This window comes from Erythrolamprus reginae, chromosome 7 (genome assembly GCF_031021105.1).
Source record: "Erythrolamprus reginae isolate rEryReg1 chromosome 7, rEryReg1.hap1, whole genome shotgun sequence".
Lineage (NCBI taxonomy): Eukaryota > Metazoa > Chordata > Lepidosauria > Squamata > Dipsadidae > Erythrolamprus > Erythrolamprus reginae.
Genome location: NC_091956.1, coordinates 8,196,878 through 8,341,056, shown reverse-complemented (window position 1 = coordinate 8,341,056; position 144,179 = coordinate 8,196,878). Strand labels below are relative to the sequence as shown.

Sequence of the window (144,179 nt, the reverse complement as noted above, 5' to 3'; positions counted from 1 at the left end):
TGTAACTATTCAGGGGTTAAGTCCAATCTTCACTAACCTATCTATCATCTCTTTATGAGTAACAGTATCAAAGGCTTTGCTGAAGTCCAAATAGGCAATATCCACGGCACCACCTTCATCGAACACCTTTGTGGCATAGTCAAGGAAATCAATGAGATTAGTCTGACATGATTTGCCTTCAGTAACACCATGCTGGTTTGGGTCCAATAAGTTATTGGGTTTTAGGTGCTGATTTATCCTCTTTTTGGGTGGGATCTCCATCACCAGTGATGTCAAGCTGGCCACATGCACCTTGGCCTCATCCACCCCAGCCTCCCGAGGTCAAACGCAACCCTGATGCAGCCCTCAATGAAATTGAGTTTGAAAGCCCTGATATAGGGTTTCCTGCTTGTATCTTGTTGTGGTTAGCTCTGGCCCTGCTCCTGCCCCAAGGACTGTGGATGTGGGGGAGACATCCACATGCTGCAGGCCTGTTTCGCCCTCGGTGGAATCTGCTGATGAAGGCTCTTCTGACCAAGAAGACATGAGTGACAGGGAGGAGGAGAGTGGGGCAGACAGCTCAGAAGGAGATCAATTCTCTAGCTCCTCCTTGGATTCAGAACAAGAGTTAATGATACAGCCACACATGTGGAGAGCGATGCATAGGCAGCAACAACTGAGAGATTATTATAAAAGAAAATGAGGCCACTTGTGGTTGGGTGGGACTGTGCTCATTAGTGAGGCTGCTATAAATAGCAGCCTGTGGGTTTGGCCATTGTGGAGGATTATCTGATCGTTGTGTTTCCTGACTGCTTTACTGACTGACCTTTTGTGTGCTGATTTTTCCCTGCGTTGAAACTAAACCAGAGCCAAGTGTGTTTCACTTTGTGAAAGAAGAAGGACTGTGAATTACCTCACAGCTGCAAGCTAAGTATCACAGGACTGATAAGGGACTTGTACAAATTACCAGTTTGTTTGGAGATGAGTGCTCTTTGCTATACCAAAAGAGGGCTTAGTTTAAGTGAATTTTCATTATAAAGAACATTGTTTTGAATTTTCAAACGTGTGTGTGTCTGAAATTTGTACCTGTGCATTTTTGGGAGGATTCTACCAGAGAGCCCGACAGAACAAATCTGGGGGGAGAGCGTAGGACTAGAAGACCTCCAAGGTCCCTTCCAGCTCAGTTATCCGGTGACACCCCACCCATGTTTACCCTGAGCTCCGTTTTTCAATCCGCCACACAAAAGCCGGGGATTTCCCTTCATTAACATCGCCAGCCAGGGGTGATTAAAGCGAATGGTTAACCGAGAGGTTAACTTTGCGGTGACAGGAAGCCGTAATTAGAACGAACTGACTTCGATATACATTTCAGTTTCGGAAGAATGGGATGTGACAGATAGCCAATAAGAGAAGACAGACAATAAGAGATGATGGGTGCCGTGCCCAGATCAATTAATAAGCCCTCGCGGAGTCTTTTGCCACCTTTGGGAGCGTAGACGTCTGTCTAATGAAAAATCGATACTTCCTGTAATTCTGAATTGCGCTCCATCTTTTGACCTGGCAATTGCTTTCTGCCCCCTGCACTGCCCCTAATGCTGTAGGTTTCCTTGCTTTTTTTTCTTCATCCCTCCTCCCCTCTGCGAGGAAGGACACAGTTCACTTCCAAAGAGTAGTCCTTCACAAAGCAAACAGTAAAAATCTGCCAACGGTTTGCGGCAATTTATCCCACCACGAAATGGGAATGAAATCCTTGAGCGGGAATGAAATCCTGTTGAATTGAGGGAAGTCCTCACCACCACACTTCCTAGAAGGATGAAATATTTTGAAAGATATTTTGAAAGGCAGAATATTATATCGTATCGTATCATATCATATATATTACGTTACATTAAATTATATTATTATATTTACTATTATGTTATATTTATATTATATTATATTTACTATTATGTTATATTTATATTATATTATATTTACTATTATGTTATATTTATATTATATTATATTTACTATTACGTTATATATACTATATTTTATATACTACCATCTGACTGGAGTGATGCAGGATTCCTGCTTGGGCCAGGGGGTTGGACTAAATGACCTGCAAGATCCCTTTCAACTGTAATAAATAAGTAAATACTGTATATTATATTAATATAATATAGTAGAGTAGAGTAGAGTATTGTATTGTATTGTATTATCATATATTATGTTATGTTATGTTGTTATGTTATGTTATGTTATTATATCATACCATACCATATTATACCATATTATACCATATTATATTATATTATATTATATTATATTATATTATATTATATTATGTTGTGTTGTGTTGTGTTGTGTTGTGTTGTGTTGTGTTGTGTTGTGCTGTGCTATGCTATGCTATGCTATGCTTTATGTTACGTTATGTTACGTTACATTACATTACATTATATTATATTAAATATACTACCATCTGACTGGGGTGGTAAATAGAACAGGACAGAAAAGAGAAAACAGGATAGGATAGGATAGGATAGGATACGACAGGACAGGACAGGGCAGGATAGGATAGGATAGGATTTTATTGGCCAAGTGTGATTGGACACACAAGGATTTTTTCTTGGTGCATATGTTCTCAGTATGCATAAAAGAAAAGATAAATTCATCAAGAATCATAAGGTACAACACTTAATGATAGTCCAGGTTCAAATAAGCAATCCAATTATATTAGGAACCAGTCAATATAAATTGTAAGGCTACAAGCAACAGAGTTACAGACTACAGTCATACAGTCATTTATGGAAGGAGATGGGTGATCGGAACGATGAGAAGTTTAATAGTAGTGCAGACTTAGTAAATAGTTCGAGAGTATTGAGGGAAGTATTTATTTAGCAGAGTTGATGGCGTTCGGGGGGAAAACTTTTCTTGTGTCTAGTTGTTACGGTGTGCAGTGCTCTGAACTCTTTTAGTTCAGAGTTCAAAGTGGACAGAGAGTACAGAGTGGGCTGAGCCACTCCCAGCCTTCCTCTTAAATTTCAATTTCGATTCTCTGCGCAGACTCAGAAGTGTTTAAGCTCCTATTGGCTGACTTAGTTGCTAGGCCTATTCATTGGCTCACCTTGTTACCATTGGCTCTCCCATTTCATAATATCTTAGCAATCTAGCTGTTCATGCCATTGATTTAGCAGTTAGCTTTCTCTCCTTCACTCAAAAAAATAAAAAATAAAATACAAAATCTCCTCTTTCAGCTCCAGCGCCTCTCTTGCCTGAGGCAGCCTGGGACCACAAAGCCTCCTTTCCCTTGCCTGAGGCTTCTTTCTATTGGTCTCCGTTGCCACCACAGTTTCTTTAGTGCCACCTGTTAAACGGAAGCACCAGGGAGAGAACGTGACCTTGGAGACTTACAATAGCTGGCAATAAATATGGATGTCCTTTGGGGACCAGAAAGCCATCCTGTTTTGCGGGAGGGATTCCTTTGTTTTGACAGGATCCTAAAGCAGAATTCAAATGCCGGAAAGTAGGGGCAATGATTTGAAAGGCAAAATGAACAGAAGTGTTATTCTAAAACAACACAACACAAGAGCACGCAACAGTTTCAAACTTAATATTAACCGCTCCAAAACTTGACTGTAAAAAACATGACTTCAGCAACCGAGTTGTCAAAGCTTGGAACTCATTACCGGACTCAGTAGTGTCAACCCCTAACCCCCAACATTTCTCCCTTAGACTATCCACAATTGACCTCTCCGGGTTCCTTAGAGGTCAGTAAGGGGCATGCATAAATGCACCAGTGTGCCTTCGGTCCCCTGTCCAATTGTCTCTCCTTATCTCATTTATCTTTTCTTCCTTTCAAATATGTTCACCTATACTTTTATATCTTTTCTTCTATTCTTTTCTTTACTTATATTATTACATGTGTATTATGTATTGGACTAAATAAATAAATAAATAAATAAATAAATAAATAAATAAATAAATAAATAAATAAATAAATAAATAAATAAATAAATAAATAAATAAATAAATAAATAAATAAATAAATAAATAAATAAATAAATAAATAAATAAATAAATAAATAAATAAATAAATAAATGGGTGGAGGGATGGAGGGATGAATAAATAAATACATACATACATAAATGAATACATAAATAAATAAAATAAAAGAGAAGCGGAAAGTATATTGGGAGGAGGTAGAGGAGGAGGAGGAAGAAGAAGATGAGGAGGGGGAGGAGGAGAGGAAGAGGAGGAGGAAGAAGAGCAGGAGGAGGAGGAAAGGGAGGAGGAGGAGAAGAGGAAGAGGAGGAAGAAGAAGAAGAAGAAGAAGAAGAAGAAGAAGAAGAAGAAGAAGAAAAATGAGGAAAGGGAAAAGAATGGGGAAGAAAAGGAGGAGGAAGTGTAGGAGGAGGAGGAGGAGGAGAAAAGGAAGGAGGAGGAGGTGGAAAGAGAGGAGGAGGAGGAAAAGGAGGAGGAAGGGGAAGAAGATGAGGAGGAGGAGGAGGAGAAAAGGGAGGAGGAGGAGGAGGAAGAAGAAGAAGAAGAGGAAGAAGAATTTCCTATAGCCTTCACCTGCACCAGTGTTGTGTTATACAAACCTTTAGCCATTTATTCCACCAACTCGAGCAGATTGTTTATCCAATTTTTTTTCTTACTTCCACTTATTCATCCTTCCCTTTAAAAAAAAACAATTGACAAACTTAGAAGACAGGACATAGAATAACAGGGACTTTGAAAGTTCTTCTAGACCAAAAGACCAAAAGTTACCCCATCCTGACCAACCAAAGCTGCTTTTATTCCCCTTGAGGGACAATCTTTTATTCCCCTTTAGGGACAGTCTACGGAAAGGGGCGGCATACAAATCTAATAAATAAAATAAATAAATAAATAAATCCACAAGGCAGGAAAGAAGAGAAGCCCAAAAAATTCAAAATGGCCGCTTGCGACTGAGGTCGCCATCTTGAATTTTTGACGCCCTTTCCTCAGGCCCTTTGTCCTGCTGTCCTGCAGCCTTCTTTTGCTTCTGCGTAATAGGCACAGATATGCGCAAAGCCTAACTGCTTCATTAAAGAGCCATAAATATAAATTCAACAGCTGTTCTCCCTTATATTCAAAGCACAAAAAGTAAAAATAGTCGATATAAATTTCACCTGCGCAGGCTGTATAAGCCAATGGAGCCGCATATTTTATGAGCGCCCTGAACTGCCTGAGCTCAACACCAAGTGACGCAAATGATCAAGCATTACTTTATAAGGGGGAGAAAGACTGGCACAAAATCATCTCCTTCGTCCGCATTATCATCTTTTTTTTTTTAATCTGCACAGCTGGGGGAGGGGTGATTAATGCAGGTAACCAAAAAAAATTTTTAAAAAATTATTATTATTATTATTATTATTATTATTATTATTACTATTATTATTACACAAACTATTTCAACTCCTACCCTCAAAACGTCGCTACAGAGCACTGCACACCAAGACAACTAGACACAAGAACAGTTTTTTTCCGAACGCCATCACTCTGCTAAACAAATAATTCCCTCAACACTGTCAGACTTTCTACTAAATCTGCACCTCTATTCTACTAGTTTTTCTCACCATTCCTATCACCCATTTCCTCCCATGTTGGCTGTATGACTGTAACTTGTTGCTTATATCCTAAGATTTTTATTAATATTGCTTCTCCATTGCTTATTTGACCCCTATGACAATCATTAAGTGTTGTACCACATGATTCTTCACAAATGTATATTTTATTTTATGTACGCTGAGAGCATATGCACCAAGACAAATTCCTTGTGTGTCCAATCACACTTGGCCAATAAAATTCTATTCTATTCTATTCTATTCTATTATTGTTGTTGTTGTTGTTGTTATTATATTACTATTATTATTATTATTAAAAATAAACTTTATTTATAATACACAAAACATAAACAACAAAACACAAAAGACACTTTAAAAAAAAGTTGGACAATTTGCGTCAAAGTCATATAATTGGCTTTCATGACCAAGGCAGGACTAAAACTCACCGTCTCCTGATGATTGGCCCAAAGTCATCCAATTGGCTTTCATGCCTAAGGCGGGACTAGAACTCACCGTCTCCTGGGGATTGGCCCAAAGTCATCCAATTGGCTTTCATGCCTTCCAGCATATCAACCTCATGCATCACTCTACTCCAGTGTTTCCCAACCTTGGCAACTTGAAGATATTTGGACTTCAACTCCCAGAATTCCCCAGCCAGTGAATTGGAATTGAAGTCCAAATATCTTCAAGTTGCCAAGGTTGGGAAACACTGCTCTACTCCAATTCTACTCCACACCAATTGATTAGTCCCTTTGGTTTGAATTGTTTAATTCAGGATTGGTGGCCCCACTTTTGCCATTAACTGCATAGAGAACTTTGAGTAAGATATTTTAATGAAAAGAAGGACCAGGGGAGACACGATAGCAATGTTCCAATATCTCAGGGGCTGCCACAAAGGAGAGGGAGTCAAGCTATTCTCCAAAGCACGACAAGGCAAGACAAAAAATAATGGGTGGAAACTATTCAAGGAGAGAAGCAACTTAGGAGTAAGGAAAATTTCTTGACAGTGAGAATAATTAACCAGTGGAACAACTTGCCTCCAGAAGTTGTAAATGTTTCAACACTGAAAGTTTTTAAGAAGATGTTAGATAACTATTTGTCTGCAGGGTTTCCTGCCTAAGCAGGGGGTTGGACTAGAAGACCTCCAAGGTCCCTTCCAACTCTCTGTTCTGTTCTGCTCTGTTCTATTCCATTCCATATTTATAGTATTCCATTCCATTCCACATTTTCTTTATCCTATCCTGAGCTAGCATGATTGGCTCAGGGATTCTGGGAGTTGAAGTCCACATGTCATAGAAGAGCCAACTTTGCCTATCCCTATCCTATCCTATGCAATTGAATTTCCCGCGCCGCTCCTATAGGTCAGAGTGGGACCGAAGCATTTGGACTAGTTGGAGCGGACGCTAAGCTTTGCCGTGAAACCGGTCTCAGTGCTGTCCAAGCTGTGGAAGTGACAGGACGTCAGCTATTGTAAACTTCTGCGTGCCGATCGTGTCACGAAAAAAATGGAATGCAAATTTCAAGTGAACTTATGCAACGTATAGAAATTGAACCTGATTATTTGGACAACGTCATCACTGGTGATGAAACCTGGGTTTTTGAATATGACCCAGAAACAAAACGCCCAAGCTCTGAGTGGCACACCGACCAGTCCCCCAAGCCCAAAAAGGCAAGAATGAGTAATTCAAAAGTGAAAACAATGCTCATTGTCTTTTTCGACAGTAAAGGAGTGGTCCATAAGGAGTTCGTTCCTCAAGGACAGACAGTTAACGCTGCCTACTACGTGGATGTGCTGGAAAGACTCCGAAAAAGGGTCATCAGGACGAGAAAAGACATCTCTGCTACCTGGCAACTCCCTCACAAAAATGCGCCTTGCCACAACGCGCTACGAGTCCGTGAGTTCCTGGCCAAACACCAGGTGCCAACGCTGCCTCACCCCGCCCCCCCATAGGCCTGATATCCATCCATCTATCCACCCTGCCTTTAAGCCACCATGGTCACATGACCGTCAAGCCACTCCCACCTGGTCACACGGCTGGCAAGCCACACCCACAAAATAAACCACACCCACAGTGTGGTAGTAAAAAAAATTGCAGCCCTTCACTGGTCTACATACACCTATTAGGTTTGCACTTGTGTGCTTGTGGTTCGCTTTTGCCAGCAGAGACGATGACAGTTGGTGGCGGCGGGTGGGGGAGTTGGGGGGGGTGACTAAAGAGAAAGATGTCCATCATTCCTTTTGAACTCATCTTGCATTCATCCAGCTGCATATAAATTTCCTGCAAACTCATCAGGCACTGTGTGGCCTCCACTGACTGATACTGCCTCATCATACTTAATCTAGGGTGAAATTTCCTCGTCTGAGCTAAATTACTTGCAGCCATCAAGGGAAGCGATATTTATTTTTCGCGGGGCTAATGACCTGTCCCCGAGACCCACCTACTGATGGTTATTTACTAGGCCCCAGATGCTTGAACTCAAAATGAGTGTTAATGTCACCGAGGGCCATCCCTCATCCTGCCCTCTGATTGAAACGGAGGCTTCCTGTTGACATTGAATCAGTGACTTTTAAGACCATTAGCTGCTGAGAGGGATAAACCTCTCGTCCCCCAGCGCTTAGCCTGACAGCTGATTAGCAACAAATTATAAGCAGAGAGAAAGAAAGCCTCCATTGAAGTTTGGGGTGCGGGAAGAAGGGCAGAATTTATTATATTTTTTATTTATTTATTTATTTTAAAAAAATCTCCATATGTTTGGATCTTCTTAGCAACAAAGAACTAGTAGCGTATGTCAGCGGTAGTGGGAGAACTCACTTCACAGAGGTCGGAAGTGGGGCAAATGTAATAATTTGCTGGCACAAGAAAAGACGAATAATTAATAGTTATTATTGTAGAATTGAGAAATGGATTTCATTGGTATAATATCGGAATGGAATGGAATAGAATAGAACAGTTGGAAGGGGCCTGTGAATAGGATAGGATGGAATAGAACGGAACGGAACGGAACAGAACAGATGGAAATGGGAATACAGGGTGTGTTCCAAAATTAATGCAATTATTTTTTTAAAAAGTAATTTATTGAACAGATTTCCACAAACACTTAAAATTCTTCAAAGTACTGTCCTTGGGCCTCTATACTTTTTTTCCAGAGACTCTGCCATGACCGGTACGCGCCCTGGAAGACATCTTCGGGGACCTCTCGCAAGGTCTTCGTCATGGCTGACTGGATCTTTTCTATGGACGAAAAACGGGTTCCTTTCAGGGCTGCCTTAAACCGAGGGAACAAAAAGAAGTCTGCTGGCGCCCGGCTCCTCCTCCCCTTCTCAGCAGATGACAGCTGGGCAGTGGCTTTCGCGGTGTTCGGCATGAACGCCGAACTAAATCACGAATTTTTAAAAAAATTCGTTTCGGGTCCGGCATGCTGAATAATACTAAATGTATTGTCATTGTCAAAACAACGAATTGTCATTGGCAACGAAAGTCGTGTGACCCCCAGAGACCAGTCCCACCATACATAAAATCAGAATAGGTAAATTTAAAAATACAATAAAAAATACAATAAAAAGTAGAATAAAATGTCCCACCCACTACAAATTCCCCACCCTGAACCACTCAACCATCTACATGACAAACCGAGTAATATTGCCCAACAGTTCACTGATGGTGACCCTTTAGTTCGTTGTTAAGTGCGAGTATAGCTCTGGGATAAAAACTATTCAGGAAACGTGTGGTCCCAGTTCTAGTTGTTCTGTATCTTCTGCCAGAAGGCAACATTTCATAAAGATTGTAAGCAGGATGAGAAGAGTCTTTGAGAATGGTGTGCACCTTCCTAGAACAGCGAGATGTGAAGATGTCATCCAGGGTGGGTAGCTGGAGCCCAAGGATGTTCTGGGCAGTTTTAGTAATTCTCTGTAGAGCTTTTTTGTTTGCTACAGAGCTGCTCCCATACCAAGCTAGAATGCCGTATGTCAAGACACTCTCAATGGTGCTGCGATAGTAGGACAACAGTAGATGCTGAGATAAATTTATCTTCCTGAGCATTCTCAGGAAGTACAGCCTCTTTTGTGCTTTCTTCACAAGCATATTAACATTCATAGTCCATGAGAGGTCCTCTGAGATATACCGAACCCGAATTGTGCAGGTTCGGTTCGCCCAAAACTAGTAAGTAGAAGTTAGACAAGCCACTATCAACGGTCAGTGAAAATACATGTTTAACATCAGATCAATATTAAACCTGTTGGCTCTATAGCTGGCTGGCGAATTCTGGGGGCTGAAGTCCACAAGTTGCCAAGTTTGAAGACCTCTGCTCTATAGATTAGCTTGACAACAACAAAACCAAGAATTTGTAACCTACAAAAATAGGAAAAGATGCTTACAATTGCTATTGCAACTCTGCGTGATTCAACAGCATAATGAAATTGCAGAGAACGTCGCTTGCTGAAGTACATGCAAATAATTTTGTTTTTATAACCAATTTCAGACAGATAAATACCAGCCTCCCTTCCAATTTCCCCCCTATTAAACCGAAGTGTCAGAGAGATTTACAATCCTCTCAACTTCTCTTTTCATAGGAACATTCATTTACATAAACAGATAATCCAAGATAAAATTTTCCATTAGACAAAGGTGAAATGGATCAATTTCCCCTGCCAAGACAAATCTTAAATCTTGAACGGATAGGGTCATTATTACACACCAGCCCCATTTCAGAAATAATGTGGGTTCTAAAAAAAATAATAATAATCTGATCACAGCCATTTCCAGCTTTCCAATTATCTTTAAGGAAAGCTTATTCTGTGGACAATAAAGCACATTATGGCACAATATGATACAGTCCATAAAGATCACGACGTTTTATGAAAGGTTAAAAAGGAAAGCTCAGCACATCTTGGAAATTTCACCATCCACAAAGTCTTTGGTGTCTTGACCAAGAGAGCTTGTGGACAGCATAAATATCGTGAAACGGAAAATGTGACATTTGTTTCTGAGTTGAAACACACAGGTGATATAAACACATGTTTGCAAATGTGATATAAACACATGTTTGCAAATAAGGCCACACTTGGAATACTGCATCCAGTTTTGGTCACAATGTAAAAAGGATATTGAGACTCTAGAAACATAGAAACATAGAAACATAGAAACATAGAAACATAGAAACATAGAAACATAGAAACATAGAAACATAGAAACATAGAAACATAGAAACATAGAAACATAGAAACATAGAAGACTGACAGCAGAAAAAGACCTCATGGTCCATCTAGTCTGCTCTTATACTATTTTCTGTATTTTATCTTAGGATGGATAAATGTTTATCCCAGGCATGTTTTAATTCAGTTACTGTGGATTTATCAACCACGTCTGCTGGAAGTTTGTTCCAAGGATCCACTACTCTTTCAGTAAAATAATATTTTCTCATGTTGCTTCTGATCTTTCCCCCAACTAACTTCAGATTGTGTCCCCTTGTTCTTGTGTTCACTTTCCTATTAAAAACACTTCCCTCCTGGACCTTATTGAACCCTTTAACATATTTAAATGTTTCGATCGTGTCCCCCCTTTTCCTTCTGTCCTCCAGACTATACAGATTGAGTTCATTAAGTCTTTCCTGATACGTTTTATGCTTAAGACCTTCCACCATTCTTGTAGCACATCTTTGGACCCGTTCAATTTTGTCAATATCTTTTTGTAGGTGAAGTCTCCAGAATTTGAACACAGTATTCCAAATGTGGTCTCACCAGCACTCTATATAGCGGGATCATAATCTCCCTCTTCCTGCTTGTTATACCTCTAGCTATGCAGCCAAGCATCCTACTTGCTTTCCCTACTGCCTGACTGCATTGTTCACCCATTTTGTGACTGTCAGAAATCACTACCCCTAAATCCTTCTCTTCTGAAGTTTTTGCTAACACAGAACTGCCAATACAATACTCAGATTGAGGATTCCTTTTCCCCAAGTGCTTTATTTCACATTTGGAAACATTAAACTGCAGTTTCCGTTGCTTTGACCATTTATCTAGTAACGCTAAATCATTTACCATATTACAGACGCCTCCAGGAATATCAACCCTATTGCACACTTTAGAGTCATCGGCAAATAGGCAAACCTTCCCTACCGAACTTTTTTTCGTCATGTGGCCAGTGTGGATTTTCCCAGCAAAGTGGGATAAAAGTCACAAACATACATACATACTGTTGTGGTTGGCTCTAGCCCAGCTCCTGCCCCAAGGAAGGTGGAGGTGGATGCAGGGGAAACTTCAACATGTCATAGGCCTGTTTTATTGCCGACAGAGTCAGGTAGTTCAGTTTCCTCGGACGAAGAAGAAGGTGAGAGTGACTTAGAAGAGGGGGGCTTGGCACACAGCCCAGGAAGTGAATCTCCATTATCTTCGGTCGATTCGGATGCAGAAGTTTTGGACCCATGCAGGTGCAGACTTATGCGTAGAAGAGAACAATTGAGGAAATATTACAGGAGATAAGAGAGGCCACCTGTGTTTGGGTGGGGCTCCAGTAATTAGTGCTGCTGATATAAATAGCAGCGTGTTGGTTTGGCCATTATGGAAGAATATCTGATCGTTGTACTTCAGGACTGCCTTGCTGTCTCGGGACTTTGTTTGTTGATTTTTCATGACTTTGTAACCAAAGCCGAGCAAAGTGTGTGTGTGTTTCACTTCGTGGAAGAAGGAGGTCTGTGACGTTTCTTCACAGCTGCAAGCTAAGTAATTAAGGACTGATTAAGGCACTTGTACAGACTACCAGGTTGTTTTGGGAAGAGTGCTCTTTGCAATACAAAAAGAGTGCTTAGTTTATTTTGACTTTTGTGATAAAGAACATTGTTTTGAATTTTCAAACGTGTGTGTGTCTGAAATTTGTACCCTTGAATTTTTGGGGAGGCTCCTACCAGAGAGCCCGACAGAACAGAGCAGAAACCAAATCTTGTGCGTAAATGCGCCTGTACCCATCGGGGGCAGGCCGAGATGAGAGCGCATCTCAATTGCCATCACTGGAACCCCGATCCCAGCCGTACGGGCTGCAACCCATTACTGCCTCCAAGGTCGCCTTCAGCTCTGCTGTTGTATAATTCTGAAAAACAGACTGTCAACGTCCCCAATTAACATCCGAGAAATGAATCAGAGTCCAAAACTTTGGCCTTCTTCCAAGTTCCAATTTATTAACAGAACCTTGTGGGAACTGTGCTACGACTACAGTCCTGACTACGAACTGTAGTCAAACTGATTGTTGTGGTTAGCTCTGGCCCTGCTCCTGCCCCAAGGACTGTGGATGTGGGGGAGACATCCACATGCTGCAGGCCTGTTTTGCCCCCGGTGGAATCTGCTGATGAAGGCTCCTCTGACCAAGAAGACATGAGTGACAGGGAGGAGGAGAGTGTGGCAGACAGCTCAGAAGGAGATCAATTATCTAGCTCTTCCTTGGATTCGGAACAAGAGTTAATGATACAGCCACGCATGCAGAGAGCGATGCATAGGCAGCAACAACTGAGAGATTATTATCAAAGAAAATGAGGCCACCTGTGTTTGGGTGGGGCTGTGGTCATTAATAAGGCTGTTATAAAGAGCAGCCTGTGGGTTTGGCCATTGTGGAGGATTATCTGATCGTTGTGTTTCGTGCCTGCCTTGCTGACTTCGACCTTTGTGTGCTGATTTTCCCCCGCTTTGAAACTAAACCAGAGCAAGGTGTGTTTCACTTTGTGAAAGAAGAAGGACTGTGAATTGCCTCACAGCTGCAAGCTAAGTATCACAGAACTGATAAGGGACTTGTACAAATTACCAGTTTGTTTGGAGACGGGTGCTCTTTGCTATCCCAAAAGAGGGCTTGGTTTAAGTGAATTTTCATTATAAAGAACATTGTTTTGAATTTTCAAATGTGTGTGTTTCTGAAATTTGGGAGGATTCTACCAGAGAGCCCAACAGAACACTGATACTAACTTTTCCTACAGTTCTCCACTCAGGTTATGGTCCATCCCTTGTCCCCACTCCCACAAGTTCGGTACGTGGACCACTCCCGTTCTTTCAACCTCCGCGACCCGCCCCTGTATTTCCGGCTGGTGCTGAACAAAAGATGACCTTGAATCTTTGGAAGGAATTTGTGGCGGCTAGTATTTTCCCCTCTCATACAGCCACCTCTTTCCCAATTCTCACAGTATTTATTTATTTATTTTATTTATTTATTTATTAGATTTGCATGCCGCCACTCTCCGAAGACTCGGGGCGGCTAACAACAATATAAAAAGACAATGTAAACAAATCTAATATTAAAAACAATCTTAAAAAACCCCAATTTAAGAGACCAATCATAGAAACAAGCATACCGTGTATAAATTCTATAAGCCTAGGGGGAAGAGAAATTTCAATTCCCCCATGCCTGACGACAGAGGTGGGTTTTAAGGAGCTTGCGAAAGGCAAGGAGGGTGTGGGCAACTCTGATATCTGGGGGGAGCTGGTTCCAGAGGGTCGGGGCCACCACAGAGAAGGCTCTTCTCTTGGGTTCAGCCAAACGACATTGCTTAGTCGACGGGACCCAGAGAAGGCCAACTCTGTGGGACCTAACCGGCCGCTGGGATTCGTGCGGCAGGAGGCGGTCTCGTAGATATTCTAGTCCGGTGCCATGAAGGGCTTTTTAGGTCATAACCAACACTTTGAATTGTGACCGGAAACTGATTGGCAACCAATGCAGACTGCGGAGTGTTGGTGCAACATGGGCATATTCGGGAAAGCCCATGATTGCTCTCGCAGCTGCATTCTGCATGATCTGAAGTTTCCAAACACTCTTCATTTTTCGGCTGTGGCGAGGGGGGCGTTTGCCCAGGTTCGCCTGGTGCACCAGTTGCGGCCCTATTTGGACAGGGAGTCATTGCTCACAGTCACTCATGCCCTCATCACCTCAAGGTTCGACTACTGCAACGCTCTCTACATGGGGCTACCTCTGAAAAGTGTTCGGAAACTTCAGATCATGCAGAACGCGGCCACAAGAGCTATCGTGGGCCTTCCTAGATTCGCCCACGTCTCTGCATCACTCCGTGGCTTGCGTTGGCTGCATTGACCTTTAAAGCCCTACATAGCATTGGACCAGAATACCTCCGGAACCACCTGCTACCACACAAATCCCAGCAACGGATAAGGTCCCACAGAGTTGGCCTTCTCCGGGTCCCGTCGACTAAACAATGTCGTTTGTCGGGCCCCAGGGGAAGAGCCTTCTCTGTGGCGCCCCCGGCCCTCTGGAATCAACTCCCTCCGGAGATTAGAACTATCCCCACCCTCCTTGTCTTTTGTAAATTACTCAAGACCCATCTATACTGCCAGGCATGGGGGAGTTGAGACACCTTTCCCCCAGGCTTTTTATATTTATGTTTGGATATGTATGTGTTGTTTGCTTTTTAAATATGATAGGGTTTTATATGCTTCTTTTTAATATTAGATTTGTTTTCACTAGAATATTGTTTTTATTGTTGTTGTGAGTCGCCCCAAGTCTTCGGAGAGGGGTGGCATACAAATCTAATAAATTGAATTGAATTGAATTCAAAGGTATCCCCATGTAGAGAGCATTACAGTATATTATATTAATTATACGCTAGACTATAATTTGTCTCAAGTATATAAATTAGTAGTACATGCTTTTTTCCATTAACAAAATAATTTCACATAGACTTCAATGATTTATCATGCAGGATATATTGCCCACTCACCCCCCAATTGTAAACTCCAGATTTTATTTATTACAGACTTCAAAATATTTAAGAAAGTAAAAATAATAAACAAATTAACATTATTAAAGCAACTGTAAAGCAAAACTAAACTCCTTATACCTTTATCTTAATGCATATTTTATTGTTGTATATAATTGTAAAATATTATGTTACTGGAAGAGTAGTAGATCCTTGGAACAAACTTCCAGCAGACGTGGTTGGTAAATCCACAGTAACTGAATTTAAACATGCCTGGGATAAACATAGATCCATCCTAAGATAAAATACAGAAAATAGTATAAGAGCAGACTAGATGGATCATGAGGTCTTTTTCTGCCGTCAGTCTTCTATGTTTCTATGTTTCTATATATTGAAATATATTAGATATGTATTGAATTATATATACACACACACACACACACACACACACACATATACACACACACACACACATACACACACACACACACACACACAAGCTACTTAAAACCCACCTCTGCCATCAGGCATGGGGGAATTGAGATTCTCTTTCCCCCTAGGCCTTTACAATTTTATGCATGGTATATCTGTATGTATGTTTGGTTTTTATATTAATGGGTTTTTAATCGTTTTTAGTATTGGATTATTATTGTACACTGTCTTATTATTGCTGTTAGCCGCCCCGAGTCTCTGGAGAGGGGCAGCATACAAATCCAATAAATAAATAAATAAACAAGCAAGCAAGCAGGCAGGCAGGCAGGCAGGCAGGCAGGCAGGCAGGCAGGCAAGCAAGCAAGCAAGCAAGCAAATAAATAAATAAATAAATATCCCTAGTACACAGCTGGAAGGGATCTGATCTGATAGCACCTCTGCTACGTTTCTGCCTTACAAGGCAGAGTCCACAGGATCAAATCCCAGTAAGGAAGGGTGTGGCTAGCTGATGAGGCCAGAACAAGGCCGAAATGGGACCATCCTAGTCTCCCTTAATTTTAAAATTCCAGCTAAAAAAAACATTTGACATATATAATATTATATATATATATATATATATATATATATATATATATATATATATATATATATATATTTCATATTTACAGCAACACGAAGCTTAAAACTTAAAGACAGGCTAGTAAATGTTGCTTTTTCATAGTCCAAAGCTTAAATGGTGGGTTTTTGCCTTTTGTTTCAATCGGAGTAGCCCGGAATAGAACAGTAAGGGGCTACCAAGCCCATAAACCCATTCCACCATAGCTAACCCATCTGGAGGGCATCTGGTTGAAGGAGGCTGATGAATGCTACCCCGAGCTAGGAAAACGGTGCCCGGAATAATTGACCGGGTTTTCTTTTTCCATTCCCCTCCTTCTCCGGTCTCTCAAAAGAACGGCTTCGTTATGACTCAGACACACAAATTCAGACACGAGACACAATTACGACTTTTGGGAATGTCGGCTTCGCAGCAAAGGTAGCCCGCTGAGCTAGGGCAGCAAAGCGACTCCTCCCCGGCCACGTTAAGCACGAGCCCCCTGGCCAGGGGACCCGGCAGTTTTTAATTTCTGCCCGTTGAAATGTATTTATTGTTTGATGGCCTGCTGGATGGTGAGGCCGCGGGGTTGTCAATCACAGTTGTGCCAGATTTTCCAAACACACCCCATCCCAGGTGGAGCCTGTGATAAACAGCCTGGCATCACTTCACATGGAATGACCGATGAAGAATAATATATTTTTAATGGGCAGAATGTTTAATAAACATCTATCCTCCTGTTACTCTAACGTACCCTCTCTTTTTTAAATTAAAAAAAAGAAGGAAAGAGAAGGGAGACGGGGATTGCCTTGAGCCATGTAGCTACCCAGCTGAGGGTTTTACGACACAATTTCCTCTCCATCATTAGAGGTTTATAACTGTCATTCCAGCTGCTCTTGTTGTAAGAGAGTAGCTCTACTTTTTTTTTTTTTTTTAAACACACAGCACGATATGGAAATAAAAAATTGGATTAGTTGCACACGGGGCTTGCCAACCCTAGAGGCTGCAGTACGCTTGGGCATTCTGCCGCACGAATCCCAGCGACCAGTTAGGTCCCACAGAGTTGGCCTTCTCCGGGTCCCGTCGACTAAGCAATGTCGTTTGGCAGGATCCAGGAAAAGAGCCTTCTCTGTGGCGGCCCCGACCCTCTGGAACCAACTCCCCCCAGATATCAGAGTTGCCCCCACCCTCCTTGCCTTTCGCAAGCTCCTTAAAACCCACCTCTGTCGTCAGGCATGGGGGAATTGAATTATTTTCCCTTCCCCCTAGGCTTATAGAATTTATACATGGTATGCTTGTTTGTATGATTGGTCTCTTAAATTGGGGGGGGGGTTATTTTTTAATATTTAGATTATTTTTTAATATTAGATTTTTTTAATATTTAGATTATTTTTTAATATTAGATTTGTTACATTGTTTTCTTATTGTTGTTAGCCGCCCTGAGTCTTCGGAGAGGGGTGGCATACAAATCTAATAAATAAAATAAATAATATAAATAAATGTGTAGAGGGCCTATTTCACATCTCTGCGTTTAAGAAGAGTTCACGTCAAAGAGTTTAAGAAGAGTTCACGTCAAAGCATCGATTTGCAGAGAGCGTTGAGAACTAACCCAACGGGTGTGAAAATGGTCTGTATTTGTCAGAAAAAGCAGCCAACCATGTATTTGAGATCCACGATCCCTCCAACAGGCATCAGATAGAAATAATCATTTGCTTCCGTTACCTTGCAAGTCTTCAGAGAGGGGCGGCATACAAATCTAATAAATTGAATTGAAATTGAATTGGTATATTATAGACTGATGTGATGATGTTAGTGTGTGCTTTCCATATTCCTAAAGACAAGTTCTGAAGCAATTCTCAAAGGTTGCATGAGGAACCGCCTCCTGCCGCACGAATCCCAGCGACCGGTTAGGTCCCACAGAGTCGGCCTTCTTCGGGTCCCGTCAACTAAACAATGTCGTCTGGTGGGACCCAGGGGAAGAGCCTTCTCTGTGGGGGCCCCGACCCTCTGGAACCAGCTCCCCCGTGAGATTAGGATTGCCCCCACCCTCCTTGCCTTTCGTAAACTCCTTAAGACCCACCTCTGCCGTCAGGCATGGGGGAACTAAAACACCTCCCCCTTGCCCATGTTGTGTTGGTGATTGATTGACTGTGTGCCTGTTTTTTATATATATTGGGATTGTTTTAGGAAATTACTAATTTTAAATTGTAATTAGATTGGTGGGCATTGGATTTTTATTATGTACTGTTTTTTATTATTGTTGTGAGCCGCCCCGAGTTTGCGGAGAGGGGCGGCATATAAATCCAATAAATCTAATCTAATCTAATCTAATATCTCAGATGCTGTCTGAGGGAGGGAGAGAGGGAGGGAGAGAAGGAGGGAGGGAGGGAAGGAAGGAAGGAAAAGAGATTGGCGGGAGCTATATGCTGACTATGTAAACTGCTTAGAGATGGCTAAGCAGCATATAAGTCTAAATTCTGTTGCTATTAATGATTAATTACTCTGATATAATTACGGTGTTAGGCAAATTAAGGAAGGAAGAAGGTAGGGAGGAGGGCGAGAGGGAGGGAGGGAAGGAAGGAAGGAAGGAAAAGAGATTGGCAGGAGCAATATGCTGACTATGTAAGCTGCTTAGAGATGGCTAAGTGGCATATAAGTCTACGGAGAGGGGCGACATACAAATCTAATAAATAAATAAGTCTGATTAATTACTCTGATATAATTACGGTGTTAGGCAAATTAAGGAAGGAAGGAAGGAGGGAGGAAAGGAAGGAAGGAGGGAAGGAAGGAAGGAAGGAGGAAGGGAAGGAAGGAAGGAAGGAAATTTCGGTTAACTTTGCTGACACTATTCTTTACAGACTAGGATGTACAGAATAACAGAGCCGGAAGGGACCTTGGAGGTCTTCTAGCCCACCCACCCACTCACCCTGCTCCAACAGGAGAACCTATATTATCTTGAACAAATGTCCATCCAATCTCTTCTTAAAAACCTCTAGTGTTGTAGCCCCCAAAACTTCTGGAGGCAAACTGTTCCACTGGTTAACTGTTCTCACTGTCAGGAAATTAGCCTTAATTCTAGGTGGGATCTGTCCTTGATTAATTTCCATCCATTGCTTCTCACCCTGCCTTCAGGTGCTTTGGAGAACAGATTAAACGCCTCTTCCTTGTGGCAGCCCATCAAATCTTGGAAGACTGCTATTTCTGCTCTAAACCTTGTCCTACAAACTAACATTCTATTTTTGCATCCTATCAAGTGGGTGGAATGTGTAGCATGCTGACATATTCCTGATGCTTGAAAGCAAAAAAAAATCAGTTATTCTATAGCACTTTTTCTAATTATGACACCTGAGTTGAAAACTTAAATCTGCTATCTGAATAGAGAGGAGAGAAGATATACTGATTATGTCTTAATAATAATTTAAGATACAAACACAAACAATATTCCTTCTTCCTATTTTTCCCCACAAAAAACAACCCTGTGAGGTGGATTGGGCTGAGAGATAAGGACTGGCCCAAATTCACAAAGTTGGCTTTCATGCCTCAGGCAGGACTAGAACCATGGGGGGCTACTAACTGAAATGCTAAATTGCACTCACCGCCACGGCCCATATTTATTTATTTATTTATTTGTTTGTTTGTTTGTTTGTTTATTTGTTTATTTGTTTATTTGTTTATTTGTTTATTTATTTATATTTATTATTATTCATTCATTCATTCATTCATTCATTTATTTATTTATTTATTAAATTTGTATGCCGCCCCTCTCCACAGACTCAGGGCGGCTCACAACAATAAGAAACAATGTATCACAACTCTAATATTAAAAATCTCTAAAAAAACCCTTATTTAAAAAGCAAGACATATGCACAAATATACCATGTATAAATTATATAGGCAAGGGGGAGATCTCTCAGTTCCCCCATGCCTGACGGCAGAGGTGGGTTTTTAGAAGTTTACGAAAGGCAAGGAGGATGGGGGCAATCCTAATCTCTGGGGGGAGCTGGTTCCAGAGAGTCGGGGCTGCCACAGAGAAGGCTCTTCCCCTGGGTCCTGCCAGAGGACATTGTTTAGTTGACGGGACCCAGAGAAGGCCAACTGTTGGCGTGATCAGTGCAATTTTGCTTTTGCACCTGTGGAAGTAGCAAAACCACGTATGGAGCCGCAGGTGCGCCCGTGTTTCAGCATGCGCGGAAGCAAAAAAAAACCTCATAGAAACATAGAAACATAGAAGTCTGACGGCAGAAAAAGACCTCATGGTCCATCTAGTCTGCCCTTATACTATTTTCTGTATTTTATCTTAGGATGGATATATGTTTATCCCAAGCATCTTTAAATTCAGTTACTGTGGATTTATCTACCATGTCTGCTGGTAGTTTGTTCCAAGGATCTACAACTCTTTCAGTAAAACGTCCAAAGATATTTCACCAGAAGAGCCCTTCACTCCTCCACTCGAAACAGAAGACCCTACGAAAATAGACTATCTATCCTGCGTCTTGAAAGCTTAGAACTGCAGCGCCTAAAACACGATTTAAGTATCGCCCACAAGATCATATGCTGCAATGTCCTTCCGGTCAACGACTACTTCAGCTTCAACTGCAACAACACAAGAGCACACAACAGATTCAAACTTAATATTAACCGCTCCAAACTTGACTGTAAAAAATATGACTTTAACAATCGAGTTGTCGAAGCGTGGAACTCATTACCGGACTCAATAGTGTCAACTCCCAACCCCCAACACTTCTCCCTTAGACTCTCCACGATTGACCTCTCCAGGTTCCTAAGAGGCCAGTAAGGGGCGTATATAAGTGCACTGATGTGCCTATCGTCCCCTGTCCAATTGTCTTTCCTTAACTCATATATCATATATATTCTCTCCTTATCTATCTATCTATCTATCTATCTATCTATCTATCTATCTATCTATCTATCTATCTATCTATCTATTATATATATATATCATATATATTCTCTCCTTATCTCTTATATCATATATATTCTCTCCCTCTCATCTACTTCTCTTCTTTTTTACTTTCTATCGTTATATATATTACTTAATGCCTATTCTCTTCCATATGTATTGTATATTGGACAAAGAATAAATAAAAAATAAAAAATATTTTCTCATGTTGCTTTTGATCTTTCCCCCAACTAACTTCAGATTGTGTCCCCTTCTTCTTGTGTTCACTTTCCTATTAAAAACACTTCCCTCCTGAACCTTATTTAACCCTTTAACATATTTAAATGTTTTGATCATGTCCCCCCTTTTCCTTCTGTCCTCCAGACTATACAGATGGAGTTCATGAAGTCTTTCCTGATACGTTTTATGCTTAAGACCTTCCATCATTCTTGTAGCCCATCTTTGGACCCATTCAATTTTGTCAATATCTTTTTGTAGGTGAGGTCTCGCCGAGCTTTCGGCACCCGATGAAAAAAAAGGGTCTGCCATCACTGCTCTACCTGATTCGGTTGTCTCAGCTACAATTTTTTCCCAGTTTCAGATTCTGCTGTCAGAATCACCAGCTTCAGCTTGGCGCTTTGCCAGCATTCTGTCGTCCATGGGGAAGGGAGGGGGGAACACATGGGCAATTTGCTGTTTACTTTCACAACGGGAAAATTAGGAGAGAGAAATTGACAGTAGAGGAAGCAACAGAGCAGCTGGGAATCCCAGTTCATACTGGGCCCACCACCTTCAAGGCCGCTTGCCTCGGAGTGTGGAATTTCCTCAGCCCCAACACTTCAGAGTTTCTCATAACATCACGGCAGTGCTGGATTGGCTATGCTCGGACAGACCATGGGAGGAGGGTTAGGAGAAACCAGGGGTTTTCAAAGGCTTGTATGGGCACATGGGAATTTTGGATCCCGCTTGACTTTAGCGCAATCAGCATCTCTTAGTAAAAGTGCCTTTTCATGTCAAATGGAGTTGAGAGTTTTACTCCCCTATGGGATCTGACTGGGGCAGGTCTGACACCTGCATTGTCATTTAATGACTTCTGGTTAGTCAACCTTACACAGGGAGGGAGGGAGGGAAGGAAGGAAGGAAGGAAGGAAAGAAAGAATACAAGAAAGGGAAACAAGGGAAAGGAGAGGGAGGAAGGAGGGAAGGAAGGAATATGAGAAAGGGAAAGAAGAGGGAGGGAGGAAGGAATACGAGAAAGGGAAAAAGAAGGGGAGAGAAGGAGGGAGGGAGAGAGGAAGGAAGGAATATGAGAAAGGGAAACAAGGGAAAGAAGAGGGAGGGAGAGAGGGAGGGAGGGAGGAAGGAATACGAGAAAGGGAAAAAGAAGGGGAGAGAAGAGGGAGGGAAGGAAGGAAGGAATACGAGAAAGGGAAAAAGAAGGGGAGAGAAGGAGGGAGGGAGAGAGGAAGGAAGGAATATGAGAAAGGGAAAGAAGGGAAAGAAGAGGGAGGGAGGAAGGAAGGAATACAAGAAAGGGAAAAAGAAGGGGAGAGAAGGAGGGAGGGAGAGAGGAAGGAAGGAATATGAGAAAGGGAAATGGGAAAGAAGAGGGAGGGAGGGAGGAAGGAAGGAGGGAGGGAAGGAAGGAAGAGGAGAAAGAGAAAGGGAAAAAAGAGAGAGGGAGGGAAGGAAGGAATAGGAGAAATGGGAGGAAGAGAAAGAAGAGGGAGAGAGGGAGGAAAAGTATAGGATAGGAAAGGAAAGGATAGGATAGCAAAGGAAGGGAAGGGAAAGGAAAGGAACATGCAGAATGAATGTGTGGGGTAACTCTAGAAACATTTCTAGATCCTCCTCAAAACACTGTTGTAGAATTGGGGAAGTGAATCTTTGGTGAGACAGAAGTTACCAGTGGACGTAATTTTAAAGCCACAAATGTTGCCTTCACCCAAAGGCTGTAGAATCCAAAATATGATTAGCAAGGCTTCTTATCAAAACAGAACAGGGTGGAAGACACTTTGCATTGGGGCGTTGGGAAACAACAGGGATGGAGTGACATCTGGTGGAAGTTGAAAAGGTAGGATTTTCCCGGCCACTTGACCCATAGGACTTTAAGAATCACATAAGGTCAGTTTTGAATACTAAACTCGGGTCTCAGTCGTCAATTCAAGGTACCTCTACCTAAGAACGTCTCTACTTACAAACTTTTCTAGATAAGAACCGGGTGTTCAATATTTTTTTGCCTCTTCTCAAGAATTATTTTCCACTTAAGAACCCGAGCCTCCGAAACTGTAGGGGCCTCTCTGTGGAGCCTCTCTAGGAATCTCCTGGGAGGGAACAGGGCTGGAAAAGGTGGGGAGAAGCCTCCGTGTGATTTCCCCAATCGCACGCGTTATTTGCTTTTACATTGATTCCTATGGGAAAAATTGCTTCTTCTTACAAATTTTTCTACTTAAGAACCTGGTCACGGAACGAATTAAGTTTGTAAGTAGAGGTACCACTATACTTGAATAAAGGCCAGAAAAGGAGGGGAAGAGCCTCTGTTGGGACTCTCTAGGAATCTCCTGAGAGGAAACTGGGCCGGAAAAGGTGGGGAGAAGCCTCCATGGGGCCTCTCTAGATTCACTCAGATCAAGAGTCAGCAACCTGTGGCTCTGGAGCCACATGTGGCTCTTATACCCCTCTGCTGCGGCTCCCTGTTGCCAGTCAGCTCCACAATTGATAGGGCTTCCGGTAGGGACAGGTAGAGGAAAAAGGATGTCACACTAGGAAGAGACTCTATGGTTGGGGGGAAGTGGATTTCCAGTTGGTAAAGAAAAAAGGACTTCCCACTAGAAGGAAACTCTATGATAGGGGAAGTGGACTTCCTGTTGGCAAAGGAAAAAGGATGCCACACTAGAAAGTGACTCTATGACGGACTTCCAGTTGGCTCAGGGGGCTTCTGATTAGGACCTCTGTGGCTCTTTGAGTGTTTAACGTTGCTGACCCCTTAGACTTGCGTATATACCGCTCCATACAGCCCTCAATGAGCAGTTTATAGAGTCAGTGTATTTTCCTCAACAATCTGGGTCCTCAGTTTACTGACCTCAGAAAGATGGACGGCTGAGTCAACCTTGAGCCAGTCAGGATCGAACTCATGGCTGTAGGCAGAGTTAGCCTGCAAGGCTGCCTTCTAATCACTGCGCCACCACAGCTTTTAATGGTATCAGCAAGCAAGGCACAATAGATTGCTAGAAATACCCGAAACCTCCCTTTATGAGGCTGGAAACGAAAGAACAGTGGTATAAAATGATACTCCATGTCAGAATACAAAATTGGGTGGGTTACTCGGCACAGCTGCCGGCATAATTTCATTGCCACTTCTAATACCACAACATCTGGCCCTTGGCAGCTGGATTTCCATCTTTTTAGTTCATAATCCACATTTCTCCCCTGGAGGATAGGGAGAAATTTTCAAAGTTTTGCATGGCCTCCAATGAAAAAATGACATATTTGCTAATCTGCAGAAATGGTGCAGTGCCTCAGAGAAATCAGGTTAACCGTTTGGGATTAAATGAGGAACATAGCAGTTATTTGTACTGATGAGACTGTTCTGCACAGCCAGAAAAATACAAGTTTGCAGACAGGATCGCTACTCCATTAGTAACTGATACTCCACAATCAGGTTTCAAGGACAAGTCATTATATTTCTTTTTTTCTTTTTAAAATTTTTGTTTTATGTTTTTACAACAAACATTACATCATTCAATGTGTCAGCTGGGTACAAAATTTTGTCAATTGTTACAGTTACCACCATTTTACGCATACAAATATTATTATTATTATTATTATTATTATTATTATTATTATTATTATTATATGTCAGTACAACACAGCAAACGAGATCACTATGCTGGATTTCGTATTTCATCACCAGTCGGGCGCTTCCCAAGCACCTAGGACTGCGTGATGTAGCGGCGAATTATGTTTGCCGATCCCAGTAAAGTGGCCTTTTGCGATTGACAGATGGAGATTTTGTCAATTCTGATGGTTTTCAAATGTCCGCTGAGATCCTTTGGCACTGCGCCCAGCGTGCCAAATACCACTGAGACCACTTTCACTGGCTTATGCCAGAGTCGTTGCAGCTCGATTTTTAGATCTTCGTATTTCACTAATTTCTCCAGCTGCTTCTCCTCAATTCTGCTGTCCCCTGGGATTGCGATGTCGATGATTCATACTTTCTTTTTCTCCACGATCACAATGTCTGGTGTGTTATGCTTCAGAATTCGGTCAGTCTGAAGTTGGAAGTCCCACAGTAGTAGTAGTAGTAGTTATTATTATTATTATTATTATTATTATTATTTACAGAACATGTACAGAACTCTACTTTTACATTTCAATTTAAATTATCTTTTTATCAAAACATTTTCCTTCTTGCATTGTTTAATTTCATATCTGTTTTTATCTGTATTCATTTTCTATCCAATGATAAATACACTCCCATATATGATAATACTCCAATTCTATCCCCAAGATCTACTTTTGCAACCCTTTTATAAGCAAAGTAGTGACTTATGACCAGGCAGCGGTACCCAAAAAGGCTTCAAGAGTTGTTAACCTAATCCTACGTAACTACTGCTCTGGTAAGTTCACACTACTAACCAGAGCATACAAACCTTTCACCAGACCGATCCTTGAATATCTGTCTGGAACCAACACTGCATTTCGGACATAAACACTCTAAAATATGTCCAAAGATACTTTACTAGAAGAGCTCTCCACCCCTCTACTCACAACAGAATACCCTACACAACTAGACTTAAAATCCTAGGTTTAGAAAGCTTAGAACTACATCGCCTTAAAAATAACAAAGCATAGCCCATAAAATCATCTGCTACAATGCCCTTCCTGTCTACGACTACTCCACCTTCAACCACAACCACACACGAGCACACAACTGATACAAACTCAAAGTAAACCGCTCCAAACTCGACTGTAGGAAATACGACTTTAGTAACTGAGTAGTCTGCGGAGAGGGGCGGCATACAAATCTAAATAATAAATAAATGGAACTCACTACCAGACTCTGTAGTGTCATCTCCTAACCCCCAAAACTTGACCCTTAGACTATCCAGTGGACCTCTCCTGATTCCTAAGAGTTCAGTAAGGGGCGTGCATAAGTGCACCAGTGTGCCTTCCGTCCCGTCCTAATGTTTCTCTCTTACTATGAAGATTCATCACATATTTGTTAATTGTTTGTTTTTCATTGTTGTCTTTTTAATGATAATGATAATAATAATAATAATAATAATAATAATAATAATAATAATAATACTACTATTACTACTACTACTACTACTACTACTACTACTACTAATAATAATAATAATAATAATAATAATAGATTTGTATGCCACCCCTCTCGGGGCAGTTCACTGCAAGAATAAACAATGTAAACAAATCCAATAATTAAAACTACGGCTAAAAATGTGTGTTTTATCAATTAAAAAAATAAAATAAAATAAAAACCCAGTGACTGTCTGAATCCCATTCATTCCCAACACAGCAAAGGGTAAGCTATCCCAACTAGCTAGACTTCAGTTCCTCCAATTCTCTTAAATGACAATTTCAATTTTTTTTAAAAAATCGTTTAAAATCGATAAGCCATCCCCCCCCCCTCCATCCCCTCAGCCGCCCCCACCTCGCTCCACTCTGTTTATATGGTGTCCTTCGGCCACGCCCCCTGCACGTGCCCGTCGGGCGGGCAAAGGAGGAGGGGGAAGGGAAGGAGAGCGTTCCTATTGGTGCGCTGTCGGGCTTTTTTTCCCCCTCCTCCGCCGTGACGTCAACACCGCGCGACCGTCGCGAAGCCCCTGCGTCATCCGAGCGGGCCTAGGCGACCGGCGGCGTGAGGTAGCGACGCAATGGCGGCTTAGAGACGGAGGTGGCGGTTTTGTGGGCGAGGAGGAGGAGGAGGACGGAAGGGGAGCCTTTTTCGCCGCCAGGATGCTTGAAGGGCTGAGGCGGCTTCAGCTGCTCAGGTGGCGGCGGCGACGGCAGCAGCAGCGACCGGGGTGAGCGACGGCCGCTTGCGTTGTCGGGGTTCTCTCAGCCTGTTGGTGGGGCCTGAAGAGCCGGCGGAAGCCTCTGGCCTCGCTTTCTCCTTGCGCGGCTCATCCTGGCCTGGTTTGGCTTTGAGGCCCTTCCCAGAGGAGGAGGAGGGTGGTTGGAGAGCGGCAGTTGGAGGCATTTCATAAGCTAAAGTGCTCTGGGACTTCAGGCTACAGACAGGCAGACACCTGTCACACCACAGCCCAGGCTTAGCAGCTGTCAATAAGACAGAAGAAAAGAAAAGGCTGGATGGTGAAGGTGACAGAGAGAGAGAGAGAGAGAGAGAGAAATATAGAAGACTGAGGGCAGACAAAGACTTCCTGGTCCATCTAGTCTGCCCTTATCATTTCCTGTATTTTATCTTAGGATAGATCTATGTTTATCCCAGGCATGTTTAAATTCAGTTACCAACCATGTCTGCTGGAAGTTTGTTCCAAGCATCTATTACTCTTTCAGTCACATAATATTTTTTCAGGTTCCTTTTGATCTTTCCCCCAACTAACCTCAGATTGTGCCCCCTTGTTCTTGTGTTCACTTCCCTATTGAAAACACTTCCCTCCTGAACCTTATTTAACCCTTTAACATATTTAAATGTTTCGATCATGTCCCCCCCTTTTCCTTCTGTCCTCCAGACTATACAGATTGAGTTCATTGAGTACAGATTGAGAGAGGCAGAGATACAGATAGTCCTCGATTTGCGACCACAATGGATTTCACACACACACACACCCCAATTTCTGTGGTTAAGGGAAACAATTGTTAAGTAAATTTTGCCCTGTTTTAGGATCTTTCTTGCCACAGTTGTTAAGTGAATCACTGCAGTTGATAAGTGAGAGAAAATGTAAAGAATGGATGATTTATTCCTGTAAAGCAGTTTCACGATTATTTACTATTGTGCCCCCCCCCCCCGGAAGAAGTTAATATTTTGCCCCTCCCCCCCAATTCTCCACCATAGTCAGCATATTTTCGCTGAAAAAACCCAAGCGGCTTATCAGCGTGATTGGGGTATAATGTGTTGAAGTGATGCCTTAATTTATTTGGCTTCATGCTGTCCCTGCCAACATTTTTAGTCTCCCACCATAGTCACAGTAAAGCCAAGCGCTATATTCACTTCATCATATTTCCTCGTCTTAGCTTTCAGGATCTTTGTGTTTGTCTCATTATCTCTATCTCTTTCCTCCTTTCTTTTCATCCCTGTTAAATATTTTTCCAGCGTGTCTCTTAAGGGTTTGTTATATGCAGTTCATATCTCTTACTCTGTGCTATGTGCTATTGTTTGGTGCAAAAAACCCTTATTCCTCGCAGCAAAAAAAGCATGTTCCCGGAGTCACGCACCCCCTCCTGGCATCACTCCATGCCCCCCTAGGGGGGCCTGCCCCACTATTTGAGGAACACCGTTGTAAAGAGGAGAACATGAGTGCAGCCATCTTTTGTTATATAGCCAAAATAATATTTTATAATCCAGTGAACTTTGATACACTTATGTAACATTGCATATTTGTAGAAATGAATTCATACCTGTCGGCTAAAATGTATTTTGTACAAAACAAGATACAGATTGTGGGGAAAACAGGAAATTACGTTTAGGAGATTTCTGTTGTTTTATCAAAAAGTACATGGGAAATAATAAATTAAGGAAGCGAGTACCAACGTCAGGATGAGATGGGATTTTCCAGAGTGACAAAGAACATGTTTATTTTGTGATATAAAAACTGGATGTATGAATATGTAATCTTGCCTTCTTAGGTTTCTTCTTCTCCTTGAAGGCCCTTTGATCAAAGGTTAAATTATACGTCTGTTTCTGTTCTTTGGCTCCTGGGGAATTACTTCATGAATTTTTCTCACAATAAGTTAGTATACCAGTATAAGTTAGTATAAGTTATAAGTTAGCATAGCAACCCCCATTGGGTTTAACTAGTTAGTATAACTAGTTAACAAGTTAGTATAAGTTAGTAACCACAATCTGGCTTTCCCCCATTTGACTTTGCTTGTCAGAAGGTTGCAAAAGGAGATCACTGAACCTTGGGCACACAGCAATGGTCATAAATATGAGTTGTTGCCAAGCGTCTGAATTTTGATCTCATAATTCCTTGTGTGTCCAATCACACTTGGCCAATAAAATTCTGTTCTGTTCTATTCTAATCATGGGGATGTGCAAAGGTCATAACTGCGGTGGGGGAAGTCATACTTTTCAGTGCAGTGGCAGCTTTGAACAGTCACTAAACAAGTGGTTGTAAATTGAGGACTACCTCTAGAAGAGAAAGAACTGGAGGAGAGACCAAATACCAAGCACTGCAAATAGAGATAGGACAGTTGTAGCAAAAGCAAGCCAAGGTAATACTAATAGTGGCAGGTGCTTTGGGTGCAATCCCACAATACTTGGGGCATCCCTCGGTCACCGTGGCATTGACAAGTTCACCATTGATAAATTGCAAAAAGGTGGCTTTACTCAGAACAGCTTACATCCTGAGATGATAACTGTATCCCTGTCAAACATCTGTCTATCTCAAGTCTTTGGGAAGGACTCAATGGGCAGGCAAAAATGCCATACTTGGTCTGAACATCTGGTTGACTACAACAGACCAATAATAATGAAGGTTCAGCTGTGTGAAAATTTGTACCTGTCTCTCTCCCACTGTTTGAAGTTGCTTGGGAGGTATATACATTTAAATAATGATATTTAAATGTAAACCTTTGAAAAATGATGATTAAGTGTATACATTTAGATAATATATACATTTTAATAATTAAATGCATGTATTGCCCAGCTTCCCGATGACTCTGGAGAGGCAGCTGGGAGGTTTCACACAGGACTGTTAATTAAAAACATCGAAAAAGGTTTTTGGGTAATACAGAGAAAAGAGAAAATGAACACTTCTAAGTTAGTTATAATATAAACTATTTCATTCTATCTTATAATTCTTCAAATAGTCATTTATTCTTATATATTTAATTTCTCTTTATATATATATATATACATATACAAGTATATAACTTTTTAAAATACAAAGAAATTTAATTAACAAGTTTAATATTAAAAATACAGAATTAAATTCAACAAGAATGTAATTCACAAGTGTGGTACTTCTGCATAGATCTGGTAACAGTTAGAGGTTTTTATATTCTGTATTAGTTAGACTTCTACGATAAGCGGAGCAATGGCAGCTCCTTAAATGTTTAATGTTGTATGTCTTTGTCCTTTTTTGAAAATAATAAAAAATATTTTTTTAAAAAAAAAGGTTTTTGGGAAGGTTTTGGAAAATGAGCTAGCTAAGATCTTATGGGACTTTTAAGATCTAAACAGACAGACAACTGTTTGAAGTTGCTGACAAAATGTTTATAGATTATAAAACAACATAACAAGAAACATGAAGCAATAATTGTGGAGAAAACCAGGGAACTAGGGGGGGGGAGCAATTATTAGGGTTTATTGTTAATCAGATTTAGAAACTACCCATTTCTGTCTCTCCCTCTATATATGGGTAGTCCTCAACTTATGTCACAACCCCCAAATTTCTGTTGCTAAGCAACAGTTGTGAGTTTTGTCCCAACAGTTGTGAGTTTTGTCCCATTTTATGAACTTTCCATAGTGGTTACATGTGAATCATCGTAGTTATAAAGTTAGTAATAACAGTTGTTAAGTGAATCTGGCTTCCCTATTGACTTTGCTGGTCAGAAGGTTGCAAAAGGTGATGCCATGACCCCAGGACATTGCAACCATCACTAATACATGCCTGTTTCCAAGTGTCTGTCCTGTCATTTTTTCAGCACTGTTATAACTGAATGGCCACTAAATGGTTGATTGTAAGGCAAGGACTACCTGTATTGTATGCAGAGCACAACTTTTAAGACTCTTGTAATCAGTGTTCCCTCTAATTTTTTTTTGGGGGGGGGGCGGAAAAGTATAGTGTCTGAGCGGCAGTCCCTTCGGGACTGGGCGGCACAGAAATAATAAATAAATAAACAAACAAACAAATAACCCACCCTGTTTTGCCTCAGAGAATTTCAAAATAAAATACTGTACTGTGTGTCTATAACAGTGAGCTCATAATAGGGCAACTCTATCAATATCAAAATGCCACTTAAATAGTTGAGCTAGTTTCAAACTAGATTTTGATTTTCTTTCTCTCTTCCTTACTCCCATTCTTTTTCTTTCTCTTTTCCTTCCTCTCTTTTTTCTATCTGTTTCTCTCTCTTCCTCTCTTCCTCTCTCTCTCCTTCCCTCTCGGCTTCTGGGCAGGTTTGGAAAACTCTGAATTGATGATGATTTTTAAGTGAGCGATTGCTCACTGCTCAGCTTAGAGGGAACTATGCTTGTAATAACAGGGAGCAGTTTCTGGGAGGGCTGCCTTTGGGCCTGTTTCTCTAGTCGAAATATTGCTGACAAAGCTTTTTTTAAAGCGGAAAAGAATATTAAACAGGCCTGTCTTTATCAGCCCAGATACATCTTGCTCTACATTGTTATAATCATTAGTCTTAAAAGTGTCTGCTGTTGGTAATACTTTTTTGCTGCTGCTGTTGCATTTTCAGAATGGGAGTTTTGATTTTCCCATATAGAAAAATGCAAATTGTTTTGTGACAAGTGAATGAGGGGAAAGCTTGGATATTCCATATCTTCATGGCACCGGACCAGAATATCATCGGGACCGCCTCCTGCCGCACGAATCCCAGCGACCGGTTAGGTCCCACAGAGTCGGCCTTCTTCGGGTCCCGTCGACTAAACAATGTCGTCTGGCGGGACCCAGGGGAAGAGCCTTCTCTGTGGGGCCTCCGACCCTCTGGAACCAGCTCCCCCCTGAGATTAGGATTTCCCCCACCCTCCTTGCCTTTCGCAAACTCCTTAAAACCCACCTCTGTCGTCAGGCACGGGGGAACTAAAACATCTCCCCCTTGCCCATGTTGTTTTGCCGTTTGATTGATTGACTGTGTGCCTGTTTTTTATATATATTGGGATTGTTTTATGAATTTTTTAACTTAAAATTGTAATTAGATTGGTGGGCATTGGATTTGTTACTGTGTACTGTTTTTAGTATTGTTGTGAGCCGCCCCGAGTTTGCGGAGAGGGGTGGCATATAAATCCAATAAAATCTATATCTGTCCTATTTTAGACCTTAAACCTCTGAATATTTTATCTTCGTATTTTTCAGATAACTTATACTAGAAGTCAAAAGCCTTGTGTATTGCTACATGTTTACTCTTGCCTTGGTTGACGACTTGAAACACTCCTAAAATGCACCAGAAGCTCTTGAAGAGCTCTCACTACATTGAGCTGGGAAGTTATCAGTATTGGCCTGTTCTTGTTCCTCGAGGAATTCGTTTATACACCTATGAACAGATCCCTGTGTTCCTCAAGGATAATCCGTACATCACTGACGGCTACAGAGCGTACCTGCCTTCTAGGCTGTGTTTAAAAAGGTTTGGAGTTACTTGAAATGGTTCAAAGGGAAATTAATCAACTAGCCCGGATTGAAGCAGTGCCTATAAGAAACAATGAAACGTTTTTATTTTGAGGCTGCTTGGTTTACTTATATTTATAATCCTGCTTTCTGCAAATTATAACCAAAGCGACTAATGAAGCAAGGTGCATTGACTTAATTTAAATGTTATTTTCTCTGTGTGAAATACGACTTAATTCTGTCTTGCTGATTATCCTTTGAGCCACAAGTCTCCTTTTGTCAGTCCCTTTTTCTAGAATCTAAATAAGACAAACTCCACCCTGCAATTTCTCAGGTCCAGTATATCCATACAACAGCAGACGTAAATGGCTCTCGTAATAATCTACAAGCAGTGAGATTAAATTTGCCTGCGGTCCATTGTTTTAGGACAGGAATCCCTGATTAGATCTAGGCATTGCCCAAAGCAAAAAAAAGCAGAAAACAAAAGTTATGGATTGTCACGGCAACCATTTTCATGCACCTACGGCTGCAATATAAATATTGCAAATGAGAAAAATAAAAATCCCTGAATACAGAACAAATAACTCTTCGGTGAGCAATTTATTTCCATTTTTTATTCTTCCTGAGGAAAGGCAGAGAAATACAGTGATACCTCGTCTTACAAACCCCTCGTCATACAAACTTTTTGAGATACAAACCCGGCGTTTAAGATTTTTTGGCATCTTCTTCCAAACTATTTTCATTTTACAAACCCAAGCCACCGCCACTGGGATGCCCCGCCTCTGGACTTCTGTTGCCAGCAAAGCGCCCGTTTTTGCGCTGCTGGGATTCCCCTGAGGCTCCCCTACATGGGAAACACCATCTCTGGACTTCCGTGTTTTTGTGATGCTGCAGGGGAATCCCAATGGGCGCTTCGCTGGCAACAGAAGTCCAGAAGTGGAGTTTCGAGGACTTCTGTGTTTTTGCGATGCTGCAATTTCGCTGAGGCTCCCCTTGCTGGGAAACCCCACCTCCGGACTTCCGTTGCCAGCGAAGCACCCGTTTTTGCGCAGCATCACAAAAACACGGAAGTCCGGAAGTGGGGTTTCCCATGGAGGGGAGCCTCAGGGGAATCCCAGCAGCGCAAAAACGGGCGCTTCGGCTGGCAAAAGGGGCGAATTTTGGGCTTGCACGCATTAATCGCTTTTCCATTGATTCCTATGGGAAACATTGTTTCGTCTTACAAACTTTTCACCTTACAAACCTCGTCCCGGAACCAATTTAGTTCATAAGACGAGGTATCACTGTATATGCTAATAATGCTAATTCAGGTTAATAATGCCCCTTTCTTTGGCGACTTTAAGACTTGTGGACTTCAACTCCCAGAATTCGGGGAATTAAATTCCACAAGTCTTAAAGCCGCCAAGGGTGGAGACCCCTGGACTAAAGGACAGAATGCTGAGCAGATTGCATGGAAAAAATACACTGCTCGCTGAGTTGAATCACATTCTTATGCTGCTATCAGTCAACATTATTTAAAAGTAGTTAGACGTTGTTTTTATCTCTTTTCCTCCCTCAGTCTGTTTGTTTTGTCCAATGAGACAATCAATATCTGGAGTCATTTGCTGGGCTTCTTTCTCTTCTTCACTTTGGGCATATATGACATGACATCTGTGTTGCCTTCTGCGAAAGCTTCTAGAGAAGATTTTGTTATTTGTTCTATTTGTCTTTTTTGCTTTCAGGTGAGTTATTTTACATATGGCAGCCAAACTTTACAAGGTGTGGGTATCTCAGAAGGAGTGATATAGAATAAAGCTTGCATTTTCTTGCCTCGTTTATTTTAACCAAAACATGATAATTTACGGTCCTTTAATTGTAGATTGCATGGAACAATGTTATCATCTTATTCTGAAATCAAGGTAGCATCTCCAATTGATCTTCTCCCTTCCTTCCTAGTCTCAATGCATTTGTATTTCACTAGGAATTTTACTCGCTAGTAGAATTAGTACACCGTAATAGAATGTTAGTGGGTCGCGTAAATCCTATTTTGACTTGTTTTCAGTTTTTCTGCTCAGTCTATTAGTATTTTCCTATAGTTGTTGCTAATTATTGTTAGCCTTCCTCTAGGATCCCCTCATATTGGAAGGTAGTAGTGTAATAAATAAATGTTTCCATCTCTTTTCATATTGTAAGCAAATTGAGTAGAGTAAATCTGCTTTGCTCACTTTATACTTTTGAGAAGAAACTCACAAGTTTATTTATTTATTTGATTGGATTGGATTTATATACTGCCCCTCTCCGAGGATTTAGTTCGGCAATTCCTTAGACTGCTTCACGCTGAAATCTTAAAAAACCCAAATCAGTGGCATAAAATTAATGTGAATTTGTTTTAATGTTTTTGGTAGGTCTGTATGCTTTGCTCAGTAGGGTATCACCTCTTCTGTTGTCATCGTTCCGAAAAGACCAGTCGAAGATGGATGGCATTGGATTATGCAGGAATTTCGATCGGGATCCTAGGCTGTTATGTGTCAGGAGTTTTTTATGCATTTTACTGTAGTAATGTAAGTTGGGCACAATGCTAGTTGTTGTGCACCTTAAACTCTGCTGGGGTTGTTGTCTCCCAAATAATTAAGTACATCTGATTGTACATTAATTCAGAATTCCAATCTATTTATTTATTTACTTACTTACTTACTTACTTACTTACTTACTTACTTACTTACTTACTTACTTACTTACTTATTGGATTTGTATGCCGCCCCTCTCCGAAGACTCGGGGCGGCTAACAACACTAATAAAACAATGTACAATAATAATCCAATAAATTTCATTTCATTTTCATTTTATTGGATTTGTATGCCGCCCCTCTCCGTAGACTACTAAAAATGATTAAAAAACCCATTAATATAAAAAACCCATTAATATAAAAAACCCATTAATATAAAAAAACAAACATACATACAGACATACCACACATGAAATTGTAAAGGCTCCGGGGGAAAGAGCATCTCAATTCCCCCATGCCTGGCGGCAGAGGTGGGTTTTTAAAAAGCTTACGAAAGGCAAGGAGGGTGGGTGCAATTCTAATCTCTGGGGGGAGTTGGTTCCAGAGGGCCGGGGCCACCACAGAGAAGGCTCTTCCCCTGGGTCCCGCCAAGCGGCATTGTTTAGTTGACGGGACCCGGAGAAGACCCACTCTGTGGGACCTAACCGGTCGCTGGGATTCGTGCAGCAGAAGGCGGTCCCGGAGATCTGTAATATAATCTACTTAAAATAAATCTATTCAAAGTCCAATCTGCTATTCCATCTAAGCAGACTCGAATCCTGAATAAACCTTTATTATTTAATAAATAATAAAGTCAGTCTTTCTTAGCAGCAGAATGTGGAATGTGTACAGCTAGTGCAAATATTGAGAAAGCCACTTCAAGAAACACGGCAGTATCCCAAATGGGCTAACTCACTGTTGAATAATCAAAACTAGAATACAAAGTGTAACAAACTGCAACAAAGATGATAATTATTATTATTATTATTATTATTATTATTATTATTATTATTTATTAGATTTGTATGCCGCCCCTTTCCGTAGACTCGGGGCGGCTCAGAACAAAATAAAACAGTTCATAACGAATCTAATAATTTACAATTTAAAATATTTAAAAACCCCATTATTTAAGCAAACATACATACAAGCAGACCGTACATAAATTGAATTGAATAGGCCCGGGGGAGATGTCTCAGTTCCCCCGTGCCTGACGACAAAGGTGGGTTTTAAGGAGTTTACGAAAGGCAAGGAGGGTAGGGGCAATTCTAATCTCTGGGGGGAGCTGGTTCCAGAGAGTCGGGGCCGCCACAGAGAAGGCTCTTCCCCTGGGGCCCGCCAACCGACATTGCTTAGTTGACGGGACCCGGAGAAGGCCCACTCTGTGGGATTAGGGACTTGGAGGCTAAAATATATGAAGAACGGTTACAGGACCTGGACCTGGCTAGTCTAGGGAAGAGGAGGGCCAGGGGAGACATGATAGCAGTCTTCCAATATTTGAGGGGCTGCCACAGAGAGGAGGAGGTCAAGCTATTTTCCAAAGCACCTGAAGGCCAGACAAGGAATAATGGGTGGAAACTGTTCAAGGAGAGATTGAACCTAGAAATGAGAATTTTGGAACAGCCTGCCTTCCAAAGTGATGAGAAATTCACCACTAGAATCTTTCAAAAAGAGACTGCACTGCCATTTGTCAGAAATGGTGTAGTGTTTCCTGCTTGGGTGGGGGAGTTGGACTAGATCAGGGGTAGGGAACGTTGGCTCTTCTATGACTTGTGGACTTCAACTCCCAGAATTCTCTGAACTAGAATGATTGGCTCAGGAATCCTGGGAGTTGAAGTCCACAATTCTCTGAACTAGAATGATTGGCTCAACTCCCAGAATTCTCTGAACTAGAATGATTGGCTCAGGAATCCTGGGAGTTGAAGTCCACAAGTCATAGAAGAGCCAACGTTCCCTACCCCTGGACTAGATGAACTACAAGGTCTCTTCAAACTCTATTTTTCTGTTAGTATGTATGTATGTATGTATTTATTTATTTATTTATTTATTTATTTATTTATATATATGCCGCTCATTCCAAAGCTGACTCAGAGCGGCATATAAATAAAATCATACATACATACATACATACATACATACATACATACATACATACATACATTTTAACAGAAAAATAGAGTTTTTTCTGCATGTAAATAAAATAAAATAAATAAGTAAGTAAATATTAACAGAAAAATGTAATAAATAGGAACCACCTTCTGCCGCATGAATCCCAGCGACCGATTAGGTCCCAGAGTCGGCCTTCTCTGGATCCCATCGACAAAACAATGCTGTCTGGAGGGCCCCAGGGGAAGAGCCTTCTCTGTGGCGGCCCCGGCCCTCTGGAACCAACTCCCCCCCCCAGGAGATTAGATCTGCCCCCACCCTCCTTGCCTTTTGTAAGCTATTAAAGACCCACCTATGTTGTCAGGCATGGGGAAATTGAGATACCCCCGGGCTTATATTGTTTGTGTATGGTATGATTGTGTTACATGGTTTTTTAAATAGTGGGTTTTAGACTTCTTTTAATGTATTGGATTTGTTACATTGTTGTTATTGTTGTGAGCCGCCCGGAGTCTTCGGAGAGGGGCGGCATACAAATCTAATAAATTATTATTATTATTATTATTATTATTATTATTATTATTATTATTATTAAATACAATAATATTAAAATACAATCACAAATACATAATAAAATCAATAATAATAAATAATATATTTAAAAGAACCATACATACACAGCAGCCAGTCTAATTCCCGGCCTGCCGGAAAAGCCAGGTCTTAACGGCTTTCCAGAAGATCGGTAGGGAGTAGTTGATTCCATAGGGTCGGAGCCACCACAGAGAAGGCTCTTCCACGAGGTCCCGCCAACCCACATTGTTTGGTGAACGGGACCTGGAGAAGGCTGACTCTGTGGGCCTTTACTGGCCGCAATGAAGTATGAGGTCGGAGATGGTCCGGTAAATAGTCTGTCCCTGAGCCATTTAGGGCTTTAAAGGTGATAACCTTTTTATCAATATTTGGAAATTCAAATAGTACCATCCTGATTTATACAGTTGTTCCCCTTGTTTTAAGGAAAGCAGCTTAAATAGACATTCCAGCATTGGCTGGAATTGCCACGCGAGTACCCAGGTTTCTTCACATAAATCTCTCCTCCCTTCCTCCCATTCTAGTACTGGCGTCAAATATACTTGATCACGGTGCTTGCTATGATCCTAGCAGTATTCTTCGCTCAGATTCACCCCAGTTACCTCACTCAGCAATGGCATCGGCTGCGCTTGGCCATCTTCTGCTCCGTGTCAGGCTATGGAATTATTCCCACCGTCCACTGGATTTGGCTTAATGGAGGCATCACGACGTCTATTGTACAGGTAAATATAGAGCCGTTAACCTGCTCTGCTACATTCGCTCGGAAGATGGTTCTATGGCCCTTACGGAGGCCTGCTTCCCATTCTTATTGGTTGAGGGCAGTGTTTAACCCTTAGCCAGCCTTGGTTAATCTTGGAGACTACACAGCAGAGGGGTCAGACTCGATTTCAAAAAGGGGCAAGTCAGGGTTGTGTTTGACCCCCGGAGGGAGGGGGCAGCTCGACTCATGTCGTGGTGGCCAAGTGCTAAGGCAGGACTTCCCTCAAACCCTCCCTCTCACTTACTGACCCCTCACATCCTGGACACAAACTGTTTCAACTCCTACCCTCAAAACGTCGCTACAGAGCACTGCACACCAAGACAACTAGACACAAGAACAGTTTTTCCCCCCGAACGCCATCACTCTGCTAAACAAATAATTCCCTCAACACTGTCAGACTTTCTACTAAATCTGCACTTCTTTTCTACTACTGTAGTTTTTCTCATCATTCCTATCACCCATTTCCTCCCATGTCGACTGTATGACTGTAACTTGTTGCGTATATCCTAAGATTTTTATTAATATTGCTTCTTCATTGCTTATTTGACCCCTGTGACAATCATTAAGTGTTGTACCACATGATTCTTGACAAATGTATATTTTCTTTTATGTACGCTGAGAGCATATGCACCAAGACAAATTCCTTGTGTGTCCAATCACACTTGGCCAATAAAATTCTATTCTATTCTATTCTAACTTCCTTCCTTTTATTTAACCTTACCTCTTCTTTCTTCTTCCTTCCCCTCTTTCCTTATTTTTTCTTCCTTCCTCTCTTCCCATCTTTGTCCTTCTTCTTTCCCTTTCTCCTTTCCTGTCCCTTCTTCGATGTTCAAATGCAAAGGGGGAAACCTCTCCTTTTTTGTTTTGCTTTTAGTTCGTTTTGCTAGCCCTCTGCCAGTGAAAACGGAGCTTGGCCATGTGTGGTCCCACAAACTCTGTTTTTGCTTGTAGAGGCACCACAAGCTGCTCTTTCCGCAGAATATCTGGAGAACATGGGACTAGTCATTTAACAAAGTTGTGAGATAATACTATCTCACAGTGCAAAGCAATGGCTATTTCTTGAAAAATACCAAGGGCTTTTTTCCCCCTTTGCAATCCTTTATTTTGAATTAAATGCGTAACACGTGTGAATATGAACTGGGTAGGTTTCACAAGTTATCCAGCTTTTCTATAGTACAGTGTTCCCTCAATTTCCGCGGGTTCGAACTTCGCGGATAGCCTATACCACGGTTTTTAAAAAAATATTAATTAAAAAATACTTCACGGTTTTTTTCCTATACCACGGTTTTTTCCATCCGATGACGTCATACGTCATCACCAAACTAATAATTTTTGCAAATAAATAACAAAAAAAATAATTATTGTTAATAAATAATTATGTTTATAAATATCAGGATCACTATTCAATGGTGAGTACCAGTAATAATGGTGAGTAAATGGTTGCTAAGGGAACGGGAAATGGTAATTTAGGGTCTTAAAGTGTTAAGGGAAGGCTTGTGATACTGTCCATAGCCAAAAATGGTGTATTTGCTTCCGCATCTCTACTTCGCGGAAATTCGACTTTCGCAGGTGGTCTCGGAACGCATCCCCCGCGGAAATCGAGGGAACACTGTACTTGAAATCTGTTGAAAAGGATTGTTCCAGAGATCTGAAACTTGGATGCTTTCAGCGATTATGGTTAAATGTTTTATTTTCCTTTCTCAGGAATTCGCTCCCCGAGTGATTGTGATGTACTTAATAGCCGTCACAGCATTTCTCTTCTATATTTCTAAAGTCCCAGAAAGGTACTTTCCAGGTAAAGATATTCCTGATCGTTTGCTGGCTGGATCAAAGGTGCACACACTATAGTTTGGACTAGCGTTGTGATCTTGTTTTAGAGTGAACATTGGAGGAAATATAGAAAACTCTCCAGTCGGACACCTAAATTATTAAGTATTGTACTTAAGGCAGATGTTGTCTTTAAATCTGCATGATATGCATCTTAACACACTATGCATTTCTATAACTTGAAAAATAGTATCAACTTGTCGTGTGCTGTCATCAACCTTACTGCACACATTTTTTTAAAAAAAATAGCAATAGCACTTAGACTTTGTTCTGTCGGGCTCTCTGGTAGACTCCTCCCAAAAATTCACAGGTACAAATTTCAGACACACACACGTTTGAAAAGTCAAAACAATGTTCTTTATAATGAAAATTCACTTAACCTAAGCCCTCTTTTGGTATAGCAAAGAGCACTCGTCTCCAAACAAACTGGTAATTTGAACAAGTCCCTTATCAGTTCTGTGATACTTAGCTTGCAGCTGGGAGGCAATTCACAGTCCTTCTTTCACAAAGTGAAACACACTTTGCTCTGGTTTAGTTTAAAAGCGGGGGAAATCAGCACACAAAGGTCAAAGTCAGTAAAGCAGTCATGAAACACAACGATCAGATAATCCTCCACAATGGCCAAACCCACACGCTGCTATTTATAGCAGCCTCACTAATGACCACAGCCCCACGCAACCACAGGTGGCCTCAATTTCTTTGATAATAATCTCTCAGTTGTTGCTGCCTATGCATCGCTCTCCGCATGCATGGCTGTATCATTAACTCTTGTTCTGAATCCAAGGAGGAGCTAGATAATTGATCTCCTTCTGAGCTGCCTGCCCCACTCTCCTCCTCCCTGTCACTCATGTCTTCGTGGTCAGAGGAGCCTTCATCATCAGATTCCACCGAGGGCGAAACAGGCCTGCAGCATGTGGATGTGATCCCCACATCCACAGTCCTTGGGGCAGGAGCTAGGCCAGAGCTAACCACAACAGACTTATATACCATTTCACAATGCTTTACAGCCCTCGCTAAGCAGTTTACAGAGTCAGCGTATTGACCCCTACAATCTGGGTCCTCGTTTTTACCCTCCTCAGAAGGATGGAAGGCTGAGTCAACCTTGAGCCTGGTGAGAATTGAACTGCTAAACTACAGGCAGCTGGCAAGCAGCAGAAGTAATCTGCAATTTATTTATTTATTTATTTTTTGATTTGATTTGATTTGATTTGATTTGTATGCCGCCCCTCTCTGTAGACTCGGGGCGGCTAACAACAATAATAAAACAGTATATGACAAATCTAATAATTAAAATAATTAAAAATCCCTTATTAAAAACCAAACATACCCACAAACATAACATGCATCATTTGTATAGGCCTAGGGGGAGAGGAATATCTCAATTCCCCCATGCCTGACGACAGAGGTGGGTTTTAAGGAGCTTACAAAAGGCGAGGAGGGTGGGGGCAATTCTGATCTCTGGGGGGAGCTGGTTCCAGAGGGTCGGGGCCGCCACAGAGGAGGCTCTTCCCCTGGGTCCCGCCAAATGACATTGTTTTGTCGACGGGACCCAGAGAAGGCCAGCTCTGTGGGACCTAACTGGTCGCTGGGATTCGTGCGGCAGAAGGCGGTCCCAGAGATATTCAATACTGCATTCTAACCACTGTGCTACTACAACTCTGCCTCAACATCAAATTGACAGTTAATAGTAGCCAGCCAGCCATAACCTGAAAGCTCAAGAATGGTCCTTTCCTGACCCAAAAAATGCCTTATTCTCTCATTTTCTGGGCTGAAAAGATCCTTCGTTTCCAGATCAGCCAGAGGAAAAAATATATATTTGAATGGCTGTCTCCTGCACTCGTTTTCATGTTCCTTTACTCCTTCGTGATTAAATTTGTTTTCTCTTCTTTCACAGGACAGCTAAACTACCTCGGCTCCAGTCACCAACTTTGGCACATTCTTGCTGTGGTGATGTTATATTGGTGGCACCAATCAACCATGTACATCATGCAGTACAGACACAGCAAGCCTTGCCTGGATTAGAGTAATGCACCCAAGTGCGCCAAGGTAAGGAGCTCTCGGTATAGGACAGGGGTAGGCAAAGTTGGGTCTCCTATGACATCTGGACTTCAACTCCCAGGATTCCTGAGCTGGCATGGTTGGCTCAGGAATTCTGGGAGTTGAAGTCCACAAGTCATAGAACAGCCAACTTTGCCTACCCCTGGTGTTGTGGTTAGCTCTGGCCCAGCTCCTGCCCCAAGGAATGTGGAGGTAGATGTGGGGGAAACATCCACATGCCACAGGCCTGTTTTGCTCCCGATAGAATCTGCCGACAAAGTCTCCTCTGACCAAGGAAGCATGAGTGACAGGGAAGAGGGGAGTTTGGCAGACAGCCCAGGAGAAGATCAATCATCCTTATCATCCCTGGATTCTGAACAAGAACTTATGACAGATCCACGCATGTGTAGAGTGATGCATAGGAGAGAACAACTGAAGGATTATTACAGGAGATAAGTGAGGCCACCTGTGGTTGGGTGGGGCTGCTGTAATTAGTGCTACAGATAAAAAGAGCAGCGTGCTGAGTTAGCCTCGTGGAAGTTTATCTGATTCATAGTTTCGTCAAGATCGTGGTTTGCTGTTTCCCTGTTCAAGTCTCTGTGTGGAATTTCTGGACTTTTGGAATTTGGACTCAATTTCCCAGTTACTGGGTGAGAAATTGGATTGCATTTAACCTGTGCCTTGTGTGTACCAGAAAATCCCTTTGACATTTAAAAAGGGAGTTTTTTCTGCTTTTCTGTTGATAAAGACTTTTGGTTTTCCTTCTATGGTGTGGTGTGTGTCTGTTTGGGACTAATTACCTTGTAATTACGGGCGGTTGGGACACGCCGGCAGAACACCCTGGTATAGGAGAACTGAAGATCTTCTAGCCCAGTGATGGTGAACCTTTTCGGCCCCAAATCGGAATGATCGTGCATGTGCACAAAACCCAAAATATCAGCTGGCCAGTGCACACTTGCCTGTTTTTGGGTTGTTTTCCAGTGCTCTGATTCTCGCGAATGGGAATAATTACACATACATGTCAAGTGATATACAAACATCCAATAACATAACTTCAAACATGACTTATCTTTGAGTCCTTCCTTTCCCCAGATACCACAAACCAATTTCCTTGAATAATTTCCTTTGAGCAAATGTTTCTCACACCTAATTTCTCTGAAGCCTCCTGCCTTATCACAACCAATCTCCTATTTACCGTGGTCAAAGTCTTTTATCACAGTCTCATCCTGTTTTGCTTCAGGCAATGTAAATTTCCCCCTTTGATCGTATAACGTCCTGTTTGGAGTGATGTATACTTGTTTATCAGTGAGATGTTTATTGGTCAGTGTCTTCCTGTTGCAAATTTCACCAGAAATACAGACTAAGCAAGTTAATTCCGTCCTATCCTGGCTGTAATGGAACCAGGGTAAGCAGAGCATTTTATGCTAGAGGTCCAGATATATATAATATGATATAATCCTATTCTAACATGCATGCTACACTGGAACAGTGTGTCACCTCTGGCACGCATGCCATGGGTTCGCCATCACAGTTCAGAGCCTGTTCTAGGACAGGGAATCTCACCACAGCAGCCACAGAGAAGGCCCTTCCCCTTGAGGAAAGCAATGCTTTTCAGCCATCTTTTTTTATTTCTGTGAACCCGGAGATGGCAACCTCCCCCTGCTAGGAAAGTTCTCTTAGCAAAAGCATCTTGCTAGGTTCTGCTTGCAATAATTTAAAAATGAGTTTTGTGTCATTTTCTTCCAGAACGTCAATCCTTGTCCCGAAGTTTGGACATTGAATGCCTGCATGTCGTGCCGATTTCAGGAGCCACCGCCAGAGTTCTCGTTGAATCCTCTTTCTTTTAGGAATATTATGTTAATAAGGCACTCCTGACACCATCGATCTCCATCAGCCGAGTAACTATTTGTCCACTTTAAGGAGGTGGAAAGAACTGCAGAAGACTCGGTTGCATATAAACGACTTTTCTTTGAACTACTGACATATATATAAATTATTTGGATGTGGGGACTGCTTATGCGATCCGCAAGAAACGTTCTCCGAAACGCATGCACGTGACATCCTTGTGACATTTGCATGCCGGGACCTGACTTGAAAATCCATGTTAACTGTACCTTTTTAATGTGCACTGTGTTGTGGCGCTGACGTTTCATTTGAGAAAAAAAAATTCAAATATAATACATTTTTTTAAAATTGGGAGTTCCTTTTCCTTCCAGTAAAAGAGTCTCCATAGTTCATTGCAGGGTAAATTTTATCTTCAAACCCAAGAGTTGGACCCCTCAGCCATCGTTTTCTGAGCTTGGGAGCTTGTAATCGATGGGGTAAACACGTAACAAGGGTCAAAAGATTTTAGACTCGGCTAAAAAATTGCTGCAAGTAACGCTCGCCATAAACGTGACCTGCTTGCTACTACTTAGATAAAGTGGAATTCTTCTGAGCCATTTCTCAGGATAGTACCTGCTTAATGCCAAACACAAAGTGCTTGTGCCTTGATAACCACTTCCTGCTGCCCTGGAGATTTTGAAGAAAGAGGTAAATTAAGCCAATGCAGGAAAAAATATCTGACTAGCAGTATAGCCATCTCGGGTTTTGAGATTCCAGCATCCATGTCTTCACAACCTCGTGCCAAAAAGGAATTTGCAGAGAAGAATGAAAGGAGGTAAGGGGCAGTTTCCAATACTGGTATAGAATTGGGGAGGGAGGGAAAAATAATGTGCAACAAAATAAGCTAAAAATCTGTTTTAAAAAACCCTGGAGAACTATAGTACTAGTACTGTATAAGACATTTTGAGGGTGATTAAGAGGTGATTCACACAGTGCAGAAATGGCTTCGTGACCAGAACAAGGAGTGGTACCGACAGGGCATACACGCCCTTGTGTCTCGCTGGAGGAAGGCCATAGAACAGGATGGAGTTTAGGTGGAAAAATAGGGAGAGTAGAAGAAACACCATTCTTTCTTGTGTGCAAGTTTCATTGTGTTCAATAAATAATTGTTGAAGAAAAAAAATGTGGTGCATTACTTTCTGGGCGGCCCCTGTAACATACATGACTTACAGACGCCATTTCGAAACACTGGTGCAGCTACGCTATCTGTCTGAAGAAACACAAAATTTATACATGCACTCCTGACAATTCAAATAATGCAGTGTTTTTCAACCAATGTGCCGTGGCACACTAGTGTGCCGCGAGACATGGTCAGGTGTGCCGTGAAGCTCAGAGAGAAAGAAAGCAAGAGAGAGAGAGAAAGAAAGAAAGAGAGAAAGAAAGAAAGAGAGAGAAAGAGCGAGAGAAAGAGAGAGAAAGAAAGAGAGAAAGAAAGAGAGAGAGAAAAAACAAGAGAAAGAAAGAGAGAGACCAAGAGAGAGAAAGAAAGCAAGAGAGAGAGAGAAAGAGGGAGGGAAGGAGAGAGAGAGAAAGACATAGAGGGAGGTAGGGAGGGAGAGAGAAAGAGCATAAAAGAGAGGAAGGAAGAGAAAGAAAGAGGGATGGAGAGAGAGAAAGAAAGAGGAAGGAAGGGAGAAAGAAATAGAGTGAAGGGGAGGAAGAGAGAGAGAATTTTTTGTCCAAACTTTTTTTAGCGCCCCCCCCCCCCCTCCGCCAACTCAATGTGCCCCAGGGTTTCGTAAATGTAAAAAATGTGCCGCGGCTCAAAAAAGGTTGAAAATCACTGAAATAATGTACCGGTATATCTAAAGTTTAGCATTTTGTACCATTACTGTAGGCGATACAGTGCATTACTTTCTGGGCGACCCTCATATATAAGAACAATTAGCAGGCTTTTGAGAATTCAGCTAATAGCTCATTGTTGAGTTTTCCGTGATTAAAAATCAAATTGTCCCACTGTGGGGTGTGGGCCTGTTGGGAACCACTGATCTAAAACGATGAGTGCCCTGGTTGTTATGAAATTTTTTTTAAAAAAAAACGGACAGACTACAAAGCATAAACTGTTTAATAAGTTTAATAAGCTACAGCTTTGTTTCAGATTTATTCCTCTGGCCTGGGACAACCGTTACAGAGAAATCTGGAGGAACCTTTCACTGTACATTCAGAGTTAACTACAAAAGGCTTTTGTCGTTGCATCGCTGCTTCGTCACCTGAGATTTTTAACTGCCTACGAAAGTCATTGAAATTGTTTGCACTCAAGTATAAAGGCAATTTTATGAGGCTGCGCTGTACGTGTTGTGTAAATAGTACTTCAATAAATGGTTTGCCAAAACGTATGATTCGGTGTGTTGCATGTAAAAAATAATTGGGTAAGGAGGTTGAAAAATCCATCATAAGAAAAGGCAGGGCTGTAAACCTGGGATCTCCTACTATTACTCTGCATGCTCAAAAGCACATTAAAGAAAATCTTAAATACAGTGGTACCTCTACTTAAGAACTTAATTCGTTCCGTGACCAGGTTCTTAAGTAGAAAGGTTTGTAAGAAGCAATTTTTCCCATAGGAATCATTGTAAAAGCCGTTGAATGAACTCACTATGTGTTTGATGGATATGTACAAAATGGCAATTTCTACATTCTTCAAGAGCTCAAAAGGGGCAGGATGAGTTATGACTCCTGATCTTTTTAAATTTGCCCAGCTGGGATTTAAAAACACATTGCAGGTATCTGGTTGTTTGGGTTTTGGGTTTTTTTTCCCCCCACAATGTATGAAAAAGAAACACTCTTTTCAAATAAACTAGATAACTTTGAAATTTCGCTCGGGTGTTATTAACACATCTCAGTCAACATACTTCCTTTGCAAATGGTACAATAAGACTTTTATTATAACAGCTGGCATTGGATGGAACAAGATTTAAGTTCAAGGAGATGTAAATGAGATCTTACACACTGGAAAAGTCTTCCTAACAGTACTGGAATGGCACGTTGTACTCGTAACACCCCAGCCCCGTTGCAAATTCACACAGTGGTTGGTGTTACAGAAACATGATAGCTGATTAACAACTGGACGTTGTTTTATGTACATCATTTTTGCACAAAAAGGTCTGTATTAGTGGTTACCCATACACATACATGCACACATATCGCACGCGACGCTTAGAAATTTCAAGTCTAATTAAAAAAAATATTAAAATGGAAGTGTAGTTTTGGAAAAGTGCACTTGAACGCTGTTTGCCAGCAATTAGAATGTAATATTGTTTTATTCTTAAGTGATGTTCTTCTCCCAGAAACTAATCTAGGCAACCGTTTACGATATTCTCTTCCAAGCGCTCTAGAAAAATAATCAGACAGACAATGTTTTTTGCATTTTCTTGTTAACTCTTTTAGCAGCTTTTGGCTCCATTTCGCTGCTTTCCCCCCAATGCCGTGAAAATGATTGTGACTGCAATGCTATATCATTTAAACCACAGACTCCCAAGAGACTACAGGACGTGTGCGCGTGTATGCTTTATATACATCTCTCTATAAAAATACACTATCATATAATAAAAAAATATTCCGATAAACTCTAATTGCTATTCTCACAGTAGTAGCTATCTCCTTTTATTCTCACAGTAGGTTTTATTCTTTATTTTTCCTTATCATTAGGAGAAAACGGAGGACTTTTGGGCAGCCCTGTCACAAGGGTGTTTTGCTACTGAATTTCACTGCTGCAGGGGATAATGTCTGGGTAGAACACACCAGGGAAGTCGCCCCGAATCGATACTTCAATCTACAAGATTTGTGGCGAGAGATTCGATCTCAATTGCAAAGCTGGAAAGTTGTATCTTTTGAACACATTCAGGTAACAAATGCAGTCCATGTGGGGGCATAGTGATATTTCCCCCTGAAGCACCGTGATTTCTATCTTCGACCTCACAGATAGAAATTGTATTTTCAAATTAAATATAAACTGTACCGTATTTTTACCAGCCGAAAGCTTACATAGGCCCCAAGATGAAGTACGCAACTGATTAATAAAAGGAAAGCTCAGATTTCCCTATACAGTGATACCTTGTCTTACAAACTTAATTGGTTCCGGGATGAGGTTCTTAAGGTGAAAAGTTTGTAAGACGAAACAATGTTTCCCATTGGAATCAATGGAAAAGCGATTAATGCGTGCAAGCCCAAAATTCACCCCTTTTGCCAGCCAAAGCACCTGTTTTTGCACTGCTGGGATTCCCCTGAGGCTCCCCTCCAAGGATAACCCCACCTCCAAACTCCTGTGTTTTTGTGATGCTGCAGGGGAATCCCGGCAGCGCAAAAATGGGTGCTTCGCTGGCAACGGAAGTCTAGAGGTGGGGTTTCCCAGTGAAGGGCGCATCAGTGAAATCGCAGCATTGCAAAAACACTGAAGTCCTCGAAACCCCACCTCCGACCTCTGTGTTTTTGCGATGCTGCAATTTCACTGAGGCTCCCCTCGCTGGGAAACCCCACCTCCGGACTTCCGTTGCCAGTGAAGCACTCACTTTTGTGATGCTGGGATCCCCTGCTGGAATTCCCCTGCAGCATCGCAAAAACACAGAATTCCAGAGGTGGGGTTTCCCATGGGGGAATCCCAGCAGCGCAAAAACAGATGCTTCGCTGGCAACGGAAGTCCGGAGGCGGGGCCTCCCAGTGGCACCATTGGGTTTGTAAGGTGAAAATAGTTTGTAAGAAGAGGCAAAAAAATCTTAAACCCTGGGTTTGTATCTTGAAAAGTTTGTATGACGAGGCGTTTGTAAGACGAGGTATCACTGTACTAGGGGTCTTCAAACTTGGCTACTTTCAAGACTTGTGGACTTCAACTCCCAGAAGTTCTTAAAGTCTTAAAGTTGCCAAATTTGAAGATATCTGCCCCTACATGATAATGAGAAGATCTAAACATTTCATGAAAACGAAGGCCTGATAACCATCTCCGGTTCAGAATCAATACCTTTCAATCTTCTTACTATTGGATGAAAGAACGAACTTCAGATACATGGAGAAACACACCCATCAAGCGAGCAAGGCTACCCCAACCAGCCCCCCAAAAGAAAATAAAACAGCTTTCTCAGTGAAGCACAGAATTCAATGATTAAACTTAACTTGGCAAAGCGATTAAGTAGAAATCAACTTTGTGGGAACTGCCAGTAGCTCACCCAGTTCAAAGACAAAAAATCAGTGTATGAATCTCATTTACAATAAACTAGGAAACCAGGTTCTTTTTAAAGTCTGATTGATCAAAGGTGCAAAAAGCTGGAAGATTAAAGATCTTACTCAAAAGCAAAAAAAAAAAAAATGTTGATGAAACAAAGGAACGGCCATGAATTACACAGGGTTTATCCTCAGTCCCAATCCTGCAGAGCTCTGCATATCTTTCATATCGTATCTTCATCCTTATCTACCAATTATATAGCTGGAACCATGTCGGTAGGTGTACCCAAGTGTTGTCCAATGAAAAATCTATCCTAGCAACCAGACACAATGGCCAAGATAACATTATGCGGGTTTTTTTTAAGCACAGATCAGATTTGGGAAGAATTATCTGAGAAATATACAAACAGATGCAAATAGAGTTACGTCCTTTTTGTACCGATTACTTTAAATGTCTTTTCTCGTGGCACATACATCATCATCTTCTTAACTGCTTACTGGAAACAAGTTACAGATTTTCTGATGAAAAGGGTTTGGATAGAGGTATTTTTTTTAAAAAAAATCAGATGTCAGGTATAATCACAGAGAGAACATTCAGAAGTCAGGGAGAGGGGGATATGTTACCAAACTAATTACAATGATACCTCGTCTTACAAACGCCTCGTCATACAAACTTTTCGAGATACAAACCCGGGGTTTAAGATTTTTTTTGCCTCTTCTTACAAACTATTTTCACCTTACAAATCCACCAGCGCCGCTGGGATGCCCCACCTCCGGACTTCCATTGCCAGCGAAGCACCCGTTTAAACGGGCACTTCGCTGGCAACGGAAGTCCGGAGGTGGGGTTTCCCAGCAAGGGGAGCCTCAGTGAAATCGCAGCATCGCAAAAACAAAGAGGTCCAGGGGTGGGGTTTCGAGGACTTTGGTGTTTTTGCGATGCTGCGATTTCACTGATGCTCCCTTTGCTGGGAAACCCCACCTCTGGACTTCCGTTGCCAGCAAAGCGCCCATTTTTGTGATGCTGGGATTCCCCTGCAGCATCGCAAAAACACAGAAGTCCGGAGGTGGGGTTTCCCATGGAGGGGAGCCACAGGGGAATCCCAGCAGTGCAAAAACGGGCGCTTCGGCTGGCAAAAGGGGTGAATTTTGGGCTTGCACGCATTAATCGCTTTTCCATTGATTCCTATGGGAAACACTGTTTCGTCTTACAAACTTTTCACCTTAAGAACCTCGTCCCGGAACCAATTAAGTTTGTAAGATGAGGCATCACTGTAGGTGGATTAGCTGCAATTTATTTTTTGTCTCCATTAATTTTAGTAAGCGGTGGCTCACTTTGGGGTGAGGAATCCAAATTATTGCATTCCTTTTACACCACCTGAAGTATGTACACCTTTTCAAATGAAATGAGAAACTATAAATAAAATCAGTTGTCCGTTCATTCTGGGACTCCAACCCATATGGACATATCTCCTACACAGAAAACTTTCCACTATGAAAGCCAAATAAGGTACATTTCATTAGCAGGTCCTTAATGACTTGATTTTGGACAGTTCATAACCCTTCTTGCTCGGAAAGCTGCCATTGTGGAAGCGGCCTTTGAAAAGAGAATTATTTTACAACACACCATTATGGCTTTGGCACAAAAATAAAGGAACAGGCCTTCTGAGGCACATGCACAGCTGATTTTTAACTGATCTTTACACAATATTTAGTGTAATAAGACAGACATCTAATTGTGGAGGGACATGCCAAGAGGCGGACTTTGTTTCTAGAAGCACATTTACCAAGAACTTGAAATTACAGTGATACCTTGTCTTACAAACTTAATTGGTTCCGGGATGAGGTTCTTAAGGTGAAAAGTTTGTAAGACGAAACAATGTTTCCCATAGGAATCAATGGAAAAGCGATTAATGCGTGCAAGCCCAAAATTCAACCCTTTTGCCAGCCGAAGCGCCCGTTTTTGCACTGCTGGGATTCCCCTGAGGCTCCCCTCCATGGGAAACCCCACCTCCGGACTTCTGAGTTTTTGCGATGCTGCAGGGGAATCCCAGCATCGCAAAAACGAGTGTTTCGCTGGCAGCGGAAGACCAAAGGTGGGGTTTCCCATGGAGGGGAGCCTCAGGGGAATCCCAGCAGTGCAAAAACGAGGGCTTCGCTGGCAACGGGAGTCCAGAAGTGGGGCATCCCAGCGGCGGCGGTGGGTTTGTAAGGTGAAAATAGTTTGTAAGAAGAGGCAAAAAAATCTTAAACCCTGGGTTTGTATCTCGAAAAGTTTTTATGATGAGGCGTTTGTAAGACGAGGTATCACTGTATATCTTCTAAGAATGATTAAAAAGCTACATATTTCAAAACTTTGAAATAAGGTTAGAGCAGTGGTTCTCAACTTGGGGGTCGGGACCCCTTTAGGGGTCGAACAACCATTTCACAGGGGTCGCCTAAGGCCATGGGAAAAGGCAAATTTCCGATGGTGTTAGAAACCAAAGCTTTCATTCTGGCGCCTTGGAACATATTTTTACAATCTGACCAATCGGATATTTACAGTCCCTCTGACCTTCCTGCCAATCAGCTTAAAGCTCTGTTGGGAGAATTGGCGCTGGACGTATGATTGGGGGTCACCACAACATGAGGAACTGTATTATGGGTTCACGGCATTAGAAAGGTTGAGAACCACTGGGTTAGAAGGTCCTAAACCTCTTCTATCTTCCGATTTATGATGTATGCAAATTATCCAAAAGTTACTCTATTTTCTTCACGTTTTTAATACAGTAACTGGATGGCAAAAACCCAACTACAGTAACTGGATGGCAAAAACCCAACTACTTGGTATCCTTTAAGGAAATTTGGTATTCTTTAAGGAAATTTATTGGTATCCTTTAAGGAAATTTATTCAATGCTTCCCCCTTGGAAATCCCCCCCCCCCAATGATATTTGAACTATAGTAAATAGTACCCAGACCCAGCTATAGTTAAGGTCACGTAGCTTCTACAGTTCAAATTCATATATGCGTGAATGTCTTTGCAAGGATCCTGAGATGTCAACGTTCATTCGTTTAATGAGAAAAATGGTTACTGAAACTTCTCACTTTTTAAGGATGGATTGTTCCTTGTCACGCGAGCATTCTGTTAGACCAGGGGTGTCAAATTTAAGGCCTGGGAGCTGGATCCAGCCCGCGGGGTGATTAGATCTGGCCCGCGGGGTTGCCGCGGAAACAGAGGACCATCCCACTGTGCCTCTGCCAATGAAAATGGAGCTTGGTGTGATGAACTTGTGGATGTGGGGACGAGGGATGGACCTTAACCTGGCTGGAGAACTGTAGGAAAAGTTTGTATCCTACATGGCTCTGATAATAAATTGCCAATTCAGTGAAGCGGTGGATGTGATGTGCCAGTGCCTGGAAGCTGTGAGGGTCTGGATGGGGGCCAACAGGTTCAGACTCAACCCTGACAAGCGGCTGTGAGCTTTCCCTCCTAAGGACTTTTTGATTTGTCCGTCCATTGCTCTGGGGGGAGGGGAGATATTGTCCCCTTCGGATAGGGTCCGCAACTTAAGTGTCCTCCTGGACCCACGGCTGAGTTTTGATCATCACATTTTGGCTGTGGCCAGGGGGACCTTTGCCCAGGTTCGCCTGGTACACCAGTTGTGGCCCTACTTGGACCAGGAGGCTCTCCGCACACTCACTCAAGCCCTCATCACCACCTGTCTTGATTATTGCAATGCGCTCTACATGGGGCTACCCTTGAAAAATGTTCGGAGACTGCAAATAGTCCAGAATGCAGCCACGAGAGCTGTTATGGCACATAACACCTTTGCGCCGCGAGCTGCACTGGCTTCCTATTAGTCTCCGGGCACAATCGAAGGTGTTGGTTATTACCTATAAAGCCTTAAATGGCCCAGGGCCAGACTATTTACAGGACTGTCTCCTGCCGCATACCTCCCAGAGACCAATAAGAGCTCACAGAGTTGGCCTCCTCTGGGTCCTGTCAACTAAGCAATGAAGGTTGGCAGGGCCTTCTCTGTGGCTGCCCTGGCTCTATGGGACCAACTTCCCCCCTGATATCCGTACTGCTCCCACCCTGCTGGCCTTTCGCAAAGCTATGAAGACCTGGCTTTGCCGACAGGGCTGGGGGCCATAAATTCACAGCTCGATGGCCAACTCTAAGAATGGTGTGTATGTATATGAGTGTGTTTTTCTTTTTTCTAATAACATTTTATGGGTTTTTTAATTTTATTTTATTTATTTATTTATTAGATTTGTATGCCGCCCCTCTCCGAAGACTCGGGGCGGCTAACAACAATATAAAAAGACAATGTAAACAAATCTAATATTAAAAACAATCTAAAAAACCCCAATTTAAAAAACCACTCATACATACAAGCATACCATGTATAAATTCTATAAGCCTAGGGGGAAGGGAAATTTCAATTCCCCCATGCCTGATGACAGAGGTGGGTTTTAAGGAGCTTGCGAAAGGCAAGGAGGGTGGGGGCAACTCTGATATCTGGGGGGAGCTGGTTCCAGAGGGTCGGGGCTGCCACAGATAAGGCTCTTCTCCTGGGTCCCGCCAAACGACATTGCTTAGTTGACGGGACCCAGAGAAGGCCAACTCTGTGGGACCTAACCGGTCGCTGGGATTCGTGCGGCAGAAGGCGATCCCGGAGATATTCTGGTCCGATGCCATGAGGGGCTTTATAGGTCATAACCAACACTTTGAATTGTGACTGGAAATTGATCGGCAACCAATGCAGACTGCGGAGTGTTGGTGTAACATGATTGCTCTCGCAGCTGCATTCTGCACAATCTGAAGTTTCCAAACACTTTTCAAAGGTAGCCCCATGTTATTATGTTTTAACCTCAGTTAACTATTCAACTTCTTTTACTGTCTTGTATTTATTCTTATTGTATTTGTACCGCTTTTGTAAGCCGCCCTGAGCCCTTCGGGATTGGGCAACACAGGAGTTGAATAAATAAATAGGAATGCCAAGGTTTGGACTCTAATTTGTTTCTCGGATATTTATTGAGATGCTGACACCTGGGAGAGCTACCTGTAGCCCTCCCGACCTACGTTTTCGCTGGCATAAGCTTGCAGGAGGCCGTCGGAGTCCAAAACGGAGTTTGGGAGTGTGTTTCCACCGGCAAAACACTCCGGCCTCCAAATGGAGCACTCGGTATAAGTGTCATCGAGGTGCCCACTCCTCACCCTAGCCCCCCCCCAAAGGGTTACCAAACACAACCCTGACACGGCCCTCAATGAAATTGACTTTGACACCCCTGTGCTAGACATTTAGCATTTCACACACACACTCCAAACAGATCCTGCCATGATCTCTGGATCCCGGCTATTCTTTGTGACAAAAACGTTTTACTATGTCCACTTCGAGGACACCCATTTTCATGAAACCGGAAAGGAACTGCAGGACATCCAATGGCTCTTTCGAACAAAACAACGGCTGCTCTAGAATGACCGACAGCGAATGAAGACCTTGGGCGTTCCTTTGCTCAGACCGAAGGTCCCAAAATGTACTTGTCTACTCACCGAAGTTCTGCAAGGGTTACAATCTGTGTCTCAAGGGCACCAATTGGCTCAGAGGTAAATTTATAATCAGGACGTGGGTCCTGGCTGTTAAGGCATGGCTGGTTTTACTACGCGGTAATGGTAAGAGACTCAAAGTAGCGTCGTTTTTTAAGCCTTCGATTATAAACCTCCTTTTGTTGGAAACTGATTGGTGTTTTTTTTTGTAGAAAGTCTTAGAAAAGTACAATCGTGTCGATACAGAAAGCATTCAAAAATTAGGTGAGAAGATTAAAAACCTTGTGGGGTACATAGCAGTTTATATGAAATAGAAAACCCCAGTATAGCGAACAGACATGGGGTGATAAACCCTTGATTTAAACTCTTTATAGGTCTGGATTTGCTACAATTTTCTGGCTGTTTTTCTCCATCTTGGTATGCAGATAAACCACGCTCTCTTCTGGAAATGTCAATCTTCAAAGTGCTGCAGGAAGCTAACTGTTAGTGCTGCTACTTCCTCATTCGGTTCCTACTTCCAACATCCCCAACTAAGTTCTTGAAATCCTAAGAATTACAACGATCCCTGTTTTATATTAATGGCACTTACTGTGGAGAAGCACAGTTCAGGCAGATAGAGAGAGAAAGATTTAGGTTCTTCGTGTAAGTTTAGGAGCCAGTATCAAGACCGCAAGCTCTGGCTTTTAGAGATGTTAATTAAGAGAATGTTTTTCTTTTTAAAAAAACCCACAACTTTAGAACAGGTACAATGAAGCAGTTTTCAATAAACCTGGCTGTTTTTTCCCCTTGATTTTTGACGGACAAGTCTCCATTTCATTCGTTCAACCCAGTCCGATGCTTCCATTAATTCAAGTTTAATTGCACTCTGCAATGGATACAAATTCTGAATATTCTAGTCGATATCTTCAGTGATAGATATCTTCAGATCTAACTTTTGGAAAGATTTTTTTCTATTCAAACCTTTCTCATCCCGATCTTGTGTCTTTTAACATCACAGCCGTCAAAACCCCATCGAGCCACAGGAGAGAAATAAGTGTGTTTAAAAACGAAAACAAAGAAACATTTGCTTCTCAATGATTGGAGTGGCGTATTAAATTCTTTTAAAAAAAAATAAAAATAAAAATTCAGATGTTCCTAAGAAAAAAAGTCTACGGTTTCGAAGGAAACGGAGCTGCCCCAAATGGATCTAACTCTACCGCCTGTTGCTGCTGGCTTTGTTGAGACTTCACGCTTGGCACAAGTTCGGTGAAAGGAACTGCTCCGAAATCATCCGTTAGTTTCACACCGTCGCCGGAATGAATGCTGCCAAGTAAGGAGCTCTGCCGGGGCCTCCCAGGCACTGCCGTGTTGTGATCCCCGCGGTTATCGGCCAATCCTTGGTGTTGGGGGAGACGTAGCCCCTCGGCAGGAGGGAACGGCTTGGCTCCAAAGGGATCCAGGGGGTTTTCGTCGCCCTGCAGGGGATTGACTCTGTCCTTGCTATCCGACAGGCTAATACTTATATTTTCCTTGGAATCGGAAATGGTCAGGAACTCGTTGCTGCTTTGGGAATCTCGGCGGCCGGCTTTTTTGTGTCTCCGGGCTCTCTCCGGCGTCCGGTAACTGGGCTTCAGGGTCTTCTTGGTGCTGCTGGGGGTTCCGTGATGGCGCTTCCCGTTGCTCTTCGACCCCTCTTGCTTAATGCGCCTTTGACGAGAAGAGAGCTTCTGCAGGTTGCGTTGTTGCTGCCTCGCCTTGTGTAGCTGCTGGCTCCCGGTGATCTCCTCAAACGGGACGAGCCCGAACAGATCCTCTCTGGCTTCGCCGTGCGTTTGGGTGGAAACGGGCTGGAACGGGATGCAGCCAAAGACGTCCACGCTTCGGGGGGAAATGGGAGACGTTTGAGTTTCCGCGCCCGCGGCCGAATCGTCTTGCTGAGATATCCTTCTGCTGAAGGGGGCTTTCGTGAAGACATCGAAGTCGTCCTGGTCTTGTTTCGGGTGGGCGGCGTGGGAAGAAGCGTCCTTTTGTTCCTGGGGCGGCAGAACGAAGAACGGGACCGCTCCAAAGACGTCGAATTCTTGTTTGGGGCTCAAGCTGGAACCCGGGAACTCCGTCAGCGAAGGGCAGGGGAGAATCGCCTCTCTGCTTTCTATATTGCCAGGCGCTTCTCTGTATTTGCCGCGAGGCACCTCTTCCGCGGGCCCGAAGTGGTGACAGTCAGAGTCAGAGCTGTGTTTGTCGTCCTCTTCTGCATCTTCTTCCGAATCCATGAGAAGGGGATGCTGGCCTAAGTTCTCCGGCTCCGTGTCGTTGTCGTCAATGAAGTCTCCAGTCTCGCCCTGCAAGACTTCTTCGTCCTCTTGCTCCTCCTCTTCCTCGCTACTCTTTGGAGAAGGGGGGTCGGATTCAAAATCACTCTCCGATTCATCGTTTCCTTTCTTCGTAGGGGCTTCCGCGGCCTTGTTTCCAGCATCCTGGTCCTTAACCACCTGGCTTGAACTCTCATACTTAGAAAGACTCTCTAACATGTTTTCTAGATGGCTGGCTGGGTTATTAATTTCGTTTCCTGGAGAGCCTGAAAGGATGAAGAACAGGCAAAATAACTTCAATTTCAAATCAGCGTTTCACACCTCCAAGTACATATATACATAGAAACATAGAAACATAGAAGACTGACGGCAGAAAAAGACCTCATGGTCCATCTAGTCTGCCCTTATACTATTTCCTGTATTTTATCTTACAATGGATATCTGTTTATCCCAGGCATGTTTAAATTCAGTTACTGTGGATTTACCAACCACGTCTGCTGGAAGTTTGTTCCAAGGATCTACTACTCTTTCAGTGAAATAATATTTTCTCATGTTGCCTTTGATCATTCCCCCAACTAACTTCAGATTGTGTACTCTTGTTCTTGTGTTCACTTTCCTATTAAAAACACTTACCTCCTGAACCTTATTTAACCCTTTAACGTATTTAAATGTTTCGATCATGTCCCCCCTTTCCCTTCTGTCCTCCAGACTATACAGATTGAGTTCATGAAGTCTTTCCTGATACGTTTTATGCTTAAGACCTTCCACCATTCTTGTAGCCCATCTTTGGACCCGTTCAATTTTGTCAATATCTTTTTGTAGGTGAGGTCTCCAGAACTGAACACAGTACTCCAAATGTGGTCTCACCAGCACTCTATATAAGGGGATCATGATCTCCCTTTTCCTGCTTGTTATACCTCTAGCTATGCAGCCAAGCATCCTACTTGCTTTTCCTACCGCCCGACCACACTGCTCACCCATTTTGAGACTGTCAGAAATCACTACCCCTAAATCCTTCTCTTCTGAAGTTTTTGCTAACACAGAACTGCCAATGCAATACTCAGATTGAGGATTCCTTTTCCCCAAGTGCATTATTTTACATTTGGAAACATTAAACTGCAATTTCCATTGCTTTGACCATTTATCTAGTAAAGTAACATTTTGCATTATACAATTGGACAAGCTTCGATTCTTAAGACTCATTAAAAAAGACACTAGAATCTTAAATCTTCAGCCTTACACCCAGAAAAGGCTATGTATTAAACAGTGGTCCCCAACGTTTTTTCCACCAGGGACCAGTTTCAGCAAGACAATTTTTCTATGGCCCGGTGGGGGCGGAAAGGGGTGTGGTTGGGGGCGGGATTAAGCATGGGGGTGCTGGTCCTCCCCGCCCCTCTTTCCCGCCATCGCCCTGTGGCCGGCAGAACCTGCCTCCCAAGCCCTCTTGCCCAGCGGGGGCTAAGCGCTGGAGACAGGGGGTCAGGCTGGCCCTCCTGCCTCCCCCCAGCCAAAAACGCAAAAGCGCCCCGCGGCAGAAGCCCCTCTGTCCATTGTCCTGTGGCCGGCAGAACCTGCCTCCCAAGGCCTCTTGCCCGGCGGGAGGCGAAGTGCTGGAGGGAGGGGGTGGCGGCATGAGGGCCGGCAGCTGCTGACTCCACGGACCGGTGCAACATGCCCCGTGGCCCGGTACTGGTCCACGGCCCGGTGGTTGGGGACCCCTGTATTAGTACATTCACTCTCAATTTACAACTATTCTGCTAAAACCCACAGTAACTGAATTTAAACATGCCTGGGATAAACATATATCCATCCTAAGATAAAATGCAAGAAATAGTATAAGGGCAGACAAGATGGAGCATGAGGTCTTTTTCTGGCATCAATCTTCTATGTTTCTATGTTTAAACCATCAATAAATGTCTTTCTGCCAACCATCACTTTGCGTCCTCGGAGTAGGGACCTTATAGTGGAGGTCAGCACATTATTATAAACAGTAATATTCTATTTCTATTTCTATTAATTAAATTTGTATGCCGCCCCTCTCCGTAGAGTCGGGGTGGCTCACAACAACAATAAAACAATTTAAGACAAATCTTGATCATTTATAATAATTTAAAAACATTTTAAAAAAAACGTTATTAAAGCAGACATACACACAAACATACCATATATGAATTGTATAGGCCCGGGGGAGATGTCTCAATTCCCCCATGCCTGACGGCAGAGGTGGGTTTTAAGGAATTTACGAAAGGCAAGGAGGGTGGGGGCAGTTCTAATCTCAGGGGGGAGCTGGTTCCAGAGGGTCAGAGCCGCCACAGAGAAGGCTCTTCCCCTGGGACCCGCCAAATGACATTGTTTAGTCGACGGGACTCGGAGAAGGCCGACTCTGTGGGACCTAATCGGTCGCTGGGATTCGTGTGGCAGAAGGCAGTCCCAGAGATATTCTGGTCCAATGGCACGAAGGGCTTTATAGGTCATAACCAACACTTTGAATTGTGACCGGAAATTGATCGGCAACCAATGCAAACTGCGGAGTGTTGGTGTAACATGGGCATATTTGGGAAAGCCCATGATTGCTCTCGCAGCTGCATTCTGAACGATCTGAAGTTTCCGAACACTTTTCAAAAGTAGCCCCGTGTAGAGAGCATTACAGTAGTCGAATCTCGAGGTGATGAGGGCATGAGTGACTGTGAGCAGTGAGTCCCGGTCCAGATAGGGCCGCAACTGGTGCACCAGGCGAACCTGGGCAAACGTCCCCCTCGCCACAGCTGAAATACTGTTTTGAAAGGAAACATACTGAAGTACTTAATCATGTTGAGAATGCCATTCCTAATCATATGCTTATTTAGAAACGTTTCTGTTTAATTATTGGATGATTTTTTTTCCCCCAGTTTGGATTGTCCCACATCCTGGCACCACTTTATTTTCACATTCTGAATATAAACAATCCAAAACTGACATTTCTTCATGATATATTTCCCTCTCTATGTCCTTTCCCAACACTTTTCTCTCCTAAAAACACACTCCTTTTGAGCTAATTGGCATGCAGCATTCTAGCAATACAGGTCTGTATCTATTATATTAAGAATTCCCATGGTGGTCCATACGGTTTAATACCTAACAAACAGGTTTCCGATTTCATCTAAATCTTTACGTAATAAAATATACCCCTTTATTGATCAATTTTATTTGCCCTGTTAATATTCCCACATACTGAAGTTTGCAGATGATACAACAGTGATCGGACTCATTCGAGACAATGATGAATCCGCATACAGACGGGAGGTTGAACAACTATCCTTGTGGTGTGACCAGAACAATCTAGAACTGAACACACTCAAAACCGTAGAAATGGTGGTAGACTTTAAGAGAAACCCTTCCACCCTTCCACCTCTCACAATACTAGACAACACAGTATCAACAGTAGAGACCTTCAAATTTCTAGGTTCTATCATATCTCAAGACCTAAAATGGTCACCTCACATCAAAAACATCATCAAAAAAGCACAACAAAGAATGTTCTTTCTGCGCCAGCTCAGGAAGCTCAAACTGCCCAAGGAGCTGCTGATACAGTTCTACAGAGGAATCATTGAGTCTGTCATCTGCACCTCTATAACTGTCTGGTTTGGTGCTGCAACCCAACAGGACCGACACAGATTTCAGAGGATAATCAGAATTGCAGAAAAAACAATTGCTGCCAATCTGCCTTCCATTGAAGACCTGTATACTGCACAAGTCCAAAAGAGGGCAGGGAAAATATTTATTGACCCCTCACATCCTGGACACAAATTGTTTCAACTCCTTCCCTCAAAACATCGCTATAGAGCACTGCACACCAAGACAACTAGACACAAGAACAGTTTTTTTCCGAACGCCATTACTCTACTAAAAAAATAATTCCCTCAACACTGTCAGACTTTCTACTAAATCTGCACTTCTATTCTACTAGTTTTTCTCATCATTCCTATCACCCATTTCCTCCCATGTTGACTGTATGACCGTAACTTGTTGCGTATATCCTAAGATTTTTATTAATATTGCTTCTTCATTGCTTATTTGACCCCTATGACAATCATTAAGTGTTGTACCACATGATTCTTGACAAATGTATATTTTAGTTTATGTACGCTGAGAGCATATGCACCAAGACAAATTCCTTGTGTGTCCAATCACACTTGGCCAATAAAAATTCTATTCTATTCTATTCTATTCCCACAAAGTATACCAGGCTGATTATTTTCCATTTGAATCAACTATGATTCTCCACCCCCCCACCCCCCAGGATATTAGTGACCAATTTAGCTTTGATCCGTTTACATGTGAAGCTTTATTTATCCCAACACACATCAAGGACACTTTCTGTCTCATTTCACACACCAAAGTATTGTTAAGGAGAAATTGTTTTCCTTATAATGTGAAAAGCTGGATCTTTGTACTTAAACCGTGCTTCCCAGTTACTGGTTTCCTAATAAATGGACCTTTGGATTAACTGTTGTGATTAATTTAGAGTATAAAGGGCAACGGATTAGTACATCTGGACCCATCTACTGATCAAAATCCATAACTAGTCTTTCACGAGGCCACTGTGAAGTACCAAGCATCTATTCTTCCTTTTTTCCTTCTGTAATATGTATTTTATTTTATTTATTTATTTATTAGATTTGTATGCCGCCCCTCTCCGAAGACTCGGGGCGGCTAACAACAATAAAGAAGACAATGTAACAAATCTAATATTAAAAATAATCTAAAAAAACCCAATTTAAGAGACCAATCATACAAACAAGCATACCATGTATAAATTCTATAAGCCTGGGGGGAAGGGGAAAATTTCAATTCCCCCATGCCTGACGACAGAGGTGGGTTTTAAGGAACTTGCGAAAGGCAAGGAGGGTGGGGGCAACTCTGATATCTGGGGGGAGCTGGTTCCAGAGGGTCAGGGCTGCCACAGAGAAGGCTCTTCTCCTGGGTCCCGCCAAATGACATTGTTTAGTCGACGGGACCCGGAGAAGGCCAACTCTGTGGGACCTAACCGGTCGCTGGGATTCGTGCGGCAGAAGGCGGTCCCGGAGATATTCTGGTCCGATGCCATATAGGGCTTTATAGGTCATAACCAACACTTTGAATTGTGACCGGAAATTGATCGGCAACCAATGCAGACTGCGGAGTGTTGGTGTAACATGGGCATACCTAGGGAAGCCCAGGATTGCTCTCACAGCTGCATTCTGCACGATCTGAAGTTTCCGAACACTTTTCAAAGGTAGCCCCATGTAGAGAGCATTACAGTAGTCGAACCTCGAGGTGATGAGGGCGTGAGTGACTGTGAGCAGTGAGTCCCGGTCCAGATAGGGCCGCAACTGGTGCAACAGGCGAACCTGGGCAAAGGCCCCCCTCGCCACAGCTGAAAGATGTTTCTCTAATGTGAGCTGTGGATCAAGGAGGACACCCAAGTTGCGGACCCTCTTTGATGGGGTCAATAATTCCCGCCCCCAGGGTTATGGAAGGACAGATGGAATTGTCCTTGAGAGGCAGAACCCACAGCCACTCCGTCTTATCCGGGTTGAGCTTGAGTCTGTTGACACCCATCCAGACCCCAACAGCCTCCAGGCACCGGCACATCACTTCCACTGCTTCGTTGACTGGACATGGGGTGGAGATGTATAACTGGGTATCATCTGCATACTGATGATACCTCACCCCATGCCCTGGATGCCCCATTAGATTCTTTTGAGACAAAATCTATCTTATCCTTCACTCTCTGCACAACAATAGAGCTGTTTTTGTTCTCTAAGTCAGCGGCCTCCAAACTTTTGGGCACCAGGGATCAGTTCCATGGAGAGGTTTTTCTATGGATCAGAGAAGGCTTCTCTTGTCTGCAGAGCCCAGTTTCTGTCATACCACGACCCGATGTCAGGCCACGGATCAGGGTTATGGGACCCCTGCTCTAAGTATTAAATAGCCATTACTGATTCTTTTTGTCACATCTAATATTTTTGATGTGGTTACAACCTGCTCTATTCGTGCCTATAAGTCATGGATCGATCAATCAAATCTCAATGCAAAATATTTTAACCATTCCTTCTAGCCTATGAACTGTAGAAAATTTTCATTTTTCACTATTTTGCCTTCCAATTCCATTCCCTCTTATTTTTGCACAGTACTGCACATTTCGAAAGTCTCAAAATTATTGCCTCTTTGCAATATACTATGTGGAGAGCCTTCTAATGCCAAAGAGCAAGGGAAAAAAATTCTAGTAATAACGTATCATACATAAAATATTCAAGAGTGGGATTAGAATTCATTTCACCCAGTACAGTAATTAATCAAGGAAATGTGTCTTTTAATCAAGGTGTTTGGAAAGTAAGCATATTTCTATTAATTTTCCTTTCTGCTAAGATTGCTCTCCTTTACATTAAAAGAAAAAGTTTCCCTTTTATCTAAAATAGAATTTTTTTTTAACTCCCTAGCAAGTAGTAAAAGATTTATTTATTTATTTATTTATTCATTCATTTATTGATTTATTGATTTATTCATTTATTAGATTTGTATGCCGCCCCTCTCCGTAGATTTACTGCTAACAAATGAATATTAATGTACTCTACCAAAAAATTTGCATTGCAACAATATCCAAAATTGAAGAAATGATTAGTAGAAACAGGGAAGAAGGTATAGAAGCATACTGCTATAGTAACAATCCAATCCTGCAAATAATCATAAAAATAACTGAGAAGGGAACCACCCATTTTTTAAAAAGGGGAAAAAATTGTGATTCTGTAATATGTTATGCTACATTTCATATATTGGACTTTATAGTCATATGAATATGTACATTCACTTTCTGGATGTGATAAGGGTGTCCCCCAAAGTAACAACCATAATAAAGAACTTTCAGGAATCCATTTCAACGTATCGTTATATGCTAAAATTGCTTACAGAAATTATTATTCTTTCAAATTAAAAACCTATTCTTTTCAAATGAGCGTAATTGTTTTTGTTTAAATACCAACTTTAAAACTGGTGGTAATATGGATATATGTCTGTTTGTATAACTGAAAACAGCTAAATTCAGATCAGACAGATAGATAGATAGATAGATAGATAGATAGATAGATAGATAGATAGATAGATAGATAGATAGATAGATAGATAGATAGATAGATTAGAGAGAGAGAGAGAGAGAGATTAGTTAGATAGATGATAGATAGATAGATAGATAGATAGATAGATAGATAGACAGACAGACAGACAGACAGACAGACAGACAGACAGACAGACAGACTAGATAGATAGATAGATAGATAGAGAGAGAGAGAGAGAGAGAGAGAGAAAGATTAGTTAGATAGATGATAGATAGATAGATAGATAGATATAGATAGATAGATAGATAGATAGATAGATAGATAGATAGATAGATAGATAGATAGATGAATGTATGTAGTATTTGATTTTTTGTGATAACATATAAATCAGGTAACTGATAAATTGCTCTAAAACTACTTCTGTTTTCAGCATTCAGTTTACAGAAGGGGGGGGAACCAGTTAAGCCCAAATGAATCCAGATATTAACTCAACAGTAGTTTCAGCATAATGCTACTTTAAATATATGCACACAACAGGTACTAAATCCATATCTTAAATCCATTCAACTTCCTATGTCAACCTCCCCCCCATTTAATATTCTTACGTTTGTCAAAAGCCCAGGAGAGAGAAATTTCAAATTCACTTTTAAATTAATGCCATAATAATGTTGTAATACACAACATGTAGAGAAAGATTTGATTGAAGTAATCTCAAAACTCCTCCAAATCTGAATTTACGAACAGCTCAGAACTGGGCAGCTTAGCATCTGTTCCCAAGAAAATGTGCAGATTATATCACTTCTAATCAGGTTTGCCTCTTGTACCCAGTCTGTAATTCTGCCCTCAAATCCAATGCAGGTAGAACATCTTTAATCATTAAGATCCCAATCTTCAAGAGAGAGAGAGAGAAATTCTGTTCCTGTGTTCATTTTCTACAGACATCCGATTATAAGCGGATGAATGGCTTGTAACAACTGGAGTAATTACATGCCTTCTGCTAGTTCATCATTTCAAAAACTGGGAGAAAGCCACGGGCATAACCATTTTTAAAGCTCTCCCTCAATTGGGAACATACTGCTGTTATCATTCCCCAGCAATCCGCCACATGTTAGCTCAAGGATTGCAAAGATGTCCGCTAAATCTGCAGTCTTCGGCGACAGACAAGACAGGCAGGCAGATGTTGAGCGCTGTCAAGAGATTTAGTGCTCTGCTTTTTCTGTTTTTAACTTTTAACCAAACTGCATTTCCCTCATTCCAATTCACCCATTTCCTTATAGATTTGCTGCACCGGACCAGGTTATCTCCGGGACCGCCTTCTGCTGCACGAATCCCAGTGACCGGTTAGGTCCCACAGAGTCGGCCTTCTCCAGGTCCCGTCAACTAGACAATATCGCTTGACAGGACCTAGGGGAAGAGCCTTCTCTGTGGGGGGCCCTGCTCTCTGGATTAAGCTCCCCCCTCCCGAAGATTCGTATTGCCCCCACCCTCCACGCCTTTCGTAAGAGTCTGAAGACTTATTTATGCCACCAGGCATGGGGTCATTAGACGCTACCCCCTGGCCGACAAATGTGTTGTGAGCTTGTGGACTGAATGGGTATGAGAGTATTATAATTGGTTCTTAGGTTTTTTTAAATTATCAATTTTAATTACAGTGTTCCCTCGATTTTTGCGGGTTCGAACTTCGCGAAAAGTCTATACCACGGTTTTTCAAAAATATTAATTAAAAAATTCTTCGCTGGTTTTTCCCGCCCGATGATGTCATATGTCATCGCCAAACTTTCGTCCGCCTTTAATAAATATTTTTTTAATAAACTTTAATAAATAAACATGGTGAGTAATAATCTAAATGGTTGCTAAGGGAATGGGAAATTGTAATTTAGGGGTTTAAAGTGTTAAGGGAAGGCTTGAGATACTGTTCATAGCCAAAAATAGTGTATTTACTTTCGCATCTCTACTTCACGGAAATTCGACTTTCGCGGGCGGTCTCGGAACGCATCCCCCGCGAAAATTGAGGGAACACTGTAATTGGATTTGGGATGTACAGTGTTCCTTCGAATTTCACAGGTCCGAACTTCACGAAAAGTCTATACCACGGTTTTTCAAAAAATATTATTAAAAGAAAACTCCATGGTTTTTTTGCACACCAAGGGTTTTCTGGGACTGCCTGATGTACAATACTGTGCGTTTTAACTCTCCTCCTCCCCTCGTCCACCTAAGCCATCCTGCTTCTTTAAATAAAAGCTCCGTTTCCCCCCCAGCCTTCCGATCCCACCCCTTTAATTCTCAGAGCGTTGGTACGCTCCAATTGAAGCCGAGCCTTACTGCCGCCCGCCACCGCCGCAGCGAGCGCAGCAAAGCTCCCTGCTTGCCGCCCCGTTGCCCCTGTGGGTTCTGGGGGTAAGTAAAACCAGGAATGGAGGAGGGAGGGGGAGGAAGGAAGGAAAGAAAGGGAGCATCTCTACTTTGTGGAAATTTGACTTTCGCGGGCGGTCTTGGAACGTATCCCGTGAAAGTCAAGGGAACACTGTATATTGTTTCCTGTATGTTGTAAGCCTCCCTGAGTTGTCGGAAAGGGGCAGCATATAAATCTGATGAATGAATTGATGAATGAATGAATGAATGAATGAATGAATGAATGAATGAATGAATGATCATAGGGAAGAGGTAGGTCTTCAGAACTTTCGTAAAGCTCTCAAGATCTACCTCCGCCGGCGGGCATGGGAGCCACGAGTGGTAAGATTGTCTCCAGTTGATACCATGTGTGATTGAATTGGACTAATGTGTATGATTGTATGTATGTATATGAGCCAGGATGGCGCAGCAGGTAGAGTGCTGTACTGCTGCACGAATCCCAGTGACCAGTTAGGTCCCACAGAGTGGGTCTTCTCCGGGTCCCGTCAACTAAACAATGCCGCTTGGTGGGACCCAGGGGAAGAGCCTTCTCTGTGACAGCCCCGGCCCTCTGGAACCAACTCCCCCCAGAGATCAGAGTTGCCCCCACCCTCCTTGCCTTTCGTAAGCTACTTAAAACCCACCTCTGCCGTCAGGCATGGGGGAACTGAGATACTCTTTCCCCCTAGGCCTTTACAATTTTATGCATGGTATGTCTGAATGTATGTTTGGTTTTTACTTTAATGGGTTTTTAATTGTTTTTACCATTGGATTATTGTGTATACTGTTTTATTATTGTTGTTAGCCGCCCCGAGTCTCCGGAGAGGGGCGGCATACAAATCCAATAAATAAATCAAATCAAATCTGCAGGTCAGCGGTTCAAATCTCACCCACCGGCTCAAGGTTGACTCAGCCTTCCATCCTTCCGAGGTGGGTAAAATGAGGACCCGGATTGTGGGGGCAATATACTGGCTCTGTTGAAAAGTGCTATTGCTAACATGTTGTAATTCGCCCTGAGTCTAAGGAGAAGGGCGGCATAAAAAAATTAAATAAATTAATTAAATTAAATAAATAAATATGGGTTTTTTAATACTTTTTAGTAATTTGTATCATGTTTATAGTCATTTAGATTTCTTTACATATTGTTCCATTTATGTTGTACGCCACCCTGAGTCGCCTCGAGAAGGGAGACATAAGAATCTAATTAATTAACTCGGGGCGATTAATTAATTAATTAATCAATCAATCATAAGAGGCATAAGAATCTAAATTAATTAATTAGATTCTTATGCCTCTTATGATTGATTAATTAATTAATTAATCGCCCCGAGTCCAAGGAGAGGGGCGGCATACAAATCCAATAAATAAATAAAATAAATAAATAATAAACTTATATTACTGAACCAACCCCATTTCCTTTCTAATCAAGATAAATTTGCAAGGAAAAGAAAAAAATAAGTCATGGTATATACTATGCGACTTGCCTGCATGTGAAATGAAAGGAACAGAACCAAAGGGATCTTCTGGAAGATGGGTCAGTGGAGCAGAATGTGACTCCACTGGCTTATCTAAGGAAGCTCTCTTCTCCACCAGCCTGTCTGCAAAAATAAAAATGAAACAAAAACAAAAAACAAAAAGTAAAACAAAAATGGCAACTTTTAAGCCGGTTAAACGTTGCATTTAATAAAAGTTCTTTTTTGCATTCGTGGAAAAACAATATCCAAAAATTCTTCCTGCAACCCTTCTGTGGCAAATTGCAGAAGCGTAACAACAGAAATAAACAAAAGACCTCAATTTTAACCCAAGCGTTAAGTTCAGGGATTTTTGGTTTAGTTCTTGTAGCCTGTCTTTGGACCCGTTCAATACAGTAGTACCTCTAGATACGAGCTGCTCCACATGCGAGTATTCCAAGTTACGAGCAGAGAGGCAAGCAAAATTTCTGTTCTTCATACGAGGTTAAATTCGGGATACGAGCCGAGCGTCCACTAGGTGGCGCAAGAATTCCATTTTTTTCCAGTTATCTCCGGGCGAAAAGCCAAATCTAAATGCATTGGTTCGAGATACGAATTGATCGACATAAGAGGTCGGCTCTGGCACGAATTAAACTTGTATGTCGAGGTACCACTGTATTGACAAAATTGAATGGGTCCGAAAACGGGCTACAAGAATGGTGGAAGGTCTTAAGCATAAAACGTATCAGGAAAGACTTCATGGACTCAATCTGTATAGTCTGGAGGACAGAAGGAAAAGGGGGGACATGATCGAAACATTTAAATATGTCAAAGGGTTAAATAAGGTCCAGGAGGGAAGTGTTTTTAATAGGAAAGTGAACACAAGAACAAGGGGACACAATCTGAAGTTAGTTGGGGGAAAGATCAAAAGCAACGTGAGAAAACATTATTTTACTGAAAGAGTAGTAGATCCTTGGAACAAACTTCCAGCAGACGTGGTAGATAAATCCACAGTAACTGAATTTAAACCTGCCTGGGATAAACATAGATCCATCCTAAGATAAAATACAGAAAATAGTATAAGGGCAGACTAGATGGATCATGAGGTCTTTTTCTGCCGTCAGTCTTCTATGTTTCTAGTTGAACTAAGGGATAAGTATAATTATTGCTTCCAAAAATTGTCCAGAATTTAATAAATATCCACGCCAGAGACCTCGCAAGGGTGTAGCAGCCACAGGAGAACATGCATTAATAAAAGGGTAAAGAAATTCAAAAAATCAAAATAATGATTGTTTAATATTTGAGTTTTTCCCGGATTACTCATTAGTCAGGTTCAAATACTTTAAAGGCACTGAATGAAAAGACACTGTGGTTATTTCGTACTAATTCAGAATTGTGCAGTGTTTCATGACTCATTAATTTAAAAACAATGGCTTCACTTGTTCATCATTCTCCCATAAAACTATTCTCTGTTCTAGCACTGCGTAAGAAACACCTGTCAAAATTAAATATAAAGCACGGGTTAACTGCATACTTACAGCAGCTGTTTAGCTATAGAAAGACTACACAATTTGTCATATAGGAAAGCTGTGTTGCACCTGCTCTTCAACTCTTTTTTCAGAAATCTATATTGTTGGGTTTTTTAAAAAAATTCTTAACAGCACAATAGTGTTCTGCTCCAATTAAGAAACTCTTTTGGGTAAAGCTGCCAAGAACAGTATATTCCACATTGCTTCCCAAGGCTTAATTCTTAATTTTAAGGCTTAATTTCAACTTGTACAAACTTGCCTCAGCCCATTCCCTCTCTGGCTACAGCCTGGGCAATTCTCAAAATGCAAGAATCATTTTGCAGAAGAGCCCAAATGAGAGAATTTATTGCGTTTGTAAATCTGAGCCATTAACTGGATACAGATTATCTCTTCTATAAATCAAAGAGCCCTATTTCTTTCTGAAACAATTGAAAACTAACAAAGGATCGTTGTATAGGGTGGCAGTTTTGCTGTATGCTACTTGCTAAAACCTAACTTTTTAAACAAAATTGTATCTGCTTTTTTTTTCTTTTATCAGGATCCTTTTGTGAATGAAATTTCACTCAAGAATAAAGGTAGAATTTTTATAATCAATTTAAAACTTTCCATATAAATATCATTCGAGAAGATTGCTATTATCGGTTTTTAAAGTAATTTAAAACAATATAAGTTTTTATTTGGTAAAAGTCCCCAGTGATCAAAGCCAGCTAGCCTGTACATGAATCAAAATAAAATATTCACAGAATCAACACCATGTAGGGCTATAGAAATTAAAAGACAATCGTAATTAAAGTACGCATTACAAAGAATAATATAAAACATTTAACTTTCAAACTTCCATCACAACAAATGAATATTCATCTTGCAAGATTTTTTCATATACAGTACTTTTTTTAACCTAAATCAAGTGTTGGGAAAATGAACTACAGTATATTGTAGAAATAATTGGTATTATTTCCTCTTTTCTACAAGAAAGGAAACTGAAAAAGAATTGGCATATTCCAAGAGTTTCTATTCAATTCAGAAATTTTTCTCTGCTACATACATATTTTACAAACTTAACAGTATAATAACTAAATCATAATTACTGTATTATCTTTTGTTTATTCAGGATAATGCAAGAATGGCTCATCAAAACATCCTACTGGATTGTTCTGCGTTTTCAATTAAATCTATTATTAATTATACATAAGTAAATTTAGAGACCTTTGATTACATCATCACAGGAAAAATGCTGGAATTTTATCTTAGTAGGTACAAAAAATGAGTTTGTTGGAAGAAAAAAATCTCATGAATTTTTTTAAAAAAAGCTTTACAATTATATATTTCAATTCTATAACTAATCCAAAATTTTCAAGCAGTAATTCAGTTCACTTGTTTATCAAAATGGAATAAATTGCATTTGTTTCTTCCGTTACTTAGATAATTAATGGGGAAAAATAATTTTGGAAGAAAAAAACCTGGGTTTCCCCACATCACTGACCCTGATATTTTATATTCATTATCATTATGTAGAGATTGCCGAAACTGTACAAAGTGCATCAAGAATGCTATAAATCTATTGGGTCTGTTTTAAATCCAATTCTTGCTTTAGGTCAGAATTACAGTTCATTTACTAACAGTACAACTTCCAATGGCTGAAATAAAATTTGAGGAATAATTTTCAGTTAATATCAATAGGTAGGGCCCAGAAAGTAATTCTAGATCTAATTGTGGTTTGAAAAGCAAGAAATTTTGTGAAATCCTTTCACCTCTTACATAATTCCTTACACATTTATCATCAATTTCTTCCAGGATGATTAAATATTTTATTATCAATACTGAATTTTTATGGCGTGCTCTTTAGGTAAGAAGCTCCAAAGCAGATTATCAAAATGTAAAGTTTCCAAAGCGATGAAAAGGACATTCCAGTACATAACAAAAAGCATTTGAGAAGAAGTTGAAACATTTATTCAGAGAAGAAGAAAAACAAATATTTTATCATGGCACCTTCAAGGGGAAGAATTTTGAAAATGTACAGAGTAAATACATTCCAAGTAAATTGCAAAACAGTGCAAAATTATGAATTATAAAACTACTGCTTTCAACTTAGTACATAGTTTTTAATAAATTAATAAATGTTTAAAGCTGTCTATTCGATTTTCTTGTATTTTTGCAAAATATTTTAAAATTCCCATTAAATCTACAAGAAAACATTTGGAAAAAAACTAACCATAAAGCACAAAGAAATTTAAAATCCAATTATGTTGATCCTCATGTGGGTATTCTTATCATATGAAGTTATCCAATTATATCGAATTGTTTAAGGAATAAAGTTTACTCCTTTTATAACTTTGTGGAAGATGACTAGATATTCATTTTTAATCAAATAATTGTTTGGTAAACCAAGTGACATCTATCAAAGATCCTGTTAACAGTTTATCTCTGGTCTTCTTGAATTAAGTTACATGTGTTAAATATTACAGCAATACAGTAAATGTTATATTTTAACAAAGTGTTTAAACAGAGAATAATAGACAATTGGTAATATGAATGAAACCTATTCATATTTCAAGGATTCAGTTTAACTGTAATCTTTCAGGAATCAGCCCATCGTGTTAATAATATGCCTATCAAAACTGCAGCTCACAGGATGGTTGTTCAAACAACAATCAACGACACTATCCATTATTTTAGCCACGTAACAAAAAAACCCAGATTTAAGCTTCTTAGTTCACATGTGAAAAGCGTAAGAGAAAACCTTCACTGAAAATTGTGTTTATTCTGGGATGCTATGTCTAAATTGGACCACGAGCCCTTTATGACCGTAACGCTTTCAATAAAAACAGCAAGCTGCATTATTAGTTTCATCACCTATATTTTGGTTAGCTTGTCATTTTACCAAGTTTAGAATGGATTTATTCTTCACAGCATTCTGCGTTTTCTCCACAATTCATCTCCGCGAAAATGAACATTATCGGTAATAGAGTAAGGGGAAGCAACTTCAAGTAAACACACCGGCTTTTTGACTTGGAGATATTTTATTCAAATATTGTTATTTAGAACAATAAAGCAGCCTTTAACATTAAGCTACTCAAAATACATTACAAAACATTAACATAATGTACTGGGTCAATTCCCCTCTTTCGCGCACTTTCAAAAGGCATTTTCAGACCCACAGAATCCGGTGTGCAAAAGAACAAAACTGCGAAGTGAAGCAATGCAGAGTATTCTGCAGGGTTACACAAGCATTTTATTTACTTAATATATTTTTTTTGCATTCGCGTTTAAACATTCAAGTAATTAATTCAACATACGACCCTGACGTTTTTCTGTGGTTTGTGCAAAATGTTAAAGTTTTTTCTATTGCACACATTTGTGTGTGTGACCGAAAGACACACGGTGGGTCTAGCTTTGCCCTCAAATGCTCAGAAAGAGTTCTCTCTACAACAGACTGTGTGGCCCTTGAACAAAACAGTCTCCAGCACTGTCAACTGTACCTAAACAGCTTTTTTTTTTACCTATTGTGAAGCGAAATAAGCCTTCAATCGTCCCTTACTTGATCTCAGAAGGTCAAACTCCCTGTCCAACAGCTCCTCCTCTGTCAGGTTGGAGAAGTTGTCTTCTCCAAAAGGGTTCCACCCAGACATATCAGGGGGGCTGCTGATGTTCTGTTTCGGATAGCTGGAAATAGACTCCATGTCAGAGGAAGATGATCTGTAAGGAATTGATGGAGAAAATTATTCCGGGCACTCTTGAGTAAATTGACTGCTTATTAATGTAACGGGATTTTAGATTATAGTTTTTCACTATTAGATTTGTATACGTATTGTTTTCTGTACTGTATTTTGTGAGCCGCCCGGGTCTTCGGAGAGGGGCGGCACACAAGTCTAATAAATAAATAATGAGGATAATAATGATAATAATGATGATAATGATGATGATAATAATAATAATAATAATAATGATAAGAAGAAGAAGAAGAGGAAGGGGAAGGAGAAGGAGGAGGAGGAGGAGGAGGAGGAGGAGGAGGAGGAGGAGGAGGAGGAGGAGGAGGAGGAGAAGGAGAAGGAGAAGGAGAAGGAGAAGAAAAGAACAAATGCTGTCAAAGCCAGAATTGAAAAATCAACAGACGATCCAAAGTGCAGACTCTGCAAAGAAACAGATGAAACAATCGATCACATACTCAGCTGCTGCAAAAAGATCGCACAGACTGACTACAAGCATAGACATGATGTTGTGGCACAGATGATCCACTGGAACTTGGGCCGGAGCTACCATTTACCAGTGGCAAAGAACTGGTGGGATCATAAACCCGAAAATGTAAACGAAGTAGAACATGATCCTTGAGAAATCTGATGCATTAAAAATATTTTATTTTAGAATAAAATAAAATTATCTCCTCTATAATGTTCATCATGTATTTTACTATGTGTATACTGTATATATATTGTGATTAGCTCTGGCCCAGCTCCTGCCCCAAGGACTGTGGATGTGGGGGAGACATCCACATGTTGCAGGCCTGTTTTGCCCCCGGTGGAATCTGCTGATGAAGGCTCCTCTGACCAAGAAGACATGAGTGACAGGGAGGAGGAGAGTGTGGCAGACAGCTCAGAAGGAGATCAATTATCTAGCTCCTCCTTGGATTCAGAACAAGAGTTAATGATACAGCCACGCATGCGGAGAGCGATGCATAGGCAGCAACAACTGAGAGATTATTATCAAAGAAAATGAGGCCACCTGTGGTTGGGTGGGACTGTGGTAATTAGTGAGGCTGCTATAAATAGCAGTCTGTGGGTTTGGCCATTGTGGAGGATTATCTGATCGTGGTGTTTTGTGACTGCTTTACTGACTTTGACCTTTTGTGTGCTGATTTTTCCCCGCTTTGAAACTAACCCAGAGCAGAAGTGTGTTTCACTTTGTGAAAGAAGAAGGACTGTGAATTGCCTCACAGCTGCAAGCAAAGTATCACAGAACTGATAAGGGATTTGTACAAATTACCAGTTTGTTTGGAGACCAGTGCTCTTTGCTATACAAAAAGAGGGCTTGGTTTGAGTGAATTTTCATTATAAAGAACATTGTTTTGAATTTTCAAACGTGTGTGTGTCTGAAATTTGTACCTGTGAATTTTTGGGAGGAGTCTACCAGAGAGCCCGACAGAACTATATATATAAATAAAAATAAAAATATAAATCCCATTGGGGTGAGACGATGCTTTAAAGTATAGTTATTCAAAACAGTGAGTTGAGGAAGCTTGCCTGTTTGTGGAATAAGGAGCCTCCAGAGCAGCACCAACGTGAGCGGGAAAGGATTTAGAATGAGGGATTAAGGCTGGTGAAAACTCCTGAGGAGAGGTAAGAAATTCAGGAGAACGTTTCGGTGCTGGCAACTGGTTCCCAAGGACCTGCTGCTGAAGAAGAGCTTGTTGGTACTGCTGCATCTCAAAGGAGAAAGAAGAAGAATGTCAGAACGGCAAAACTTTTATTTTATTTTTATTCATTTATTTATTGGATTTGTATGCCGCCCCTCTCTGTAGACTCGGGGCGACTAACAACAATAAAAACAGCATGTAAATCCAATACTACAATAATTAAAAAACCCTTATTTTAAAACCTATCATACCTACAAGCAAACATACCATGCATAAATTGTAAAGGCCTAGGGGGAAAGGATATCTCAGTTCCCCCATGCCTGACGGCAGAGGTGGGTTTTAAGGAGCTTACGAAAGGCGAGGAGGGTGGGGGCAATTCTAATCTCTGGGGGAAGTTGGTTCCAGAGGGCCGGGGCCGCCACAGAGAAGGCTCTTCCCCTGGGCCCCGCCAAACGACATTGTTTAGTTGACGGGACCCGGAGAAGGCCCACTCTGTGGGACCTAACTGGTCGCTGGGATTCGTGCATCATGTAAAATCTTAAACGAATAATGCCAATCGCACCTTGTACAGAAAATGAACAACTTAACTGAATTAACACATAGACACAAACCTCTGGAATTTATACAGCCATTAAAAAACAAACAAGTGGTTAGAATAAGTTGAACGGTAGGGAATGAAATCAGCTAATTAATACTTTTACATAATTAGTACAATTACATTATGCCTGTTCATCTAGCTCCATATGAGGATAAATATAAAATGATGTAGCATGATATTCTTTGGGGGGGGAGATATATTGAACAAATATTGCTTTTTTGATGGGTGTTTTTTCCTGTTATCAATATTAAGTTCTGCTTTCCAGCAAAAAAAAAATGCCCATCAGATTCACTTGAAGACCACCCAAAGAAATTTAGCCAAAAAGACATGTCCAGTCACATGATTTACAACTGCACTGACTTGGTACCATAATTTCAGATTCAATTCCAGTTTTAAGTCGAGGAGTATGTCTATTTATTTTGATCAAAAAACCCTTACAGACAATTTGTTTTTCAGGAAGTAAAATTTTTCTTCCATAATTAAATATTATGGGAATTAAACAATATGGAAGGGATTGAAAACTGAAGATGTATCATTTTCTTCACATATACATTGTCTTATGAACTCCATTGCTTCCGGGATGAGGTTTGTAAGGTGAAAAGTTTGTAAGACGAAACAATGTTTCCCATAGGAATCAATGGAAAAGCGATGAATGCGTGCAAGCCCAAAACTCACCCCTTTTGCCAGCCAAAGCGCCCGTTTTTGCGCTGCTGGGATTCCCCTGAGTCTCCCCTCCATGGGAAACCCCACCTCTAGACTTCCATGCTTTTGTGATGCTGCAGGGGAATCCCAGCAGGGGAATCCCAGCAGCGCAAAAACAGGTGCTTCGCTGGCAACGGAAGTCCGGAGGTGGGGTTTCCCAGCGAGGGGAGCCTCAGTGAAATTGCAGCATCGCAAAAACATGGAAGTCCTTGAACCCCCACCTCCAGACCTCTGTGTTTTTGTGATGCTGTAATTTCGCTGAGGCTCCCCTCGCTGGGAAACCCCACTTCCGGACTTCCTTTGCCAGCAAAGCGCCCGTTTTTGCGCTGCTGGGATTCCCCTGCAGCATCGCAAAAACACGGAAGTCCGAAGGTGGTGTTTCCCATGGAGGGGAGCCTCAGGGGAATTCCAGCAGCGCAAAAATGGGCGCTTTGCTGGCAACTGAAGTCCAAAGTCGGGGCATCCCAGTGGCGGCGGTTTGGGTTTGTAAAGGTGAAAATAGTTTGAAAGAAGAGGCAAAAAAAATCTTAAACCCTGGGTTTGTATCTCGAAAAGTTTGTATGACGAGGGGTTTGTAAGACGAGGTATCACTCTACTCACTGTTTCATAAGCCCAAAAATGGCAGCACAGAAAAATAAGGGGCCAGAAGATAATATGTATCTCTAACGTGTGAGGCTCCATTAAAAGCCACCATTTATATATTCTGACTTTCATTTATTTGCATAATACTGTTAAATTCACTCTCAACTTACTTACTTACTTACTTACTTACTTACTTACTTACTTACTTACTTACTTACTTACTTACTTACTTACTTACTTACTTACTTACTTACTTACTTACTTACTTACTTATTTATTTATTTATTGGATTTGTATGCCGCCCCTCTCCGCAGACTCAGGGCGGCTCACAGCAAAATAAAACAATTCATGACAAATCTAAATTATAATTTAAAATATTTTAAAAAACCCATTTACTAAACAAACATACATACAAACATACCATGCATAAATTGTATATGCCCGGGGGAGGTGTCTCAGTTCCCCCATGCCTGACGACAAAGGTGGGTTTTGAGGAGCTTACGAAAGGCAAGGAGAGTAGGGGCAGTTCTAATCTCTGGAGGGAGTTGGTTCCAGACAGTCGGGGCCGCCACAGAGAAGGCTCTTCCCCTGGGGCCCGCCAACCAACATTGTTTAGTGGACGGGACCCGGAGAAGGCCCACTCTGTGGGACCTAATCGGTCGCTGGGATTCGTGCGGCAGATTTGCTATCGTGAACAAGAAATGGTTTTACAAAATGTTTGTTAAGTAAATTCCAATCAATTAGATGAAGTTAACCAGCGCAATCAAACTATTTCACAGTCCAAGCTTCTCTTTCTTAGCTAGGAGGGTTTTATTTGGTTTCCCGAAGTGATTTACCATAGCAGGATACGGAGGAGGAGGGGGCTGCTGCTGATATGCAGAGCGTATCAAAAGCTGCTGTTGAACGGCATGCTGCTGCATTGCTTGCTGATACTGCAATTGAAAAAGAAAATATTTGCATAAATCACAAATGCTGCTCAATCAAGTGAAATTTACTACCCACAAACAAAACTGGTTTTTGGCGACTCGGAAAAAAAATCAGAGGAAGCCACAGAGGAATTTTCTAGTACAGTGATACCTCATCTTACGACCGCCTCTTCTAACGAACTTTTCAAGATACGAACCCGGTGTTTAAGATTTTTTGGCCTCTTCTTCCGAACTATTTTCACCTTACGAACCCAAGCAGCTGCTGCTGGGATGAAGGGGTTTCTTTTTTTCCCCTTTTTGGAAGAAAGAAAAGGGAGGGGCTGCTTGGAGTAGGAAACATTTTGCAGAGAACAACGTGCTTGCAAAGGCACTGAAAGGCTGTCTTTTGAAGAAAGAAAAAGGATGAGGGGCGCCCCCCCTTGCCTTTCTTCCTTCCCACTCACCCTTTAGCCTAGCCTTGCTTCTTCCACCTGCCCCCTTTAGCTGCTCCTCCCTGCCCTCTGTTCGCCTCCCTTCTAAAGTTTGGGATTTTCCTGAAGGATTTGCAGGCATTATTTGCTTTTACATTGATTCCTATGGGAAACATAGTTTCATCTTACGAACTTTTCACCTTGCGAACCTCCTCCTGGAACCAATTAAGTTCGTATGATGAGGTACCACTGTAATTGCTTAATCTTTACCGTGAACAAAACAGTCTCCAGGTAAGCTACCATGTTTCCCTGAAAATAAGACAGGTTTGTTTTGGGGGGTTTTGGTTATCGAAAAAGGGACCAGGTCTTATTTTTTGGAGGTGGGGGGAATGTCTTCCACTGACTTCACTTGTGTGCATTATCCCATTTTCGTTATCAGACGCCTTCTTGGGCCAGCAAATCTTTCCTGAAGGCCTCTGCAGCCAATAGCAGAGTTCCAGATCGATCCAGAGCTCTGTTATCGGCTGCGGAGACCTTCGGGAAAGCCTTGCAGGCAGAATAAATGGGCCGGCAAAGCAGCTGTCGGGGTGTGCAAGGCCTAGCTGCCACTGTCTGAAGGTGAGTAGTAGGGCAGCTCTGTCATCATTCCATTTATTTTATTTATTTATTTATTAAATTTGTATGCCGCCCCTCTCCGTAGACTCGGGGCGGCTCACAGCAGTGATAGAAACAATGTACAATACAAATCTAATAATACGAAGTTAAAAAAACCCATAATTTAAAAAACATGCACACAACACACCATACATAAACTATATAGGCCTGGGGAAGATATTTCAATTCCCCCATGCCTGACGGCAGAGGTGGGTTTTGAGAAGTTTACGAAAGGCAAGGAGGGTGGGAGCAATTCTGATCTCTGGGGGGAGTTGGTTCCAGAGGGCCGGGTCCGCCACAGAGAAGGCTCTTCCCCTGGGTCCCGCCAAATGACATTGTTTAGTCGACGGGACCCGGAGAAGGCCTACTCTGTGGGACCTAACCGGTCGCTGGGATTTGTGCGGCAGAAGGCGGTCCCGGAGATATTCTGGTCCGATGCCATGAAGGGCTTTATAGGTCATAACCAACACTTTGAATTGTTAACGGAAACTGATCTGCAACCAATGCAGACTGCGGAGTGTTGGTGAAACATGGGCATACTTGGGAAAGCCCATGATTGCTCTCGCAGCTGCATTCTGCACGACCTGAAGTTTCCGAACACTTGCCCTACCCTAGCTTAATTTTTACCCATGCACCCAGAAGTTGGGTCTTAACTAGGGCTTATTTTGGGGTAGGGCTTATACTGGGTGCATGGGTAAAAATCAAGCCATGACTTACTTTCAGGGTACGTCATATTTTCAGGGAAACACAGTAGTTGGCAGGGGGAGTAGAGGGCTGTTCCAACTCTGCGTCCCACATTCTCTATGCTCCGTACCCAGGGCTGGGCTGCTGACCGGACGGGCGGGGTGGGGAACGCAGTGAGGTAGCAAAAACGGAGCTCCACCCCACAGCACCCAATTTGAACTGAAAGGTGTTGAAAGAAAATGGAGGGCGTCCTGCATAAGCCACGCAAACAGTGTGGTAGTAAAAATTTGGGTAGCCTTTCACTGTCCCTACCCCACGTAAAAATGCTAGAAATAGCAAACAGGCACAACAAGCATTCTGTGAAACAGACAAGTTGCAAAATTTAAGTTTTCAAAGGAAGTAGAAGAGGCAAAATTAAGGCAGGATTGCACATCACAGCTCAACCACAACGTTACCTGCTGCATGTATGAATCGTGGAGCAATTGTTGTTGCTGTTGCTGATGTAAATGGTGCAACTGCTGAAGCCTCCAGTCACCTTGCTGTAGTTGTTGCAATACTCTGTTTTGCTGTGGAGTTCCCGGCGATAATACGCTCTCGTGACCATTTCCAACCTTTGAGGCGCCTGGAACATTTTAAAATGCACATTAATGAATTTATTTAACATGTGTTTTCCAGATGACTCCAACAGCCCATCCCCAAGTTTCATAATACAGTGTTCCCTCGATTTTTGCGGGTTCGAACTTCGGGAAAAGTCTATACCACGGTTTTTCAAAAATATTAATTAAAAAACACTTTGCGGTTTTTTTCCCTTATACCACAGCTTTTCCTGCCCAATGACGTCATATGTCATCACCAAACTTTCATCCACTTTTAATAAATATTTTTTTTTAATAAACTTTAATAAAGAAACATGGTGAGTAATAATCTAAATGGTTGCTAAGGGAATGGGAAATTGCAATTTAGGGGTTTAAAGTGTTAAGGGAAGGCTTGTGATACTGTTCATAGCCAAAAATAGTGTATTTACTTCCGCATCTCTACTTCGCGGAAATTCAACTTTCGCAGGCGGTCTCAGAACGCATCCCCCGCGAAAATCGAGGGAACACTGTACTCTTAGCATAGGAATAACAAATTGTTCCTGGTGCACTTTTCTGCAAAATGTTTTACTTGCTCTGCCTTGTTTATTTCCCCTTCAGCTTGACAAACACTAACCAATTATTTATATTTTGGGGTGCAGGTACAATTTTCAACTATCCTATCCCAGTAAATTTTACATCTTAATACAGAATATTGAATATTTCCTGTAAATGTTTTGCTGTTGTGAGCTGCCCCGAGTCTTAGGAGAGGGGCAGCATACAAATCTAATTAATAATAATAATAATAATAATAATAATAATAATAATAATAATAATAATAATAAATGTAACCCTGTCGTTGCTCACTAAGAACTCCACAATATTATTTGAAATGTAACATTGTCTCCTGAAAAATTAAAAAAGACTACAGTGTTCCCTCGATTTTCGCGGTTTCGAACTTCGCGAAAAGTCTATACCCCTGTTTTTCAAAAATATTAATTAAAAACTATTTTGCAGGTTTTTCCCTATACCACGTTTTTTCCCACCCGATGATGTCATATGTCATTGCCAAACTTTTGTCTGCCTTTAATAATTTTTTTTAAAATAAACTTTAATAAATAAACATGGTGAGTAATAATCTGAATGGTTGCTAAGGGAATGGAAAATTGCAATTTAGGGGCTTAAAGTGTTAAGGGAAGGCTTGTGATACTGTTCATAGCCAAAAATAGTGTATTTACTTCCGCATCTCTACTTCGCGGAAATTCGATTTTCACGGGCAGTCTCGGAACGCATCTCCCGCGAAAAGTGAGGGAACACTGTACATTTATTTTGGGATGACTGAACTGTTTGCTACAAAAACATTTTTAACTAGATGCATTGCTTTTTAAAACAATAACATGTTTTCACAACTCTGTGGTTGCAATTCCCCTCCATACTGTGCTAAAATCCATTTAAGCACGGGGAAAACCCACAATTGCTTGATTCTTACACATGTATAACTGCTGGTGCCTTCTGATTCCGGAATAAAGTAACAGTGATTTCTACTCATTACCAAAATAAGCTCCTTGCAGCTCACTACTTTAGTTTCAGAAATTACCTTTGTGTTCATTGTTAAAATCACCAGGAACTGGCACTTTTACTGGCGTGGCTGAGCTCTGAATTGTAAGTACACTAGAAGTGGCAGTGCTTGTATTGGCCTTTGGTCTCTGACGTGGTGCTATTGAGGTTTCTGTTGGTCCAATGGCATCTGTTATTCTGACAAAAGAAATTAAGAAGGAACTTTGTTATAATCTTTTTTTAGCCAATGTACAGAATCCCAGCGACCAGTTAGGTTCCACAGAGTGGGCCTTCTCCGGGTCCCGTCAACTATACAATATCGGTTGGCGGGCCCAGGGAAAGAGCCTTCTCTGTGGTGGCCCCAGCCCTCTGGAACCAACTCCCCCCAGAGATTAGAATAGCCCCCACCCTCCTTGCCTTTCACAAGCTCCTCAAAACCCACCTCTGCCATCAGGCATGGGGGAACTAAGATAATCTTTCCCCCTAGGCTTCTACAATTTATGCATGGTATGTTTATATGTATGATTGGTTTTATAACAAGGGTTTTTAGCTGTTTTAGTATTGGATTTTTACATTCTAGCCTCTTCTTAAGAACCATTTTCTACTTAAGAACCTGAGCCTGGAAAAATTTCCCAGGAAATTTGAGAGCGGCATGAAGGCCCGGCCAGTTCCTGCCATTCCCCCTTTAATCCCGGCCATCTCGGGCTTTTCTGGGCTGCCAAAGGAGCCTTTCGGTGGCGCTTAAGGAGGCTTTGGCAGTCCAGAGCGAACAAAGCATTTTCCTTTCTCTAGGCACTTGGAGAGGGAATAAATCTCTGCCAATGCCCAGAGAAAAGACGCTCTGGGGAGTGACTGTCCTCCTCCTCTTCTTCTTCCTCCTCCTCTCACCCAAATTCCGAGCTTTTATTTCTTTCCTAATGGGTTTGCACGTATTATTTGCTTTTGCATTGATTCCTATGGGAAAAATGGCTTCTACTTACAAACTTTTCTACTTAAGAACCTGGTCACGAAACGAATTAAGTTTTATTCTTCACAATTATCACAAGAGGGCGCCTGTGTAACATTTCGTCTGAAAGAAACATGACTTGAAATCCTGATTGTGCCACTCACTTTACCTTCAAATGTGTGTGAAAATTGAGTTTTAAAAAATAAAAAATAAACCACTGCGGTTAAAAATAAAAGCAAACTTGGATTACAGTGGTACCTCGTGATACGAACCCCTCGTGATACGAACACTTCAAGATAGGAACCTGGGGTTCAAATTTTTTTTGCCTCTTCTTACGAACTTTTTTCGCCTTACGAACCACCAAAATGGCGCTCAGCTGGGCGCCGCCACCCAGCTGCCACCTTCTGAAACAGCCGGGGGGCTTCTCGGCGTTCTCCTGAACGCCGAACCCAGAAGTTTGGGTTCAGGTTCGGGTTCCGGAGGCCGCCGAGAAGCGCCCGGCTGTTTCACAAGGTTACAGCCAGGCGTCGTCGCTCGGCGGAGTGCCATTTTTGCGATCGACTGCGGCGTTCTGGAGGCTGGAAAGGAGGTGGGGAGTCCCAATAGGGAATTCCATGGGCGGAGCTTTGACATCACAAAGCCTCCAGAACGCTGCCGCCGATCGCAAAAAACGGTGCTCCGCCGAGTGGCGCCACCCGGCTGTAGCCTTCTGAAACAGCCGGGCGCTTCTCGGGTTCGGGTTCGGGAGAACGTGAGAAGCCCCTCGGCTGTTTTAAAAGGTGACAGCCGGGCGGCGCTCGGCTGAGCGCCATTTTGCGATATTTTTTTTTGCACGAATTAATCGCTTTTACATTGTTTCCCATGGGAAACAATGTTTCATCTTACGAACTTTTCGCCTTACGAACTTACTTCCGGAACCAATTCAGTTCGTAAGGCGAGGTACTAATAATGGAAACCACTCAAGAGCAAATATTTGATCGAATAAATATACTGGATTATTATCTTGAAATGGACAACCCTTGTCTCAAGTACTTTTTCTCTTACATATATGCCAGAGAACAAGAGTGAAAGGCAGAGGAAAAAATGGCAGCTTCAAGATGCCTGGAGCAATACTGTACTGGTAGATGAGGTGAGAACATGTCTGGACACAGGGATGCCCTTAAGTACAAGCCTGCTACTCAGCGACTTTTGGCAGCCCAAAGTTCATCGAATTTGGTAATGTTATCTTGAAAGTTCTAAAACCAGATCTCCCCAAAAAGCGATAGAGTTCCTTGCGGTTTTAGCTCCCTCGTTTGTAGATTTCATATCTTCCCCCTCCTGCCAGGTTAAACACCCCCCCCCAAAAAAAAAAGGTATTGGGGACTTAGATTCAAGGAACTGTCGATGTGTCTTTGTGAAAGAGGTGAATTCCTTAATTTAAAGGAGGTTGATTCACTCTTAAGAGATCTGCTGTAAATCCATTAATGTTGGACATGCTGATGGATATAAATATTTCATCCTATTTCCAACTTTCACATTGAAGAGAAAGTGGTACAGCAACTTATTTGACCACTGCAGTGAGATTACTACATGCTCTAAAGTGGAAAGATTCAACACCACCCACAATGGAGGAATGATTGTAAAGAGGATGGAAGTTGCAGAAAAGGCGAAGTTGACTTCCTGGACCCCGGGGGGGGGGGGTGCAGGAAACCAGTATCTACATTAATGGTTGTCTGAAAATCCCCTTTGTAGATTTTTTTGTACGGCACAGAAAAAAATTGCAAATGATTTGTGCTTTTGACGATTAGGGAAAAAATAGATTAAAAAGTGAGCTTTTCTTCTTTTTGTAACCACAAAGTAAGGGATAGCTTTGTAATCGTATCTATATTTGCTGGAAAGAAAATTGGAAGCTTCGTGAGAACAAAACCCACTACCTTCTAGCACTGATGGGGTTACCTTACCATAGCGAGATATGTATATGTATGTGTGTATATCTGTATGTATGTATGTGTGTATGTATGCATGTTTGTATGTATGTCTTCAGAGAGGGGTGGCATACAAATCTAATAAATTATTATCATCATCGTTATTATTATAATTATTATCATTATTTTTTATTATTATTATTATTATTATTATTATTATTATTATTATTATTATTATTATTATTATTATTATTATTATTATTATTCGTGGCCAGTTTTTAAGTGCCTAATACACCTTAGCTAATTTATACGACAAATGTGGCAACCTTGTTTATTCCTTTCCCTAATAGTATCAAATTGAATGTAGACCTCACAGCTTATGGTTTGTAATTTTAGTAGTATTGACAATGCACAATTGATAGGCTGGATTTTATCATGGATTTTAACTGTTATTTATCATTTTGCCCTACAACGTTTGATTGTGTATTCACTTATCTGTTTTGGTCTATGACTGTAATAAATTTAATTATAACTTATACCACTGAGGAGGTTACCTAGTTTAGTGATGAAAAGTCTGCATTAAGACAGCAATAGTGGAAGGATTATATCTGGAGAAACCAGCTTGGATTCAACCAGTGAAGGAGTGCAAAAATTTTTACTACCACTGTGGGCATGGCTTATTTTGTGGGTGTGACTTGCCGGCCATGTGACCAGGCAGGAGTGGCTTGATGATCATGTGACCAGGGTGGCTTCAAGGTTATGTGACTGGCTTATAGGTGGCCAACTTGATGTCACTCATGTCAAGGGTTTGGGTTAGGGTGCCTAGCCTCTCCTCGCCTCAAAGAGATTCCCTATCTATTTACTATTACTGAACATCCAAAATATACTCTTTAATTCTATGTATATATGCCAGCGTTGGTTATGACCTATAAAGCCCTTCATGGCATCGGACCAGAATATCTCCGGGACCGTCTTCTGCCGCACGAATCCCAGCGACCAGTTAGGTCCCACAGAGTTGGCCTTCTCCAGGTCCCGTTCACTAAACAATGTTGTTTGGCGGGACCCAGGGGAAGAGCCTTCTCTGTGGTGGTCCCGAACCTTTGAAACCAACTCCCTCCAGAGATCAGAGTTGCCCCCACCCTCCTTGCCTTTCGTAAGCTCCTTAAAACCCACCTCTGTCGTCAGGCATGGGGGAACTGAGACTTTCCCTTCCCCCTAGGCTTACAAAATTTATGCATGGTATGTCTGTATGTATGATTGGTTTCTTAAACTGGGGTGTTTTTTTTACATTACTGTTAGCATTAGATTTGTTTATATTATCTTTTTGCTGTTGTTAGCCACCCCGAGTCTACGGAGAGGGGCGGCATACAAATCTAATAAATGAATGAATGAATGAATGAATGAATGAATGAATGAATAAATAAATAAATAAATAAGTGTACATACTGTACATACAGGCACACAAAAATATACTGGCAGGCCCAAAGCCTCTAACTTCACATATACATTATCTACTATATAAATGGTAAGTGTATGTACACACAAACACAGGCACACACAGCTCTTCTAAAATTATACACATTCAACCTCATTTACTGTAATAGGAAAAACATACCCAGAGCCCAGAAGGGGGAAAAAAACCAAAATTTAAAATTTTTCTACCGGTTCTGCGTACCCGACCATACCGTAGGAGCCCATCACTGGATGCAATCCAAGCAAGACCGAGTGGCTATTCATTCAGCAGCTGGCTGACCATAGTATTGTACCAATTCTGATGCTCAATACAACTATGTTCTACATGGAGCTAGGAGCTTTCCTGGACTCACAGCAATGCCAGGGGAAATTGTGTTCAGGAGGGAGCATTTGCGACCACAGGATAAATCTTTGCGTAAAGAAATTTAATACTATGCCCAAAAAAAGTGCACTGAATTATTAATAAAATTATTGCACTCACCTAGCTTTTATTTGGCTTTTCTTAGCAGCAGCCTCACTAGCTGTCAAGGGCTCAGGAAGAGTTGAAGGGAGAGGAGAATTCTTGAGGAAATAAGAGAGTGTATGTTATTATTATTATTATTATTATTGGAAATAAAGGCAGTAATAGAAAAAAATTGTCTCATACCAACTTGAACATAATCGCATTATATACCAACAATAAACAAAGAAACCCATATAATATGGCGAATGATTTAGCTTTACTAGATAACTGGTCAAAGCAATGGAAACTGCAGTTTAATGTTTCCAAATGTAAAATAATGCACTTGGGGAAAAGGAATCCTCAATCTGAGTATTGCATTGGCAGTTCTGTATTAGCAAAAACTTCAGAAGAGAATAATTTAGGGGTAGTGATTTCTGACAGTCTCAAAATGGGTGAGTAGTGTGGTCAGGCAGTAGGAAAAGCAAGTAGGATGCTTGGCTGCATAGCTAGAGGTATAACAAGCAGGAAGAGAGAGATTGTGATCCCGCTATATAGAGTGCTGGTGACACCACATTTGGAATACAGTGATCCACCGATCATTGCGAGGGTTCCGTTCCAGGACCCCTAGCAATGATCGGGTTTTCGCGAAGTAGCGCTGCGGAAGTAAAAACACCATCTGCGCATGCGCAGATGGTGTTTTTACTTCCGCAGCGCTAGCGAGGAGCCGAAGATTGGGGTTCCTGGGAAGGGGACTCAGCTGGGAAGCGGCGCGGCTGTTTTAAAATGTCGCCGCCGGCATGGGGGGCTTGCCAGCACCCCCCGGACCCCCAACTCGGGTTTGGGGGGCTGCTAGGAAGCGCCCCATGCCGGCGGCGATATTTTTAAACAGCCGCGCGGCTTCCCAATGAGTCCCGAAGACAAACGCGGAAGTTCGCCTTTGACGTTTGTCTTCGGGACTCAGTTGGGAAACCGCGCGGCTGTTTTAAAACGTCGCCGCCGGCATGGGGGGCTTCCTAGCAGCCCCCCAAACCCGGGTTGGGGGTCCGGGGGGTGCTGGCAAGCCCCCCATGCCGGCGGCGACGTTTTAAAACAGCCGCGCGGTTTCCCAACTGAGTCCCGAAAACAAACGTGAAAGGCGAACTTCTGCGTTTGTCTTCGGGACTCATTGGGAAACCGCGCGGCTGTTTTAAAACGTCGCCGCCGGCATGGGGGGCTTGCCAGCACCCCCCGGGCCCCCAACCCGGGTTTGGGGGGCTGCTAGGAAGCCCCCCATGCCGGCGGCGACGTTTTAAAACAGCCGCGCGGTTTCCCAACTGAGTCCCGAAGACAAACGTCAAAGGCGAACTTCCGCGTTTGTCTTCGGGACTCATTGGGAAGCCGCGCGGCTGTTTTAAAACGTCGTCGCCGGCATGGGGGGCTTGCTAGCACCCCCCCCGAACCCATGTGGCCAGGCGAGCAGCGAGAGAACGGCAGGTGGCCGGGCGAAGGGCGGGCGAGTGGCGAAGGGCGGGCGAGCGGGTGCTGGGGGGGGCTTCTCGCCCTCCCGCCAGCAAGAGGGGGAGCGAACGGCGTGGGCGGGCGAAGGGCGGGCAAGCGGCAGCGAGGAGTTTGCGTGGGCGGTGGGGAAACTCCTCGCTGATGCCCGCCGCTCGCCCTCCCGCCAGCAAGAGGGGGAAGACCCAGGGAAGCCGCCCAGCAGCTGATCTGCCCGGCGCCATCTACGCATGCGTGGCCATAAAAAAAGGGCACGCATGCGCAGATGGTGTTTTGACTTCCGGGTTGAAAAATCGCGATTTAGCCCGTTCGCAATGATCGGGATCGCGATACCCGGGGGATCACTGTACTGTGTTCAGTTCTGGAGACCTCACCTACAAAAATATATGGGTTAAATTGAACGGGTCCAAAGACGGGCTACAAAAATGATGGAAGGTCTTAAGCATAAAATTTCTCAGGAAAGACTTCATGAACTCAATCTGTACAGTCTGGAGGACAGAAGGGAAAGGGGGGACATGATTGAAACATTTAAATATATTAAAGGGTTAAATAAGGTCCAGAAGGGAAGTGTTTTTAATAGGAAAGTGAACACAAGAACAAGGGGACACAATCTGAGGTTAGTTGGGGGAAAGATCAAAAGCAACATGAGAAAATATTATTTTACTGAAAGAGTAGTAGATCCTTGGAACAAACTTCCAGCTGACGTGGTAGATAAATCCACAGTAACTGAATTTAAACATGCCTGGGATAAACATATATCCATCCTAAGATAGAATACAGAAAATAGTATAAGGGCAGACTAGATGGACCATGAGGTCTTTTTCTGCCGTCAGACTTCTATGTTTCTATGAGATTGAGATTATGGATAAGAGGATGAATTCGAACAATGAACTGGTGGGACAAAGGGACAAGGTAAGAGGATATGTGGTCAGTAGAATTCGAGACCAAGCTATAAAGAATAAATTGGAATCACTTTATAATATGTTAATAGATATATTGCTCTTGAGTTAAAATGGTATATACAAAATATGCCCCCATTTTGGTGGAGGGGTACAGATGTTGTCGGGTGGTGGGCACTAAGAACACTGGGCATACTGTTATATGTTGTGTGTATGTTTTATTGTTAAAAATCAATAAAAATATTTTTTAAGAAAACAGTGGAAAGAAGATGGTGAAAGCCACCTGAGAGCAACAAGGCTTGCAGAGTGCAGGGCAATAGAGGTGGCTTTATAATGGTGGCTTTATTGTTTAGTAACAGAAATACTAATTCTGTTCTAATACTGGTAATTCAAAGACCAGTATGGCAGTACTGGACTCTGAATTACAACAGTTATTCTGCGTTTTTAACTTTGTTTTTATTGTTAAGGAATAAGGCCAGGTGTAATTGCTCTTAGCTTGGTCAATTATTTAAAGACACAAGCTTAGCTTGGAAATGAGGCCAGGAAATAAGATGTCAAGTGCATTAAAAATGCATATCATATTTGTTATGATCAATACAAGCATACATTATCTTACTTAGTAACTTTTAAAAATAAACTCTTCCCTTGTCAATACTACATTTGTTAAAAGATATGGGGTTTTTCAACATAAGAGGATGAATTAATATATATATTAATTTTCAAATTCAGCAAAAAAAATATGTGACATATATATATGTGTGTGTGTGTCACTTTTTTTTTTTTGCTGAATTTGAAAATTAAGGGAGACTAGGATAGATCTATTTCGGCCTTATTTTGGACTCATCAGCTAGCCATACCCACTGGGACTTGAACCTGCAACCTTTGCCTTGTAAGGCAGAGAATTATCCTCTGGGCTACAGTATCCAATCCCTTCAGCTTTGCACCAGGGATATATACAGTCGTATCTCTACCTAAGAACGCCTCTACTTAAGAACTTTTCTAGATAAGAACCCGGTGTTCAAGATTCTTTTGCCTCTTCTCAAGAACCATTTTCCACTTACAAACCCGAGCCTCCGAAACTGTAACCGGAAAAGGCAGGGAGAAGCCTCTGTGGGGCCTCTCTAGGAATCTTCTGGGAGGAAGCAGGGCCGATAAAGGCGGGGAGAATCCTCCGTGGGGCCTCTCTAGGAATCTCATGGGAGGAAACAGGGCTGGAAAAGGCAGGGGGAAGCCTCTGTGGGGCCTGTCTAGGAATCTCATGGGAGGAAACAGAGCCGGAAAAGACAGGGAGAATCCTCCATAGGGCCTCTCTAGGAATCTCCTGGGAGGAAACAGGGCCTCCACCCTCCTTGTGGCCTCTCTAGGAATCTCCTGGGAGGAGACAGGGCCTCCACCCCCAATCAGACGCATTATTTGCTTTTACATTGATTCCTATGGGAAAAATTGCTTCTTCTTACAAACTTTTCTACTTAAGAACCTGGTCACGGAACGAATTAAGTTCGTAAGTAGAGGTACCGCTGTATATTTTAAAGTAAACCTGATTACCACTCCTATTTATTATTCTGAACTAGAGGTACTGTGTCAAAACAGGCACAAACACACATATACTTACATTCATGTTTAAAATTGGACAATCTTTTTTGGCAAGTTTGAAGGCAAAATAAGATACTTGAAAGATATCAGGTCTTCGCTCTTTATCTGGTTCGAGCATGTATCCTGTTGAGTACAGCAAATTAAATTATTAACATAAAAGAAGTCATTAGGATAAGCAAGTTTCTTAAGGCTAAATAAATTGATTTTATAGTTACCTCTGCGTTCTAATTACATTATTTCCTACAGATTAAGTACCATAGCCAGGTTTGAGTGTTCAGAGAATAGAGTGACTGGACTGATTCCTCTTAATTGTCATTATATTATTTTATGTAATATTCTTACATCTATCCATAAGTCACTGTGGACTTTGTACCGGTTTTATCTAGTAACAAAGCTACAGGGTTTTTTTCCTTTTTAAATTAGATTTGGCTAATTTCACGCGTTCATAACTTAATTATCCTAAACTGCTTCAAAAATTTACCTTAATCACCATTTGACACCACTATAAATTATATTTCAGGCCTAATTTATGGTACCAATTTTAACTTTCCATACCCTTAAACTACCAAGGCTAGGTATTCCTGAATGCTGTACCTCCTTGACAGGGAGGAGGAAAGTGGGGCAGACAGCTCAGAAGGAGATCAATTATCTAGCTCCTCCTTGGATTCAGAACAAGAGTTAATGATACAGCCACGCATGCAGAGAGCGATGCATAGGCAACAACAACTGAGAGATTATTATCAAAGAAAATGAGGCCACCTGTGGTTGGGTGGGGCTGTGGTCATTAGTGAGGCTGCTATAAAGAGCAGCCTGTGCGTTTGGCCATTGTGGAGGATTATCTGATCGTTGTGTTTCGTGACTGCTTTACTGACTTTGACCTTTGTGTGCTGATTTTTCCCCGCTTTGAAACTAAAGCAGAGCAAAGTGTTTTTCACTTTGTGAAAGAAGAAGGACTGTGAATTGTCTCACAGCTGCAAGCTAAGTATCACAGAACTGATAAGGGACTTGTACAAATTACCAGTTTGTTTGGAGATGAGTGCTCTTTGCTATACCAAAAGAGGGCTTGCTTTAAGTGAATTTTCATTATAAAGAACACTGTTTTGACTTTTCAAACGTGTGTGTGTCTGAAATTGTATCTGTGCATTTTTGGGAGGATTCTACCAGAGAGCTCGACAGAACACTCCTATTGTATCATTCTCATCCAAATAAAACACCATATCAATTCTACCTGGAATATCATCACAATGTATATTTGATGACTGCATGATAATGAAGCAATTTTCTCTGAGATTCTTTACTTCTTAACTCTATTATTTTTTAGATTCTGAAAAGTCTCATCTGTACTATGCCAGTATTAAGCTACAGACAAGCATAAACACTCTAGTAGGTTAATGTTTTTTTAAATTTCAAAGCAACATGAGCCTACACAAAAATGAAACATCACTTCTCATTTATCTGTATTTTTATATATATATATATATATATATATATATATATATATATATATATATATATATATATATATATATGTTTTCGTAGATTTTCACGGGTACAGGTATGACGGTCTTGGTATATTCGGGTTTCTTCCCGTGTAGGATTTGGAAATTTCTGGCGACGTTTCGATGAGGTCTCACTCATCATCTTCAGGCTGGTGTTTCTGTCCTTTTTCTCAGGCGAAGACTGCGAGACCTGAGCTGCATTCCTTCTATAAATACTGGTGGCTGGGTGTGGTTTGATGGCTCAGTAATTGCCTGCTGTGTAGAAACTTCCTGGTGAGTCAGAGGGGTAACAATAGGGGTCGTTGATGTAGCTGAGGTATGCTGGTTAGTTAATGGTTGTAGATTAGGCGTGATGTCCTGTGTAGTTAGAACTTGTAGGCTGCTTGATTGCTTTACAATGTGTGTCCTGAGTCTGGTTTCTGTGGCTGGGATATGTTTGAGGGCTGGTTTCCAGATGTCTGGTAAGCGAGAGGTATCATCCCGCTTGTTCATATTTTGGGGATGTTTTTCTATCTCGATCGCTTCCATGATTATTCTTTTGCTGTAGTGTTCTGTTTTGGAAATTAATTTGGTACTGTCAAAATCAATTTCATGTCCTGTGGTTTTGAAGTGTTGGAAAAGGGAGGAGGTTTTTTCTTTTTTCTTTAATGCATTCTTATGTTCTGCAACACGTGCATTAACTCTCCTGTTTGTTTGTCCAATGTATGTGGCTGGGCAGATTTTACATGGTATTTGATAAACTCCCTGGTTTTCAATATCCAACTTGAAAACCAGGGAGTTTATCAAATACCATGTAAAATCTGCCCAGCCACATACATTGGACAAACAAACAGGAGAGTTAATGCACGTGTTGCAGAACATAAGAATGCATTAAAGAAAAAAGAAAAAACCTCCTCCCTTTTCCAACACTTCAAAACCACAGGACATGAAATTGATTTTGACAGTACCAAATTAATTTCCAAAACAGAACACTACAGCAAAAGAATAATCATGGAAGCGATCGAGATAGAAAAACATCCCCAAAATATGAACAAGCGGGATGATACCTCTCGCTTACCAGACATCTGGAAACCAGCCCTCAAACATATCCCAGCCACAGAAACCAGACTCAGGACACACATTGTAAAGCAATCAAGCAGCCTACAAGTTCTAACTACACAGGACATCACGCCTAATCTACAACCATTAACTAACCAGCATACCTCAGCTACATCAACGACCCCTATTGTTACCCCTCTGACTCACCAGGAAGTTTCTACACAGCAGGCAATTACTGAGCCATCAAACCACACCCAGCCACCAGTATTTATAGAAGGAATGCAGCTCAGGTCTCGCAGTCTTCGCCTGAGAAAAAGGACAGAAACACCAGCCTGAAGATGATGAGTGAGACCTCATCGAAACGTCGCCAGAAATTTCCAAATCCTACACGGGAAGAAACCCGAATATACCAAGACCGTCATATATATATATATATATATATATATATATATATATATATATATATATATATATATATATATATATATATTTATTAATGGCCCTTTTAAAGAAGAAAACTGGCTTTATAGGGACCTGAGAACTTGCTAAACTTATTTTATTGGTGACGATCAATCACACATAAAGGATCACATTAATTTAGCCGTTGTTCAGAATAAGCAATGCTGTCATAAAATGTCAAAATAAATTTAGAGAGCCAAAAGAACACTGCTATTCCAACGTAGCTAAAATTACAAATCTGAAAAAAAATATCTATTTATATTTGCAATAATAACTATTCCTAGAAAGGGAGGGAGGAAGAGAAAATAAGGTATCAACAGGAATCAGAAGTCTGACTATACACAAATAGTTATTGAAATCTAAGTAGAATAATTTAGGACTACCCATAACAGATTTCTAGATGTAGAAATTCATCCAATTAAAGAACCAAGCCTTTGGACACATTACAGTGGCACCTCATCTTACGAACACCTCTTCTAACGAACTTTTGAAGATACAAACCCGGTGTTTAAGATTTTTTTTGCCTCTTCTTCCGAACTATTTTCACCTTACGAACCCAAGCCGCTGCTGCTGGGATGAAGGGGTTTCTTTTTTTCCCCTTTTTTGAAGAAAGAAAAGGGAGGGGCGGCTTGGAGTGGGAAAGAGTTTGCAGAGAACAGCGTGCTTGCAGAGGCACTGAAAGGGTGTCTTTTGAAGAAAAAAAAGGGAGGGGCGGCTTGGAGGGGGAAAGACTTTGCATTAACAAAAGTAGGAGAACAGCGTGCTTGCAGAGGCACCGAAAGGGTGTCTTTTGAAGAAAGAAAAGGGAGGGGCGGCTTGGAGGGGGAAAGACTTTGCAGAGAACAGCGTGCTTGCAGAGGCACTGAAAGGGTGTCTTTTGAAGAAAAAAAAGGGAGGGGCGGCTTGGAGGGGGAAAGACTTTGCATTAACAAAAGTAGGAGAACAGCGTGCTTGCAGAGGCACCGAAAGGGTGTATTTTGAAGAAAGAAAAGGGAGGGGCGGCTTGGAGGGGGAAAGACTTTGCAGAGAACAGCGTGCTTGCAGAGGCACTGAAAGGGTGTCTTTTGAAGAAAAAAAAGGGAGGGGCGGCTTGGAGGGGGAAAGACTTTGCACTAACAAAAGTAGAACAGCGTGCTTGCAGAGGCACTGAAAGGGTGTCTTTTGAAGAAAAGGGAGGGGCGCCCCCCTTGCCTTTCTTCCTTCCCACTCACCCTTTAGCCTAGCCTTGCTTCTTCTACCCGCCCCCTTTAGCTGCTCCTCCCTGCCCTCTGTTCGCCTCCCTTCTAAAGTTTGGGATTTTCCTGAAGGTTTTGCAGGCATTGCAAATCCTTCAGGATTTGCAGGATTTGCTTTTACATTGATTCCTATGGGAAACATTGTTTCGTCTTAAAAACTTTTCACCTTACGAACCTCCTCCTGGAACCAATTAAGTTCGTATCATGAGGTACCACTGTATTTCTTTTTAAACATCGGGATATTAACATGTTATGCCAATATAATTTCCCCTAGATAGTTGGTAAAGTGTACCGACTACTTACTTATCAAACAATGCACACTATGAGAATAACGTGAATTGTCTGGGATGGTAAAGCTTCCATCACAAATGGCAACTTGACTCTCACCAAAGGGAAGTGTGAAAAAACAAAGTTTATACAGCAAGCAGCCAAGAGCCTGTTTGGGGAAAAAAGCACATCGTTATAGTAGTAACTAAACTATAAAAATACCAGACTCGACTTCAAAAGTTGCAATAAGTTTTGTTATCACAATTTCATAGATGTAATCAAACTGTTAAAACACGTTGTGTTACTTAGATCATTTAGGGTTAGGATTTAGCAGCAACTTTTCCTAAACTATAATTCTGTCAAATTTGCTCATTTTAAAAAATACTTTTCTTGATTTATTGTTGCCAGTGGCATTATGACCATTTATTCTGATGGTCATTTATTTCACCTCTACATCTTCAAAGTACACTTGCACTTTGTAAAAGTGCTATTGTGGTAAATAGTTGCCAAATGTAATGGATTAAATCCAATCAATTGTTTCTATACATTTAGTCATTAGAACAAAAAAAAAATCCAAAATAAATATGATTCCTTTAAAATTATATTTTACATTGAATTTGGTAGATTAAAAATGTTTCTATTTCATTTTTATAAGTTGTATAGATATGAGTTGGATTCAGACACTTATACATAGCAGACTGTGAAATTAAGGAAGATTACAATAAACTTGAGTCTGGAATACTCTAATATACTCATTTGGTGAGCATATTTCTTATTAATTCTTAGAAAACAGTTTATCTTACCCAGACATCTGCCTTGGTTGTAATTGTTTTCCCTCCATAAAGATTGATCATTTCAGGAGCTCTATATGACAATGTGGTATACCTTAAGGAAAATAATTTAGAATAAAAGTTAATCAAACACAAATATGACTACTGTAACCTGTTTTAAAGACCCAAACTATATAGCTGTTGCACTTTAAGGTGGGGTATTTTTAAGGTTGGGTATTATATATTTTTTTAAAAAAAATTATGGCACTCTTTGATATCACATTTTTCTCAGGGTGGTTGATAAAGAAATCAGACCTGGAATTGAACATGAAATGTCTTGATTACTAGATTTTTTTCCAAGTTGGGGATGAACATACAATAGCAAAGAGCAAAGACACTCGACATCAACAACAGAAGGAAAAAAGATACCAATGGTCAGCTGGGGCAGTAGGAGTGGCGGAAGAGGGGGGGTGTCAGAGAATGCAGAGTGGCCAAAGGGGCAGAGATGATAGCAGGGGTGAATTCAGCAAGTTCTGACAGGTTCTGGAGAACCGGTAGTGGAAATTTTGAATAGTTCAAAGAACTGATACCAGACATTTTGAGTAATTCGGAGAATCAGCAAATACCACCTCTGGCTAACATAGAAACATAGAAGACTGACGGCAGAAAAAGACCTCATGGTCCATCTAGTCTGCCCTTATACTATTTTCTGTATTTTATCTTAGGATGGATCTATGTTTATCCCAGGCATGTTTACATTCAGTTACTGGGGATTTATCTACCACGTCTGCTGGAAGTTTGTTCCAAGGATCTACTACTCTTTCAGTCAAATAATATTTTCCCATGTTGCTTTTGATCTTTCCCCCAACCAACTTCAGATTGTGTCCCCTTGTTCTTATGTTCACTTTCCTATTAAAAACACTTCCCTCCTGGACCATATTTAACCCTTTAACATATTTAAATGTTTCGATCATGTCTCCCCTTTCCCTTCTGTCCTCCTATACAGATTGAGTTCATGAAGTCTTTCCTGATACGTTTTATGCTTAAACCTCAGAGTGGGGTGGGAATGGAGATTTTGCAATATCCTTCCTCTGCCATGCCCAGCAAGCCATGTCCACCAAACCGGTAGGGGGAAATTTTGAATTTCACCCCTGGATGGCAGAGAGAGGCAGGTTGGGAGGGTGACAGGGAGGCTGAAGCGCATGGTGGAATTGTAAATGCAGACAGGTAGCTAAGCACCTGGATTTTGATCATGTGACTACCGGGAGAGAAGTGCTTCAGTGGTGCACCTCTGAAAAATATAAACTATTTGTTTAACACCACTGTAACTTCAAATGGCCATTGCATGAACGGTCATTAAACGAGGACTACCTATAACAATTTTCTAAATGTAGAAATTCCTCCAGTTAAAGAACCAAACCGTTGAATACATTATTTTTTAAAATGTTGTGATATTAAACAGGGAAGGGTTCATCTTACCTTCCTACCGGTATGCTATGTGTGCATTGTGAGGTTTTGTGTGCACGCGTCTCCGCGCATGCGCAGAGAGACGATTTTCCTTCTGCGAATGCTCAGAGAGCAAAGGATCGGCAAAAATCGCACATGCAAGCGTCCTGTTGCGCAATTTTGCTTCCGTGCATGCGTAGAGGGACAATTTTCTTTCTGCACATGCTCAGAGAGAAAAAAAAAATCACTGAAAATTAGAAAAAAGATGACGCCTCACAGGGACTGGCAAAGACGTCACCAGAGCTGTCACATGCATATTGCACAATCGGGGCACTACCAGAATACCGCACCAGACCGGACTGGTAGAAACCCACCCCTGATATTAAAGCAGTCGTTGAGATTTCCAAAAATTTTAAAGATGTATTTTGTTATTGTTAGGATGCAGGAAAAACTACTGTCTTAAGATGTGCAACTTACTTTTTAATTTCTTCTTCAACTCCGCTGACTCCATCTTTCTGAGGGTTAAGGAATTTATTAGTGGCACTGCCAAAGTCACAAAGCACATAGTTCCCACTGTCGTTCAATAAAAGATTTTCAACCTAAAAGAAAACAAAAAATCGATTTGCAACAAATACACATACACAGAATATAGTTCTAATAATTTTCAAGCACTTTTACTTAACTGTTTGAGTGAGAATGCAGAACTAAATGTTATTATTACATTAATTCTCCCAAGTAAAGATTTATACACTTTATTACAGGGTGGATAAAAATTGATGCTTTTTTTTAAAAAAACCAGCTATTTTATATATTTGGATTTTTTAAAATGTCAATTATTTAAATTATTTTTTAAAATTAAAAATATTTTTTTTATTTTTATCAAATTTATTTTAATAAAATGCTTTTGGAGAAAAAAATCTATCTAAACAAAGTTTTCTATTTAAGATACGTTAATAATTTAGTTTATTCAGCATGAAATGGAGCTTAAGTTATGTATATGAGGCTGTATATTCTGCAATATTTACATTTTTGGTAAACTCATTCAAGGAATCCAAGCTTGCAATCCGAGATAACATGCACTGCATTGATGCATTCACACAATTTCACAGTAACAGTGAGATAAATCATAAAACAAAGTTCAGGAATATTCCTTTATCCCACTGTTTTGCAAATTACGTACACTACAAACTGCATGATTGTTTGAAGTGAAATCCATCTGTACCACCAGGCTAAGCATGAGGAGGAAGGGCAAATAAAAAGGAAAGTGAAAGCTTATTATTATTATTATTATTATTATTATTATTATTATTATTATTATTATTATTATTATTATTATTATTACAATAATAATTTAAACTTTTGTTCCTAATATGTTTTTTGTGGTGCTGTTTTTGATAGATTGGACTGTTTTTTTCCCTTTGTTCCTTGTCACCTTCTTGCCACTTCCACCCTGCAATGGACCAATTGTTTCCTTGACTTTTTTCTTGTTTTTAATATGTTGGAAGAAGCTTTTTTGTTACTTTTGACTTTCAACGCAAGCCTTTGTTCATTGTGAGCCTTAGCTTTCCTCACTTCATCTTTACAGACTCGGGCTATTTGCTGGTATTCTGCCTTAGTTATTTCCCCCTTCTTCCCACTTTTTATACTTGTCCTTTTTGTCTTTCAATTTGTCAGAGTTTTTTACGCAGCCATGCTGGTTTCTTTTGTGACCTATTATTTTTCTTCTCCGTTGGTATTTCAGCTTACAGAAGACTAAATTGTGAGTTCAAGTTACAAGGAAACATTTTCACATATATAGCTCGGCATCTGATAGGGTTGGTGCTGAATGCAACTCGTGTGTGTGTGTGTGGAGAGAGGATACTTGATACTACCATAGTACATTAAAAAGAATGTACTAACAATAAAAGATCTTGAAATAGGCTGCCCCAGAAAGTGGTAAATTTCAGAGGGCGGATGGGGCACGATGCTAGATTAGATAAACTCTACAGGGCCGCAGTGGCTCAAAGGCTAAGACGCTGAGCTTGTCAATCAGAGGGTCAGCAGTGTAAAGAAATAGAAACATAGAAACATAGAAGACTGACGGCAGAAAAAGACCTCATGGTCCATCTAGTCTGCCCTTATACTATTTCCTGTGTTTTATCTTAGGATGGATATATGTTTATCCCAGGCATGTTTAAATTCAGTTACTGTGGATTTATCTACCACATCTGCTGGAAGTTTGTTCCAAGGATCTACTACTCTTTCAGTAAAATAATATTTTCTCACGTTGCTTTTGATCTTTCCCCCAACTAACTTCAGATTGTGTCCCCTTGTTCTTGTGTTCACTTTCCTATTAAAAACACTTCCCTCCTGGACCTTATTGAACCCTTTAACATATTTAAATGTTTCGATCATGTCCCCCCTTTCCCTTCTGTCCTCCAGACTATACAGATTGAGTTCATGAAGTCTTTCCTGATATGTTTTATGCTGAAGACCTTCCACCATTCCTGTAGCCCGTCTTTGGACCCGTTCAATTTTGTCAATCTCTTTTTGTAGGTGAGGTCTCCAGAACTGAACACAGTATTCCAAATGTGGTCTCACCAGCGCTCTATATAAGGGGATCACAATCTCCCTCTTCCTGCTTGTTATACCTCTAGCTATGCAGCCAAGCATCCTACTTGCTTTTCCTACTGCCCGACCACACTGCTCACCCATTTTGAGGCTGTCAAATGAGGAAAAGCAGACTGATAAGCAGCAGTATGAAAGAGGTGCAAAAATAGGATATTGATACATGATAGATTGGATAATGTATAATTATTATTTTTTATTATTATTATTATTATTATTATTATTATTATTATTATTAATTAGATTTGTATGCTTTGTATGCCGCCCCTCTCTGGAGACTCGGAGCGGATCACAACAATAAAACACAGCACAAATCCAATGATTAAAAACAGTTTAAAACCCTTAATATAAAAACAATCATACATCCCAGACAAACCATGCATAAAACGGAACGGCCCGGGGGAATCGATTTCCCCATGCCTGACGGCATAGGTGGGTTTTAAGGAGTTTGCGAAAGGCAAGGAAGGTAGAGGCAGTCCTGATCACCGGGGGGGGGGTTGATTCCAGAGGATCGGGGCCGCCACAGAGAAGGCTCTTCCCCTGGGTCCCGCCAGACGACATTGTTTCGTATGTTTTGATGTATGTATGTTTTGATCCATAGTGTACATGGAAACTGGAGGGAAAAAAATATTTTTTTCCAAAAATAGAAAAAAAACGAGGTTTATCACCTATCACCTCGAGGTTCGACTACTTCAATTCTCTCTACATGGGGCTACATTTTAAGAGTGATATTTGGAGAGATTTGGGGCAAGATACAAAGCTTTTGGGGGAGCGATATTTGGAGAGATTTGGGGCAAGATACAAAGCTTTGGGGCTGGTGATTTTAGCAGTGAGATGAGGTGAAGGAAGCGGCAAGCTAGGGGGCATTTTGGCAGCAGGACGGGGCAGCTGCGGAGGGAAGAGGAAGCGGAGGGCGAGAGGGGAAAGTGGCAGGGAAATGGGGCAGCTCCGGCGTTCCCCACCTCAGGTGCAAGCAAAAGAGGGCGGGGAATTCCGCCGGGGAATTCCCATGCAAGCAAATGGGAAATCCCCGCGGTGAAAAAGAATTAATTATACAGATGATTTCTTAGATCTCATCCAGCAAGTTGAACGTACAGTGTTCCCTCGATTTTCGCGGGTTCGAACTTCACAAATAGCCTATACCACGGTTTTTCAAAAAATATTAATTAAAAAATACTTTGCGGTTTTTTCCTATACCACAGTTTTTCCCACCCAATGACGTCATATGTCATCGCCAAACTAATAATTTTTGCAAATAAATAACAAAAACAATAATTATTGTTAATAAATAATTATGTTTATAAATATCAGGATCACTAAGTGTCTTATTCAATGGCGAGTACCAGTAATAATGGTGAGTAAATGGTTGCTAAGGGAATGGGAAATGGTAATTTAGGGGTTTAAAGTGTTAAGGGAAGGCTTGTGATACTGTCCATAGCCAAAAATGGTGTATTACTTCCGCATCTCTACTTTGCAGAAATTCAACTTTCGCGGGCGGTCTCAGAACGCATCTCCCGCGGAAATTGAGGGAACACTGTATTCTCAAATCAAAGCAACCAAAATTGATGTTAATAACAACAGGGTTTTTTAAGGCACCATCTATCTAAACTGGATTAATAAGGCATGGACAACCTAATAGATAAACTGCACAAGGGCAAATATACTGAGACTTTATTTGATTTTTGAAACATTTATATAGTCACCCATTTTGTACAAGAATTAAAATATTCAATTAAAAGCTTTAAAAAACCATATTAAATAATGCCATAAACAGTTTAAGGCAAAGATAACAAATAAATAAACTACGCCATACAATTATTCATTCACCGACAGGAACAGCATGGATTTCAATCACAATTTTTCTCACCTTCAAATCTCTATGAACGATGGGAGTTTTGCATTGGTGCAGCCTAGCAACAGCTTCACACGCATCACAAAAAATTCTTAGCACTTCTGATTCAGTAAAGCCCGTTTGTAATCTCTGGTTCATCTGATTCACTATTTGCCCAGCTACAAAGAAGGAATAAAAAAATAATGCTATAGATTCAATCCTTTAAGATTGGAAACATCAAATATTCAAAACCCTGCAAACACTTAACACAGTGTTGCTTTTCAAAGTAAGAGTTTTAGATTTCATCTATTATTTACTAGAGATAAATACGAAGAATATCGTTAACATAAGCATTTCACAATAACAAATTGAATCAAAACATTTTTTTATTTAATTTTAGATGGCAAATTAGCCTGATAACTCTCAGTTTAGGGATAATAAATTGCAATTCAAGCACAAATAACAAAATTAATTGTACCGCATTGGAGAAAGTATCTTTTGCAAATCAAACACTGATTCTGTACGAAATGTGCTCTGAATATTTCATATAGCCTTAACATATGAGTGATCATTGTCATTTTTGGACTGTTTTTGCTTTCTGATAAACAACAAAAAGGAGGAACACTAGTAAGTAATGTGGGCTGTGGATAGTTACTTTGCAGTAACTATCTCCAAAACCGCTATGATTTTTGTCCAAAACACTGCATGCTAGCCAATTATTTTTGTTATTAAGATGACAAAAATGTACTTACCACGACAATATTCCATTAAGATAAGCACTTCCCACACATTATCACTAACAGAATTGACAGCACAATCCAAATACCCTACAATGTTCTTGTGCCCAGACAGTTCTTTCTATAAAGAGAGAAACATTTTTAAGTATAAAGAAAAAAAGAATATGCTAACTTTTAAGATCAAAAGCAAAAGTCATTCTATTACAATCATTCAATGCAAACTATTAATCATCGGTTAATTATTTTATGATGTATTAGACATTTTAAATATTTGTTTCTTCTTATCATCTTGGACACAGAATCTCAACAATGTGATATCTGAAATAGTTTAATCTCTTCTAAATAAACTTATGAAAATCTCTTTGTTACCCAAGTTAAAGGGGAAACCAACCACAAATTAAACTAAATTAAAGGGGAAACAAATACAAATTAAACTCTATTTCCTGTATTGTTTCTGAAAGTGAGCTAATAATTAGGAATACACAGCATTTCAAAATTGACTCCAAAAAGTTGTTTTAAAGTACATTCAGGTACTTTCTAACTCCACAAATGTAAATTGTCCAATCCTCTTAGCTGTTGAAAAGAAATGTGGATTGCTACAACCCACAAATAAACTATTTTTAAAATACATTTCCATAATTTAACCACAGTGGTTTCCCCATATCAAAGAACCACATTTAAACACAAGGAAAACAAATTCAAACATTAGATCACAAAGTAATGCATCATTTCTAAACTATACACTCCCACACATAGATACTGTACGTATAACACAAAACCTATATTAACTTACCATTATTGTTATTTCCCTTTTGCAGATATTGAGGTCAGGCACATTATTTACATACATTCTTTTCAATGCACATCGAACTCCGCCATGAGTACGCACAAGGAGTACCGTGGAAAAGCCACCTACAAGAACAATAATGCTATGAATAAGTTGTGTTTTTTTTTAACTTAAGAAGTTAAAGTTTATTTCTTTAAAAAATAATTCAAATGAGTACTAATATTCTTGAATGCTTCCATTTAATAAAACTATCTGCATATTTGCTATCTGAATCTGCAAAAACTACCTGAATGAATATCTGCAAAAAGTATTATGCAATTAAAGATAAATGCCTATTAGTTTCACATTCATTTATTTAAAAAGAATTAGATTGAAACAGTCTGTTGAATCCAAACTTGGAAAGCCAACATATCAAAATAATCAGAGAAGAAGGAAATTGTTATTCAAAAAGTAACTATTACTGTAACTCTGCAACTTCATAGAAACTTAATAGCAATAATACTAACAACAGAGTTGGAAGGGACCTTGAAGGTCTTCTAATCCAACCCCTGCTTGGGCAGGATACTCTACACTTATTCAGACAAATGCTAATTCAACATCTTCTTAAAAACTTCCAGTGTTGGAGTATTCACAACTTCTGGAGGGCACGCAGTTCTACTGATTAATTGTTCTAACTGTCAAGAAATTTCTCCTTAGTTCTAAGTTGCTTCTCTCCTTGATTAGTTTCCACCCATTGCTTCTTGTTCTACCCTCAGGTGCTTTGGAGAATAGCCTGACTCCCTCTTCTTTGTGGCCACCCCTGAGACACTGGGACACAGTTATGTCTTCCTTAGTCCTTCTTTTCATTAAACCAGATATGCCCAGTTCCTGCAATCGTTCTTCATGTTTTAGCCTCCACTCCAATGTGGTGATCAAAACTGAATGCAGTATTCCAAGTATGGCTTTACTAAGGCATTATATAGTAGTATTAACTTCACGTGATCTTGATTCTATTCCTCTGTTAATGCAGCCTAGAACTATGTTGGCTTTTTTGGCAGCTGCTGCACACCGCTGGCTCATATTTAAATGGTTGTCCACTAGGACTCCAAGATCCTTCTCACAGTTACTACTGTTTTTACCTATTAAAAACACTTCCCTCCTGAACCTTATTTAACCGTTTAACATAATTAAATGTTTCGATCATGTCCCCCCTTTCCCTTCTGTCCTCCAGACTATACAGATTGAGTTCATGAAGTCTTTCCTGATATGTTTTATGCTTAAGACCTTCCACCATTTTTGTAGCCCGTCTTTGGACCTGTTCAATTTAACCCATATATTTTTGTAGGTGAGGTCTCCAGAACTGGACACAGTACTCCAAATGGGGTCTCATCAGTGCTCTATACAGGATAATGGGGCAGATGGTGGCAGGGGCCTCAAAGTTCAGGGTGATGATTACAATGGCAGCTGAGATGGGGCTGACTATGAACAACCATGCTTAATACTTCTGCCTCCGATTTTCCCCACAATAACAACCATGTTAGGTGGGTAGGATTGTGAGGGAGTGACTGGGCCAAAGTCACCCAGCCAGCTTTCATTCGTGACTTCTGGTCAGCATCTTAAACAGCTTACACCAAACTGGATGTCATTTTGTGACACATGTCACAATACAGATTATATTAACGCTAACACATATGCTAAAACTCCTACAATAAACAGCAGCTTTTCTAAGAACCGACTCTGTAGAAAAAGAGTAGCAGCACAGAGGCCTGAATAAGCCAAGCTTATATGTTCCCCCATAGCTTTTCAATTAAAACCACCAATACTGTGTACAGTGATCCCTCGATTATCGCGAGGGTTCCGTTCCAAGACCCCTCGCGATAATCGATTTTTCGCGATGTAGGGTTGCGGAAGTAAAAACACCATCTGCGCATGCGCGCCCTTTTTTTTCATGGCCGCGCATGCGCAGATGGTGGAGTTTACGTGGGCGGCGGGGAAGACCCAGGGAAGGTTCCTTCAGCCGCCCAGCAGCTGATCTGCTCGGTAGCGCAGCAGCAGCGAGCAGACGAAGATCGGGGTTTCCCCGCCACCCACACAAAGGGGAAACCCCGATTCGGCTCCTCGCTGCTACCGCGCTGCCGAGCAGATCAGCTGCTGGGCGGCCAAAGGAACCTTCCCTGGGTCTTCCTCGCTGATGCCCCCGCCCGCCCGCCCGCCCGCCCGCCGCCCGCCAGCAAGAGGGGGAGAGATAGAGAAAGAGAGAGAAGGAAAGAAAGAGATGAGAGAGGGAGGAAGAGAGTGTGAGAGAGGAAGAAGCAAGATAGAGAAAGAGAGAGAGAAAGAAAGATGAGAAAGGAAGGAAGAGAGTGACGTCATCGGGTGGGAAAAATCGCGATATAGCGTTTCGCGAAGAACGAGATCGCGAAAATCGAGGGATCACTGTATTTAAAAAAACCCTGCAGCACTATTTTCATCATCATTGAGAAACCAATAAGTTCCTATGAAACAGAGCAGATTCAAGCAAGTATCCTTTACCATTGAGAGCAATATATCCTAACACCTTTTAGATCTATCACTGCTCCAGATAGTAAACCGTAATATCCTGAAGAATATCACGACACTGTGTGATTATTTCCAACATTTATTCAAGATTTTTTATAATTAATAAACCAATCACTGTATTAGTAGAATTATGAGGGTCGCCCGGAAAGTAATGCACCGCATTATTTTTCTCAGCTTACAGTATTGGTACGAATGTGAATCTTTAGATATACATTATTTGAATTGTCAGAAGTGCATGTGTAAATTTTATGTTTCTTCAGACAGATAGCGTAGCTGCAGCAGTGTTTCGAAATGGCATCTGTAAGTGATGTACGTTACATTTCTCACTGCAGAGAAAGAAACTGTTAGGAACATTTGCAAAAGTTTGTGTAGTTTATGGAGAATCTGCAATGGACAGAAGTACGGTGAGTCTCAGAAGACATTTTGAGGATAACGAAGAGGTGATTTGCACAGTGCAGAAATGGCTTCGTGACCAGAATAAGGAGTGGTACCGACAGGGCATACACGCCCTTGTGTCTCGCTGGAGGAAGGCCATAGAACGGGACGGAGAGTACGTGGAAAAATAGGGAGTGTAAAAGAAACATCATTCTTTCTTGTGTGTAAGTTTCATTGTGTTCAATAAATAATTTTTGAAGGAAAAAAATGTGGTGCATTACTTTCTGGGCGACCCTCGTATATCAGAAAAGTTGTTGACTAGAAAAATCAAAATAGAATAGGACTTGCAAGTCTTCTATTCCACAAAAAGTCCTAAGCACATAGAAACATAGAAGAAACATAGAAACATAGAAACATAGAAGACTGACGGCAGAAAAAGACCTCATGGTCCATCTAGTCTGCCCTTATACTATTTTCTGTATTTTATCTTAGGATGGATATATGTTTATCCCAGGCATGTTTAAATTCAGTTACTGTGGATTTATCTACCACGTCTGCTGGAAGTTTGTTCCAAGGATCTACTACTCTTTCAGTAAAATAATATTTTCTCATGTTGCTTTTGATCTTTCCCCCAACTAACTTCAGATTGTGTCCCCTTGTTCTTGTGTTCACTTTCCTATTAAAAACACTTCCCTCCTGGACCTTATTTAACCCTTTAACATATTTAAATGTTTCGATCATGTCCTCCCCCCTTTTTCCTTCTGTCCTCCAGACTATACAGATGGAGTTCATGAAGTCTTTCCTGATACGTTTTATGCTTAAGACCTTCCACCATTCTTGTAGCCCGTCTTTGGACCCGTTCAATTTTGTCAATATCTTTTTGTAGATGAGGTCTCCAGAACTGAACACAGTATTCCAAATGTGGTCTCACCAGCATTCTATATAGCGGGAACATAATCTCCCTCTTCCTGCTTGTTATACCTCTAGCTATGCAGCCAAGCATCCTACTTGCTTTCCCTACCGCCTGACTGCACTGTTCACCCATTTTGAGACTGTCAGAAATCATTACCCCTAATGTGGGCATGTTCAAACCCTTACATCCTTCTTGCTACAAAACCTTGACAAACATGCCATGTTTTATGTAGAAACCACATAACCAGCCTTAATCTACTTAAAATATTGGTTCAAGTACACACAAAGTATGCAAGCCTCTCCCTACTTACTGCCTTCTCCATAACAAATTCTGAGACTCAAGACGTCATGATAGTACAGTACTATGCTATTTAAAGCCCTTACATTTTTAAGAGATTCTTTTTATTAAGTATGATTACAGCAACAAATAATCCTTTGCAGAATTTTGGCTTTAAAGGGGGGAATTCAAACATTGCACTTCCCTGCAAAATCCTTAAACCAAATATGTTCACGCACAAGTAGAAGTGTGATTCGCAGGGGGAAAAGTGCATCTGAGTTGCAGAGAAATGCTACATTCTAGACAATCCGAAGAATATTTTGCACTGCACAGCCTTAGAAGTAGCCAAAGCACCAAGGGCCCATATGTTTTATTCCCATTCCAAATGAACAAAGTTTCAGGGAGCTTTAGTAACTAAAACTGGTCCAGTTAAGAGTGTGACCCCTAGCAAACAAGTTTTAAAAACCACGTCAACAGTGAGATTTTGAAACTGCATTCTACAGAAATCTAGAATTCTAATGGGTTCCATAGAATTTATTTTTGGGGGGGGGGATTCTCTTTAATTCCAATACTCTAATAATAATAATAATTAATAATTTATTGGATTTGTATGCCGCCCCTCTCCGTAGACTGGAGGCGGCTAACAACAATAATAAACACAACATGTACAATCCAATAATAAAAAACAACTAAAGACCCCTATTATAAAACCAAACATACACACAAACATACCATGCATAACTTGTAATGGCCTAGGGGGAAGAGCTATCTCAACTCCCCCATGCCTGAAAGACAGGGAGGGGGGGCAGTTCTAATCTCCGGGGGGAGTTGGTTCCAGAGGGCCGGGGCCGCCACAGAGAAGGCTCTTCCCCTGGGGCCCGCCAAACGACATTGTTTAGTCGATGGGACCCGGAGAAGGCCAACTCTGTGGGACCTTATCGGTTGCTGGGATTCGTGCGGTAGCAGGCGGTTCCGGAGGTAATCTGGTCCATTGCCATGTAGGGCTTTAAAGGTCATGACCAACATGGTTTCTCCACCCAACTTTAGCAAGACTTTTTTTTTTTAAGGGGGGGGGGGGAATCTCTACATAATGAAATTGTTATGGACACTCCTAAAGAATAAGTTGAAGATGGCTGAGTGCATTAAGTTTCATATCCTTTTTCTCTTGGTCTCTTCAGAGAAGTTCTTTGCACGCTCTTGAACTCTGGAGTTCTAGAGAGAAAATCCTTAGCAATCAATTTTTTCAGGCCCACCCCCCCCCAAAAAAAACCCATTTGAACGCCTTTTCTTCACATTATGATTAAATATAATATTTCAGATAAGATTCCAAAAAGTTGTTTTGGAGGAGACTGGAGTGGGAATGAAGCACCTATCTGCAACCTTTTAAAGCAACCTTCTGAAATGGCATGAGTATCACACAGTCCTAGAAAACAATGTAAGACAGAGGTCACAATCGTGTATTACAAAACACTTTTAAAAAAATTGAAACTAAACCTTACCATACAGTACAGTACATTTAGAGTACAATACAGAGATTATGGACAAGTCTCTGCAGCTTTCTTGGCAAGATTTTTCAGAAGTAGTTTCCTAGGGCTGAGAGAACGTGACTGGCCCAAGGTCATTCAGCTGACTTCATAGAAACATAGAAGTTTGACGGCAGAAAAAAGACCTCATGGTCCATCTAGTCTGCCCTTATACTATTTCCTGTATTTTATCTTAGGATGTGTTGTGGTTAGCTCTGGGCCTGCTCCTGCCCCAAGGACTGTGGATGTGGGGGAGACATCCACATGCTGCAGGCCTGTTTTGCCCCGGGTGGAATCTGTTGATGAAGGCTCCTCTGACCAAGAAGACATGAGTGACAGGGAGGAGGAGAGTGTGGCAGACAGCTCAGAAGGAGATCAATTATCTAGCTCCTCCTTGGATTCAGAACAAGAGTTAATGATACAGCCACGCATGCGGAGAGCGATGCATAGGCAGAAACAACTGAGAGATTATTATCAAAGAAAATGAGGCCATCTGTGGTTGGGCGGGGCTGTGGTCATTAGTGAGGCTGCTATAAAGAGCAGCCTGTGGGTTTGGCCATTGTGGAGGATTATCTGATCGTTGTGTTTCGTGACTGCTTTGCTGACTTTGATCTTTGTGGGCTGACTTTTCCCCGCTTTGAAACTAAACCAGAACAAAGTGTGTTTCACTTTGTGAAAGAAGAAGGACTGTGAATTGCCTCACAGCTGCAAGCTAAGTATCACAGAACTGATAAGGGACTTGTACAAATTACCAATTTGTTTGGAGACAAGTGCTCTTTGCTATACAAAAAGAGGGCTCTGTTTATTTGCATTTTTGGTATAAAGAACATTGTTTTGAATTTTCAAACGTGTGTGTGTCTGAAATTGTATCTGTGCATTTTTGGGAGGATTCTACCAGAGAGCTCGACAGAACAGGATGGATATATGTTTATCCCAGGCATGTTTAAATTCAACTACTGTGGATTGACCAACCACGTCTGCTGGAAGTTTGTTCCAAGCATCTACTACACTTTCAGCCAAATAATATTTTCTCACGTTGCTTCTGATCTTTCCCCCAACTAACCTCAGATTGTGTCCCCCTGTTCTTGCGTTCACTTATTTCTTATTCCGAAGCACAGATGAGTAACTCCTCCGCTGTGTTTCTGCTTGAAAAGACCTTCTGAGCATGTGTGGAAGTAGAATCACATGGCGGGATACACGCAAAACGTTGCGATGCGCACCGGTGGCGAAAGGTAAGTGGAACCCACCCCTGCCTTCCTGTTTAGGAAAGCTGCAGCCTGCATTTATTGTGTGATTTCTGTCTCCTTTACAGTAACACTGCAGCAATCTGCAGCATTTTTAAGCTGCCCTAATTCCAGTCAGTGAGTGCAAAAAAAAAGCAACAACCCATAACAAGACAACTAAACAATTAACATTCCTTTTGAAAAACAGAGTGATGCCCCTATGCAATCTGGGTCAAAGACACATTATAGTAAGATAATTTTGAATAGTTTATAAAAAGCCCAAGAGAGTGGGCGAGGCATCTTCTCTCCGGGAAAAGAAAATTCCATACAAAGTTTTTAAAGTTCTCTTTGTACTTTAAAATTATTTTAGTGTTGTTCTTTTTTTCAAGGGCTCACCCTTTTGAGAGATACATATAGATAGGCAACAGCTGGATAAAACTGTACATATATCCATTCTAAGATAAAATACAGGAAATAGTATTCCCAGCATATGCATTATTACTGGGTCCAACACCCTCTCAATCCAGCCGCTCTTTACACTGATCACTCAGGAACACTTAGTGTGACACATGTACTGGTAGTCCTTAAGTTACAATTGTAAAGATATCTTTCCATTACGGTCCCAGAAGTGCTGGTTTTTAGCAAAATTGTTGCAAAATGCAGTGGGATTGATTGATTGATTGATTGATTGATTGATTGATTGATTGATTGATTGGATTTCTATGCCGCCTCTCCCTGAGGACTCGGGGCAGCTCACAACATATAATATATACAATACAAAATATCTTAATCCAATTAGCTAATTAAAAATCTAACACACCCCCCCAAAAAACCCATTAAAAAAATCATTCCATTCACTCCACAATCTCTCAACACATTCATTGGGCAGGGGACAAAGATCTAATAGCCCCAGGCCTGGCGGCATAAGTGAGTCTTATACACTTTGACCTTAAACGCCGTCTTTCAAGGCTGAAGAGACCAAGGCCTTGTAACCTGGTATCATAAGGGAGGTGCTCCATTTCCTTTATCATTCTTGTAATAAGACATCTTCCCCCCCTCCCCTCCCCCCCGATTGGCCCAATTGGGCTTTTTGGTGCTTGGCAATAAGGCCAAGCCCTTATTTCAGGGTTTAAAAAATAAAAGACAGGACCTTATTTTCGGGGAAACACAATAGTCATTCCCAGCTATAGGGTGCAGTGCTTATCTCCATTTCAAAGCCGAGGAGCCAGCACTTTCCAAAGATTATTATTATTATTATTATTATTATTATTATTATTATTATTATTATTATTATTATTATTATTATTTATTGGATTTGTATGCCGCCCCTCTCCGTAGACTCGGGGCGGCTAACAATGATAAAAACAGCATGTAACAATCCAATACTAAAACAACTAAAAAACCCTTATTATAAAACCAAACATACACGCAAACATACCATGCATAAATTGTAAAGGCCTAGGGGGAAAGAATATCTCAGTTCCCCCGTGCCCGACGGCAGAGGTGGGTTTTAAGGAACTTACGAAAGGCGAGGAGGGTGGGGGCAATTCTGATCTCCGGGGGGAGCTGATTCCAGAAGGCCGGGGCCCCCACAGAGAAGGCTCTCTCCCTGAGGCCCGCTAAACGACATTGTCTGGTTGACGGAACCTGGAGGGGGCTGACTCTGTGGGACCTGACCGGTCGCTGGGATTCATGCGGCAGAAGGCGGTCTCGGAAGTATTCTGGTCCCATGCCATGTAGGCTTTATACAGTGGGATGATGCAAAAAAGCAGTAAATGTGACTGTGTTTCCAAGCACAAGTCAGTCATGTGACCAGGGAGGAATTGTCAGACCTTCAGATCTAGGTCATAAGTCACCTTTTTCAGATAAGTCATAACTTCAAATGGTCTCTAAGTGACCAATCGGAAGTGAAGAACTGTCTGTACATATTGGTCTCAAACAACTAAAAACTGTATAAACAAAAGTGTATCCATAACAAAAAAAACAGCAAGAAGAAACCACGGGTATATCATTAGACAAAGCATCTGAATTCATTTCTCCAAGCAGTAATCAGTTTGTGTAAATAAATGACAGCCGGTGTATACATAGCTTATTCAAGTATTATTTTGTCAGACTGAAAAAGAAATTAGCTACTAAAACGTCCTGTGCAAATTCCACTCATATGGTAATTTTGAAAGCAACTATCACAAAGCAGAGCAAAATATGTGACTAAATCAAGCTTCTACAGATATTTTTTTGGAAAGAAAATATAATTGAAACTATTGTTTGATTCACAAAACTGCATGCATGTTTAATTTAATTTTTTCCTAGAGCAATTAATACAAAAAGGGCATAAGAAAGCCTGGCTATGCGGAATCAGCAAAGCAAAAATGATTCAAAATCACCATCGAAAATAGTAACATATTTTCCTTTAGTTCATATGTTTTCTGAACAAGCATGCCAATTGATTTCTGTAACAAAGCATTTCGTTCTGCTAACTAAACAAAGCTGATACAGTATACTAAGCAGTATATTTCAAATTAAGTCTATGAGTTCTTTGTTTCATAGATTTATTTATTATTCAATTCTAATCCCACTACAAACTCATGACTCAGATAAACTTTTTTATGTAACAAAGCAGTTAGATTTGAACTCTGGCTAATTAATATTTCACCATAGTATAGAAAGCCTTTTTCAGCATATAGTAAACACTTGTATTCTGAAAAGGTCACATATCTTAAGGATGGTATCTCAAAAACATTAACCACCTTCATAAGATATTATTCCCTGAATAATATGCTTTTAAACCAATGGTTGTGCCGCGACCTAGTTCCTCATGTTCTGGGGACCCCCCAACCATAAGTCTAGCACCAATTCTCCCAACAGAGCTTTAAGCTGATTGGCAGGAAGGTCAGAGGGACACCCCCACTGTAAACACCTAATTGGCTGGATTGTAAAAACGGACTGTGTGCTAGCAGATATGGCTCTGCGTGCCACCTGTGGCACCTGTGCCATAGGTTCGCCATCACTGCTATAAGGAATCAGACATGGAACCGACTTCAAGATTTGAATCTAAATGCTATATTGCTGTTAACATTCTTTCACGTGTAACAGCTGAAACAAGGAAGTTTAATGTAGGGCAATCCTATTCGGGGACATTGCAAAATTCCTTAGAAGTTTCAAAATACTTTCTATGTTTTAAACGATGGTTCTTCGCAAATATAGCAATACAGTAGTCCCTCGCTATACCGCGCTTCACCTACTGCGGCTTCACTTCATCGCGGGTTTCTGAGGAAGTCGATCGGCAGATTTAAACAGCCCGCCGAACTCAATCGGCAGGTTTTTTTAAAAAAAATATACTGTATATCTAAAATTGTAAATACTGTATTTAAATACTGTATCTAAAATAAATACTGTGTGGGAAGGGTTTATAAACACTTAAAACAATGAAAACTTACCAAACAATTACAATATAAATACTTAAATAAGTACTATCAGTCGATAAATTCCCCATCGCGGATTTCACCTATCGCGGCCAGATCTGGAACGTAACACCAGCGATAGGTGAGGGACTACTGTAAAGGCACATTATTAATTCTACCAATTCCCAAGGTTTTATCTCACTTCTAGGATATTCCTCATTACCATTCTTAAGAATAACCCTCCCTAACTCTTTTTTTCTGTTATTATTTCATGAATTCCCAAACATCCTCACTTGGGTCATTCTTTCCATAGCATAAAAATTATTTAGTGGAATTTCCTCCATGTGTTATAAAATAATCCCCCATGAAGTAAGTAAGCAGTATACATCCCAAAGACCTTCTTGTTATCATTTTCAGAACAGTTTCCCTAATGCCTAATAATAGCCAGCAGCTGCCTTTTCCTCTACAAATATCTAAGAAAGAAACGTGCTCACAATTTCCTTGATTATGTTTTTGCAAATGTTCATTATAGACAATTCCCAGCAAAAACCAACTTTTAATTTACTTGGAAGGATAAGGTAAGTTTCATTAAAGCAGTTATAAGACTGAATCAGACACAATAATACATCTGTATATCTCAATTACTATTTTTCCACATGCAAAGCAATGGTTCTTCTATAAAAGCCAGAGAGGTAGTTAAGTTCCTCCTATTCTATTTTCAAGCTAGAGAACCTTTAACATACTGTGGTTTCCAGTCAGGGGAAAGGAAACCCCAACCCAAGCACACCTGCAGATGTTTGCTCAGCTATGTAATGTAAACATGCAATCTTAAGTCCAAACAAGTTAAAACAAAAGTAGAGTGATACTTTGATACAATACAATATTGATCTCTTCACTTAAACCTTTCCTGCATGATTCAGGCAGTGATGTTTTCTACCTCTCGTTTAATATATACATTAATGTTTTAATTTAAACTAATTTAACAGTTTCCCCTCCTGCTTTTTCTATTTTAGATACAGGTAGGTCCTCAACTTATGACCACAAGGGAGGCCTAAATTTACGTTCCTGAGACAGTTGTTAAGTGAGTTTTGCCCCAACTTACAAACTTTCTTGCCACCGTTGTTAAATGCAGTTGTTAAGTTAGTAACACAACTATTAAGTGAATCTGGTTTCCCCTTTGACTCTGCTGTCAAAAGGGTACAAAAGATGACCACATAAAGTGGGGACACTAAAACCGTCATAAATATGAGTCAGTGTTGGGGGGGGTTTTCCACTGGTGTTATAACTTTGAATGGCCACTAAATGAATTGTTGTAAATTGAGGACCCTCTTATATTAATTCAAGATCTGCCCAGCCAGAAAAAGGGAATGTTCCCAGACTCTGACAGGGGTTCCAGGGGGGAAGTACTGTATTTTGAAATTCCCTGACATTTCCCTGACATTTCCCTGTAACTTGCGATCGAGTTAAGGCGCGGTCGTAGATGACGTCATACCAAACAGCTAAGCCGTGGAGAAATATCGGTAGTTGAGGAAGCAAGTTGTTACCAGTTATACTCATTTTTGCTTGACTCTGCCAGACAGCGCGATCCGTTTTTAAAAAAATATGATTTCCCCCTCACTTTTAAACATTTTAATACAATTTGGTTTTCCCCGATTTATTCTGTTTTTTTCACAAATTCCCTGATAATATATTATTATTATTATTATTATTATTATTATTATTATTATTATTATTATTTAGATTTGTATGCCGCCCCTCTCCACAGACTCAGGGCAGCTCACAACAACAATAAAACAATGTATAACAAATCTAATAATTAAAAGTCACTAAAAACTCCTTATTAAAAAGCAAAAACATACACACAAACATACCATACATAAACTGTATAGGCCCAGGGGAGATGTCTCAATTCCCCCATGCCTGACGGCAGAGGTAGGTTTTAAGAAGTTTACGAAAGGCAAGGAGGGTCAGGCCAATTCTAATCTCCGGGGAGGCGCTGGTTCCAGAGGGTCCAAAACCGCCGATTTCCCTAATAATTCCCTGATTTCCAGGTTTGCTGGACACCCTGTTCTGATTAAACAGTGTCACCTATAACAGAGATCTCCAACCATGGCAACTTTAAGGATTATAAACTTCAATTCCCAGAATCCCTCAGTCAGCAAAGACCCCTGACCTACAAGGACCCAGGAAGTGTGCCTTCTTTGCTCTTATTTCTTTCATGGTGTTGTTGTTGTCATTTTACTTTGAGAGCTACCCAGATTCAATTCAACCGGGGGCGGTATCAAAAACTAAATAAATTTTAAAAACAAAACTATTTTAACACAGGGATGTGTTATAAAAGTATATCAAAACAAATTTTTTAAAAAAGATCTGGGCCATAGCGTATACACGAACAGAGAGTGCATTGCTTAATTAAAGTAACCATCCAATTGAGGGAAATTGATTAAACAGCATTTAAGACAGCAATGACTCACCACTGGAAAGCATTTTGTTATATCAATATTTGGACCTTCATAATAATAATAATAAATCACTTACATGCAAATCATCAGAATAAGCAATGTGATGGGCACAAATAGAACCCAGCCATAGATTTGCATTCCCCTTCCCATCACATTACAAAGAGTTCAATTATGGCCTATTTTTTTAATTAGCTACAGTCAGTTACTTTAGCCAGGCCTAAAAATGGAAATCTCCTTTCAAGCAAAGATCCAAGAGGCAACTGGACTTTTTGGTGTTTTCTTTGAAGACGTTTCGCTTCTCCTTCAAGAAGCCACTTCAGCTCAAATCTTCTTGGAGGAGAATCGAAATGTCTTCAAACAAAAAGCCAGAAAGTCCAGTTGCCTCGTGGGAAAAAAGCACCTTTGATCCTTTTTTTTTTTTAGTAACCGAGTAGTTAATGCATGGAACTCACCACTTGACTCTGTAGTTTCATCACTTAACCCCCAAAACTTTATCCTGAGACTATCCACTGTTGACCCCTCCCGATTCCTAAGAGGTCAGTAAGGGGCGTGTATAAGTGCACCAGAGTGCCTGCCCTCTCATCCTAATGTTTCTCTCTTACTGGTATCATGTATGTAAACATTGTTAGATCTTTGTATACTACCAATAGGTACTTGACAAAATAAATAAAATAAAATAAAATAAAAACCATGATTTGGATGACTGACCTTCCATAGACCTTCAAGCAAAGGGTTATCATGTTGGCACCACTGAAGCAAATACTGTATAGTTAGAATTTTTAATAGGAAAGTGAACACAAGAACAAGGGGACACAATCTGAAGTTAGTTGGGGGAAAGATCAAAAGCAACGCGAGAAAATATTATTTCACTGAAAGAGTAGTAGATCCTTGGAACAAACTTCCAGCAGACGTGGTAGATAAATCCACAGTAACTGAATTTAAACATGCCTGGGATAAACATAGATCCATCCTAAGATAAAATACAGAAAATAGTATAAGGGCAGACTAGATGGACCATGAGGTCTTTTTCTGCGTCAGATTTCTATGTTTTTATGTTTCTAGAATGGTTTAAATCAGCGGTCACTAACTGGTGGTCCATGAGAAAACTTTGGTGGTCTGCAGAAAAATTATTTGCCTTTTTTTATATTGCATTAAATCAAGGGTCTTCAAAACATGGTCCCTGGACTGGAGGTGTGTAATGAACGTTTGTGTTGCTGCAGAGAGTCTCCCCCTTCAGGGTCTTTTTGTGTGGGTTGGAGGGAGGCAGAAATTCCGACTTGGGGTCTGCTTCAGCCTCCTGGAGTGGGTCTTTGGCTGAAGGCTGGTGGCAAAGACTTTGGAAAGCCTTGTTCCAATGAGACTGCATCATGGCCTGGAATTGGCTGACCATCTCAGCCTGCTGAGCCTCCAGGCGCCGGTACCTGAATTTGCACTCCTGCTTGGAAAGCCTATGCTTCTAGTCCTCAGTGAGGTGCTTCTGCTGAGCCTCCTTCTCGGTCAGATCCAATTTGAATTGAGCCGGCTGTTTTGCCAACTCTTCTTGGGGTGTCTGCTTAGCTTCAGCAACTCCTTTCAATTGGGACCTTAAGGAGTCTGGGCGGGATGGCACAAGGAGGGGCAAGTAGAGGCTGGTGAGGCGCCCCCCCTGACGTGAGTGACATCAAGTTGGCCATGGCCATCCAGTTATATGACCACCTAGCCACACCCACCCAGCTGGTTATTAGGCAGATCATACTAGTGGCTGGCGGGATTTAAATTTATGAATGTAATGGTCCCTGAGATCCAAAGGTTTGGGGATCCTTGGTTTAAATTATGCACAATGCTAAATCATCCAAAACAGGACTGAAAATTATTGACACTGTTAGTGAAGTTATTTATTATTTTGAGTTGCTCAAAGTACGAGCAGCATATAAATACTGTAAAATGGATAAATACATTTCCCAAGGAGGAAAGGAGATTGAGCAAATAAGCCTAAAATCTCCTAGAAACAGCTAGTGCTTTGGAATAACATAGTCACGTTAAATAGGCATTTTGCATTTTTCTTGATAAATCACTTTAAAAAAAAAACAAGCAATTTCAAGAGGTGAGGTAAATAGATTGGAAATTCCATTTATTTTCAAGTCACTGCTCTATATAAATTTACCCATCAACGATAAGGAAAATATATACTATGCCTATATATGCCCCACTAAAGATAGTACTGGTGACCTTGAAACAATTTTAAAAGATATGGCACCCAGGGGAAATTTTAAACCTCTTTCCTCAACTAAATATACATAAAGAGCTGCTTTGATCTTAAAGAAATACTTGCATCCAAGGTTGCATTTATATTCATAGTATCTGCTGAGGCTTAAGTTTTGGAATATCATCACATTAACCCATACCTACTTTTTATACTTCAAATGACTTATTAAAGTGTCTTGTGCAAACATAATCAACTTATCAATAAGCCTGTCCAAATATTTTGTCTAAATATCTGAGTATCAACTTCCAACCAGATCAATATGAAATGCAACGCTGCTTAGCTTTCACTATTATATCAGGTCATGTTGCTGACAAGTTACAAAAATGGCAGGGACAATAACAGTCAACATAGCAGAATAACTCCTTATTATATAAACTGGGAAGTTATAGCCAGACTGACAAGCTTGTTCTCCAGATGCCTTGAACTTCAATCCCTCCCCATAATCCTTAAATGCCTATACAGTGGTACCTCTACTTAAGAACTTCATTCATTCTGTGACCAGGTTCTTAAGTAGAAATGTTCTTAAGTAGAAGCAATTTTTACCGTAGGAATCAATGTAAAAGCAAATAATGCGTGCAAACCCATTAGGAAATAAATAAAAACTTGGAATTTGGGTGGGAGGAGGAGGAAGAAGAAGAGGAGGAGGACAGTTGCTGCCGAAGGAAGAAGGTGAGGTGAGCACCCCGTTTTGCCTTTCCGCGCCCAGTCGCTCCGGGAGGCAACCTCGCGCCGGGTGTATGGTAGGCAGCGCGAGGGAACCATCACAGCGAAGTGATTTATTCCCTCTCCAAGCGCCCAGAGAAAGAAAAACGCCCCACTCTGGATTGCCAAAGCCTCCTTAAGTGCCACCGAAAGGCTCCTCTGGCAGCCCAGAAAAGCCTGAGATAGCCAGGATTAAAGGGGAAATGGCAGGAAACTGGCCGGGCCTTCGTGCCGCTCTCAAATTCCTGGGAAATTTTTCTGGGCTCGGGTTCTTAAGTAGAAAATGGTTCTTAAGTAGAGGCGTTCTTAAGTAGAGGTACCACTGTACTGTATTTTGTCAGTATATTTCTACCCTTCCTATTTGAGTTTTCTATCTGCTGCTTAGGAAATCCTAAGGATTCGTTCCAGGGTTTATATTTTGTTCCTGGGACCGCCTTCTGCCGCACGAATCCCAGCGACCAGTTAGGTCCCACAGAGTGGGTCTTCTCCGGGTCCCGTCAACCAAACAATGTCGCTTGGCGGGACCCAGAGGAAGAGCCTTCTCTGTGGCGGCCCCAGCCCTCTGGAACCAACTCCCCCCAGAGATTAGAATTGCCCCCACCCTCCTTGCCTTTCGTAAGCTGCTTAAAACCCACCTCTGCCGCCAGGCATGGGGGAACTAAGATACACTTTCCCCCTAGGTCTTCACAATTTTATGTATGGTATGTTTGTATGTATGATTGGTTTTTATATAATGGGTTTTTAACTGTTTTTTTAGTATTGGATTTTGTTGTACTGTTTTACTGCTGTTGTTAGCCGCCCTGAGTCTGCGGAGAGGGGCAGCATACAAATCAAATCAAATCAAATCAAATCAAATCAAATCAAATCAAATCAAATCAAATCAAATCAAATCAAATAAATAAATAAATAAATAAATAAATAATAATAATAATAATAATAATAATAATAATAATGACCATGAAATGTATCTATATCTGTGGTTTTTGCAAAGATTAAATCCCATCTAAAAGGACAAACTTATTTTGCTCAGAGTGCAGAGTCTGACCCCTTAATTCATCCGAATGGACAGGGTGTGTGCGGTACAATGCTTCAGATCCAAACAAAATTCAAAGAACAACATGAGAAAAGTGAAAAATCAAATACATTAGTCTGCTAGGAAAAGCTATTTATTGCTATTACTGTACTTTTTTTTCTGACCCCATTAAAAACCCATTTAAGGTGGATCACAATTATACTTGGTTTCATGCTGAGAACAACGGGCCACGATCGCTGGGTTTTGTAGCAAAATATCTGGGTGGCCTGAAAGTTCAAGCAGGGAGCATAGGAGTTTTAACTTTCGTAAACTCCTTAAAACCCACCTCTGCCGTCAGGCATGCGGGAATTGAGGCATACACACACACACACACACACACACCGGGCCTATACAATTTATGTATGGTATGTTTGTGTGTATGTCTGTTTTAATAATGGGGTTTTTAAACTTTTTTAAATTTATTAGATTTGTTATGAATTGTTTCATTGTATGCTGTGAGCCGCGCCGAGTCTGCAGAGAGGGGCGACATACAAATCTAATAAATAAAATAAATCTAATAAACAAACTTGTGGAAAACATAGAAACATAGAAGTTTGACGGCAGAAAAAGACCTCATGGTCCATCTACTCTGCCCTTATACTATTTTCTGTATTTTATCTTAGGATGGATCTATGTTTATCCCAGGCATGTTTAAATTCAGTTACTGTGGATTTATCTACCACGTCTGCTGGAAGTTTGTTCCAAGGATCTACTACTCTTTCAGTAAAATAATATTTTCTCATGTTGCTTTTGATCTTTCCCCCAACTAACTTCAGATTGTGTCCCCTTGTTCTTGTGTTCACTTTCCTATTAAAAACACTTCCCTCCTGGACCTTATTTAACCCTTTAATATATTTAAATGTTTCGATCATGTCCCCCCTTTTCCTTCTGTCCTCCAGAGTCCAGACTATACAGATTGAGTTCATTAAGTCTTTCCTGATACGTTTTATGCTTAAGACCTTCCACCATTCTTGTAGCCCGTCTTTGGACCCGTTGAATTTTGTCAATATCTTTTTGTAGGTGAGGTCTCCAGAACTGAACACAGTATTCCAAATGTGGTCTCACCAGCATTCTATATAGCGGGATCACAAACTCCCTCTTCCTGCTTGTTATACCTCTAGCTATGCAGCCAAGCATCCTACTTGCTTTCCCTACCGCCTGACTGCACTGTTCACCCATTTTGAGACTGTCAGAAATCACTACCCCTAAATCCTTTTCTTTTGAAGAAAGGATGACTGGTGATAGCTACATGTGTTCCCTCAAAGGCACCTCTGAGAACAACGGTGGCGCCAAACACATCACTATGAATAGCGACTGGTAAAAAAAAATAGCATGTTCATTCGGCTATTTCTACCACTCCTGATATGCATCTACTGCTGCTAATAAAAGGATTCAGGGTATCTGGAAGCATTTGCTACAGAGCTCCTTGCTCTTCCGTCTGTCTCCATTTTACTAGAAAGCCAGGTATCTAGCGTTTCAGAAGTCCCATCTCTTCCTTCCTGCCACAACACTTCAGGCTCTTCCTCCGCAGCCCTTTAAGATAAGATCAGAAAACAGACGCTACCAGAATGTTGGACTCTATTGTATTTTTGCAGCTGTCACCATTGTTTCTTCAATGTCATCTCTGCGGCAGTCTAGTCTGGCACTGCTCTCTCTGCCATGTCTCTCCGCTAGCCACATAAGTTGCCTTGGATGCACCAAAAACTGACCGCTCAGCTTCCTCCTATGGCAAAGGCTATCCGAATCCAGATTCCAGAAGTACCTTCACACACACACAAACCCTTAAACTTGCTCCTGTGGACTAGAAGGGCTGTTCTAAAATTCGTTTTCTACCAGGAGGATTACCAAAGCTATTGGTCACCAGGCTGAAACCAGCAAAAGGACGGACTACGGCAGGGGTCAGCAACCTGTGGCTCTGGAGCCACATGTGGCTCTTTCATCCCTCTGCTGCGGCTCCCTGTCGCTGGTTGGCACCACAATTTTAAGAGGAGCTTCCAGTTTGTGTGGAGGGAGCATGGTGTACCAGGCGTCTACAGGGGGGTGTCCCTCTGACCTTCCTGCCAATCAGCTTAAAGCTCTGTTGGGAGAATTGGCGCTAGACTTATGGTTGGGAATCACCACAACATGAGGAACTGTATTAAGGGGTCGTGGCATTAAAAAAGGTTGAGAACCACTGCATGCTATGTTTTCCAGTCAGATCCACAATTGATAGGGTTTTTGGTTAGGACAGGTAGAGGAAAAAAGACACCACACTAGGAGGAGACTCTATGGTGGGGGAACTGGACTTCCGGTCAGTTTCAGAACTGAACAGGGGCCTTCCACTTAGGACCGTTGTGGCTCTTTGAGGTTTTTTATTTATTTGTTTGTTTGTTTGTTCAATTTCTAGGCCTCTCTTCTGAGATTCAGGGTGGCTTACAACAGTGTGTGTGTGTGTGTGTGTGTGTGTGTGTGTGTGTGTGTGTAGATTGTTCTGAGTTCGGGTTTTGCCCTGTGTAATATTTTGCATGTCTATACGACGTTTCGGTGAAATCACATTCACCATCATCAGGCTGAAGTTTCCAAGCTTCGTGCTGTTGTAAAATGGAATGTTTGCAACTGTCATTTCTTCCTAGTATATAGTGTGGGGGTGGAGATTTGGTTTGAATGTAGCAAATAGATTGGGTGATTATGTTTTAGTGATCTGATTGGTTGGTGTAATCATAATTATTAGAAGGATTGACATCGTGATTTTTATGAAGTGTTTTTTTTGTTTAAAGCTGGTTTCCAAATTTCAAAATTCCAAAATCATAATTATTAGAAGGATTGACATGGTGATTTTTATGAAGTGGTTTTTTTTTTTAAGGCTGGTTTCCAAATTTCTGGTAGGCGGGACGTGTCATCTCTTTTATTTATGCAAAGGGGGCTCCTCTCAATTTCTATGGCTTCCAGAGCAATTCTTCTATATAAATTCTCTGTTTTGTGAAGTAATTGAGTTTTTTCAAAGTCAATTTCGTGCCCTGTTTTTTTAATGTGCTGGACAAGGGAGGAAGTCTTTTCTTCTTTTTTAACTGCATTCACATGTTCTGCAATGCGTTGGCTCACTCTTCGGTTGGTTTGTCCAATGTATGTGGCTGCACATGTTTTGCAAGGGATTTCATAGATTCCTTGGTATTCCAATTGGATTTTATCTTTGGGGCTCCTTGGGATATTAGATATTTTTTGGTTAGTGCAAAATGAAGTTTTGATGTTATGTTTGTGCAGAATTTTACTAATTTTGTCTGTGGTGCCCTTGATGTAAGGGAGGATGGTGGTACCATTGTCCTGTTCTTGATCTTGTTTTGAGTTTGTTCAAAGATGTATTAATTTCTAATGGATTCGAAGGGAAAACAATCACAAACCTAATCAAAAAAGAGACACTCCCCAAAAAATATCTAATATCCTAAGGAGCCCCAAAGATAAAATCCAATTGGAATACCAAGGAATCTATGAAATCCCTTGCAAAACATGTGCAGCCACATACATTGGACAAACCAACCGAAGAGTGAGCCAACACATTGCAGAACATGTGAATGCAGTTAAAAAAGAAGAAAAGACTTCCTCCCTTGTCCAGCACATTAAAAAAACAGGGCACGAAATTGACTTTGAAAAAACTAAATTACTTCACAAAACAGAGAATTTATATAGAAGAATTGCTCTGGAAGCCATAGAAATTGAGAGGAGCCCCCTTTGCATAAATAAAAGAGATGACACGTCCCGCCTACCAGAAATTTGGAAACCAGCCTTAAACAAAAAAAACACTTCATAAAAATCACCATGTCAATCCTTCTAATAATTATGATTTTGGAATTTGGAAATTTGGAAACCAGCCTTAAACAAACAAAAAAAAAAACACTTCATAAAAATCACCATGTCAATCCTTCTAATAATTATGATTACATCAACCAATCAGATCACTAAAACATAATCACCCAATCTATTTGCTATATTCAAACCAAATCTCCACCCCCACACTATATACTAGGAAGAAATGACAGTTGCAAACATTCCATTTTACAACAGCACGAAGCTTGGAACTTCAGCCTGATGATGGTGAATGTGATTTCACTGAAACGTCGCATAGACATGCAAAATATTACACAGGGCAAAACCCGAACTCAGAACAATCTACATACATATACCCGTGAAAATTTACGAAAACAAATATATATATATATACACACACACACACACACACACACACACATACTGTGTGTGTATATATATATATATATATATATATATATATATATATATATATATATATATAATATTATTATTATTATTATTATTATTATTATTATTTATTAGATTTGTATGCCGCCCCTCTCCGTAGAAGTCGAAATGGAAGAAGTCAAAATTAAATAAAACAACACTATAAAACATCACTATAAAAAAAAACCTTAACTTAAAATATCTCACAGCCTACCTCATACAACTCTGTCATATCTCCAACAATCATGCAGCTCCACACCTGCCGGCATAGAGGTGTTTTTAAGCTCTTCCGGAAAGCCGGGAGAGTGGGAATAGTATAGATCTCTGGGGGGGGAGTTGATTCCAAAGGATAGGGGCAACCACAGAGAAGGCCCTTCCCCTAGGGCCCGCCAGCCAGCATTGTCTGGCTGACGGGACCTGGAGAAGACCAACCCTGAGGGCAGTAGCCAGTCGATGGGATACATGAGGCAAGAGACGGTTCCGTAGGTTTAAGGTTGCTGACTGTGGATTAGGGGATCTAGACGGCAAGAAATTCCCATTGGATAGCAGATGGTGAGTTCTCACTTTCCAGAGCTGCATGAATCCCAGCGACTGGTTAGGTCCCACAGAGTGGGCCTTCTCCGGGTACCGTCAACAAAACAATGTCGTTTGGCGGGGCCCAGGGGAAAAGCCTTCTCTGTGGCGGCCCCGGCCCTCTGGAACCAGCTCCCCCCAGAGATTAGAATTGCCCCCACCCTCCTTGCCTTTCGTAAGCTCCTTAAAACCCACCTCTGCCATCAGGTATGGGGGAACTGAGATATTCTTTCCCCCTAGGCCTTTACAATTTATGCATGTTATGTTTGTTTGTAGGGATGTTTGGTTTTACAATAAGGGTTTTTTAGTTGTTGTAGTATTGGATTCATATGATGTTTTTTATTACTGTTGTTAGCCGCCCCGAGTCTACAGAGAGGAGCGGCATACAAATCCAATAAATAAATACATTTCCCGTTTCCCCTTTCTCTCTCTATCACTTTCTCTCCCCCCCCTCTCCCCCCTTCAACTTTTTCTCTTCACAACGCTTGCTCCATCCCCCTGCCTTCCCCTCCCAGCTTCATAGCTCCTTGGTACAATAATCTCAAAGCTGCCAAGCAGAAACTTGGTGGAAGGAAGGCCAAGCCAACTGCTCCTGTGGACATTTTCACTCAATGAGGCACACGCACATAAAGTGCACCGTTTCTCAGCTGCCATGCCTCAGAGACTTCCGCAACAACATCCCTCCTCCCCACCGCCTTCCTTCCAAGGCCAGGGAAAAACTCAAATCCCACCTTCCTAGCCAGCTGATCAGGGAAGGCCGAGGCAGCAACTTGAGCTTCTAGAATGCAGAGCCAAAAGCCCCTCGCCCGAGGAGAAATGTTCGTCCTGCCAACAGCTGTTACTGTTGTTATCTTATTATTGCTTTTCTTGTGATCAGTAGCACTCTTTGGGAATCACACGTATATGTTGTTTTGGTGAGATACAATACCACAAAGCTCGAGAGCCTCTGCCTTTAGGAGTGAAAACCACACACCCTAGTTATCGGCAGCTTTCCATTTCCCTTGACTGATAACATCAAACTGACTAATGCAACAACTAAACTGTGTACAGTGAAATACGGAAATCATTGATATGTTCATAGAGTACGTTGATGTGTACATAGCAGAAATACTTTCCTCTGTGCAAATAGTGTTTGTCACTTCACGGCTTGCAAGGTTAGAAACATAGAACAAACATAGAAGACTGGCGGCAGAAAAAGACCTCATGGTCCATCTAGTCTGCCCTTATACTATTTCCTGTGTTTTATCTTAGGATGGATCTATGTTTATCCCAGGCATGTTTAAATTCAGTTACTGTGGATTTACCAACCACGTCTGCTGGAAGTTTGTTCCAAGGATCTACTACTCTTTCAGTGAAATAATATTTCCTCACGTTGCTTTTGATGTTTCCCCCAACTAACTTCAGATTGTGTCCCCTTGTTCTTGTGTTCACTTTCCTATTAAAAACACTTCCCTCCTGAACCTTATTTAACCCTTTAACATATTTAAATGTTTCGATCGTGTCCCCCCTTTTCCTTCTGTCCTCCAGACTCTACAGATTGAGTTCATTAAGTCTTTCCTGATACGTTTTATGCTTAAGACCTTCCACCATTCTTGTAGCCCGTCTTTGGACCCGTTCAATTTTGTCAATATCTTTTTGTAGGTGAGGTCTCCAGAACTGAACACAGTATTCCAAATGTGGTCTCACCAGCGCTCTATACAGCAGGATCACAATCTCCCTCTTCCTGCTTGTTATACCTCTAGCTATGCAGCCAAGCATCCTACTTGCTTTTCCTACTGCCCGACCACACTGCTCACCCATTTTGAGACTGTCAGAAATCACTACCCCTAAATCCTTTTCTTCTGAAGTTTTTGCTAACACAGAACTGCCAATGCAATACTCAGATTGAGGATTCCTTTTCCCCAAGTGCATTATTTTACATTTGGAAACATTAAACTGCAGTTTCCATTGCTTTGACCATTTATCTAGTAAAGCTAAATCATTTACCATATTACAAACCCCTCCAGGAATATCAACCCTATTGCACACTTTAGAGTCATCGGCAAATAGGCAAACCTTCCCTACCAAACCTTCCCCTATGTCACTCACAAACATATTAAAAAGAATAGGACCCAGAACAGACAGGTTGACTGAAGCTGGGTTGTATTTACCAACATGTATAGCTAAACGTCCAGGGTATTTACTTGAAAATTTGTCTTAGCGTTTACTGAATTTATTTATATCTCACTTAAATAGCTCAAAGTGATGAATATATCCAACCCACCTTCTTCCTCCTTCTATTTTCCTCACAACTAACAGTTGGGCTGAGAAGGAATGACTGCCCCAAGGTCAATTTAGATAACTAAATTCATACATATGCTGAATCAGTTTACCCCGGCTTGTTACATTCCAGCTTGGCAAATAAATACTCTAAAATGTACTAAGGGTTATTCAGTTCCTTGTTACTCAGGTCAATAATACATGGCGGGTTTCTTCAAACAGCAAGCCTGAGAAAGATACCTTAAACATCATTCTCTAGTAACAACTGCCTTCTTGGTATCTGTTCTGCCAGACTCTGTGGTAAGAGTCTCCCGAAAATTCAAGGGTACAAATTTCAGACACACACACACACACTTGAAAGTTCAAAAGCAATGTTCTTTATCACGAAATTTCAAAAGAAACAAAGCACCCTTTTTGTATTGCAAAGAGCACTCGTCCCAAAACAACCTGGTAGTCTGTACAATCCCCTTAATCAGTCCTTAGGTACTTAGCTAGCAGCTGTGAAGAAACCTCACAGCCCTTCTTCTTCCACGAAGTGAAACACACACACTTTGCTCTGCTTTGGTTTCAAAACCGTGAAAAATCAACAAAGTCCGGAAACAGCAAGGCACAGTCCTGAAGAACAACAATCAGATAATCTTCCACAACGGCCAAACTAACACCCTGCTATTTATATCAGCAGCTCTAATTACTAGAGCCCCACCCAAACACAGGTGGCCTCTCTTATCTCCTGTAATATTGCTTCAATTGGTCTCTTTTATGCATAATTCTGCGCATGCATGGGTCTAACACTTCTTCATCCGAATCAACTGAAGATAATGGAGATTGGCTTCCTGGACTGTGTGCCAAGCCCCCCTCTTCCAAGTCACCCCCACCTTCCTCTTCGTCCGAGGAAACTGCACTACCTGACTCTGTCGGCAACCAAACAGGCCCATGACATGTTGATGTTTCCCCTGCATCCACCTCCGCTTTCCCTGGGGCAGGAGCTGGGCCAGAGCCAACCACAACAGTACTGTATCTCTAAATGAATAGCTAAAGACAGCTTTTTCTCAATATATGCCTTCTCAAATATATTGTAAAACGACTTAGGGATTACAGACATTTATATCATGCTTTTATTCCAAGAGCTTAAGACATATCTGCTTCCTCTTTCATTTTATTTCCCACAACTATCACTCAGTAGGAAAACTTCTTATCTTTCCTACCAGTTCGGAAGTGCATGCTTCGCGCACACGCTTTCACCCCCGCTCTGTTCGTATGCATGTTTTTTCACCCTCTGTACATGCACAGAACATTTTGCACATGCGCAGAGGATTTTTAAAAAGACAAGGGCGGCATCCTAGTGGGTAAGGGGAACTTCGCACCGCCACTGCTGCCAGTACACCGGAACTGGTCACTTATAGGTCACATAAGTTATAACCACCCTCAACAATAATAGTTATGCAATCAGAATCTTGAACTGATTACCAATGGATTTATTTATTTATTTATTTATTTGATTTGATTTGATTTGTATGCCGCCCCTCTCCGTAGACTCGGGGCGGCTAACAACAATAATAAAAACAGCATATAACAAATCTAATATTTAAAATAGTTAAAATAACTAGAAAAAACCCTTATTAAAAACCAAACAAGCACACACACAAACATACCATGTATAAATTGTATAGGCCTAGGAGGAAAGGATATCTCAGTTCCCCCATGCCGGACGACAGAGGTGGCTTTTAAGGAGCTTACAAAAGGAAAGGAGGGTGGGGCCAATTCTGATCTCTGGGGGGAGTTGGTTCCAGAGGGCCGAGGCCGCCACAGAGAAGGCTTTTCCCCTGGGTCCCGCCAATCAACATTGTTTTGTTGACGGGACCCGGAGAAGGCCAAGCTCTGTGGGACCTAACTGGTCGCCGGGATTCGTGCGGCAGAAGGCGGTCCCGGAGATAGTGATTTACACTACCCTGAACCACTATGTACAGAGGTTCACATGAAGAATGTAAACGATTAAAGTACGCCTGAACCAGGCCGAATCAGTAGAATTTTATTGCTGCTTTCACTCTTCAGACAAGTTGAGCTGAAAGACTGGGATTGTCCCAATGTTAATTCACCAGTTCCAAAGGGTTCTTCGGTTTGGTTTAGTGATTAAGGCATCAAGCGAGAAATCATGGGATCATGCGTTCTAGTCCACTTCAATCACAAAGCCGGTTGGGGGATTTGGGGCCTCTCAGCCTTACGAAGGAGGCAATGGCAAATGACTTCTGAAAAACCTTGCCAGGAAAACGGCAAGGATTTGTCCACGCAGTTTCCAAGAAATGATTGAAATAAGGAAAAATAAACATTTATTTATTAGATTTGTATGCCGCCCCTCTCCGAAGACTCGGAGCGGCTCACAAGAAACAGTACAAATCCAATACATTAAAACAATTTAAAACCCTTAATATAAAAAACAATCATACATCTCATACAGACCATACATAAAGCGGAAACAGCCCAGCTGAATCAAGAGGTGGGTTTTGAGGAGGGGAGTTGTATTCCAGAGGGTAGGGGCTGCCACAGAGAAGGCTCTTCCCCTCCACATTATGAATAGGCAATGCCTCCCAGCAACCATTTTGCAATTTCAGCTCACTTCAAAATTCTCAATGTGACCACTGGATTATAACAAGTATTATAACAAGTTATCTAATCATGAATTTATGCTCCAGATTAAATATAGTTTATAAAGAATCTTGAACATTCTAGGGGACGATCAATAAGACAAACCTCTGAAGAATGCAGTTTTTAACAGCAGCATTGTTGTGGTTATTTTACATAGTTGAGGAGAAAGGGATTACACTTACAATTTGCCTTTGTATCTATTCCTTAAAAATAATAATTTACTCCTAAATATTTAGAAGAAATACACTCAAATTCTCAGCATATACTGTACAAACTAAACAGCATATCCTAATAATCAAATACATCTGCAAGTTTTATATCCAAGAAAAAATCCAGGCACTGATCTGACTGCAAGGCACCTTCTTTCTCTCTCTCCTCTTCTTTTTTATCAAATATATTATTAACCCATGTCCTATGCCCACAAACCATCTTGTACATCCGTCGCCTTTATATGTGAAATCATCTACAGAGCTGTATGCAAAACTTTCCAAAATGAAAGCTGCCTTATTCTGTTATCAACCAAACAAAAATAAAGTACTTTGTGACACTTGAAAAGCAGTTTTTACAATTCCTTAAAATGCTCAGTTATTTCACAAATGTAATTACGCTACAAATTAGAGGCAACCTGTCATGTTTTTATGTATAAGAAAAGCAAGCTATTCTTTCAGGACAAATCTTTTTGTTACTTTAAATACAAATATGAATAGAAAACAGTCATTAGTGAAACTCATAAATCTGGAAAATATATCTCCTTTGCATTCAACTACTACACCATATAAAGTCATGCTGTTTCCTTAAATTTGCTTTGAACATCACTTTAACCTACAGCAGGAATCCCCCTTCCCCCAAACATAGTTTTATTTTGAACATGGAAAGTTCAACAGTAGGAATCATTATCAGCCAAACTAAACAATTATAATGTACAGTACTTCATTTACATTTGCCTTTGAAGATGGCTTGGAATTTAAACTGGTGCAACATGTGACCATTGGAGGTTGGGAAATTTGAACATGTAACACTTGTTCTGAACTGTATTAGTTACAAACCTGCTTTCAGGCCAAGTTCATAGTGTTGTTAACAAATGGCTTATTCTTATGGTACCATCCCTGTAGAGATCTTTACAGTGACATTGGTCAAATGCCCTCTAAATAAAATTATTTATACATACAAATATGACAAGGACATTTCTGGAAGTATAAGTATAATAATAAATATATAATATTTCTGCTATTATTCAGTGTTTGACTAGCTTGATGAGCAGCCTTTAGATGAATCATGAAAATGAATTTCTTAACTTTAGAATGCAAACAGCTCATAAAATTCAGTCATTTTGCTTAACTATATTTTCCCATACTTATCTCCAGTGCTCAATTTATTATCTTGTATCTGCATGTCTATACACCATTCTGGGAGAAACAGGCCCTTCCTTGTAAGTCACTTGTAAGTTATAACCACCCTCAACAATAATAGTTATGTACTCAGAATCTAGAACTACTTATAAATGGATTTACACTACCCTTAACCCCTATATACAGAGGTTCATGTGAAGAATTTAAACCATTAAAGTGGACCTTGACATCCTCTGACTATGTCAAACAAAAAGAAGACAAGCTTTTATATTCATTTGATCGATGGGCCTGTCACTGTCTCTCTCTCAGCCCAACCCAACTCACAGGGGGTTTTCCTGTGGGGAAAACAGGAAACAGAAGTATTACATATGTCTATGGCCTTGTGATATATAGATGACAGATAAATGAGGGAGGGAGGTAGATAGCATTAGCAAACAGAATTTAGACTTATATACCACTTCATACTGCTTTTCAAGCCCTCTCTAAGAGATTTACAGAATCAGCATATTGCCCCCAACAATCTGGCAGGTAGGTAGTAGGTAGGTAGATAGATAAAAGAAAAAGGAAGGAAGAAAGGAGAGAGAGAGAGAGAAAGAAAGAGAAAATGAAATGAAATGAAAGTGAGATGAGAGATAGACAGACAGCTTAAATTTGAATATAACAAACAACCTATTTCAGGCCTCTGATAGTTTAAGTTGTGGATAAAAATGCCCAACCCAATCTAAATATCTGATTACTTCCTTTCTTTGTTTTCTATCTTTTTTTCTTTCTCTCTCTCTCTAATATATACATATATACTGTACATACATACATACATATGAAGGAACTTGACAACAGGATAGATAAATAGGTAGGTAGGTAGGTAGATATAGATAGATAGATAGATAGATAGATAGATAGATAGATAGATAGATAGATAGATATAGAGATGGGACTAGACAGAAAAACACTTAAATTTCCCCTAGCTTGAGCCTGTGAGTTAAAATACCCAGCCCAGGTTCGAATCCCATAAGGGCATGACTAGCTGATGAGAGCTAAAAAGCTCAAAATAAATGATAGATAGATAGATAGATAGATAGATAGATAGATAGATAGATAGATAGATAGATAGTATTCTCTCCCTTCCAAACAAGCATCTTTCCATCCTCAAAACCAACAACCGCTGCAGGAAGCACAAGAGAGACCCCTCAAAACACGACTACAATAAACCAACATTTCAATTTATCCCAACAAGCTGCAAAATAAAGGTATGATTCGATTCCAGTCCAATCGTTTCCGCTTTGGGGAACCGACCCTCACCGAGCCTCGAAGCCCCCACCCCACCCACGTCTCCCTACTCCACCCCCCAAGCCCCCACCCACCAAATATAGGTGCAAACCCAATGCATGGGTTTGTGCTAGCTTCCGAGTCACCCCATACACACAAACACACACCATTCTACAGACACACACCCCAAACCCCACACACAAACGCACACACCATTCTACACAGACACAGACCCCAAACCCCATACAACCACACACACACACACAGTCAAAACACACACACACACCACAGTCACCCATATCCACGCCACACACCCAGGCCAACCCTTCCTTTTTTTGGGGGGGGGGGAGAACCGAGGATTTGCGCCTCAGCAACCCCGGCTTTCCTACAGCAGCGCCGGAGGGCCAAGGCAGAAGCGGGACGGGAGGAGGAGAAGCCCCCACAGTCGGCAACTTCTGCCTTCCGTCCGGGCAGATCGAGCAGAGAAGCGGGCCGCCTGTCACCAGCCCGGAGTCCCTTCGGCTCCGCAGACGAGAAAAGCGGAGCGGGGCGGGCGGGTTTGCTCCAGGCCCCGGCGGGGGTCTCGCGCTCACCTTCTGCCAGCACCTCTTCCACCGTGACCTGGAAGCGCCCCACGGCGAAGACCCGGCTGCTGCCCACCGCCAGGGAGCCCGAACCGCCGATGCCTCCGACTCCGGCCGCCGGTGCCCCGCCGCCGCCGGTGCCTCCGGGGCTGCCGCCGGTGCCGTCAGACTTGGGCATCCGAGAAAACTTCTTCATGGCCGCGAGGAAGCCGCCGAGGACGAACCACGCCGCCTGGTTTCTCTGAGGCGACTGCCGCGCCCCCCTTTTTCTTAAAAAAAAAAAAACAAATTCTCCCCTTTCGCAGCCTGCAGCCGCTTCTTCGCCTCACATTCCCAGTCGAAGGGCCCCTTGTAGCGAGGGAAAGACCCGGCGGCGGACCGCCCCCGTTTCCCCAACCCGCAGCGGCGGCGGCGGCAACAGCAGCGCCGCCTCACGCCCGGACCCGCCTCACGGGCGCTGAGGGGGCAAAGGAGTCGCCCCCCCTCCCCCAACCACACACACACCTCCCTCCCTCCGCCCCTTCAGACGGGCGCAGCCCACAAGGGCGCAGGCGCTCCGCGGATGCGAGTGGCGCGTGCGCGCGCGCCTGCCTCAGGGTGGCCCGCTCGCTCGCTTTGGGGAAGGCTTTGGGGGGGCGGAGCCAAGCCAGGGAAAGAGAGGGGGCGTGTCTTTTGGGGAGTAGATATATATGGCGCGGGAACGATTGAAAGGGGATAGGGGAGAGAAAGGGTATTCCTCCAATTAGAGAGGAAAGTTCGCGCAGGCGCGCCGCTGATTCTTCCGCCACTCTCTCTCTCTCTCTCTCTCTTCCCCCCCCTTCCTAACCTTCCCCCTTCTCCTATTTCTCGCTGCCGGAAGTGAGGTTTGTCGTGGCGGGAGGAGCACGTGCTAGAGGGGCTGGAGGGCGGGTGGTTGCAGCGTTTCTTAGGGAAGGCGGCCGAGGGAGGGATGTGTGCGCTTGATTTTTTTTTCTCTCCCCCGTCCAAGTGGGCTGCAGTTTCCGTCATCTCTTCCCCCCCCCCCGCCAAGGGACTACAGTTCCCATCATCTTCCCCCTATACCAAGGGAATGCAGTTCCCATCTTCCCGCGCGCCAAGGGACTGCAGTTCCCATCATCTTCCCCCATGCCAAGGGATTGGAGTTCCCGTGCCAAGGGACTACAGTTCCCATCATCTTCCCCTATACCCAGGGATTGCAGTTCCCATCTTCTCCATGCCAAAGGACTGCAGTTCCCATCATCTTTCCCCATGCCAAGGGATTGCAGTTCCCATCATCCCCATGCAAGGGACTGCAGTTCCCACCCCTGTGCCAAGGGACTACATTTCCCATCATCTTCCCCTATACCAAGGAACTACAGTTCCCATCTTCTCCCGTATCAAGGGACTGCAGTTCCCATAATCTTCCCCCATACCAAGGGACTTCAGTTCTCATCTTTCCCTGTGCCAAGGGACTACAGTTCCCATCTTCCCCCGTGCCAAGGGATTGCAGTTCCCATCTTCCCCGTGCAAGGGATTGCAGTTCCCACCCCTATGCCAAAGGACTACAGTTCCCATCCTCCCTATGCCAAGGGACTGCAGTTCCCATCATTTTTCCCCATGACAAAGGACTGCAGTTCCCACCCCTGTGCCAAAGGACTACAGTCCCCATCATCCTCCCTATGCCAAGGGACTGCAGTTCCTATCATTTTTCCCTGTGCCGAGGGATTGCAGGTCCCATCTTCCCCTGTGCCAAGGGACTACAATTCCCATCATCATTCCAGTGCCGAATGTACTTCCCATCATCGCCCCCCCCCCCCCCTCTGTGCCTTAAAGCAGTGTTTCCCAACCTTGGCAACTTGAAGATATTTGGACTTCAACTCCCAGAATTCCCTAGCCAGCGAATGCTGGCTGGGGAATTCTGGGAGTTGAAGTCCAGATATCTTCAAATTGCCAAGGTTGCGAAACACTGCCTTAAACGGTTGAACCTCTTCCTGGGGGAAAACTTGGCTCAAGTCTACCTTTGGCTCACTGGTGTGAGGCTCGTTCTAAGAGCTGGGAAAAGGAACCAAAGAGGAGATTTATGCATGCATCCTCAGCTCAGGATATCAAATTAATAAAGCTGGCGTGTCCCTTGCATCTGGAGAGCACCGAGCTGGGCAAAAAGCTCAACATTGAAGCTCTGCCTTATCTTGGGGCAAGAGTTCTGCAACATCTGTTTGGGTTTGAATGCCAAAATGGATGATTAAGCAACACTTTATATGCATGCAAAGCAGGTTTGCAGAACTCCTTGGACCGAGGACAGTTCTGGAAAAACGTTCTGTGTGGATGGTGCAGAGCTACAGGAAAGGGTTCAAATATTTATTTATTTATTTATTTATTTATTTATTTATTTATTTATTTTGTCCAATACATAATACACATTGAAGAGAATAGATATCTAATAATATAAATAAAGAAAAGAAAAGAAGAAAAGATATAAAAGTATAGGTGAACATATTTGAAAGGAAGAAAAGATAAATGAGATCAGGAGAGACAATTGGACAGGGGACGGAAGGCACACTGGTGCACTTATGCACGCCCCTTACTGACCTGTAAGGAACCTGGGGAGGTCAATCGTGGATAGTCTAAGGGAAAAATGTTTGGGGTTACGGGTTGACACTACTGAGTCAGGTAATGAGTTCCACGCTTCGACAACTCGGTTGCTGAAATCATATTTTTTACAGTCAAGTTTGGAGCGGTTAATATTAAGTTTGAATCTGTTGCGTGCTCTTGTGTTGTTGCAATTGAAGCTGAAGTAGTCATTGACAGGTAGAACGTTACAGCATATGATCTTGTGGGCAATACTTAGGTCGTGTTTTAGGCGACGTAGTTCTAAGCTTTCTAGACCTAGGATTGATAGTCTGCTTTCGTAGGGTCTTCTGTTTCGAGTGGAGGAGTGAAGGGCTCTTCTGGTGAAGTATCTTTGGACATTTTCAAGGGTGTTGATGTCCGAGATGTGGTATGGGTTTCAGACAGATGAACTGTATTCAAGGATGGGTCTGGCAAAAGTTTTGTAGGCTCTGGTGAGTAGTGTGAGATTGCCAGAGCAAAAGCCATCTGGGTCAAAGCTATCACTTACAACTCAATCTAGTCTACAACTCAATCCTTTCAGCACTTCCAAGAAGGCTCCACACCCATTTGCACTACTCGAGTAACCCTGAGGACATAGATAAACCTCCAAGTTTATCAACCTCCAATTCTTTGGTGTCCTGATTCTTTTTGCCAGTGTGTAGGACAGAGCATTTTTTGGATTGAGATTTGAAGTTGCCAGATGTTTTGGGGATTAGGTGATGACTTAATGTGAATTAAAATAATAATTAAAATAAGAAGAGTGCCCGAAATCATTTTCTCCATCAATTCCTTACAGATCATCTTCCTCTGACATGGAGTCTATTTTCAGCTATCCGAAACAAAACATCAGCAGCCCCCCCTCCCCCTCGATATGTCTGGGTGGAACCCTTTTGGAGAAGATGACTTCTCCAACCTGTGGTTGTGTGCTCGTGTGTTGTTGTGGTTGAAGCGGAAGTAGTCGTTGACAGAAAGGACGTTGTGGCAGATGGTTTTATGGGCTATGCTTAGGTCGTGTTTAAGGCGATGTGGTCCAAAAGGGATGTGTAAGGGTGTGCTAGTATGCAAGCACGTGACCACACCCTTTCGCCCCCACACATACGCACACCCACCCTGCGCTGGACTTACTGAACCCTGCTATATATAAAAAAAGGCCCAAACGGGCAAACCGGAAGTTCGGGAAAACACACTTCCGGTTTGCCCATGGTGCCGTATTTTGCACTCCGGGGCTCCAGGAAGCTTCCCTGAACTCTCCAGAGTGCAAAAAACAGCGTAGAGTGATACCTCGTCTTACAAGCTTAATTGGTTTCGGGACGAGGTTCGTAAGGTGAAAGGTTCGTAAGATGAAACAATATTTCCCATAGGAATCAATGGAAAAGCGAATAATGTGTGCAAGCCCAAAACTCACCCTTTTTGCCTTACGACACTGGGAATCCCCGCCTCCGGACTTATGTTGCCAGCCGAAGCGCCCGTTCTTGCGCTGCTGGGATTCTCCTGAGGCTCCCCTCCCTGGGAAACCCCACCTCTGGACCTCTGTGTTTTTGCGATGCTGCGATTTCCCTGAGGCTGCCCTCGCTGGGAAACCCCACCTCCGAACTTCCGTTGCCAGCGAAGCACCCGTTTTTGCGCTGCTGGGATTCCCCTGAGGCTCCCCTCGCTGGGAAACCCACCTCTGGACTTCCGTATTTTTGCAATGCTGTGATTTCCCTGAGGCTCCCCTCACTGAGATTCAAAGCAGCACCAGCAAAAATGAAGGGAATCCCAGCGAGGGGAACCTCAGGGAAATCCCAGCAGCGCAAAAACGGGTGCTTTGCCGGCAACGGAAGTCTGGAGGCGGGGTTTCCCAGCGAGGGAAGCCTTCAGCTGGCAACGGAATTCCAGAGGCAGGGCATCCCAGCGGCGGCGGATTGGGTTCAAAATAGTTCGGAAGAAGAGGCAAAAAAATCTTAAACACCGGTTTCATATCATGAAAGACGAGGTACCCCTGTATTTTTAAAAAGATGGCGGTGTGCACGGATCGGCAAAGACAAACCGGAGGCTGCTAACTGGAGCGGCACCGATAGGAACCCACAACTGGACTGAGTTTTACTTTCAGAAAAAAAAATTATGGAAAATTAGCCAACTGAAGGCAAAAGCAAGTGCCCATCTCTTACAAGGAGGAACAAGACAGGGGTGGAATTCCCGCAGCTACAAACTTGAATCAGCCTGGTATCAGTTCCCTGGAAACCTCTGCAAATAGATCAGAAAGAAACCATTATCTGTTTATAGGCAACCTGAAAACCTTGCAGTAATTTTCAGAAATTGGCCAGGAACAAGCCCTGCTCAACTCCCTTGATCTCAGTTGTTTACTTTCTTAATAGTTTGTGGGAGGGATGACGTGGTTAGTAATTTTCAGTTCCAGACAGTAGGAAACGAAAGAACAACCTGTTCGCTGTAGAAACATAGAAACATAGAAGTCTGACGGCAGAAAAAGACCTCCTGGTCCATCTAGTCTGCCCTTATACTATTTTCTGTATTTTATCTTAGGATGGATATATGTTTATCCCAGGCATGTTTACATTCAGTTACTGTGGATTTATCTACAACCTCTGCTGGAAGTTTGTTCCAAGGATTTACTACTCTTTCAGTAAAATAATATTTTCTCATGTTGCTTTTGATCTTTCCCCCAACTAACTTCAGATTGTGTCCCCTTGTTCTTGTGTTCACTGTTGCTTTGATTATTGTGGTATCAGATATACTCAGGAAGATGTAAGCATCTACTGGATTTTTGGAAATATCTGAGAAATTAAAAGGAACCGCACAGCTACTAATGAGGGGTGAAGCATTTAAAGCAGTGGTTAAATTTGTTAAAGACACATTCCCCATGCTGTTAGGAACTAAAGCTTCTATTCTGGCGCCTTGGAACATATTTTTACAATCCGACCAATCAGGCAATTACAGTGGGGGTGTCCCTCTGACCTTCCTGCCAATCAGTTTAAAGCTCTTTTGGGACAATTGGTGCTAGACTTATGGTTGGGGGTCACCACAACACGAGGAACTGTATTAAGGGGGGAGAGAGAGAGAGAGAGGTACATAGATGATGGATGGATAGATAGATGGAGGGAGGGATAGAGATAGATAGATAGATAGATAGATAGATAGATAGATAGATAGATAGATAGATGTAGGTAGATAGGTACGTAGATAATAGTTGGATGGATAGATGGAGGGATGGATGGGGGTCACCACAACACGAGGAACTGTATTAAGGGGATAGATAGATGATAGATAGATAGATAGATAGATAGATAGATAGATAGATAGATAGATAGATAGATAGATAGATAGATAGATAGAGGTAGGTACATAGATGATGGATGGATAGATGGAGGGAGGGAGAGAGAGATAGAGATAGATAGGTAGATAGATAGATAGATAGATAGATAGATAGATAGATAGATAGATAGATGATAGATAGATGTAGGTAGCTAGGTAGATAGGTACATAGATAATAGTTGGATGGATAGATGGAGGGATGGATGGATGGATGGATGGATAGATAGATAGATAGATAGATAGATAGATAGATAGATGATAGATTGATAGAAGATAGATAGATAGATAGATAAAGATGATAGATAGATAGATAAAGATGATAGATAGATAGATAGATAGATAGATAGATAGATAGATAGATAGATAGATAGATAGATAGATAAATCGATCATCCTTGAGGGCCTCAACAACTAAAAGGATGTGCCGCTTCTGCCCTGCATCAAGAGGACTGAATTATACCCATATAAACTGATTGAATCTGCAATTCTCACACCGTTTCTAGCTTTACGCAGCAGCCTTGGCCACAGGCCACCTGGGAATGTCTTCTTACTTAGCCCATTAACCTCCTGATTGTCTCCTTAGAAACAACAAACAGAATAGGTGATTGTGTAAACACCTGGGCATTCCAAGTCCCTGCACACCTTGCTAAAACAGGTCTCTGCCAATTAGTGAGAGCGTGTGAACCGAGGGTTTTGTGCATTGCTGTGGGGCTTTTTAAACACCAGAACCAAGAGTCGGAACTGGGAGAGTTGCGTTACTATTATTCATCTGTGGGAACTCAAAATGTTGGAAGATGATACATCAAGAATGCTGGTTACTCAAAGCAGAAATTAAACCTTTGGAAACCTTCCTTCCTCCTTCCTTCCTTCCTTCCCTCCCTCCCTCCACCTAAAGGCATTAACAAAAGAAAAAGCAATATTGCATTGGTTGCCGATCAGTTTCCAGTCACAATTCAAAGTGTTGGTTATGACCTATAAAGCCCTTCATGGCACCGGACCAGATTATCTCAGGGACCGCCTTCTGCCGCACAAATCCCAGCGACCAGTTAGGTCCCACAGAGTTGGCCTTCTCCGGGTCCCGTCAACTAAACAATGTCGTTTGGCGGGACCCAGGGGAAGAGCCTTCTCTGTGGCGGCCCCGACCCTTTGGAACCAACTCCCCCCAGATATCAGAGTTGCCCCACCCTCCTAGCCTTTCGTAAGCTCCTTAAAACCCACCTCTGTCGTCAGGCATGGGGGAATTGACATTTTCCCTCCCCCTAGGCTTATAAAATTTATGTATGGTATGCTAGTATGTATGATTGCTTTCTAAATTGGGGTTTTTTAAATTAACTTAAATATTAGATTTGTTTACATTGTATTATTATTGCTGTGAGCCGCCCCAAGTCTGCGGAGAGGGGCGGCATAGAAATCTGATTAATAAATAAATAATAAATAAATAAATATTATTGCACCGGGGGGGGGGGAGGACAAGTGTTTGCCAGATGTCTGTGTGCTGTACTTGAGGTTAAAATGTTTGTTGACATGTTTGAGCTAAATAATTCAACCCATTTCCAATTCAGCGGATAGAATGGCTTAACTAAATTACACATAGGCATTTATAGCTGCTGAGAGCCACCCTATAAGGGGAATGGGTGACGTCACAAACAAGCAAATAGATAAATAAATAAATAAAATTCTGCCGTACGAATCCCAGCGACCAGTTAGGTCCCACAGAGTTGGCCTTCTCTGGGTCCCGTCGACAAAACAATGTCGTTTGGCAGGACCCAGGGGAAGAGCCTTCTCTGTGGCGGCCCCGACCCTCTGGAACCAGCTCCCCCCGGAGATTAGGATTGCCCCCACCCGCCTTGCCTTTCGCAAACTTCTTAAAACTCACCTCTGCCATCAAGCATGGGGGAAATGAGACATTTCCCCCTGGCTTATATAGTTGTATGTATTGTTTATGCTTGTGTTGAATGGTTTTAGATTAATGGGTTTTTAGTTACTTTTTAAATATATGACATTGGACCAGAATATCTCCGAGACCGCCTTCTGCTGCACAAATCCCAGTGACCGATTAGGTCCCACAGAGTCGGCCTTCTCCGGGTCCCGTCAACTAAACAATGTAGGTTGGCGGACCCCAGGGGAAGAGCCTTCTCTGTGGCGGCCCCGACTCTCTGGAACCAGCTCCCCCCAGAGATTAGAACTGCCCCTATCCTCCTTGCCTTTCGTAAACTTCTCAAAACCCACCTTTGCGTCAGGCATGGGGGAATTGAGATATCTCCCCCGGGCCTATATAATTGATGTATGGTATGTTTGTAGGTATGTGTGCTTAATCATGGCGTTTTCTTAACTACTTTAAATTTTTAAATTGTAAATTATTAGATTTGTTATGAATTGTTTTATTATGTTGTGAGCCGCCCCGAGTCTACGGAAAGGGGTGGCATACAAATCTAATAAATAAATAAATAAATAAATTGGATTTGTTTATTATATACTGTTTTATTATTGTTGTGAGCCGCCCCGAGTCTGTGGAGAGGGGCACCATACAAATCTAATAAATAAAATAATAATAATAATAATAATAATAAATTAATAAATTAATAAAATAGGCAGACCACTCCAAACAGTTTCTTGGCACCTCTCTTCTCTGTTTCATTTCTTCCATCTTTGACTCATACAATTCCTCTCGGTAAGATGAGATGAGATGAGATGAGATGGGGCTAGAACTCTCAGCTTTCTGGTGATGTGCCCAATGTCAACCAACCGGTTCCCATGGCTAAAGAACTCTCAGTTTCTTGGTGATTGTCCCAACATCAACCAATTGACTTCCATGACGAAGCAGGACTGGAAAGTCTCTTCGTGATTGGTCCAACATCAAATAATCAATTTTCATTCCCAAGATGGGACTAGAATTTTCAGTCTCTTGATGATTGGCCCAACATCAACCAATCAATTTTCATGACTAAGTGGGACTAGAATTCTCAGTCTCTTGGTGATTGGCCCAACATCACCCATTGACTTTCATACCTAAGATGGGACTAGAATCTCAGTCTCTTGATGATTGGCCCAACATCAACCAACCAATTCTCATGACTAAGTGGGACTAGAATTCTCAGTCTCTTAATGACTTGCCCAACATGAACCAATCGTCTTTCATGACTGAGTGGGACAGGAAAGTCTTTTCGTGATTGGCCCAACATCAGCCAACCAACTTTCATGAGGAAGTGGGACTAGAACCCATGGTATCCCAGTTTCTACACTGGTTTCTTACCCACTAGTCCCAGCTGGCTCTCAACTGTATGATTTATATCCATTCAATACCATGTGGCATTCCACTTCCAAAGTCATTTTGGGACTTACTTATTTATTTATTTACTTACTTACTTACTTACTTACTTACTTACTTACTTACTTGCTTACTTACTTACCTACTTACTTACTTACTTATTTACTTACTTACTTACTTACTTATTTACTTATTTACTTATTTACTTACTTACTTATTTACTTATTTACTTACTTATTTACTTATTTACTTACTTATTTATTTACTTATTTACTTACTTACTTATTTACTTACTTACTTATTTACTTACTTACTTATTTATTCGTTTTTATGCCGCCCTTCTCCTTAGACTCAGGGCGGTTAGCAATAGCACTTTTTTTAACAGAGCCAGGCTATTGCCCCCCACAATCCGGCTCCTCATTTTACCCACCTCGGAAGGATGGAAGGCTGAGTCAACCTTGAACCGGTGATGAGATTTGAACCACTGACCTTCAGATCTACAAGTCAGCTTCATTGGCCTGCAGTACAGCACTCTACCTGCTGCGCCACCCCGGCGCATATGCATTGCCGGAATGGAGAAAATATTACTGGCTAAACCGCGTGATTCAGATGATGAGAAAAACTTTCAGACTAAAGCAAAGAGGTCAATAAATCATTTTTTTTTAATGCTTCTGATAAGTTGGGAAGGAAGAGACAAGGAGATAAAACAAAGGAACAACAAGTCTTATTGCCAGGTCCCTGCAATTAACAGCAAAGTGTTAGAATCTGTTGTATAACAACTCTTAATGAGCTTCCTAATGATACAGTCTTAACAACTAAGCAAATAAGTTGTATTTATTTTAGCAGTGTCTACTTAAGGCTTTGTTAAATACATCGCTGAGAATTTATCCTTAAGGTAAATCCGAGTGGGTAAAACTACAATAGCATCTATTCTAGGCTCTACATTTAGAACCCCATCTCTCAAGTTACGCGATGTCTGAGCATAAAAAGGAAGACATTAATAAATGGAAACTGGGGAAACATGAGTTCGAGTCTGGGTGTGAAAGCCAGTGGGCTGACATTGGACCAAGTGTATAGTGGAAGAGGAAGGGGGGGAAGTGAGCATTTAAAAAGAAAGAAAGAAGGAAAGAAGGAAGGAAGGAAGGAAGGAAGGAAGGAAAGAAAGAAAGAAAGAAGGAAAGAAGGAAAGAAAGAAAGAAAGAAGGAAAGAGAAAGAACGAAAGAAAGAAGGAAAGAAAGAAGGAAAGAAAGAAGGAAGGAAAGAAGGAAGGAAAGACAAAGAAAGAAGGAAGGAAGGAAGAAGGAAAGAAGGAAGGAAGGAGACAGGAAGAAAGAAGGAAGAAAGAAGGAAGGAAAGAAGGAAGGAAGGAAAGAAGGAAGGAAAGACAGAAAGAAAGAAGGAAGGAAAGAAAGAAAAAAAGGGAAGGGGGAGGAAAAAAAATCGGGACTTTTAAAAAATGTCCTGGGCCACAGGACAAATTGCTAAAAAGCGTGACTGTCCCGCTCAAAGCATGACATCTGGTCACCTTAAAATCAGGAGTCCTCAAAGAACGGCCTCTAGACCAGAGATGTGCAATGAACATCTTTTTGTGCACGTCATAGGGGTCCAGAAATCCCAACTTCAGCCTCTTGGTGTGGAGCTTTGGGTGAAGGCTGGAGGGAAATGCCCTACCTTATAAAAGCATCAGCTGGCCTTTGGTTGTGGTTTAAGCAATAGTCTTTCATTAGCTACAAAGAAAGTGGAAAAGCAGAAGTCCTATATCCTACTTTCCGATCAGCACCTTGCAATCAGCTGGTGGTTTCAAATCTTCCTCTTCTTCCATATTGGAAACCAACAGTTTCCTGGCCTCCTAGAAATATAGAAGATTGACAGCAGAAAAATCCATCTAGTCCATAGTTGGAGAAAACGGACGGCAGAAAAAGACCTCCTGGTCCATCTAGTCTGCCCTTATACTATTTCCTGTATTTTATCTTAGGATGGATCTATGTTTATCCCAGGCATGTTTAAATTCAGTTACTATGGATTTACCAACCACGTCTGCTGGAAGTTTGTTCCAAGCATCTACTACTCTTTCAGTCAAATAATATTTTCTCACGTTGCTTTTGATCTTTCCCCCAACTAACTTCAGATTGTGTCCCCTTG

The 144,179-nt window shown here is 41.5% G+C and overlaps 2 protein-coding genes across 5 annotated transcripts; one reads left to right on the top strand and one right to left on the bottom strand.

Annotated features, from left to right (window-relative positions):
* Nucleotides 1-26,949: 26,949 nt before the first annotated feature.
* Nucleotides 26,950-45,481, top strand: PAQR3 (progestin and adipoQ receptor family member 3). Of its 2 annotated transcripts, none has more exons than XM_070756931.1 (8): nucleotides 26,950-27,205; nucleotides 32,390-32,657; nucleotides 34,197-34,359; nucleotides 35,023-35,178; nucleotides 38,375-38,572; nucleotides 40,315-40,405; nucleotides 42,332-42,483; nucleotides 44,221-45,481. In XM_070756931.1, the coding sequence occupies exons 2-7, from the start codon at nucleotides 32,473-32,475 to the stop codon at nucleotides 42,457-42,459; spliced, it is 921 nt and encodes a 306-aa protein (XP_070613032.1). In that variant the 5' UTR covers nucleotides 26,950-27,205; nucleotides 32,390-32,472; the 3' UTR covers nucleotides 42,460-42,483; nucleotides 44,221-45,481. The 2 variants fall into 2 exon arrangements, with proteins under 2 accessions (XP_070613032.1, XP_070613033.1); XM_070756932.1 differs by having other exon boundaries at nucleotides 27,027-27,205; nucleotides 40,315-40,394.
* Nucleotides 45,482-54,493: 9,012 nt separating this feature from the next.
* On the bottom strand, nucleotides 54,494-133,457 carry BMP2K (BMP2 inducible kinase). 3 transcript variants are annotated; one of them, XM_070756929.1, is made up of 17 exons: nucleotides 133,373-133,457; nucleotides 132,878-133,137; nucleotides 103,241-103,359; nucleotides 102,463-102,568; nucleotides 101,747-101,889; nucleotides 97,750-97,871; nucleotides 95,860-95,941; nucleotides 95,093-95,225; nucleotides 90,578-90,681; nucleotides 86,612-86,691; nucleotides 81,848-82,005; nucleotides 80,134-80,300; nucleotides 77,841-77,936; nucleotides 75,010-75,191; nucleotides 73,311-73,468; nucleotides 68,277-68,390; nucleotides 54,494-57,594 (listed from the first exon to the last, which is right to left on the bottom strand). In XM_070756929.1, exons 2-17 carry the CDS (start codon nucleotides 133,062-133,064, stop codon nucleotides 56,186-56,188), a joined length of 3,360 nt encoding a protein of 1,119 aa, XP_070613030.1. In that variant the 5' UTR covers nucleotides 133,065-133,137; nucleotides 133,373-133,457; the 3' UTR covers nucleotides 54,494-56,185. The 3 variants fall into 3 exon arrangements, with proteins under 3 accessions (XP_070613030.1, XP_070613028.1, XP_070613031.1); XM_070756927.1 differs by lacking the exon at nucleotides 133,373-133,457 and having other exon boundaries at nucleotides 75,010-75,185; nucleotides 132,878-133,316; XM_070756930.1 differs by lacking the exon at nucleotides 133,373-133,457 and having other exon boundaries at nucleotides 132,878-133,192.
* Nucleotides 133,458-144,179: the final 10,722 nt, after the last annotated feature.

What these genes read in the sequence shown, in the direction of transcription:
- PAQR3 (XM_070756931.1), top strand. Translation starts at nt 32,473, where the DNA reads ATGCACCAGAAGCTCTTGAAGAGCTCTCACTACATTGAGCTGGGAAGT. An exon ending in TCTAGGCTGTGTTTAAAAAG is followed by an intron (nt 32,658 to 34,196) that starts GTTTGGAGTTAC and finishes TTCCTCCCTCAG; the next exon opens with TCTGTTTGTTTTGTCCAATG. An exon ending in CCCAGAAAGGTACTTTCCAG is followed by an intron (nt 40,406 to 42,331) that starts GTAAAGATATTC and finishes CTTCTTTCACAG; the next exon opens with GACAGCTAAACTACCTCGGC.
- BMP2K (XM_070756929.1), bottom strand. Translation starts at nt 133,064, where the DNA reads ATGAAGAAGTTTTCTCGGATGCCCAAGTCTGACGGCACCGGCGGCAGC. An exon ending in GTTGAAGAAGAAATTAAAAA is followed by an intron (nt 95,942 to 97,749) that starts GTAAGTTGCACA and finishes ATTTTCCTTAAG; the next exon opens with GTATACCACATTGTCATATA. An exon ending in CTCCTCCGTATCCTGCTATG is followed by an intron (nt 75,192 to 77,840) that starts GTAAATCACTTC and finishes TTCTCCTTTGAG; the next exon opens with ATGCAGCAGTACCAACAAGC.